Source organism: Pan paniscus, chromosome 5 (genome assembly GCF_029289425.2).
Source record: "Pan paniscus chromosome 5, NHGRI_mPanPan1-v2.0_pri, whole genome shotgun sequence".
Classification (NCBI taxonomy): Eukaryota; Metazoa; Chordata; class Mammalia; order Primates; family Hominidae; genus Pan; species Pan paniscus.
In genome coordinates this window covers 169462567-169587204 of record NC_073254.2, presented here as the reverse complement: position 1 = coordinate 169587204, position 124638 = coordinate 169462567, and the positions used below count along the sequence as shown (strand labels likewise).

At 44.2% G+C, this 124638-nt stretch overlaps 2 protein-coding genes, 1 non-coding gene and 1 pseudogene across 5 annotated transcripts; 3 read left to right on the top strand and 1 right to left on the bottom strand.

Moving 5' to 3' along the window:
• Positions 1-15058: 15058 nt before the first annotated feature.
• Positions 15059-64268, top strand: PPIL4 (peptidylprolyl isomerase like 4). Its single transcript, XM_003811521.4, has 13 exons — positions 15059-15755; positions 20106-20173; positions 20261-20325; positions 20624-20741; positions 26258-26400; positions 27222-27318; positions 28422-28538; positions 35312-35436; positions 36883-36949; positions 40931-41042; positions 44639-44735; positions 49691-49838; positions 56301-64268. Exons 1-13 carry the CDS (start codon positions 15686-15688, stop codon positions 56550-56552), a joined length of 1479 nt encoding a protein of 492 aa, XP_003811569.1. The 5' UTR covers positions 15059-15685; the 3' UTR covers positions 56553-64268.
• On the bottom strand, positions 45072-45133 carry LOC112440228 (U7 small nuclear RNA). The gene has a single exon (XR_003028404.1). It is a non-coding gene; the product is annotated as a U7 small nuclear RNA (small nuclear RNA).
• Positions 64269-69555: 5287 nt separating the features above from the next.
• LOC129398064 (thyroid transcription factor 1-associated protein 26-like) lies at positions 69556-73825 on the top strand (annotated as a pseudogene).
• A 2765-nt stretch (positions 73826-76590) lies between these two features.
• Positions 76591-112837, top strand: ZC3H12D (zinc finger CCCH-type containing 12D). 3 transcript variants are annotated; one of them, XM_057302609.2, is made up of 6 exons: positions 76591-77178; positions 87380-87754; positions 98506-98645; positions 105389-105623; positions 109569-109675; positions 110812-112837. In XM_057302609.2, the coding sequence occupies exons 2-6, from the start codon at positions 87450-87452 to the stop codon at positions 111606-111608; spliced, it is 1584 nt and encodes a 527-aa protein (XP_057158592.1). In that variant the 5' UTR covers positions 76591-77178; positions 87380-87449; the 3' UTR covers positions 111609-112837. The 3 variants fall into 3 exon arrangements, with proteins under 3 accessions (XP_057158592.1, XP_054970187.1, XP_063461593.1); XM_055114212.2 differs by having other exon boundaries at positions 76591-78940; XM_063605523.1 differs by lacking the exon at positions 76591-77178 and having other exon boundaries at positions 87619-87754; positions 105394-105623.
• The last annotated feature ends 11801 nt before the right edge of the window (positions 112838-124638 follow it).

The window sequence follows — 124638 nt, the reverse complement described above, 5'->3', positions numbered from 1 at the left end:
TTGAAAAATAGAACATCTGTAACAGACACTGCAAGAAGAGTTTGTTTAGAGATCATTTCATATGCAGTAAACCAGATAAGTAGGTTATATTTGTGGTAAGATGCCATTTTCATTTGTCTTATTTGACTTTTTTTTTTTTTTTTTCTGAGATGGAGTCTTGCTCTGTCACCCAGGCTGGAGTGCAGTGGCACGATCTCAGCACACTGCAACCTCCACCTCCCGGGTTCAAGCAATTCTTCTGCCTCAGCCTCCCGAGTAGCTGGGATTACAGGTGCCTGCCACCACACCTGGCTAATTTTTGTATTTTTAGTAGAGACGGGGTTTCACCATGTTGGCCAGGCTGGTCTTGAACTCCTGACCTCATGATCCACCTGCCTCAGCCTCCCAAAGTGCTGGGATTACAGGTGTGAGCCACCGTGCCCAGCCTTATTTGACTTTTTAAAACACCTTTAGAAATGAAAGAAGCCTCCACTTGGAAGCAGAAGCAGAGTGTAGGGTGTGTTTCCTCTGCCTTCAGTGGATTTCCCTCTTGGGAGTGGATTTTCTTCTTTTGAGTCAGGATTCACTTTATTTAATTCACTAGAATATAAAAGCCTCACTTTATCATTGTTTACCTCAGTTGGTGCTAAAATGACAGGCAACTTCATAGCCATATGTATTAACTGTATTTGCCTATTTTCTGTATTCTTGATGTTACGGCACCTGGGGCCTTGCTGGCCCCGGAGACACTGCCGCTCCGAGGGTTAGCTAATTCCTAGAAATCGCAAACTACTTCCCTGGGCACCTCTGGGAGTTTACATCTCATATACAACACAGCCAATCCAGAGCTCATGCCCTGGTGGGCACCTCTGGGAGTGCACCTCTCATATACAACCCAACCAATCTATTTGTGTTTTTATTTGTTTATGTTTGTACAGATTTATGGGGTATATGTGAAACTTTGTTATATGTATGTAGTGTATAGTGATCAATTCAGGGTATGTAGCGTATGTATCACCTGAGTATAGTACATTTTTGTTTGACTAACATCACCCAACTCTTCTATCAAACATTGAATTAATTTCTTGTAACTGTATGTTTATACCCTTTAACCCACTTGACTTCATCCTTCCCTTTCCCCCTCACTCACCTTACCCAGTTTTTGTCATCTACCTTTCCATTGTCTACCTCCATGTGGTCCAATTGTTTAGCTCCCACATGTAAATGAGAACATGCAATATTTTTTCTTTCTGTGCCTGGCATATTTTACTTAAGATAATGACCTCCAGTTCCATCCATGTTGCTATAAATGACATTATTTCATTCTTTTTAATAACCAAATAGTATTCAATTGTGTATATATATCTTTTTTTTATCTGTTCATCTGTTGATGGACACTGAGGTTGATCCTCTATATTTCTATTGTGAATAGTGGTGAAATAAACATGTGAGTGCAGGTATTCCTTTGATATATTGATTTCTTTTTCCTCAGGTAGATAGCCAGCAGTGGGATTGCTGGATTGAACGGTAATTCTATTTTAGTTTTTCGAGAAATATCCATACTGTTTTCCACAGTGGCTATACTAATTTACATTCTCCCAGTGTATAAAAGTTTTTCTCTCTGCATCATTGCCAACATCTGTTATTTTTTGTCTTTTTAATCATAGCCATTCCAAATGGTAAGATATCTCATTGTGGTTTTGCTTTGCATTTCTGTGACAGTTAGAGATGTTGAGCATTTTTTCATATATCTGTTGGACATTTGTATGTCTTTTTCTGAGAAATGTCTATTTATGTTCTTTGCCGACTTTAAAAAAAAATAAGGGACAGGGTCTTGCTATGTTGCCCAGGGTCTTGCTATGTTGCTATGTTGCCCAGACTAGTTTTGAACTCCTGGGCTCAAAGGATCCTCCCACCTCGGCCTCCCAAAGTGCTAGGATTAAAGGTGTGAGCCACCATGCCCAGCCGACTTTGGCCACTTTTTAAAGAGATTGTTGTTTTTTCCTGTTCAGTCACGTTCCTTATATATTCTGGATATTAGTGCCCTGTTGAATGAATAGTTTGCAAATGTTTTCTCCCATTCAACAGGTTGTCTCTTCATTCTGCTGATTCTTTTGCTATGTAGAAGCTTTTTAGTTTAATTAATTCCCATTTGTCTATTCCTGTTTTTGTTGTATGTGCTTTTGAGGTCTTAGTCATAAATTATTTGCCTAGGCCAATGTCCAGGAGAGGTTTCCCTAGGTTTTTGTCCAGTATTTTTGTAGTTTCAGATCTTATGTTTAATTTTTTAATCCAGCTTGACTTGATTTTTGTATATGGTGAGAGATAGGTGTCCAGTTTTATTCTTTTGCATGTGGCTATCCAATTTTCCCAGCACCATTGATTGAAGGAGATGTCCTTTTCCCAGTATAAACTCTTTTCAGCTTTGTCAAAGATCAGTTGGCTGTAAACATATGGCTTTGTTTCTGGGTTCTCTCTTCTGTTTCATTTGTCTGTGTGTCAATTTTTATACAAATACCATGCTGTTTTGGTTACTATATTGTTTTGGTAATATGTTTTGAAGTCAGGTAATATGATGCCTCCAGCTTTATTCTTCTTGCTCAGGATTACATTGGTTATTTGGGCTCTGTTTTGGTTGCATGTGAATTTTAGGATTGTTTTTAATAATTCTATAAAAAATGAATTGGTATTTTAATAGGGATTGCGTTGAATCTGTAGATTACTTTGGGCAATATGATCATTTTAATTATATTAATTTTTCCAGTTCATGAGCATGGGATATTTTCCATTCATTTGTGTCATCTTCGATTTCTTTAAACAGTGTTTTATAGTTTTCTTTGTAGTGATATTTCACCTCCCTGGTTAAATTTATTTCTAGGTATTTTTGGTTTTTTTATATTTATTGTACATGGAATTGCCTTCTTAATTTCTTTCTTGGCTATATCATTATTGGCATACAGGAACTACTGATTTGTGTGTTGATTTTGTAAACTGCAACTTTACTGAATTTATTTATTAAATCTAAGAGTTTTTTGGTGGAGTCTTTTAGGTTTCTCTACATATAAGATCATATCGTCAACAAAGAGAGGTAGTTTGACTTCTTCTTTTCCAATTTGAATGCCTTTTATTTCTTTCTCTTGTCTGATTCCTTTGGTATGACTTCTAGTACTATGTTGAATAGGAGTGGTAAGTGTGGGCATCCTTGTCTTGATCCACTTCTTAGAGGAAAGGCTTTCAACTTTTTTGAATTCAGTATAATGCTAGCTGTGGATTTGTTATATATGGCCTTTATTACTTTGAGGTATGTTCCTTCTATGCCTAGTTTGTTGAGAGTTTTTCTCAAGAATGGATGCTGAATTTTAATAAATGCTTTTTCTGCATCTATTGAGATGATCATATGGTTTTAGTCCTTCATTCTGTTGATGTGATGTATCACATTTATTGATTTGTGTATGTTGTACCATCTTTGCATCCCAGGTATAAATCACACTTGATCATGGTGTATTAGTTTTTGATATGCTGCTGATTTGATTTGCTAGTATTTTCTTCTATGGATTTTGCATCTATGTTCATCAGGGATATTGGCCTGTAGTTTCCTCTTTTCTTGTCCTTGTTTGGTTTTGATATGAAGGTGACACTGGCCTCATAAAATTAGTTAGGGAGGGCTGGGCATGGTGGCTCACGCCTGTAATCCCAGCACTTTGGGAGACTAAGGTGGGCGGATCACGAGGTCAAGAGTTCGAGTCCAGCCTGGCCAACATGGTGAAACCCCATCTCTACTAAAAATACAAAAATTAGCCGAGCATGGTGTTGCACACCTGTAGTCCCAGCTACTCGGGAGGCTGAGGCAGGAGAATTGCTTGAATCCGATATGTGGAGGTTGCAGTGAGCCGAGATCACGCCACAGCACTCCAGCCTGGGTGACAGACCAAGACTCTGTCTCAAAAAAAAAAAAAAAAAAAAAGAATTAGGGAGAATTCCCTCCTTTTCAATTTTTTTGGAATCATTTCAGGAGGATTGACATTAGTTCTACTTTGTACATTTGGGCAAATTTGGATGTGAATCCATCTGATCCTAGGCTTTATATTGTTGAGAGATTTTTTATTACTGATTCAATCTTATTACTCATTATTAGTCTGTTCAGGTTTTCTGTTTCTTTCTGATTCAGTCTTGGTAGATTGTATGTGTCCAAGAATTTATACATTTCCTCTAGGTTTTCCAGTTTGTCAGCATATAGTCATAAAAGTCTCTGATAATTTTTTTGTATTTCTGTGGCATCAATGGTAATATCTCCTTTCTCATCTTTGATTTTGTTTCTTTGAGTATTCTTTTCTTGGTTGGTCTAGATAACAGTTTATCAATTTTGTTTATTTTTTTGAAGAACCAACTTTTTGTTTCATTGGTCCTTTGTAATTTTTTAGTCTCAAATTGATTTAGTTCTGCTCTGATCTTTATTTTTTCTTCTCATAATTTGGGGGTGTGATTTGTTCTTGCTTTTCTAGTTCCTTTAAGTGCATTATTAGGTTGTTTATTTGAAATCATTCTACTTTTTTGTGTTTTTTATTGTCAATTACTTTAAAATTTTTTAAATTTTTAAATTTTAAATTTTAATAGTTTGTGGGGAACAAGTGGTATTTGGTTACATGGATAACTTCTTTAGTGGTGATTTCCGAACTTTTGCTACACCTATAATCTGAGCAGTGTACACTGTACCTAATTATAGTCTTTTATTCCTTACCCCCTTTCAACCTTCCCCCTGAGTCCCCAAAGTCCATTGGATCATTCTTATGCCTTTGCATCCTCATAGCATAGCTCCCACTTATAAGTGAGAACATACAATGTTTAGTTTTCCGTTCCTGAGTTACTTCACTTAGAATGATGGTCTGCAACTCCTTCCAGGTTGCTGCAAATGCTATTATTTTGTTTCTTTTTATGGCTGAGTAGTATTCCATGGTGTATATATATATACCACACTTTCTTTTCTTTCTTTCCCTTTTTTTTGAGTCGGAGTCTCTCTCTGTCACCCAGGCTGGAGTGCAGTGGCATGATCTTGGCTCACTGCAACCTCTGCCTCTCAGGTTCGAGCAATTCTCCTGCCTCAGCCTCCCAAGTAGCTGGGATTACAGGTGTGTGCCACCACGCCCAGCTAATTATTATTATTATTTTTTTTTTTTTTGAGGTGGAGTCTCACTCTGTCGCCCAGGCTGGAGTGCAGTGACGCGATCTCGGCTCACTGCAACCTCCACCTCCCGGGTTCACGCCATTCTCCTGCCTCAGCCTCCCGAGTAGCTGGGACTACAGGTGCCCACCACCACGCCTGGCTAATTTTTTGTATTTTCAGTAGAGACAGCGTTTCACCATGTTAGCCAGGATGGTCTCGATCTCCTGACCTCGTGATCCACCCGCCTTGGCCTCCCAAAGTGCTGGGATTACAAGCATGAGCCACCGCACCCAGCCTAATTTTTGTATTTTTAATAGAGATGCAGTTTTGCCATGTTGGTCAGGCTGGTCTCCAACTCCTGACCTCAGATGATCTGCCCGCCTCAGCCTCCCAAAGTGCTGGGATTACAGGCGTGAACCACTGCGCCCGGCCACTGCCACATTTTCTTTATCCACTCGTTGACTGATGGACATTTGGGCGGGTTCCATATTTTTACAATTGTGAATTGTGCTGCTACAAACATGTCTGTGCAAGTGTCTTTTTCATGTAATGACTTCTTTTTGTCTGAGTGGAAATCCAAAAGTGGGACTGCTGCATCAAAATGGTAGATCTACTTTTAGTTCTTTAAGGAATCTCCATAATGTTTTCCGTAGTGGTTGTGTGAGTTTACATTCCCACCAGTAGTGTAGATGTGTTCCCTTTGCACCATATCCATGCCAGTATCTATTTTTTTTTTAATTATGGCCATTCTTACAGGGGTAAAGTGGTATCGCATTGTGGTTTTGATTTGCATTTCCCTGATAATTAGTGATGTTGAGCATTTTTTCATGTTTGTTGACCATTCGTATATCTTCTTTTGAGAATTGTCTATTCATGTCCTTAGCCTAATTTTCGATGAGACTATTTTGTTTTCTTGCTGATTTGTTTGAGTTCCTTGCAGATTCTGGATATTAGTCCTTTGTTGGATGCACAGTTTGTGAAAATTTTTGTCCACTCTGTGGGTTGTCCGTTTACTCTGCTGATTATTTCTTTTGCTGTGCAGAAACTTTTTAGTTTAATTAAGTCCCATCTATTTATCTTTTTTGTTGTTGCATTTGCTTTTGGGTTCTTGATCATGAAGTCTTTGCCTAAGCCAATGTCTAGAAGAGTTTTTCCGATGTTATCTTTTAAAATTTTGATGGTTTCAGGTCTTAGATTGAAGTCTTTGATCCATCTTCAGTTGATTTTTAGATAAGGTAAGACATGAGGATTCAGTTTCACTCTTCTACATGTGGCTTGCCAATTATCCCAGCACTGTTTGTATGGTATTCTTTCCCCGCTTTATGTTTTTGTTTGCTTTGTTTAAGATCAGTTGGCTGTTAGCTTTATTTCTGGGTTCTCTATTCTGTTCCATTGATCTATTTGCCTATTTTTATACCAGTACCATGCTGTTTTGGTGACTACAGCCTTATAGTAGAGTTTGAAGTCAGGTAAAGAACAAAAAAGGCCGGGTACAGCCTCACACATGTGATCCCAGCACTTTGGAAGGCCGAGGCAGGCAGATCACCGTAGGTCGGGAGTTCAAGACCAGCCTGACTAACACGGAGAAACTGCATCTCTACTAAAAGTCCAAAAAATTAGTCAGGACTAGTGGCGCATGCCTATAATCTCAGCTACTCAGGAGGCTGAGGCAGAATTGCTTGAACCCAGGAGGCGGAGATTGCGGTGAGCCGAGATCGCGCCATTGCACTCCAGCCTTGGCAACAAGAGTAACTCCGTCTAAAAAAAAAAAAAAGAAAATGATTCTTTTTGCTTAGTCTTGCTTTGGCTATATGGGCTCTTTTTTGGTTCTATATAAATTTTAGGATTGTTTTTTCTAGTTCTGTGAAGACGATGATGGTATTTTGATGAGAATTGCATTGAATTTGTAGATTGCTTTTGGCAGTATAGTCATTTTCACAATACTGATTCTACCCATTCATGAGCATGGGATATGTTTCCATTTGTTTGTGTCATCTGTGATTTCTTTCAGCAGTGTTTAGTAGTTTTCCTTGTAGAGGTCTTTCACCTCCTTGGTTAGGTATATTCCTAAGTATTTTATTATTTTTTTGCAAGCTATTGTAGAAGTGATTGAATTCTTGGTTTGATTCTCAGCTTGATTGCTGTTGGTGTATAACAGTGTTACTGATTTGTGTACATTGATTTTGTATCCTGAGATTTTACTGAATTCGTGTATCAGATGTCGTAACTTTTTGGATGAGTCTTTAGGGTTTCTAGGTATACGATCACATCATCAGCAAACAGCAACAATTTGACTTCTTCCTTACCGATTTGGATTCCCTTTATTCCTCTGTCTGATTGCTCTGGCTAGGACTTCTAATACTATGTTGAATAGAAGTGGTGAAAGTGATCGTTCTTGTCTTATTCCAGTTCTTAGGGGGAATGCTTTAAACTTTTCCCTGTTCAGTATAATGTTGGCTATGTGTTTATCATAGATGGTTGGTTATTTTTGAGAGAGTTTATCATAGATTTGTTTTGTTTCGTTTCGTTTTGTTTTTTTGAGATGGAGTCTCACTCTGCTGCCCAGACTGGAGCACAGTGGCACGATGTGGGTTCACTGCAACCTCTGCCTCCTGGGTTCAAGCAATTCTCCTGCCTCAGCCTCCCAAGTAGCTGAGATTACAGGCATCTGCCACCACATCTGGCAAATTTTTGTATTTTTAGTAGAGTGGGGGACTTCAATACTCACCGAGGTTGAAGCAGCAGTGAGCCCTGATCATCCCACTGCACTCCAGCCTGAATAGGAGTGAGACCCTGTCTCAAAAACATTTTTTTCAAGAAAGAAAAAGAAAACTGAAACATTAGTTCAACCTAATTGCCTGATACTGTGTATATAACTCATATAATCTTTCCCTAGCAGAATCCTAAATTACAAGACTAGAGATAGTGTTAAAGAGTAGTGTTTGATAACATTCTGTGTATCCTTAAGAGAAATATTACAAATCCAAGGAAAAAAAGAGAGGGTTTGGAAAAATCAAGCAATTTTTTTTTTTTAAAGACAGAGTCTCACTCCATTACCCAGGCTAGAGTACAGTGGCATGATCTCAGCTCACTGCAACCTCCACCTCCCGGGTTCAAGCAATTCTTGTGCCTCAGCCTTCCAAGTAGCTGGAATTACAGGCATGCGCCACCATGCCCAGCTAATTTTTGTATTTTTAGTAGAAACGGGCTTCTACCATGTTGGCCAGGCTGGTCTCAAACTCCCGAGCTCAAGTAATCTGCCTGCCTTGGCCTCCCAAAGTGTTGGGATTACAGGCGTGAGCCACTAATCAATTAATTTTTAAAGAAGAATTTGGACTATTCAAAGAGAATTAGAAAGTGACATAATAAATATGAGAAATGATTTCACATCTGGAGTTATTCATTAATGACTATATACAGTATTGCCAGATTGTTTTGAAGAATCAGACTCTGGTATGGGCATTTTTTTTTTAATTTTTAATTTTTCAATCATTTTCCAACAGTGATAATTAAGGTATGGACATCTTTCTAGATAGAATACCTTCTTATTATTATTCAGTGTGTAATTTACACCATCTTTAAATTATGCTGTACTTAATTATATCCCTAAATATAAAATATTCTACCATCACAAGGAAAATACCATTTCATTATATAGTTTCTGCTTGTCATTATCTTATTGTCTCTAATGCTACAAATATTTAAATATGTTGAAGTGGTTTGTATAGTAGTTACATAGGTGAAAAGAAAGAGCTATATTATTTGCAATTCTACCAAATGTAAATAGTAAAGTAGATTAAGTCTGGAGGAAAGATTAGTACATTTTTGTTGCTTTCCAAACATTAACATCAAGGAGAGGGTTCAAGATGCCTGACTAGATGCAGCTAGTATGTACCTCCTCCATGGAGAGGGACAAATATAGCAACTAGATATTCACACTTCAAAGAGATTGTCTAAGAAAGAACACTGGGATTCAACAGAAAAGTGACAGGAAGCACTGAAAGCAGGGAAAGAGGCAGCTTGCTCAGCCAGGATTGGATGAGAAGTGGGAGAAGCTTCCCAATACAGGGAAAGGGTAAGAGAGAAACCCTTAGAGCTTCATATTTCTGTCATCGTCTTTTATAATGTAGCTGCAGAACCACTCAACCCATGCAGGCCTCAAGCCTAACAGGAAGGTGCTTAGAGATTGCACAGAGACACAGCTTCAAAGAGGGAACTCATACAAAGTCCCAGAGGCATCCAAGGCCAGAATAGCTTCAGCTTGGTGACATTTTCAGAGCCTAGCCTCTGGGGATTTGTATCTTGCCCGGGGGCCAGGCTGATGCTGACATTGCTGCCATTGGGCTGAGAAGTGAGAGGGGAGGCCAGACACTCCCATGCAACCCCAGGACAAATCTCACCACTGCAGCTGCAGGCTGCTGTGGGACCAAGGCCCGGGCAAACTGCACTGCCTACAGCTGCCTGCCTGCACTACTCCAGTTGAGATAGGTCTCACCTTCCCTGAGGGCAGGCCCACAGCACAGCTGCCACTGCCCACACCTGAGCATTCTTCCTGTGGCCTGTGGACCATTCTGCCTCTACCTATCACAAAAAGCACGTAAATGCACTACCACAGGGCCAGAGGACAAGTTGGCCAGCCTAGTACCATTCCTCCAGTACTCAAGCATGCTATCCAGGGACCTGAAAATCACCCATCCCAATCTATGACCATTGACACCTGAATGGCCACTCCTGCTGGGGTCTAAGGTTGGGCTGACCCATCCTGCTGATACTATCACAGCTGGCAGTGCTATCAGTGCAACTCAATCTGTCACAGCCCTCGCCAATACCAGCACAGACTGCTTGGGCCCCAGTGGGTTGCTCCACCACTGCTACTGCCATCAGTCACTTCCCAGCAGCTACCCAGGAGCCCAAAACCTACCCAAACACCTGGATTATCACTAGCACTACCAGCATTTGAGCAAGCCACCTGGAGGCCCAAGAATTTGACCCACTTAACACTGGTGCCAGTACAAACAGCTCTGGGGCTGGCCTTGCTAGAAACCTAGACATCCAAATACAAGAAGGTCAAAGAACACCCGGGAAATTCATCACAAAAAGATCACCACCTAGGCACATAGTCATTAGGTTATCTAAGGTCAAGAAGAAGGAAAGAATCTTAAGAGCTGTGAGGCAAAAGCATCAGGTAACCTATAAAGGAAAACCTATCAGATTAACAACAGTTTCTCAGCAGAGACCCTATAAGCTTGTCGGGATTGAGGTCTTATCTTTAGCCTCCTTAAACAAAACAATTATCAGCCAAGAATTTTGTATCCAGTGAAACTAAGCTTCACAAACAAAGATACAGTCTATTTCAGACAAACAAATGCTGAGAGAATTTGCCACTACCAAGCCAGCAGAAACTCTACAAGCTAGAAGGGACTGGTGGCTCTGCTGGTCCCAGAAGCCTCCAAACTAACCCTGGGGAATGATTTAACTGTTTACACCCCACATAATGTGGCAGGACTACTGTACTCTAGAGTAAGGCTTTGGCTAACAGAGAGCTGACTCCTTAAATATCAGGCCCTGCTGTTAGAGGGTTCCCACATCCAATTAAAGACTTGTTCTAACCTAAATCCAGCCACCTTCCTCCCTGAGGAAACTGGGGAACCTGAACATAACTGTGAACAAGTCATAGTACAAACCTATGCAGCCAGGGAGGAACTCAGGGAAACTCCCCTAGAGAATCCAGACTGGACCCTCTTCACAGATGGGAGCTCTTTATAGAACAAGGGATCCGCAAGGCAGGATGCACAGTAGTCATTGACTACTTGCTCCAAGGAAGGAGGCAGCCGTAATTCCCCTGGGAACACAACTCCATTGGCTTAAATATCAGGCCCTGTTGTTAGAGGGTTCCCACATCCAATTAAAGACTTGTTCTAGCCTCAATCTAGCCACTATTTGATTCTATTGAATTTGATTCTATTGAAAGTGTGTCTCTTCCTCCAGGCACAAGCGCTCAATTAGCTGAGCTAATAGCTCTTACAAGAGCAATTGAATTAAGCACAGGTAAGGTAGCTAATATTTACACTGACTCCAAGTATGCTTTCCTAGTTTTCCATGCTCATGCGACCATTTGGAAGGAAAGGCATTTTCTTTTCTTTTTTTTGAGACGGACTTTTGCTCTTGTTGCCCAGGCTGGAGTGCAATGGCATGATCTCAGCTCACTGCAACCTCTGCCTCCCAGGTTCAAGCGATTCTCCTGCTTCAGCCTCCCAAGTAGCTGGGATTACATGCACCTGCCATCATGCCCAGCTAATTTTTGTATTTTTAGTAGAGACGGAATTTCACCATGTTGGCCAGGCTGGTCTCGAACTCCTGATCTCGTGATCTGCCCGTCTCGGCCTCCCAAAGTGCTGGGATTATAGGCGTGAGCCACCATGCCCGGCCTGGAAAGGCGTTTTCTTACCACCAATGGATCCCCTATAAAATATCACCAGGAAATTAATACATTACTATCCTCAGTTTTCCTTTCATGAGAAATCACAGTAATGCATTGTAGGGGACATCAAAAGGGAACAGATGAGGTAGCTGAAGGAAACAGATTAGCTGATCAGGCAGCTAAGTCAGCGGCAAGAAAGCCTCAAGACATCAACACTTCAAACTCCTCTAGTGTGGGAAGGCTCCATCAGAGGAATTAAACCTCAGTACTCCCCTACAGAAGCAGAATGGGCCACTTCTTGAGGGTATACATTTCGGCCCTCAGGATGGTGACAGTCGGAGGATGGCAAGCTCCACTTGCCAGCCTCTAGCCAATGGAAAGTCCTTGAAGTCCTTCACCAAGCTTTTCACCTGGGAAAGGATAAGACATATCAATGTGCCCAGAGATTGTTTTCAGGAGATAACTTACTAAAAACAGTTAAGGAGATTGTTAATGCTTGTGAAGTCTGTCTTAAAACTAATCCTTAACAGGCGACTCCTTCCTCCTCAACCCCAAAGAATAGGAGGTTATCCAGGAGAAGACTGCCAAATAGACTTCACCCACATGCCAAAGACAAAGGGCATCCAATACCTGCTGGTATGGTCAGACACCTTCACTAACTGGGTAGAGGCATTCCCATGCCGTACAGAAAAAGCCTCTGAGGTAATAAAAGTGTTTGTTAGTTAATGAAATAACTCCCCGCTTTGGTCTACCTAGGTATCTTCAAAATGACAATGGACCCTCATTTAAGGCAGCTGTCACACAAGGGGGTCTCAAAAGCACTAGGCATAGAATACCATCTCCACTGTGCTTGAAGACCCCCATCCTCAGGAAAGGTAGAGAAAACTAATGATATGATCAAGAGACACATCAGAAAATTATCCCAAGAAACTCACCTTCCTTGGGTCACTCTTCTTCTTATGGCCTTACTACGAATAAAAAATACCCCTTCAAAACTTGGTCTTAGCCCTTTTGAGATGCTGTATGGATGACCTTTCTTTACCAATGATTTTCTATTATATCAAGAAACCTCTGAGCTAGTCAAGCAGGTAACTTCTCTGGCTCACTTGCAACAGGAATTAGCACAATTAGCAAAGCCCCAACCCCAGGAAATTGGACCACCTCTATTTAACCCAGGAGATTTGGTACTGGTGAAGGCTCTCCCTTCTCTCTCTTCCTAAGCCCAAGCTGGGAAGGGCCTTACACCATTCTTTCAACTCCCTCAGCAATAAAAGTTACAGGAATCAACTTTTGGATACATCACACTCGAGTCAAAGCCTGGAAAGCTGAGGGAGCAACCCCTGACAGCCCAGAGAAATGACCTGAATATCAATGCGAAGAAGTAGGAGACCATAAGCTGAAAATCACAAAAGATAAGTAACGGAGTAAGAACCACTCACCTTAGTCTCGCCTCTACCTCACCAAATACTTTTTGCCGTTTCTACCTCTCCTTTTAAGCCAAGTTATTACTATATACTATAGCACCCTCAGGGGGTAATATCGAACAGAATCTCAATTACTGTAGCATTTTGCTTAATTACTATCCTCACAGCAGGAATAACAGTTATTAACCAACAGTAAACATGAGTGTTTTACTATCACTAGGTCTGTTAGGATTTTTTATGGGACTTAGTAATACGTCACACCCTTTAGCTCCTACAATATCCGCCATGGCCCATTTATACAACAAGACTAATTGTTGGGTCTGTCCTAAATGGTTTGCTCAGTTCAACAGCACTGAGGAACCTTACAATGACCCAGAACTCACAGTCTTAGGATTCCCTTTGTTGGCTTTACTTTTAACCCTTAAACACATATCAGGCATAAATGGAACATGGTATGGGAGCACTTTCTTTTTTTTTTTTTTTTCCTCGAGACGGAGTCTTGCTCTGTCACCCAGTCTGGAGTGCAGTGGCGCAATCCCGGCTCACTGCAACCTCCACCTTCCGTGTTCAAGCAGTTCTCCTGCCTCAGCCTCCTGGGTAGCTGGGATTACAGGCATGCGCTACCACACCCAGCTAGTGGTTTTTTTTTTTGTATTTTTTATTAGAGACGGGGTTTCACCATGATGGGCCCGGCTGGTCTCAAATTCCTGACCTCAGGTGATCCGCCCACCTCGGCCTCCCAAAGTGCTGGGATTACAGGCATGAGCCACCACGCCCAGCCATGAATATTGTGGTGGCAGTCGCTGTGGCGGGCACCTGTAGCCCCAGCTACTGGGGAGGCTGAGGCAGGAGAATCGCTTGAACCCAGGAGGCGGAGGTTGTAGTGACCTGAAATCGCACCACTGCACTCAAGCCTGGGCAACAGATCGAGACTCCGTCTCAAAAAAAAAAAAAAAAAAAACCCCAAACCGAAAAACCATATTTATTCATTCAACAAACATTTATTTGCACATTGTGTACCAGGCTGTCATACGCATTAGGGATATAGCTTTAAACAAAACAGACAAGATGGAATATCCTGGAACACACATTCTAGTAACAATAAACAAACAAACAAATTCGTAAATAGCATGTTAGATTGTAAAATGTACTCTGGAGAAAAAGCTATATGGAGAAAAAGAAGTGTCTGTGGGGTTAATTTTAATTATGGCAGCCATGGAGGGCCTCACTGACAGGGTGACCGACGCCAAAGCGCCTGAAGGAGGTGAATGGGAGCCATACAAATAACTGGAGGAAGAGGTCCCTCAACCAAGGCAAGTGAAAAGGCCCTGGGGCAGGAGTATGTCAGCAGTGTTCAGGGAATAGCAAACTGTCTAGTGTGGCTTCAGAGGAATAAGAAGATGGCGTAGGATGGGGTAGGAGAGGATCTTGTAAACCATTATAAAAGCTTTGGCTTTTCCGCCGGGTGCGGTGGCTCAAGCCTGTAATCCCAGCACTTTGGGAGGCGGAGGCGGGCGGATCCACGAGGTCAGGAGGTCGAGACCATCCTGGCTAACACGGTGAAACCCCGTCTCTACTAAAAACACAAAAAATTAGCCGGGCGTGATGGCGGACACCTGTAGCCCCAGCAACTCGGGAGGCGGAGGCAGGAGAATGGCGTGAACCCGGGAGGCGGAGCTTGCAGTAAGCCGAGATCGCGCCACTGCACTCCAGACTGGGCGACAGAGCGAGACTCCGTCTCAAAAAAAAAAAAAAAAAAAAAAAAAAAAAAGCTTTGGCTTTTCGTCAGATGTGAAGTTATTGAAGATTATGTGTAAAATGTCATAAGAGAGAGTGACAGGCTTGCCCAGAAGAGTGTCTGGGGAATAAACTTGCATGGCAAAATGTTAGTTTTGGCCAGGCGCAGTGGCTCACGCCAGTAATCCCAGCACTTCGGGAGGCCAAGGCGGGAAGAGTTCGAACTCCTTGAGCTCAGGAGTTTGAGACCAGTCTGAGCAACATAGTGAGACCACCTCCCCCGACCGCCATCTCTACAAAAAATAAAAGAACAAAATTAGCCGGGCGTGGTGGCGCGCGCCTGTGGTCACTTGGGAGGCTGAGACAGGAAAATCGCTGGAGCCCGGGAGGTGGAGGTTGCAGTGAGCCGAGATCGCGCCACTGCACTCCAGCCTGGGCAACAGAGCGAGACCCTGTCTCAAAACAGAAAACAAAACAAAATGTTAGTTCTTAGAATCGGAAACCCCTAGTAGAGGCCCAAAGTTGTTTTGCGAAAAGGAGACTGACGAGGAAATCCGGAGGAGTCCGCCCAAATAGGTGGAGAGAAGATCCCGCCGCGGGCGCCCCCTGGTGGATAAAAGGGCCGCGCGGAGGGCCGTTCTGCTCTTGAGACGGACACAAACGGGGCACAAAACACTATACTGAGACCGTTCTGAGGGACAGGCTTCCACCAAAATCGCCAAGGGCGGACCAGGATTTTCAAAACGGCCGCGCCGGGGGCGGGACCAACCCGAACCCTAAATCAACTGGGCAGCCCGGCGCCCGCACGCCGACCGGAAGGAACTGCCGGGAACCGGGGGCGGCGCCGGCGAGATGACGCAAAAGGGGTCGCGCCGAGGGTGACGCGTGGCGTAGACGACGCCGACGGCCTGCGCCTGTCACCGCCCCCATCCCCGGGTTTGTAGCGGAGGAGGAGCGGGCGCCATGGCGGTTCTACTGGAGACCACTTTAGGCGACGTCGTCATCGACTTGTACACCGAGGAACGGCCGCGTGGTGAGGCTTGAGCCCCACTCACCTGTCGCCGGGGCCCCCGAGCTTGTCTCCCTACTTTCCCTTCTCTGCGCAGTCCAGGGCAGAGATTGGCTAGAGCTCGAGCTTCTGGGCTGCTGGTGCCCGCGACTGGGCTATTTTATTAACCGGCCTTGGCTAGAAAAGTTTTTGTGACGGGAATTCGTTTGAGCCTTGGCAGCCCTTCTCCCGTATTTTGTGTTGGCCAGTCCGGTGGAGGGTGCTTGCGGTCATTAATTGCCTTTGGGAGTGTGTGTGTGGGGCGTGTGTGTGTGTGATTCGAGCTGCACATACAATACCCATAGCTTTTGTGCCTTTATTGTGTTTACTCGTGAGAGGAACATAGGAACTATTGCTTGGTGTGTAATCGGTTAAATCTTGATGAAGGCAGTTAGGGTGTGCTTGGCGCAGGGAGTGTGGGCATACCGCTTAGGTGGAGGAGGAAGAGGTTGTCTGGAGTGTGGACTGAGCCTTCGAGGCACTGGGCTAAGTCCTGGGCTTGGCTTCTTGCCCCCGAGGGTCTGATTTTTCCATTGGGGGAAGTAGACACAGGAACCCATTTTAGTTTTCTATATGTTATGGTAGAAGAATGTGTAAGTTGCCATGGAAACCAGAGGAGGGCGGCTTCTTTGGTGGGGGGTGGGAAGAAGCAAAGCTAGCGAATACTATATAGAACACTTGAACTAGTTCTTTCAAAGATGAATGGGAATGAGGGTTTTCTTAGCTTGGACTTTCTTTGTTTGGAATTTTCTGGAAACGGCAAGTAGTTTGGTGTGGCTGGAAGGACTGGTGTGAGTCGTGGAATGGTAGACTCGAGTGTGGTCAGATACGCCTAGGTCAGTCGTGAATAGTCTTGTGTGCCCTACTGATGATCAGAGTCCTTGAAGACTTTAACAGCAGGATTGAGGCATGGCATACTTGTTTTGAGAAGATAATAGGCAACGGTGTGGAGAATGTATCAGAGTCAGGAAGAAACTGAGACCAGGAGAGATTAGTTACAAACAGGGTCCTACCCACATGGAATGCAGAGCCTATCAAAGAAGGTGAAATAAGTTGCAATATTGTACAATAACTACCTCCTGCCGTGCTCCGCTTTCCCTCGCACGCAGCTATTCCTCCCTCCTCTCCACCTGGCGAAAACACTACAAACTCTCCCGTACCATTGTTACCATTCTTTTGCTGTTTCTTCTAAACAATATTCTTCTCCACTATTGTCCTTCTGGCAAACTTACTACTTATTATCTAAATCTCAGATCAAGCATCATCTCTTCTTTGAAGCTCTCCTTCCTTTCTAAGCAGAGTTACCTGAGGTTTCCTCTGCTGTGTCTTAGGTCTTTTATAAACCACATGACACATTTTATTTTAACATTTACCTATTATCCTGGTGTTGTTTACAAGCGTGTCCTCGCTCAAGAATGTAAACTCCAATGAGAGCAGGAACTATACCATAATTATCATCTCTATATCCTGAGTACCAAGTACAATGTCTGCTACTTTTAGGGCACACACTAGAGGTTCATTATAATGACTAATGGATATAAATGTGTTGTATTAGTTAGGACCCTTTGTGCAAGTGATAGAAACCCAACTCAAACTGGCATAAACAAAATAATTGGTTGCCTCATGATACTGGGGTAAGCTTGGATCGAGTGGCTGGATCGAGTGTTTCAAAGAATATTATAGGGAATTTTGTTTTTTATCTCTTGATTTTGCTTTTCTTTGAGTTCCTTTGATGCTCTGCCCATGTAGAGTAGCACCTGGCAAAATAAATGGGCCTCTTTTCCCAGAGTTATGAGGAAATAAAGGGGTGTAGAGCTACCCACCCAATTAACAAGCAGTGGTTCTGCAAAGATAAGCCCATAACACCAAAACATAAGTCCACCCCCTGTACATATTTGTAAGCATATGACTGGAGATGTGCTTACATGTGTACCTGCTATATTTATACCCACTTATCAATCTATGATCAACATATCCAGACTTACCTACCTTCCATTCTTTCTTCCTTTTCTTTTTTAACTTTTTATTATAGAAAATTTAAAACACAGATGTAGAGAGAATCATGTAAATGAACTCTCATGTCCACATGACCAGCTTTGTTTAACAGCTGTGAACACATAGCCAATCTTGCTTCATTTATAATACCCCCACCTCCAGTGCATCTATTTAATCTGTAATTACTTCAGTATGTATTTCTAAAATATAACGTCTCTTTAAAAAAACAAGAAAAAATGGAACTATGAGCTTAAGTACCACATAAGTGACAGGTTAAAAAAAGAAAAAAAACTTGACAGGGAAAAGGGAAAAATACTAAAGAAAAGAGAAAAAGTTGTAAAAAAAGAATAAAAAAACAGAACCACAGATCTTAGCACACTTTGAAAAAACTAGCAATAATTTTTAGTATCATTTAAACTTTCTTATTATCTCATAAACTTCTAAAAAATATGGTGATTTAAATTAGGACCCAAAGTCCATATATTGGTTAAAATGTCTCATATATGTTTTAATCTATTGGTTCTCCCCCTTTTTTTCTTGAAAAAATTTTGAGAAACAACCTGGGTGCTTTGTCTTGTAGAATTTCTCTTGTTTTGGATTCGACTGATTATTTACTGGGTGCGTTAACATATTTTTGTGTCCCCTGTTTCCTATAAATTGTTCTTTAGCTTCAGAGCCTTGATTAGGTTCCAGTTTAATGTTTTTGGCAAGAATATTTCATATAAGATAGTGTGTACTTTCAGCTGCATCACATTCAGGAGGCACTTGATGTCTGGTTGGCTCTTTCTGTGATGTTAAAATTGGTCAGTGGGTTAAGCCCTTGTTGCGCTTATAAATTGTTCCCATCGGATTTTGATGAAAGACCTAAAGATTTTGGCAGCCATTGATGATCATTGCCTAAATTCATTATTTTTGTTTCTAGTAAAAGGACCACCCCTATCTGTTAAACATGAAGCCCAGAAATATATTCAAGAAAAACAACTGCAAGACTGATATTCAGCACTCTTCAACAGCTCAGCCCCATCTTATCTCTCCAGTCTTTTCATTGTCTATTACTGTGTAATACCAGACTGTTACAGAACTTTGGTGTTTTGGACCTCCCCTAAAACATTTAAATTTCCACTTCCAGGCCTTTTCATAGTCTTCCAGACCTAAAATGCTCACCCTTCACTCTCTGCTAGTCCAGTTCTTTTAATGCTTGCCTTAACCTTCCCTGAGGTTTTCTAATTTCCCTAGCCAGAAACAATCTTTTGAACTCTTGTGGAATTTTTAAAACTACTTTTTTTTACCATTTTAAATAAGTGGCACCCATGTTATTAATTAGATATGCCCAGTATGTAACTACTTGTGTTCAGATGTAAGGACCCTAATTTAATGTAAGCTTTTTGAGGGCAGGGATTGCCTCATATATCTTACTGTCTGTCTGGTTTCTAACTTAGTGCCTTAAGAGCTTGTTAATGTGTCTTTCCACGACTAGACTGTGAACTTTTTGGGAGCAGGGACCACAGTTTAATGGCATTTGTGATGGCAGTGTCAGGCATCTAGAAGGTACTCAGTAAATGTTTATTGGATAAGCAGATTAACTTGTATGAGAAAGGTTGTTCATAAGTGTATGGATTTTTATAAAGTGCTGTTTAACTATTATTTAAAAAATGACCCCGGGTGTTTGACTTTTTCCTAATTGATATAATCCGTATCCATTTTTATATATTCTGCTAGATCCTTTTCTACTACAATATGCTCTTTAAGTGTTCTTTTTTCTCGTAATAAAATCAATCCATCAGTAAATGATTGCTTATAAGTGTCAGTTTTCTGTATTAGCCCAGATGCCCCAAAACTCCTATTAAAGGAAAAAAAAAGGTAATTTAAAATGTTTTTTTCTAGACTTATTGCCCTTTTATTTTATTTTATTTTGAGATGGAGTCTCGCTCTATTGCCCAGACTGGAGTGCAGTGGTGCGATCTTGGTTCACTGCAACCTCCACCTCCTGGGTTCAAGTGATTCTCCTGCCTCAGCCTCCCTAGTAGCTGGGATTACAGGTGCCCGCCACCATGCCTGGCTAATTTTTTTGGTATTTTTGGTTGAGACAGGGTTTCACCATATTGGCCAGGCTGGTCTCAAACTCCTGACCTCAAGTGATCCACTCACCTCCGCCTCCCAAAGCGCTGCGATTACAGGTGTGAGCCAGCGCCCGGCCTATTGCCCTTTTTTATAGCTTTGGACATTTGACTTTTTTTTTCTTTTAATAGTAATTTAGAAATTACATTTTACTGTGGCTTTACTTATTTAAAAATGTGTTTGTGGATTACTGTGATAAATTTGGTATTTACTTTCTTTCAGCCTGCTTGAATTTCTTGAAACTGTGCAAAATAAAATATTACAATTATTGCCTTATTCACAATGTACAGGTGAGTTGGTAGATATTAGTCATTTCCTTTGTTATTGGAACTATCTAACAAACTCTGTGAATTAACAAAGAATCCTACATATTACAGAGGGATTTTATCATACAAACTGGCGATCCTACGGGGACTGGCCGTGGAGGAGAGTCTATCTTTGGGTAAGTTGTTTTATTTATTTATTTATTTATTTATTTTTAACCTCTGGAAGGGCAGAACAAAGTCTTTTATTCTTAAATGAGGAAAAATATAATTGCTCATGCTTCAATCTGCATTTTAAAATATGGTTTAAATTTAGATTTTTTTCCCCCAAGTTCCCTAAATATCTAGAAAAAAAAGTAATATTTTGAATTCTGTTGGCATTTCTGTAAAGAAATAATTGATAACCCTGTATGTTACTAGTACTTCTGTATTTCATTTTGAGAGTACTTACATTTATAACCTTATGTGTTTTTTCAGCCAACTGTATGGTGATCAAGCAAGCTTTTTTGAGGCAGAAAAAGTCCCAAGAATTAAGCACAAGAAGAAAGGCACAGTGTCCATGGTGAATAATGGCAGTGATCAACATGGATCTCAGGTTAGGAAATGAGTAAGAATATGAGATTTGCTTAGAAATGAAGGACTGGAAGGAGCCCACAGAGTTATTTTTTAAACTATCCAGTAAGGCTTAGAGGGTTTCAATCAGAAATATGTGTTAGGGGAAAAAATGCACTTTTTCTATATTAAAAAATATTATTTTCTTCTTTTAAATGTAAAGCATTCCCATTGTGAAGAATTGAGAAAATACAGAAAAGTACAAAGAAAAACATTACCTACAACTCCACCATCCGTGATTATCACTGTTCACATTTGTGGCTCATTTTTCAGTATTTCTTTTTATTTAATTAATTAATTTATTTTTATGAGATGTAGTCTCACTCTGTCTCCCAGACTGGAGTACGATGGCACAATCCTCGGCTCACTGCAACCTCTCCCTCCCGGGTTCAAGCAATTCTCCTGCCTCGGCCTTCCGAATAGCTGGGATTACATGCGCCTGCCACAACACCTGGCTAATTTTTATATTTTTAGTAGAGACGGGGTTTCACTATGTTGGCCACGATGGTCTCAATCACTTGACCTCATGATCCGCCTGCCTTGGCCTCCCAAAGTGCTGGGATTACAGGCGTGAGCCACCGTGCCTGGCCGTTTTTCAGTATTTTTTTTTTTTTGAGACGGAGTCTCGCTCTGTCGCCCAGGCTGGAGTGCAGTGGTGTGATCTCGGCTCACTGCAAGCTCCGCCTCCCGGGTTCACGCCATTCTCCTGCCTCAGCCTCCCGAGTAGCTGGGACTACAGGCGCCCGCTACCACGCCCGGCTAATTTTTTGTATTTTTAGTAGAGACGGGGTTTCACCGTGTTAGCCAGGATGGTCTCGATCTCCTGACCTCGTGATCCGCCCGCCTCGGCCTCCCAAAGTGCTGGGATTACAGGCGTGAGCCACCGCGCCCGGCCGTTTTTCAGTATTTCTTACTTTTTAAAAAACATTACGCAGAGTACCTTCTATTCATTGTCTTGTTTAATTCTCCCAATGACCCTGTTAATTCTCCCAATGACCTACTTGTTAGAGTAGGTACTTCTATTTTCTACTATATACACATGAAGTTGAGTCATGGCTTGTCTAAGTATTTTGTTTTATTTTATTTTATTTATTTAGAGACAGAGTCTTGCTCTGTCGGCCAGGCTGGAGTGCAGTGGTGTGATCTCGGCTCACTGCACCCTCCGCCTCTCAGGTTCAAGCGATTCTCCTGCCTCAGCCTCCCGAGTAGCGGGATTACAGATGCCCGCCACCACACCCGGCTACTTTCTGTATTTTTCGTAGAGACGGGGTTTTGCCATGTTGGCCAGGCTGGTCTCAAACTCTTGAACCCAGGTGATCCACCTGCCTTGGCCTCCCAAAGTGCTGGGATTACAGGTGTGAGCCACCGTGGCCGACCAAAAAATACTTTATTACTAAAAAGTGCTTCTGATCGTCTGAGCCTTCAGTAAATCATAATCTTTTTGCTGGTGAAGGGTCTTGCCTTGATGTTGATGGCCGTTGACTAATCAGGGTGGTGATTGCTGAAGGTTGGGGTGACTGGCAGCTTCTTAAAATAAGACAACTGACTGGCGCGGTAGCATACATCTGTAATCCCAGTACTTTGCGGGGGCAAGGCAGGCAGATCGGTTGAGCTCAGGATTTCGAGACCAGCCCAGGAAACATGGTGAAAACCCCATCTCCACACACAAAAAAAACAAAAATTAGCTGAGCATGGTGGTACAGGGCTGTAGTTCCTGCTTCTTGGGAAGCTGAGGTGGGAGGATCACTAGAGCCCAGGAGGTCAAGGGTGCAGTGAGCTGTGATTGTACCACTGCACTCCAGCTTGGGTGACAGACCTTGTCTTGCAAATAAATAAATAAATAAGACAACAGAAGTCTTCCATGTTGATGGACTCTTCCTTTCATGAAAGATTTCTGTGTATCATACGATGCTGTTGGATAGCATTTAGTACAATTCTTTTAAGATTGAAGTCAATCCTCTCAGACCCTGCTACTACTGTATCAGCCAAGTTTATGTACTATCCTAAATCTTTTGTTGTCATTTCAACAATTATCATAGCATCTTCACCAGCAGTAGATTCCATCTCAGTAAATCACTTGGCTGGGTGCAGTGGCTCATGCCTGTAGTCCCACCACTTTGGGAGGCTGAGGTGGGCGGATCATCTGAGGTCAGGAGTTTGTGACCAGCCTGACCAATATGGTGAAACCCCATCTCTACTAAAAATACAAAAATTAGCTCGGCGTGGTGGCAGGTGCCAGTAGTCCCAGCTACTTGGGAGGCTGAGACAGGAGAATTGCTTGAACCTGGGAGGTGGAGGTTGCAGTGAGCCGACATTGCACCACTGCACTCCAGCCTGGGCGATGCAGCAAGACTGTCTCAAACAAAAAAAAAAAAGGAAGAAAACCGCTTTGTTTGCTCGTCCTTAAGAAGGAGCTCCATATCTGGTCAGGTTTGATCATGAGATTGCAGCATTCAGTCCCATCTTCAGGCTCTACTTCTAATTCTCATTCTCTTGCAGTTTCCACCACATTTGCAGTTACTTCCTTCACTGAAGTCTTGAGCCACTCAAAGTCATCCATGAGGGTTGGAATCTGCTTCTTCCTAACTTCTGTTAATGTTGATATTTTGACCTCCTCCCACAAATCACGAATGTTCTTAATGACATCTAGAATGGTGAATCTTTTTCAGAAGGTTTTCAATGTACTTGCCCATATCCATCAGAGGAATCACCATCTATGGCAGCTATAGCCTCACAAAATGTTTTTTTTTTTTAATTTTTATTTTTAGAGATGGGGCCTCACTACATTGCTCAAGTGATCCTTCTACCTCAGCCTCCTGAGTAGCTGGGACTACAGGTGCATGCCACATGTCAGGCTGTATTTCTTAAATAGTAATACTTGAAAGTTGAAATTACTCTTCAATCCATGGCTGCAGAATGGCTGTTATGTTAGCAGGCATGAAAACAGTATTTTTTTTTTTTTTTTTTTGAGACAGATTCTCACTCTGTCACCCAGGTTGAGTACAGTGGTGCAGTCTCACCTCACTGCAACCTCTGCCTCCTGGGTTCAAACAGTTCTCTTGCCTCAGCCTTCTGAGTAGCTGGGATTACAGGCGTGCACCACTACGCCCGGCTGATTTTTTGTATTTATAGTAGAGATGGGGTTTCACCATGTTGACTGTGTTGGCCAGGCTGGTCTTGAACTGGCCTCAAGTGATCCACCTGCCTCAGCCTCCCAAAGTGCTGGGTTTACAGGTGTCAGTCACTGTGCACAACTGAAAACAATATTAATTTCCTTGTACATCATATCCATCAGAGCTCCTGGGTGACCTGGAGTATTGTCAATGAGCAGTAACATTTTAAAAGGATTTCTTATTAAAAGAGCAGTCATATTTAAAAGGATCTTTGTTCTGAGCAGCAGGTCTCAACAGTGATCTTAAAATATTTGATAAACCCTGCTGTAAACAGATGTGCTGTCTGTCATCCAAGCTTTGTTGTTCCATTTCTAGAGCACAGGCAGAATAGATTTAGCATCATTCTTTTTTTTTTTTTGAGATGGAGTCTTGCTCTGTCGCCCAGGCTGGAGTGCAGTGGCGCAATCTCGGCTCACTGCAAGCTCCACCTCCCAGATTCACGCCATTCTCCTGCCTCAGCCTCCCGAGTAGCTGGGACTACAGGCGCCTGCCACCACGCCCGGCTAATTTTTTGTATTTTTAGTAGAGACGGGGTTTCACCGTGTTAGCCAGGATGGTCTTGATCTCCTGACCTCGTGATCCACCCGCCTCGGCCTCCCAAAGTGCTGGGATTACAGGCGTGAGCCACTGCGCCCGGCCGATTTAGCATCATTCTTAACGGCCTTGGGATTTTTGGTATAGTCAGTGAGCATTGGTTTCAACTTAAAGTCACTAGCTGGATTAGCATGTAACAGAAGAGTCAGCTTGTCTTTGAAGCTTTGAAGCTAGGCATTGACTTTTCCTCTCTAGCTGTGAAAGTCCTAAGTGGCATCTTCCAATATAAGGCTGTTTCATCTTCATGGAAAATTTGTTATTTCATGAAGTCATCTTCATCAGTGATCTTAGCTAGATCTTCCAGATAACTTGATGCATGCTGCAGCTTCTTTTTTTTTTTTTTTTTTGAGACAGATTCTCACTCTGTTGCCCAGGCTGGAGTGCAGTGGCATGATCTCAGCTCACTGCAACCTTTGCCTCCTGGGTTCAAGCAATTCTCCTGCCTCAGCCTCCTGAGTAACTGGGATTACAGGCACACGCCACTATGCCTGGCTAACTTTTGTATTTTTAGTGGAGACAGGGTTTCACCATGTTGGTCAGGCTGGTCTTGAACTCCTGAGCTTGTGATCTCCTGCCTCGGCCTCCTAAAGTGCTGGGATTACATAGGCATGAGCCACTGCACCTGGCCACTTGCTGTAGCTTCTGTGTCAGCACTTGCTGCTTCACCTTGCACTTTTAAATTATGGAGACAGCGTCTTTCCTTAAATTTTTCTTTTCTTTTCTTTTTTTTTTGAGATGGAGTAATTCACTGCGCCTGGCCTCTTTCCTTAAACTTCATGAATTAACCTCTGCTAGCTTCAGACTTTCTTTTGCAGCTACCTTCCCTCTCTCAGCCTTTATAGAATTGAAGAAAGTTAGGGCTTGTTTGGAATTAGGCTTTGGCTTAAGGGATCGTTGTGGCTGGTTTGACCTATGTAGATTACTAAAACCTTCTTCATATCAGCAGTAAGCCTGTTTCATTTTATCATTCATGTGTTCACTGGAATAGCACTTCTAATTTTCTTTAAGAACTTTTCCTTTGCATTTACAACTCAGCTATTGTTTGGTACTAGAGGCCTAGCTTTCCGCTTATCTTGGCTTTCAACGTGCCTTTCTCACTATGCTTAATCATTTTTAGCTTTTGATTTAAAGTAAGAGATGTGCCATTCTTCCTTTTACTTGAACACTTAAGAGTCTCTTGTAGGGTTAATTGGCCTCATTTCAGTATTGTGTCTCGTGGAATAGGGAGCACTGAGAGGGAGAAAGATGCGAATGGCTGGTTGGTGGAGTAGTCAGAACACATACAACATATATGGATTAAGTTCACCATCATATATGGGCACAGTTTGTGGTGCCCCAAAACAATTGCGGTAGTAAGATCAAAGATTATAGATGGTAATAACAGATACAATAGTAATGAAAAAGTTTGAAATCTTGTGAGAATCACCAAAATGTGAGCCAGAAACATGAAGTGAGCATATGCTGTTGGGAAAATGGCACCAATAGACTTACTCAATACACGGTTGCCAGAAGTCCTTAATTGTAAAAAATGCAGTATCTGCAAAGTGCAATAAAATGAGGTATGCCAGTATAAGCTTTGTACTTTTTACTTAGTTTTGGTAACAAGTGTCTAAGAATTGGTGCAGTAAATGTGGACTCTTAACTTTCGTGTATTTTTTTGTCAGTCTATAACTGATTTCAGTTTGAGTTATGTATTATTTTTATGGTATTTATTATGTGTCCTTCTTTATAGTTTCTTATCACCACAGGAGAAAATCTAGATTATCTTGATGGTGTCCATACGGTGTTTGGTGAGGTGACAGAAGGCATGGACATAATTAAGAAAATTAATGAGACCTTTGTTGACAAGGACTTTGTACCATATCAGGATATCAGGTATGGTTACAATTTGCTATCTGAATGTACTAGAATGTTTTAATATTGAGATGTTTAACACGTAGTGGTATGGATAGGAACGGTATGCATAGGACTGGTTTCTGGATAATTCTAATCCCAAAAGGTGAATTAATATAAGACTGTAAGAATCTTTATAATAAAAAGGACTTTTTGTATTTTTATACTTGTACTAATTATTTATAATTATGTTTGGAGGAATTATTTATTTATTTATTTTTTGAGACGGAGTCTCATGCTGTCGCCCAGGCTGGAGTGCAGTGGCGCGATCTTGGCTCACTGCAAGCTCTGTCTCCCGGGTTCACATCATTCTCCTGCCTTAGCCTCCCAAGTAGCTAGGACTACAGGCGCCCGCCACCACACCTGGCTAATTTTTTGTATTTTTAGTAGAGACGGGGTTTCACCATGTTAGCCAGGATGGTCACGATCTCCTGACCTCATGATCCACCCACCTCAGCCTCCTGAAGTGTTGGGATTACAGGAATGAGCCACTGCGCCCAGCTGGAGGAATTGTTAATGCTTTAATTTAGTTTTTTAATTGAGAAGTAGGGCAAAAGTACTAAGATTTAGACAGTTATATTAGTTTACATCTTAAAGTAATGCAGGGTGATAAATATGGTATCACTCAATGCAAAACAGTAACAGTCATTGTGAAAGTATATCTAGGTTAGTAATATCCATATGCAATACAGGTTTTTTTTGGCCTTAGAGATAATCAAGTAATTTTTTGTAATCTATTAAAATAAAATAGGATTCTGAAATAACTTCAATGTATAACATTTGATTTGGATTTATTTTGTAAGGATAAATCATACAGTGATTTTAGATGATCCATTTGATGACCCTCCTGATTTATTAATCCCTGATCGATCACCAGAACCTACAAGGGAACAATTAGATGTAAGTAAAGCCCTCTTATGATTAAATGTACATTCATATTAATGATTTGTATGGATTTATCTTTTTCATCTATTAAAGTTAATTTTTTCCGAATTATTATCTTGCTTAATTATATTCAGCAAGTTTGGAGTTCTTTTTCTTTTCCACAGAGATACTCATTTTTCTAGCTGTCTTCTCATTTCTCTAATTTTCTTTCTTCAGTTTCTTTTCTACTGAGACAACCTCAGCTCTAGAAGCTTACATGAACACCTTGCGAAAGTGTTTTTCTTGTCATCAAATTAAACTGTTATCTTGTGAGGTAACTTTTCAACTGGGGACACTCTGGAGCCAGGCTAGAACCCAGAAATTTCTGTGAAACAGCGCAGACTGTTCCCCCACATATTTTAAGGTTTATGTGGCTTCCTGAAAGCTGAATTTGTCTTTATGGTTGGGATTGGTGCTTAATTGTCAGATCATTTCTCTTCATTCAGCAGTTAGAATTGGATAATAAATAGTGTCCATATAAATATTTATTTATTTTTTTGAGATGGAGTCTCACTTTGTTGCCTAGGCTGGAGTGTGTGGTGGGATCTCGGCTCATTGTGGCCTCTGCCTTCCTCATTCAAGCAATTCTCGTGCCTCAGCCTCTTGAGTTGCTGGGATTGTAGGCGCATGCCACCACGCCCAGCTAATTTTTGTATTTTTAGTAGAGACAGGGTTTCACTGTGTTGGCCAGGCTGGTCTCAAACTCCTGACCTCAAGTGATCCACCTGCGTGGTCTCCCAAAGTGCTGGGATTACAGGCATGAGCCACTATGCCTGGCCTATTTTGATTTTAACAGAAGCCCACTTTGGCTAATATTTTAGAATTAATATAAATCAATTCTTGGAGGTTTATAAGTTTGTCTCAGTTGCTGTCCAATTAATTATTAAAAATTTTTTTTTAGAGACAAGATCTCACTGTGTCACCCAGCTGGAGTGCAGTGGTGTGATTGTAGCTCACTGCAACCTTGATCAGTTACTGTTTTAGCATGTTTGATATAACTAAGAATAAAGTATGTCTTCTATGTTTCTCAGATTTTTTTATTCTTTAAATATATACATCAGTAACTTCTGTCTTAACAGAGTGGTCGAATAGGAGCAGATGAAGAAATTGATGATTTCAAAGGAAGATCAGCTGAGGAAGTAGAAGAAATAAAGGCAGAAAAAGAGGCTAAAACTCAGGCTATACTTTTGGAGATGGTAAGATAATTATCTTTGTTCAAATTGTTCTGTAATATATCTAATAATACTTATTGAGTGTTTATTTCTGGCTCTTCAGTAGTCTTAAAATGTTAAAAATTGAGTTATGATTTTTTTCTGATTTAAATTTGGTATGGCATAGTAATAAATTGGCTCTACTGTGAAAATAAATTTGACTCTACTGTCAATATAGTGCTAAGTGCCTTTTTAAACAGTGGGAAGTGGATCTCTAACTTATTAATTGAATTTCAGTTGTTTAATATTCATCTCATTCTTAAAGAGTGTTTAGCAGGCTGAATTTTATGTATATTAAAGAATAGTTCTTCATTGTACCACTCAAGTGTTAAGATTAAACAGAATCGTAGTTGTAGGGCAAAATAATGGGTAGAAACTGAGCACTCTAAAATATACTGCTTCTCTGTATTACTAACAACCTGAAGTCATTTGGGGAATAATAATTCAGTAGATGATTAATTGACCTACTTGGTATTATTTTCCATTTCTTATTTTTGTAGAATAGGCATACCTGTCATATCATAGATAATAAATATTGGAATGAATGGATAATAAAGTTACTATTTTATATAATAGAACTTTCAGATTTGTAGTCTGTTTTAAAGTTTATGTATTTATTATTTTATAGAGACAGGGTCTCACTCTGTTGTTCAGGCTGGAGTACAGTGGTGTATGATCATAGCTTGCTGCAGCTTCCAACTCCTCAGCTCAAGCAATGCCCTTGCCTCAGCCTCCTGAGTTGCTGAGACCACAGTCACACACCACAATGCCCTGCTAATTTTAAAATTTTTTTTGTAGAGACAGGATCTCCCTATTTTGGCCAGGCTTAAGTTTATATTACCATCAACTGTCTGAATGAACAAATAGTAAAGGCTGTATAGTTCAAGAAAGCTTTACTGAAATTAAAAAAATTAATTGAAAATACACATTTTAATGAGCACACTGTGTATCTCAGAGTATTGACTCTGAACACCCAACACCAAGACAAATTCTAAGAGAATTACTACACTTGAAAGATATGTTGAACAGTTGGGCAGAAAGAATAAGTTACTTATAAGGGAATGAATTTATGCCAGAAGAAAATAGATTAACATACTTTTTAAAACTTTTTGTTTTCAGATAATTTCAAATTTATGGGAAAAAGTACATAGAACTTCTATATACCTTTTACCCACATTCACCAATTTTTAACATTTTGCTACATCTGTTTTATGATTCTCTCTTTTTCTCTCTCTCTGATTATACAAGCACATAAACACACATTTTTTTTCTGGACTATTTGACAGTAAGTTGCCTGTTATTTCCCTTTACCTCTTAATCAGTGTGTATTTCCTAAGAGCAACAGTATTCAATGTGTATAACAATATGTACGTATTCACAGTGTAGTTATCAAAATCAGAAAATTTAGAAGTGACAGAAATTACAGTTTATAGGGCCGGGCACAGTGGCTCACGCCTGTAATCCCAGCACTTTGGGAGGCCGAGGCGGGTGGATCACGAGGTCAGGAGTTCGAGACCAGCCTGGCCAACATGGTGAAACTCCATCTCTACTAAAAATACAAAAATTAGCTGGGTATAGAGGCATGCGGCTGTAATCCTAGATACTCAGGAGGCTGAGGCAGGAGAATCGCTTGAACCCAGGAGGCGAAGGTTGCTGTGAGCCGAGATCGCGCCATTGCACTCCGGCCTGGGCAACAGGGCGAGACTCCGTCTCAAAAAAAAGAAAAAAGAAATTACAGTTTATATTCCAATTTTGCCAGTTGTTTTAATAATATCTTTTATAATTGTTTCCTCCTCCAGACTAGAATCCAGCTCGTGACTTATCATCTGTTGCATTTATTTTGTAGAATATTTTCCTTTTTTTTTTTTTTGAGACGGAGTTTCTGTTGCCCAGGTTGAAGTGCAATGGCATGATCTCGGCTCACTGCAACTTCCACCTCCCAGGTTCAAGCGATTCAGCTGCCTCAGCTTCCCAGATATCTGGGATTATAGGTGCCTGCCACCCACGCCTGGCTAATTTTTTTTTTTTTTTTTTTTGAGACAGAATCTCGCTCTGTTATCAGGCTGGAGTGCAATGGCACGATCTTGGCTCACTGCAACCTCTGCCTCCCGGGTTCAAGCGATTCTTCTGCCTCAGGCTCCCGAGTAGCTGGGATTACAGGCGCCTGCCACCACATCCAGCTAATTTTTTGTAATTTTAGTAGAGACAGGGTTTCACTGTGTTGCCCAGGCTGGTTTCGAACTCCTGAGCTCAGGCAATGCGCCTGCCTTGGCCTCCCAAAGTGCTGGGATTACAGGCATGAGCCACCACGCCCAGCCAACGCCCGGCTAATTTTTGTATTAGTAGTAGAGACAGAGTTTCACCATGCTGGCCAGACTGGTCTCCAACTCCCGACCTCGGGCGATCCTCCTGCCTTGGCCTCCCAAAGTGCTGGGATTACAGGCATGAGCCACCGTGCCCGGCCAATAGAATATTTTTCAATTTAGGTTTATCTACTCTTTCCTCATGATTAGATTCAGGTTATGCACCCACAGCCGAAATAGTACATGAATGATGTTGTGTCCTCAGAGGTCACATCTGGAGGTGTACGATATTCATTGGAAGATGAGTAATTTTGGTCACTTGGTCATGGTAGTCCACTGCCTGGTGTCTCCAATAGACAATCTGTGGCTAGACACTTGGAGATCTTTCAAATGTCTTGTTCCTTGTCAAATTTCCCCCATAAATTTCTCAGCCATTCATGATTCCTGACTGCACCAGTTTTGACTCTGCTAAGTGCAAAGTGGTAATTATGCAAAGTGGTAATTTCCCACCTCCACCACTTTTTCCACAATTACCAACCTGCATTCTACTGTAAGGAAGAGCCCTCCCTTCTTTTTTTTTTTTCGAGATGGAGTCTCGCTCTGTCACCCAGGCTGGAGAGCAATGGCGCAATCTTGGTTCACTGCAACCTCTGCCTCCCAGGTTTAAGCAATTCTCCTGCCTCAGCCTCCTGGGTAGCAGGGATTATAGGTGCCCGCCACCACGCCCAGCTAATTTTTGTATTTTTAGTAGAGACAGGGTTTCACCATGTTAGTCAGGCTTGTCTCAAACTCCTGACCTGGTGAACTGCCTGCCTCGGCCTCCCAAAGTGCTGGAATTACAGGTGTGAGCCACTGTGCCCGCCTGAGCCCTCCCTTCTTAACTGCTTATCTATCCGTTCATTATCAGTGTCTCATGGATTCTTTTTTTGGCTTTGTTTTTAATAGACAATTTGTAGAGCAATTTTAGAATTACAGAAAAACTGAACATAAAGTACAGAGAGTTTCTAAGTACTCCCTCCCTCTTTCCCCCAGTCTTGCATTATTGTGACACATTTGTTAACAATTGATGAGCCCATATTGATACATTATTAACTAAAATCCATGATTTACATTAGAATTCAAGCTTTGTGTTGTACATTCGGTGGAACTGACAAATGTACGATAGCATATATCTACCCTTACAGGATCATTCAAGGTAGTTTCACTGTCTAAAAAATCCCCTGGGCTCCACCTGTTCATCCCCACCCCCAACACCCACTTCTTGGCAACTACTGATGTTTTTACTGTCTATATAGTTTTGGCATTTTCAAAATGTCATATAGTTGGAATTATAGCGTATGTAGCCTTTTCAGACTATCTTATTTCACTTAGCAATATACATTTAAGGTTCCACTGTGCCTTTTTTCTTTCTTCCCTTTCTCCTTTCCCTTTTTCTTTTTCTTTCTTTTCTTTCCCTCCTTTTTTTTTTTTTTTTTGAGACGGAGTCTCGCTCTTGTCGTCAGGCTGGAGTGCAGTGGCATTATCTCGGCTCACTGCAACCTCTGCCTCCCAGGTACAAGAGATTCTCCTGCCTCAGCCTCCTGAGTAGCTGGGACTACAGGCAAGTGCCACCACGCCCGGCTAATTATTTTGTATTTTTAGTAGAGACGAGGTTTCACCGTGTTAGCCAGGATGGTCTTGATCTCTTGACCTCGTGATCTGCGCGCCTCAGCCTCCCAAAGTGCTGGGATTACAGCATGAGTCACCATGCCCGGCCCTTTTTAAAAATTTTTTTAATTTTTTTTTTATTTGAGACAGGTTCTCGCTCTGTTGCATGGACAGTGGCACAATAACGGCTCACTGCACCCCGACCTCCAGGGCTCAAGTAATCCTCCTACCTCAGCCTCACAAGTAGCTGGGACCACAGGCGTGTGCCACCATGCCCGGCTAATTTTATTTTTTGTAGAGACAGAGTCTCACTATGTTGCCCGGCCTGGGATTTCATTTCTTTTTTTTTTTTTTTTTGAGAGAAAGTCTCACTCTTTCACTCAGGCTGGAGTGCAGTGGTGCTGTCATAGCTCACTATAACCTTGAACTGAGGTTGAGCAGTCTTCCTGCCTCAGCCTCTTGAGTAGCTGGGACTATAGGCACACGCCACCACACCTTGGTAATTTTTAAATTTTTTTGTAGAGATGGAGTCTTACCCATGTTGCTCAGGCTGATCCCAAACTCCCAGGTTCAAGTGATCTTCCTGTCTTGGCCTCCCAAAGTGTTGGGATTACAGGCGTGAGCCACCATGCATGGCTGATAGCTCATTTCTTTTAATTGCTAAGTAATGTTTCATTGTATGGATGTATCACAGCTTGTATATTTTTTACCTGTTGAAAGATACCTTGGTTGCTTCCAAGTTTTGGCAGTTGTGATTAAAGCTGCTGTAAACATTTGCATGCAGATTTTTGTGTAGGCATAAAGTTTCTATGCATTTGGGTAAATACCTAGGAGTTCAGATGCTGGATTGAATGGTTTAGCTTTGTAAGAAACTGCCAAACTGTCTTCTAAAGTGGCTTTACATTTTACGTTCCTACCAGCAATGAATGAGGGTTTCTTTTGCCTCACATCCTTGCCAGCATTTGCTGATGGTATTTTTTGGATTTTAGTCACTCTAAAAGGTGATCCTGTGTCCTTTTGATTTTATTAACATATTCCATGTTCTGTTTTCTAAGAATATCTGTGTCTCTTACTTTATTGCATTTGTTTGTAATATAGTGATAATTCAGCTAGTGTTTTGTAAAATTAGTTTTGAACCTCATAGCTTTTATGAATGTTTTAAATTTCCTAATAGTATTTTAAAGTTAGCTTTGACCAAGTACTATAGCAAGTTCTTTTTTGACTCATTAACTTTTTTTCTCGTTTGTGCTTCCTTTCTGCCATTATAGGTGCTTTGGAGGATTTTTACTAATTTGCTGTACTCCTTCTGTGTTTTGACACTCTTTTTTCTTTTTTAGAGGCAGGGTCTTACTCTGTTTTCTAGGCTGGAGTGCAGTGGTGTGATCATAGCTCACTGCTGCCTCAAAAACTCTGGAACCCAAGCAGTCCATCCAACCTTCTGAATAGCTAGGACTACTCACACTGCCATGCCTGGCTAATTTTTAAATTTACTATAGAGACAAGGTCTTACTATGTTGCGTGGGCTGGTCTCAAACTCCTGGCTTCAAGAGATCCTCCTTCCTCAGCCTCCCAAAGTGTTGGGATTACAGGTGTGAGCTATCATGCCTGGCTGTGATACTTCTTATTGGACATAATGTTGTCTTTTGATAGACTTCAGAAACATTGAGGAGATCTTACTGGCTGTGTTGCTTCTTACTGTTTTTTATTTTCAAGATTTTGGGGGGAAGGGCGTGTTTATCCAAGAGGAGACACTTTACAGGTGATCTTATCAGAAATAATCTCTGAAAGAGTGTTTGAATGTATGTATAAAGGGATGTTGTTGCCCCATCTAAATGTGATAGAGTTGCATACATATATGGTAAAACTCTGATGATATGCAAGGAAATGACTAAAAAAGGAAAACCAAAAAGCAGGGTATTTGTTGTCTCTGATGAGGAGGCACAGGGAGAATGGGATAGGTGACATTTTAGTTCTTAAGCTAGATGGTAGCATCATAGTGGTTTTTATTTTTATGCTTTATGACTTACATGTACTTTACATAAATTCTTATCCTTTAAAAAATATATCAAATACTTGAAAAAAGATGAAGTAGGGGTAAAATTGGTCTTTGAAGCCAGATAAATGTAGGTTCAAATCCCAGCTCTGTTGTTTACCACTGTGTGGTCTTGGGCAAGTTACTTGTTTAACCTTTTAAATTTCACTTTACTTGTCTTTATTTTATTTGTTTATTTATGAGATGGAGTCTTGCTCTGTCGCCCAGGCTGGGGTGAAGTGGCGTAGCTCACTGCAACCTCCGCCTCCTGGGTTCAAGCGATTCTACTGCCTCAGTGTCCTGAGTAGTTAGGACTACAAGTGCACACCACCATGCCCGTTTAATTTTTGTATTTTTAGTAGAAATGGGGTTTCACCATGTTGGCCAGGCTGATCTTGAACTCCTGACCTCAAGTATCTGCCCCCCTTGGCCTCCCAAAGTGCTGGGATTACAGGCATGAGCTACCATGCTCAGCCGCTTTACTTGTCTTTAAAATGGAGATTGCAGGATTGTTTCAAGAATTAGCGTGATAGATCTGAAGCTCCAAGCACTGTTCACACAAAGTATGAGTTATTTAAATATTAGCTATTAACACTGTTAAGAATAGGAACAGTGTAGTTCAAGTTTTGAAATCTTATTTGGATTTCTTTTCCAGAGCCTGCAGTTTGTAATATAAATTTAGATGTTTTAAGGAAATCAGCATTGTGGGATTGGATAGGATTTAGAATGGAAACTAAATAGGAATTGATTTATGTTTTTGTTTGTTTGTAATTTAGGTGGGAGACCTACCTGATGCAGATATTAAACCTCCAGAAAATGTACTGTTTGTGTGTAAATTGAACCCAGTGACCACAGATGAGGATCTGGAAATAATATTCTCTAGATTTGGGCCAATAAGAAGGTAATCCTTAGAATTAGTGAAAGAGATATTTAGAAAAACTAGGTATCGGTAGTTTTCTAATGACATATTTTGATGATTCTGTGAATTCTAGGCGAATTTTGTACTGGTGAATTTTACAGGTGAGTCTTTGGACAGTAGGGAAGAAAAGTATATATGTGTGTGTATACATACATACATACGTGCACACACACACACAGATAAATAATTGAATCTCCTACTCTCAACACATTTTCACCCTAAAACAGGAAATGAATGGAACAATTTAAATCTAGTTCTGTAATACTCTCAACAGCCTTCTTTAATATTTAAAATATTTATCTCATTCAACTCCTGGAATTACCAGCAATTTATGTCAAAATTAATTTAAAACTAAATTTTCTAAAATTTTTCTTTTGGTTAGTTTTCCCTGCATTAATGAAAAAGTCTATGAAGCTAGTATTTCTGTGAGGAAGGGGACTATTTTGTAATTGATTAAAAAGTATTATATTTAGGGTTTCCTTTTGTTTCAGGGATTTTATTTTATTTTATTTATTTTTGTTTATTTATTTTTTTGACATGGAGTCTCGCTCTGTTGCCCAGGCTGGAGTGCAGTGATGTGATCTCGGCTCACTGCAACCTCTGCCTCCCGGGTTCAAGTGATTCTTCTGCCTCAGCCTCCTGAGTAGCTGGGACTACAGGCATGCGCCAACACGCCCAGCTAATTTTTGTATTTTTAGTAGAGACGGGGTTTCACCATATTGGCCAAGCTGGTCTTGAGCTCCTGACCTTGTGAGCCGTCCGTCTTGGCCTCCCAAAGGGCTGGGGTTATAGGTATGAGCCACTGCGCCCGGCTTTTAAAATGAGGTTTTTAAAATGAGGTTTTTAAAATGAGACTTATGACACTTGGGGCAAGGGACAAGCCAGGTGCTTTCAACTTCAGCTTATTGGCCTTTTCACTTGGTTATTATGGTATATTAGTTCTGTAATTAACATTGCGCTTACAGTGTTAAATTTGAGCTTGATTTATATTAAAATTCAAAAATTTCAAAGCTTGAACTTAAACATTTATATATGTATGAGTATGCATACATTATTCTACAGTAATGTTAGATATTCTATAATTCGACTATATTTGGACTAGAAAAGTGTTGTGATTTTAAAAGTCTTTAGCAGTAGTTTACTTTTGCCAAAGGAAAATTAAATATTTTTATTCTTACTTCAGTGCTTAAGGGAATTTAGGACTGTAGGCCTACATAAGGCACTTAGAGTAGAATTTAGATAATTTAGTTACTGCTCTGGTGAACTACTTTTAAAAAAGAATTGTTATTAAATGAATTTGGAAAAATAATCTATGAATTTAACTTTGCCTTGTAGTAACTGACTTATTTCTTCTTCAGTTTTGAAGAGTGAGAGTGAATGCTTTCTTCCTTTTTTTTTTTTAAGTCACTTTTAAATACTTTCTTTCAGTTGTGAAGTTATCCGAGACTGGAAGACAGGAGAGTCCCTCTGTTACGCTTTTATTGAATTTGAAAAGGTATGTCATAATACAGACATAAGTTTGGTATTTATTTGCTTTTATATGGTATTAAAATGTGAAAAATTATAGAACTTTTTCTAGTTTCTAGAATTGCCCTTTCTTTTGGCACTCCCCAAAATTAAGTTTATTGTATCTATATAGGGGATAAGTTCAACATCTGTTGATGTTAACATACGTACTTTTACTTTAGGTTCAGGTGCAATCTGCATGAAAGTATCTTTAGAACTTTTTTTTTTTTGAGACAGGGTCTCACTCTGTTGCCCAGGCTGGAGTGCAGTGGCGCAGTCTCGGCTCACTGCAGCCTCCGCCTCCTGGTTCAAGCGATTCTCTTGCCTCAGCCTCCCCAGTAGCTGGGATTACAGGGGCCCACCACCACGCCCTGCTAATTTTTTTGTATTTTTAGTAGAGACAGGGTTTCACCATATTGGCCAGGCTGGTCTTGAACTCCTGACCTCAAGCAATCCACCTGCCTCGGCCTCCCAAAGTGCTGGGATTATAGGCATAAGCCACAACACTCAGCCAATCTTAGAACTTTCTAAGTTCTAAGTAAAGCCCTTCAGAGACTCTTAATTTTTCCCTGTTACTTAAGTGGAGATAAAATTGAGTAATAGAAAGAGAACTGAACTGGGTGTTAAGATTTAGGTATTAATACATCTTTTGTTATTAGCCAGCTATTGTATGATACTTGGCAGTTTAGTTAACCGTTCTTTCTAGGTCTTACCTTCTTATAAATAAAACTTGGGTATTAGAATAGATGGCCCCTTCTAGAGCTGTAATAATGATAGCTTATGTTGCTTAAATATTTACTTTAAGCTAGGCATTATGTTACTTTTGCTGCATTTAATTCTCACAGTTCTGTAAGATAGGGACCATCCCCTTTTCCAAATAAGTTAACTGAGACACATAATGCTAATGTGACTTATTCAAAATCACACACCTAGTGAATGAATGTCATAGCTGGGATTTGAACTCAGATATGTCTGATTCTGTTCCCATTGAGTTTACACTATGCTATGGTATGCTCTTTTTTAATGCAACTTTGGACTCATATGTATCCAGTAGTAGCTCATTCTAAGTTCTAATTATTACAAAGCATTTATGGAATACCTTTTATGTTTTCAGACACAGCAATAAGGCCTAGGGATACAAGATGAATCATGGAGGGTTGAGGAAGATAGACCCGTAAAGTTATATGTAGGCACTGTGTCAGATGTACCAGAAATGATACTTACAAGGTACATTGGTGCCAGCAGAAAGACCTTTACCTTTGGTTTGCTGTGAAAACTTGTAGACCTGCACTAGCATTCTATCATTGACACTATAGAATCTATTATTTATTTTCTCACAAATAAAATTTCATTTGTAGCACATAGACTAATGACTGCCCATGTTTTGAGTTTTTTGCAGCTATGCCATTTTCTTTTTTTTTTTTTTTTCTTTTTATTTTTTTGAAACAGAGTTTTGCTTTGTCACCCAGGCTGGAGTGTAGTCGCATGATCTCAGCTCACTGCAACCTCCGCCTCCCAGTTTCAAGCGATTCTCATGCCTCAGCATCCCAAGTAGCTGGGATTACAGGTGCTTGCCACCACACCTGGCTCATTTTTGTATTTTTAGTAGATACAGGGTTTTATGATGTTGGCCAGGCTGGTCTTGAACTCTTGACCTTAAGTGATCCACCTGCCTTGGCCTCCCAAAGTGCTGGAATTATAGGCTTGAGCCACTGCACCTGCTGTTTTACTTTTTTATTGATCTCTAAGGATTCTTTATATTTTCTGGATGCAAGCTCTTTTTTGATTATGTGTGATACAGATATCTTCTCTGTGGATTTCCTTTTACTTTTTTTTTTGTTTTTTAAGGGACAGGATCACTCTGTGTTGCCCAGGCTGGACTTGAGCTCATGGGCTCAAGTGATTCTCCAATTTTAGCTCCTGCATAACTGGGACCACAGGCATGCCTTTTTCCTTTCTTAATGGTGTCTTTTTATAAACAAATTTCTAATTTTAATGGTTCAGGTTGTCAGTATTTTTCTTCCTTTTTAGTGGCCTATTTAAAAAATATTTTCCTACTTCAAAGACATGAGGATATTCTCCTGTATTATTTTTAGAAGCTTTGTTGTGAAATTGTTTCCCATTCAATTCTGTAATTTGCTTTTGGTGTATTGTATTACATTGTTTCGTTTTTCATACATTGGATTGCCACGTGACAGCACCATTTATTTAAAAGGTTGTCCTGGCCGGGCATGGTGGCTCACGCCTGTAATCCCGGCACTTTGAGAGGCCGAGGTGGGTGGATCACGAGGTCAAGAGATCGAGACCATCCTGGCCAACATGGTGAAACCCCGTCTCTAGTAAAAATACAAAAATTAGCTGGGCATGGTGGTGCGTGCCTGTAGTCCCAACTACTCGGGAGACTGAGGCAGGAGAATTGCTTGAACTCGGGAGGCAGAGGTTGCAGTGAGCCAGCATCGCACCACTGCACTCCAGCCTGGCGACAGAGCAAGACTCCGTCTCAAAAAAATAATACATAAATAAAAAGTTGTCCTTTTTCTCTGAGGTCTCTACTGATGAAAAAAATAATAAAAAAAGTTGTCCTGCCCCACAGCTCTGTAGTACCACTTTTATTATAAATCGGTATCCATATATGTATAGAGTCTGTTTCTAGACGCTGTACTGTTGCACTGATCTATTTGTCTATTCATATACCACTGTTACATTGTGTTAATCACTATAGGTTTATAAATGTCTTGATAACTGTGAGTCTTCCAACTTTGTTGTTTTTGAAGATTGTCATAGCTGTTTTTGACTTTTGAATATTTATTTTTGAATCAGTTTCTCAATTTTGAAGAGATTTATTAACTATTATTTAGGTGTAAGTAAATTGAGTATTTGCAAATACTATCCTCCTGAAAAAGTGATCTTCAGAGCTTTCTCTTTGGGGATATAGCATGGTGATAGAATTATACCTGCCTGAAAATAATCAGTCAGATTCATGAAACGTACACTGATTGCCTACGTTTTAGATACCATGCCATATGATGTTCTAAATGATGTAGTTACAAAGACGAATCAAGCTTTGTCTATATCTTCATGGATTTTATAATTCATTAAATTATTGACACATGTAATAAATATGATTATAACTATTTTATCTGCTTCTCTTTGGATTATGTCTAGTAAGAATAAGTTTCCAGGAATGTAAAAGAAAATTGGTCAGTACTGAGTTGAAATATGTCACTGTCAGTGTCAGTGTCAGAAACAGGGATTTAGAATTGTGAAGTTACTGACAGGAAGGATTCTTGTGTAGCACAGACCTTGGTATTACAGTCTCACAGTTCATTATCTAAAACCCTTGAGAATAACTAGGCTTCCTAATTCAGAATTTTTCAGAATTCAGAAAGGTAATACTGTATATATGCATACACACATACACATTACATCTGTGATTATGTAATACCTTTCTGGGTCAGCATTCCATAATCTGTCACAAAAGTATTTCTGCAGTGAAACAAATGAATATTCATACTAAGTGGATAAAAAAAGGTCATAACCTACCATTAGTTTTGGTGTTACTGCCAAATTAATTTTAACAACAAACTTATGAACACAACTTTCACTTTCCAGGATGTTTTTGAATTTTGAGTAAAAAGGATTGTGAACTTGTATAATACAGTCAGTAAGTGTATATTTATCTGTTCACTGCAGTTGGACTGTCTCTCTCAAATCCTGGCTCTGACCGTTGCCAACAACTTCTATACTTCTTTAAACTTCTGTTTTCTCATTAAGAAAATGGATAGTACCTCATGGGGTTGTTACCAGAGGTATTTGAGGTAATAGATACAAAGCATTTAACAGCATCAGGTGTGTAATAAGTATTCAAACATTAATTTTTGTAACAACAAACTTTTTGTATTTTCAGTATTCTAGCTACAGAAATCTTTTCCATAAAGATTTATGCTTGAGTTTTTATAATTATTATCAGGAAGAAGATTGTGAGAAAGCATTCTTCAAAATGGACAATGTGCTTATAGATGACAGAAGAATACATGTGGATTTTAGCCAGTCGGTTGCAAAGGTTAAATGGAAAGGAAAAGGTATGATGGTTTATCTTTTGTTTTTGTTCTGCTTTTTTTTTTTTTTGAGATGGAGTCTCGCTCTGTTGCGATCTTGGTTCCACTGCAACCTGTGTCTCCCAGGTTCAAGCCATTCTCATGCCTCAGCCTCCCAAGCAGCTGGGATTACAAGCATGTGCCACCATGCCCAGCTAATTTTTGTATTTTTAGTAGAGATGGGGTTTCACCACGTTGGCCAGGCTGGTCTCGAACTCCTGACCTCAGGTAATCCACCGCCTTGGCCTCTCAAAGTGCTGGGATTACAGGCGTGAGCCACTGCGCCCGGCCTTGTTTTTGTTCTGCTTTTCATGCTTGTATGAGCCTTTTATTGAGTGCTGTTAATTAGGAGAAATATTAATTGATGTAACTCCTGCCATTTGTAATTTTACAAACCTGCTATCTAGAATCTGAGGTAGAGAGTGTGTGTGTGTATGTGTGTGTGTGCACACACATGCATGTGTGCACCTGTGCGTGTATTTTAAACTGATGAAAAATTATATTTTCTATGTTTGACTATATTATAAATTACTAATAATTACCCACTGCAGACATGATATGTTTCCAAAGTAATTATTTTGACTTTATGGTGTTTTGAGTCTTTTAGGTGCACAACTTAAATTTTTTTTAAGTTTGTTTTAGTTGTCATATGATGCAAAATAGAAAAGGTCCGTGGAAAGGTAGATAAAAGTCTCATTCATTCCTGCTCCTCATCTATCTAATTTCTCTTCCAGGGTAACCATTATTACCTATTGGTACTAACTTTCCCCTACATTTTTTGAATACATATGTGCGTATATATATATGATTTTCTCCTTTTAAAAAGGAAAATGTAAAACAAAGGATGCAGGCTATACATACTGCTTTTGTACCTTGCATTTTTTAATTAACAGTGTATCTAAGAGATCAGTTCATATCAGTATATAAAATGAACCAGCCCTGTTAATGGGTTTTCTAAATTTTTACTCTTCCATGTCCATAGCAGTATGTTCCACCTTTGTACTTATTACATTTCCCACATACACATACATATATGTCAAATACATTGCTTGTAGCATGTCAGTCTTAAAAGTTGGGTCTCTCATATGTTGAAATAATACGAGTTTTTGGTTTTTGATGCAGTGTTTTTAACAGGTTTCACTTTGATAGTTACTCACATGTAATGCTAAATTTTACTGGGAATTTCAGGGTTACTTTCTTTTTCTATAACACTTATTTCCCATGCTTTTAATGAACTGTTTTTTTTTGTCTGTTTTTAGTAAGAAAGAAAAACACTATTTAGTTGTGAATTGCTGAATTGTTTGGTGGATTCTGTTACCTTATGGGAGTTCAGAGAAGGAAGAAATTATTAATGTGACTAAAGTAGGCAAGGAATGCTGAGTGGAAGCTGTGATCTCTGTGATAAAGGAGAGGGTGACTTGGATTGGAGTTCCATGTACTATTAGTTTCTCCTGTGAAACCTTACCTCCTCCTAGAACACATGGCTAGTTTTTGACAGTGCTGTTTGAGTGATTTGTGAAAACTAAATTGAAGTACTAAGATTTTTTTTCCACATATGAAAATTACAACTTTGTGAATGAAAGATTCCAGTAAGTATATTCAGAAGTGTTGGTGAGCTGCTGGCCTGACGCAGTGTAGTTCTGGCCAGTAGTAATGCCAGGTGGCTCTTATGTAGAGCTCTGCTTCCAAAGAGCTAGTTTAATTGTATCATTTGGGAAGTGTATGAAATAAATATTATAATTCCTCATTATAGATATGGAATTTGAGGCATAATCTTGAGATGTGATTTACCTAGAGTCACATACACAGATGATTTAGACAGACCCTAAATTTGGTTTGTTTTTTACCCTCTCAATCCTGTCTTCTTCTCAACCCATCCACCCATTGAATAAATAATACTACTTTCTTGTGACTTTTAAATAAATTTCTTCATGTTTTTTCCTAAGATAAAATGTCACATAGGAGGGAGAAGCTTTGGTTTTGTATATGCCATCATAAACATACAGTTTATTATTCTCAGTTAATTTTGAGATAATTATATATGTTATTGATTCACATTTATAAACTTAATGTGTATAATGTGCCATTCACAGCACTAAGAACTTTCCTTTATAGTCTGATGATTCCAGCAACTCTGTGAAATGTTGGTATTATTTTCAGTTTATAAATGAAGATAATGTAAATAAAGATAATGAATTGCAGAGAAGTGGTGTCTTACCCAGGACCTCCCACTACAGTCAAGAACCTCTTACATTAATCTGGTGCCCTTTCTGTTATACGGTAACTGCTTCATCCATAGTGAGACTTTTAATGGCAAGCAGATGGCAAATAATTTTTCAATGATAAATGATGGCTGTTTGTTACCATTACCAGTTATTTTAACTCTTGCAGTAGATTGTTTCACATTTATGGGAAACATTGCTGGCCACTTTTGTTTCTGGAGTCTCTGGAATTGCCAAATAGATTGATCTTGTCTTTTTTGCTTACCCTATGGGTCCCCCTTTAAAACCCTGACAATCAAGGTATACATAGGATTCTCAGTCAAAACCTCTGTTTGTACCTCCAGTTTGTTTTACTTCTACATTTAATCTAGGACCCTTCTGTAGGAAGCCTTTCTACAAACAGCATTTCCTAGTGGTGTGGTTGAGGGATAGGAAAGGCAAGGCAGTCAACAGGTCTGGGACATGGATGCGAATTGAATTCTCATCTGGTAGGAGACTTGAAAATTGAATTCTCATCTGATAGGAGACTAGACTTGAGAGTAGAGAGGCTGCATTGAATGCTCTTCCTTTCTAGCCCTACCAAGCTAGTTAGGATGTAGCAGTAGGTCCTATTTTCCTGAGGGGATTTTTGGCACTTGGGAGGAATGAAGTTGCCCCTAAGTTAGAATTTCAAAGTAGAGACAGTTTGTCTTTGGTGCTGTTACCCACCCTCTCCTCTCACAGCTGTTTGGTGATCTTCTGCACATCCTGCCCTCTTATATTTGCCTGATGCTCTGTTGCCATTTAGCAGAGTATCTCTTGTTAAATCTTTTTTTTTTGAAACGGAGTTTCGCACTGTCGCTCAGGCTGGAGTGCAGTGGCACGATCTCGGCTCACTGCAACCTCTGCCTCCCAGGTTCACGCGATCCTCCTGCCTCAGCCTCCCGAGTAGATGGGATTACAGGCACACACTATCTCGTTAGATCTTTAAAAGGTCTCTTAAAGTCTCACTTCTCTCAAACTTAGGTCTTTCAGATCTTAAACTCAGGTCCCAAATCCTCAGTTTTCCACTGGACTTAATGTTCTCATGGGCTCAATGGCTCTACTTGAACACGGCATTTGTGTGTAATTTATTTGAAAGTTTGATGTTGTAATATTCACATATATCGTTAGGTGGCAGCATGTGGCTACCTAGCAAAAATGGATGTCTGATTTCAAATTAGTAATGGAGATGGAATTACTATGATTCTTTTGTTCCCTTTTTCTGTCTCTCGATATATGCCATTTATAAAATAGCTCTTATGCTTTTTATAAAATAATTACTGTTCTTGGTTAGGTGGTTTTTTTACTAAGCTCTTTTTTTCTTTTCTTAATAAATAGGTGGGAAATACACCAAGAGTGATTTCAAGGAGTATGAAAAAGAACAGGATAAACCTCCTAATTTGGTTCTGAAAGATAAAGTAAAGCCCAAACAGGAGTATCCTTACCAAGAATCAGTTAGTTAATATGTATTGACCATCTGCTATGTGTAGAGTACTGTGTGATGTGTTATGAAAAGTCACAAAAGCTATAGAAGACAAAGTTCCTGAATCCAGATTGTTTGTGAGGAAGTAACTTAGTTTATCATTATCTCTTTTCAAGATCTTACATATACTTTGCTTTTTCACTATACTCTAGTGTATGGAGAAAGTTAAGGTTGAAAGAAATCTGTAGCCTAATTCTTTTATTAATACTTTCCTACTCTAGGTTAAGTACTTTCCTACTTATCATATTCTCAGAAGATCTTCAGGTAAGATTTGTATTTTCTTTTGGGGGGGGCTTTCCTGCAAAAACCGGAAAGCCTACTAGACAAATTCTAAAAGAGCTGTAACACTAGCTTTGTATTTTCTATATGTAATTGTAGTGTTTTCTATTCCTCATAATCTGAAATTTATTATTGCTAAGCTGATTCCTTTGCGCTACCTGCTGTTATGTTTAACTTCCTTACCTAGATAACAAAATCCTATTGTTCTCTGTTACAATGTTAGGTTACTTCTTTCGGTATAGTATATTGTAATTTCAAGAACAAATATTTATTGGGCTTCTACTGAGTGCAAGAGTTCACTTTTGTAGGATTAAAAAGAAATCCATTGACTTGACCATTTACTTCAGGTTCTTCCAAGTTTTAGGTTGAGACGTGTAAAAAGTAATGAAACATACTGTTTATATTATGACATTTAAATTGGTTCACTAATTTTTCCCATTATAAATATATCACTCTACACATTGCAAGAGTTATTTCTTTTGTGATTCTTTCTGGTAAATGGTGTCTTTGTTTCCTAGTTTCTATTGGTATTTCAGGGATTTTTTTTCTACATATGTAGACATTTCTTTTCCAAGTACTCATCAAGAAAGATGAATATCAGGTTGACCTGGTCTATATTCATGTTTTAAGATGTGTTGATTGTCTGCAATGTATAAAGCATTGTGAGGTGTTAGAACTGGATAAAGTCTGAAGAAAGCTGATAAAATCAGCATAAGGAGAGGCTTTCACATGCAGACAGACCAAGTAAGAAGCTGAGATTTGGTCAGAAAAGATCAACATTCAAGGGCATATGATTGAAAGCTCAAAATCATAAAAGTTATGAATGGAATACATTTGATATTTATTTACCAAATCTTTGAAATTAAATTTAGGCTTATTACTAATAACTATAGCTGGAAGAAGGGGAATTTTAAGTTTTCTTTAATTTTAATTAATTGAAACAACCACACATATACTTATATGGAATAGTGTAGCTTCTAGCCTTTTGAAGTTGATGCAAAAGAGAGAAATGCTGTTAGGGGATAGTCTGATGTGCAGATAAATTGTCTTAAGTCAGTTAAGAAGGCATGGTGGCATCTACTTTATGGGCCTTAAGAGAAAGAGAAATTAGTGAAAGTATAGATTATTAATAAGAAGAATCAAAAATAGAAGTAGGAGAAGGAAATAACTTGGCCCAACTAGACCTCAGGGAAGAAACTGGAGAAAAGATGGCAGTGAGCTCACAAATTTGTGTTTTATTCAAAGGGAGAGGGATTTGATGTCTTCTGAAAGTGTTGATTTTACTGATAAGTACAAGATAGTGGGTAAGTGAGGAAGCAGGAGATATAACAAGTGTCTTGAGGGTATGAAAAGTAATCAACAGATACTTAGTAAGCATCTGTCACATACTCAGTTTAGCAATGAAAGATATTCAGTTCCTGCCCACATAGATCTTACATTTTGCTGTTGGAGTGGGGAAAAAAAACCAGACATTAAATAATTACCATTCTAAATATGTCTAAATTATTGCAAATAAATATTGCAAAGAGATATGGGACTCATAATAGGGGGCGAGAGGTTAGAGAATACCCTCAACACTGAAAAAAGTGGCATTAAAGCTGTGACACTAATATGGGAGATAGGAGGGCTGAGGTGGAGTGCTGTCTTCTTTCGTATGATCCATCATTTAAGAAATAGGCTGGGTGCAGTGGCTCATGCCTGTAATCCCAGCAGTGTGGGAGGCCGAGGTGGGAGGATTGCTTGAGCCCAGAAGTTTGAGAGCAGCCAGGGCAATATAGCGAGACCCGGTCTCCATTTTTTTTTCTTAAAAAAAAAAAAAAAATGGCTGGGTGCAGTGGCTCATGCCTATAATCCCAGCACTCTGGGAGGCCGAGGCGGGCAGATCACCCGAGGTCGAGAGTTCAAGACCAGCCTGGCCAACATGCAGAAGCTCCGTCTCTACTAAAAATACAAAAAATTAGCCAGGCATGGTGGCGGATGCCTGTAATCCCAGCTACTCGGGAGGCTGAGGCAGGAGAATTGCTTGAACCCAGGAGGCAGAGGTTGTGGTGAGCCAAGATCGCGCCATTGTACTCCAGCCTGGGCAACAAGAGTGAAACTCCGTCTCAAAAAAAAAAATTAAAAAAAAATACAGTTTTTGTCTTAACCCAATACAGTCACAGTAAAAACATTCACACACACACACACACACACTTGAACCAAAAGATTAATAAAATAAAATTTTTTTAGGCATATACTGTATTTCTGTTTTTTTTTTTAAATGCTGTTGTGGCCCACTAAATAGATTTTATACCCCATTGATGGATTATAGTCATCAGTTTGAAAAACATTGCTCTGAGCCAGGCGCAGTGGCTCATGCCTGTAATCCCAGCACTTTGGGAGACTGAGGCAGGTGGATCATTTGAGGTCCGGAGTTTGAGACCAGCCTGGCCAACATGGCGAAACCCTATCTCGACTAAAAATACAAAAATTAGCTGGGTGTGGTGGTGTGCACTTGTAATCACAGCTACTTGGGAGGCTGAGGCAGGAGAATTGCTTGAACCCTGGATGGGGAGGTTGCAGGGAGCCAAGATCGGGCCACTGCACTCCAGCCTGGGCAACAGAGCAAGACTGAGTGCTCTGAAGAATTTGGACAGAGGGAGCAGCATGTGCAGAGCACACATTAGGATGAAATCATAGGTGGGAGCTATGGAATGTGTATCTGGAAAAGGCAAGATCCAGAAGATGCCCCGGAAACAGAGTAGCATAGTAAAAAGAGGGAAGTTGGAGATAATGGAGTCATAACCGAATGGTACGAGCTGACTAACCCTCTTTAGCCATCTCATGGGAAGCTAGGAGGAACAATGTCTTTCATTTGATCTTATGTAGAAGTGAGACATTCCTGCGGAAAGTGTTGAGTTGTGGCTTTGTGAAGCAGACACGAGCCTCTAGTCCTGAGGGAAGTGTGTCTGCGTTTACTGTGGTCCCACATGTAATTAGCATAGCTCTGCCTGTTGGGCTTCCTCATAACCTTTCTTTGGAAAACCACCATTCCAGCCCATGTCAGTCTTCCTCAAAATCCACCTTTGAGGTTGAGATTATTTTCAGCAGAAATCGTAACTCTTTGATATTTTCTCTTATTCTATTATAGTATATTTAAGAAAATACTTATCTCTGAATTAAAACATTAAAACATTTTTAACACATTTAGATGAAATTTAAAAAGATTCACTCATAGCTTCATCACCTAGACACATGATACTTTTTATTTCTCCTTGTTTCTTTCAAGCCTTTCTCTTATGTAAAGTTATAATCGTTGTATGGTATATGTTGTTTTTGCTTTAAGCTTTTTTCATGTTAATTTTCATAAACACCTTTCTAGGGTTTTTTCTGTAGCATTTATCATTGTTGATAACTTCGTTTATAATATTGTATCTTGTTGAATTACTGTAATGCATTTAAGTATGTCTTTATTACTAGATATTTTGTTGTTCCTACTTTGCTACTAAAAGTAATACTATTATGCATATTTTTATATATATATATATTTTTTTTTTTTTGAGACTGAGTCCCGCTCTGTCACCCAGGCTGGAGTGCAGTAGTGCAACCTCGGCTCACAAAAGTCTCTACCTCCTGGGTTCAAATGATTTTCCTGCCTCAGCCTCCCGAGTAGCTGGGGTTATAGGTTGCGCCACCATGCCCGGCTAATTTTTGTATTTTTAGTAGAGATGGGGTTTCACCATATTGGCCAGGCTGGTCTCGAACTCCTGGCCTCGAGTGAGTCGCCCGCCTTGGCTTCCCAAAGTGCTGGGATTACAGGTGTGAGCCACCACGCCTGGCTTTTATGTATATTTTTGTTCATTTAACTGTATTCATAAATTCTTATTAGAATTTAAACATGATGGGCAGGTGTGGTGGCTCACACCTGTAATCCCAGCACTTTGGGAGGCCGAGGCGGGTGGATCACGAGGTCAGGTGTTTGAGACCAGCCTGGCCAACATGGGGAAGCCCCGTTTCTACTAAAGACACAAAAAATTAGTCAGGCGTGGTGGCATGTGCCTGTAGTCCCAGCTACTCGGGAGGCTGAGGCAGGAGAATTGCTTGAACCTGAGAGGCGGAGGTTGCAGTGAGCTGAGATCGCGCCACTGCACTCCAGCTCGGGCAACAGGGCAAGACTCCGTCTCAAAAAAAATAATAAGAAGAAGAATTTAAACATGATAACTCGATATGCATTGCTGAATTTCCTCTTGTGGGATTGAACTAAAAGAAGAAACATACAAATGTACCTGTTATCTTATATAGCTTTTCTGGGCATTGGAATTTATAATAATTTTTTCTAGTTAAAGATGTCCCTCATTTTCTAAATTTAAATTTTTTAAATTATTGACAAATAAGTTTATTTTTTCCTCCTAATTTTTTCGCCTACTAGTCTTTATTTTAAGATTGTTTAGGATTAGGATTCTTTCCATTTCTCCTGACTATATAATGAAAGAAAATGTTAGTTTTGTTTTAGAAATGTACTATATTCTTTTGAGATGCTTTTTGCTTTAGTTACTTTTAGCCTTATGACCTCCTTTGTTTACCAGATCTTAAGTTTTGATGTCTTACCAGTATTATTTATCACATTTATCCTTAACTAACTACTGCAGTACAAAATACGATCTTATATTAGATGAGCAGGCCGAAGACTCAAAATCAAGTCACTCACACACAAGTAAAAAACACAAGAAGAAAACCCGTCACTGCTCTGAAGAGAAAGAAGATGAGGACTACATGCCAATCAAAAATACTAATCAGGTACCTCTAATGTCCAGACTTAGATGTGGTGGAGAAACAAATATTTTATCCCTCTGTAAATGATGTCTTATTGATATAATTTAGGAGGTAAGGGATAGTTCTAAGCAGAGATGGGTTTGTTCCTAAGAAGCAGAATGGTTGCACTGGGGTATTGGATTTTAATTTTCAAAAATATTTATCACAAATGATAAAAGATCATTTTTGACATAACTTAATGTATCAAATACTTCCACACTGTGAAGCAAGAGTGATTTCCGTACCTGTGGATACTCCTTTATTCCCATCAGAAACAAGTGTGGTTGTGCTGAAAAAGATTTTGTCATTTATCTGCTTAATTTATCACCAAGTGTTATGTATAGCACTTAAGGGCTCTTGAGATTTTACATCCTATAAAACATTTATATCCTGCCGTATTGTATATAAGAAAAACAGCACTGGTAATTAACTTTAGCATGCTAAAAGCTCTCCTGAACAGCACATTTAAAAAAAATAATAAAAATTCCCCAAAGAAAATTTATTGTGAAGAAAAGTGATTATTTCCAACCTGTGCTTTGGTTCTTAGTTAAATAAAAAACAATTTACAGGCTGGGTACGGTGGCTCACGCCTGTAATCCTAGCACTTTGGGAGGCCGAGGCAGGTAGATCACTTGAGCTTAAGAGTTGGAGACCAGCCTGGGCAACATGGTGAAACCCCCATCTCGACAAAAAATACACACACACACACACACACACACACACACACCTTGACAAAAAGTACACACACACACACACAATTGGCCAGGCGTGGTGGTGTGCACCTATGGTCTCAGCTACTTGGGAGCTTGGGAGGATCGCTTGAGCCCAGGAGGTAGAGGCTGCAGTGAGCCCAGATCATGCCACTGCCCTCCAGCCTGGACGACAGAGCCAGACCACGTCTCCAAAAAAAAATTTTTTTTTTTTTTTACATCAGAGCTCCTTGCTTTTGTTTTACCACATAGAAACATTTATGCTGGGCCCTGGTGGATGAGAAGGATTTCAGTGGGCTGAGGTGAGAAGGGAGGGAATTTAAGATGGTGAGAATGTTAACCAAAGATGCAGAAATAGAGAAATGTAGTATGATAGGCAGAGTCAAGGATTTGCTGTCAGGAGAGCTAGGTTTACATACTGCTGGCCATCAAAGTGACCTTGACAAGTTGTTTAACTTTCTGAGCCACAGTTTCATCCTCTGTGAAAAGTGAGAAATACTTCACAGGCATTTTGTTAAGATTCAGTGAAAAAAATGCGTGTGCAAACATTTTCTACACTGGTTATTGTTACTACTTTTTTTTTTTAACTGTTAAAGCAAATTACTAGTTTTAGAGTTACTTGGAATAGTTTCTCTCTGTGGTTATGACATTAACTAGATTCATATTTCAGTTAAAGTTTTTCTTTTCTTTCTTTTTTTTGAGACGGAGTTTTGCTCTTGTTGCCCAGGCTGGAGTGCAATGGTGCAATCTCGGCTCACTGCAACCTCCGCCTCCTGGGTTCAAGCAATTCTCCTGCCTCAGCCTCCCGAGTAGGTGGGATTACAGGCATCTGCCATCATGCCTGGCTGATTTTTGTATTTTTACTAGAGATGGAGTTTCACCAAGTTGGCCAGGCTGGTCTCGAACTCCTGACCTCGTGATCTGCCCGCCTCAGCCTCCCAAAGTGCTGGGATTATAGGCGTGAGCCACCGCGCCCGGCCCTGTTTCATTTTTATTTATTTATTTTTAATGTTTTAAGGGTTGCTTTAACAATTTTTTGTTTTGTAGTTTTAAAAACTGTTTCCAAAGTGAAATCTACAAAATGGTACATTTAGAGAACCTAGCTTCCATTCTTGTTCCCTCCCCTTTTCCTTCTTCCCTCTGTGGGTAACTATTTTATGTGTGTTATGGGTTATTGATTTAAAAAAATTTAGCAAGTAAATATTTGATATATGTAGTTAGCTCTTTGCTATAATCCAGCAGAGATAGAATTTCTTCTTTCTATAGCCCTTTAGCTGTTTAAAGATTGCCATCATTCATGCCTCATCCCGTTTTTAGGCCATACTTTTGTTGGTTCCTGCAAATATTTCTCACATGAATCAGTGGTGGTAATAAAAGTAGTAGTAGGCCAGGTGCAGTGGCTCATGCTTGTAATCCCAGCATGTTGGGAAGCTGAGGCAGGAGAATCGCTTGATCCCAGAGTTCAAGACCAGCCTGGGCAACATAGGAGGCCCTGTCTCTATAAAAATTTTAAATAAAAGAAAAAAGTAGTAGTAGTTAATATTTTTTGGTCCTTACAATGTAAGGTGGGTTCTTTTATCCCCCTTTCACACAACAAAGTGAGAACAAAAATTGTTACTTGCCCATAGTTTTACACAGCTAGTAAGTAGTGAAACCACAGTTTAGTTTCATAGTTGAAACTAACTACTCTTAACTTGAAACATACTCCTAACTACTTTTGCTCGTCTTCTTACCTGGGGTATATTCTCATCAGTTTTCTTTCCTAAACTCTAATGTGATTTTAATAAAATTTGTCCCATAGTATAATATTCCAATGTGATCTAATAGGAACACATCTCCTCCTTCTTAAATGTCTGTACTCTATTACTTTAGTCTGAGGTTGCATCAGTCTTCTTTACTGGTGGCTGTATCACATTCCTATGAATGTTTAGCATGTTTTCCACTAAAAACTCTGAATTCTTTCCCCCTCCATGTGCTGCTTTTAGCTCCAGCTTTTCATCCTGCACTCGTACATGGAACCGTCCATGAATTTAAGCCTGAGATAAATAAACATTGGTGTGTTTGAGATAATCAGAGGTCTAAAAAATTTCAGACTGGTTGTGTTTTTTTTGTGTGAGTCTTTCTGATTCTGCTGTTTGATTACTTGAAACCTTACAGTAGCAAATATCCTTCTCATTTTGCATTGAGTAAAAGCATCAAGATTTTGGGGGAATGCTATTAGTATTTTAAAAAAGATTTTAAGGCAATTTTAAGTTTAAATTTTAAGGCAATATTAACTATAAAATTATTAAATTCTGAATAATGATCTCCTAACTTCTCCCCTTAAAGTATATTAAATTTTAAAAAGTTTTGTACTTTGATTTAATGATATAGCTACATTAATTTTCTCTTCTTTCTAATAAAACTCAGCATCAGTATTTAAGATTTTAATGGCCCCCCGATTTTTTATTTTGTTTTTTATTTTTTAAAATTCATTAAAGAGAATTTTCAGTACTAGACAAATTTCAGCTATAGTTCATATTTTCCTGTTTGTCGGTGTTTTGCTTAGTGAGTCTAGTTTCCCAAGAGTATTTTAACTTATTTCTTCAAATTCTTTGTTTTTTATTGAGTAACTAGCCTTACTAATCAATTCGAAAACGTTTGTTTAATTTTCCACCTCATGTCTTAATTCCAGAGATGGTTTTTGTGTTGTTGAGGTTTGGGTTTTACTGGGGTTACAGGAAATGAGTATTCAGCTGGGGGTTGCCTTGCTGAGAAGTATTCATGCTGGTTGTCAGTTTTCCACTGGGGTTTTCATAGTGTTTGTATTGTTGACTGTACTTTTGCTGTCATTTTAGTGATTTAATGTTATCTTGGTGACTAAGATTTAACCAGATCTTTGATTTAGTCCCAGAGACCTGAGCAAGGATAGCTTTTAATTAGATTAGACTTTTTTTGATTGCTTATTTCAAGTCATTTGCTAGGTTAATTGCTTTAAATTGGCCATTTTGTGTTCTTCGTTTTTTCTTTTCTTTTTTTGCCACATGGTAGTTTAATCATCTTGTCTTATGTTTTAAATGTATAAATAATATAACTTTTAAAAATTCATACTGGAAAGGACCTAGAGCTTATCTAATTCATTTATCTCACTTTAGATATGAAGATACTGATCCCACAGGCCCTTAGGCCTTTATAGTGGGAGAGCTAGAATTTTAACATTTATTTGGTTCAGTCAGGTGTTGGATTTTTTCCCCATTATTCTGTACCACTCCCCCCTTTTTAATTTTGGATGTCAAGTTAAATTATCTCCAACCTGGGCAGATCTCTTGAGTCTCAGTTTCCCTATTTCTAGAATGAGGATATTGCACTCCTAAAGCTCTTAGCACTGTGTTAGCATGTACTTGGAGGATCTCCTCTTACATGGCTTCATTCAGCCACTTTAACTTTTCCCCTTCATACATACAGGGCTCATTTTTCCTTGCTTTTCAGTTTTCACTTACACTACTTTCATTAGCCTTCTTGCAGCCCATTCAGACCCAAGCTCACTTACCCTTTGAGGCTCATCTGAAATCCTAACTTCTCCATGAAACCTTCTCTAATTATTCTAACCTTAAGAGTACTTGTTCGACACATCTCCTAAATGTCAAAGACTATTTGAACCCAGATCTACCTGACTTCAAAGCTTGTGTAGCTTTGAAAACTACTCCCAAGTAGGAGTGATTTTAAAGTTTCAGTCCAATTCAAATATTCAGCTTCCTCAAATTTTTAAAAGAATGAAGTGCTACATAATCTTTTATCTCTTCTATTTTAAATACTCAAAGCACTTAAGTGCCCATTTGTATAATAACATACTGAGGATTTTATAAATTTATACATCAGCCAGCAGTCTTGGCATTTTAAAAGTTTGTCTCAACCAATACAGAAATAAGTACAAGATGTACAGATATAATAGTATATGAATATTTCTATTTTGTATATGTTATAGGAAGCACAAAAATTCTTTTATCTCAGAATGTCATATTTTACTAGAAAATTGATGGCAAAAGGCTAAACCAAAATGCCTACTCATTTTTTCTACCTCAGGGACTCTTATAATATGACAAGAACTATTGGGATTGTGTGGAAAATCACAAATCAGTTTATAATACTGTATTCCACACTGTGATTATTACTATAACAATCCTGTTACATCTGTTTTCACACACTGTCAAACTCAAGGTGTACAGTATCTAGACAGTATATGGAATAACTAATAATTTGCTTAAAACCCAGTCCTTAACCATGGGTATTCATCACTCTGAATTTTAAGCCTTGACATTTATGTGTGCTACAGTGGTATCTGGTGATAGAGTTGAGACCCTTGGGAGTTTAGTCCTTAGAATTTTCCTTTCCTTTGGGCAGTCTGAAGAAAGTTAAATTTTACAAAGTATCTCTTGAAAGAGCATTGGCTGTGGTCTAAGAGTAGAATTAAATGTAGCAATTTTATTATCTTTGGGGCAAAGGATTCTACCAGTGTTTAAAAACTCATTTTAAAGAAATACAGTAATTTTGACATAAGCCTAATCAGCTGAGTGAGGTGGCTCATGCCTGTAATCCCAGTACTTTGGGAGGCCGAGGTGGGAGGGGATCACTTGAACCCAGGAGTTTGAGACCACCCTGGGCAACATGGCGAAACCCCGTCTCTACAAAAAAATACAAAAATTAGCCAGGTGTGATGGCACATGCCTGTGGTCTCAGCTACTTGGGAGACTGAGGTGGGAAGGATCGGTTGAGCCTGGGAGGTTGAAGCTACAGTGAGCCATGATCGTGCCACTGCATTCCTGCCTGGGAGACAGCAAGACCTTGTCTCAAAAAAAATTCTCCTGTCTAGCTTCTGTGTTTCTAAACATGGAAGATGTACTTGAACATCTAGAGAGGAACTGTTATAAAATAAAACACTTTAAAAATTAATTGCTCAGACCCAAGTATACATTATCCATTTTCTTTTTTCGAGATGGAGTTTCGCTCTTGTTGCCCAGGCTGGAGTGCAGTGGGGCAATCTTGGCTCACCGCAACCTCTGCCTCCCAGGTTCAAGCAATTCTCCTGCCTCAGCCTCCCGAGTAGCTGGGATTACAGGCATGCGTCCCCACACCTGGCTAATTTTGTATTTTTAGTAGAGTTTCTCCATGTTGGTCAGGCTGGTCTTGAACTCCTGACCTCAGGTGATCCATCCACCTCAACCTCCCAAAGTGCTGGGATTACAGACGTGAGCCACCGCACCCAGCCTCCATTTTCTTATTTAAGACTTACTGACTTGTCTAAGATCTCTTCCTGCTAAGTTATTTCAATGATATCTTCTTATAGGATTCTTATGGGAATTTTAGTAGTTTCATTGCAGATCAATAATGGGACCACGTTTTGGGGGAGTGAAGGGTGGGGAGCTGGGAATAAGACTATACATAATCAGAATTTTTGATATTGCAGATTGCTCTAAAGACATGTTCTGATTTCAGTTGAGCTATTTCAGTTCCATATTTTTGAAGCTGATCCTTCGTTTCAGCCAAAATAGTAGATACAAATCAATGACGTTGTTAAACCTTTTTCTGAATTATTTTATTGCTTTGTAATTTACAAGATTCTTGACATTAGTGGTAGTGTTCACATTTAAGCTGTTATAACAGCCTTCTAATGGTAGACTTTTCTAAGTTTTATTAATTGAAAATGCCCACAAAATGATTATTTTACTGATTCACTTGTAACTCCCCCTTCCTTTGACAGGATATCTATAGAGAAATGGGGTTTGGTCACTATGAAGAAGAAGAAAGCTGTTGGGAGAAACAAAAGAGTGAAAAGAGAGACCGAACTCAGAACCGAAGTCGTAGCCGATCTCGAGAGAGGGATGGCCATTATAGTAATAGTCATAAATCAAAATACCAAACAGATCTTTATGAAAGAGAAAGGAGTAAAAAGAGAGACCGAAGCAGAAGTCCAAAGAAGTCCAAAGATAAAGAAAAATCTAAGTATAGATGAAAGATGAAGAGGCAGAATTGAGAGGCTAACATATTTACTCTTGTCTAACTTAAGAGTGCCAGGAAAGCAGATGCTTAGATTTTGTGTCAAAGCTTGTTATTTTTTTCATACTAGGATTATGGTCTTTAGATTAATACTGATTATATAGAGCACGGAAAGATAAAGAATTGAACATTTTCTTTGTATACTTTTTTACACTAATTTTATTGTTATACATAAATGGTAGTCTTCATTTTTGAAGTCTTACATTTTCACTCTTTTTTTAATGAAGTATTTCATACTACAAAAATACATAAACGTATATATAAAGGGATAATAGATGTGAATATCTGTGTACTCATCAGCCAGCTTAAGATACAGATGTTGTCGACATTTTAGAAATTCCCTAAGGCCCTCTCCCTCTCAAATAATTATTTGGAATTTTGTGTTTGTCATTTGCCTATTATAGTTTTACAACATACGTATGTATCTGTAAGTGAAATGTTAATTTTGTATGTTTCTGAATTTTATATAAATGGCAAAATGTTTACTTCTGTGACTTTCTTTCATTTTTATTGCTATATAGTATTATATAAATATACTACAACTTATTCATTCTTGATGGACATTTGAGTTTTGTTTATTTGTTTTTGCTGTTGAAACAATGCTGCTGTGAACATTGTATCTAGGAGTTATATTGCTTGATATATTGATAAAATAATGCCAAATTTGTGTTCTGAAGTGGCTGTACTAGTTTATACCTCTGTTGGCACTGTGAGTTACCTTTGTTTCATAGCATCTCCAACACTTAAGTTCAGACTTAAAAATTTGCCAACCTAGTGGATGTTAAGTGGTATCTACCTGTGATTTCCAGCAAGATTACTGTTATCTCTGTTCTTCCATGTGTAAGATGTCATTTTTTTTCCTGGCTGCTTTTAAGGTTTTCTATCACTGGTTGTAAGAAGTTTGATTATGATGTGCTTGCTGTAGTTTTTTTTTTACGTTTCTGCTGCTGCAGCTATTTTACCTGTGGGTTTATGGTTTTCATAGAATTTGGAAATTGGGGGGCATTTTTTCTTCTATTATGGTTTTCTCTCTGCTCCTCTCATGCTTCTCCTGGGGCTCTGATGGCTTGGATGTACGTTAGGCCCCTCAGAATTTTCTCCCAGTGTGCTGATTCTGTGCAGCTTTTTAAAAAGCCTTTTTCTCTCTGTGTTTCATGTTGGGTACTTTCCAGTGCTGTGTCCTCATTGTTTATTAATCTTTCTGTCTAAAGTATCTAATTTCCTTTTAATCGTATCCAGGTATTTTTCACCTCCGACATATTTTTAGTCTTTAGAATTTCTATCTGGGTCTTTATCTCCCATGTGCCTCCTTCACATGCTCATGCCTTCCTCTATTTTTTTTTTTTTTTAACATCTGGAGTGTATTGATAATAACTGTTTCAGTGTGCTTGCCCATTCTGTCATCTGCATCATTTCTAGTCTGTTTCTATTGATTGATTCCCACCCTACCCCAACCCCCACCCTGCCCATATTGGATTGTAACTTCCTTCATTACATGCCTGGTAATTTCTGTTTTTAATATTGGGTGCTGGAGTTCTTTTAAGTATCTTGAACTCTGTTTGGGGACATAAAGTTACTTGGAAACAATCCGATCATTTTATAGCTTGCTTTTAAGCTTAATAAGACAGGACTGGGACAGCCTTTAGTTTAGGGCTAATTTGACCCACTATGAAGGTAATACCGTTCTGAATAATCTTCCTGGTTACATGGTTTCTGCATTCTGTCTGTTGGGAACATGAAATATTCTGAGCCCTATTGAGCTCCCAGTTGTATCTCCTGTTTCTTACCTCACATGCATACACTGCTTGGCGTTTAGCTGAAGACTTAAGGGAAACCCAATATTCTGCCCTGCAAATCTTACCTTGGCTCCCCTAAATTCTCTACCCAGGGAGGTTCCCTTCCCTAGCCTTAGTGCCACAGCTTAGAAACCCCATGTAGAAGCTTGCACAATTATAGGGCTTTCTTTGTTTTCCATCTCTCAGGAGTCACTGTCCTGCACTGGCTTTTGTCTAACATCTGAAAAACTTCCTTGTATACATTTTATATAGGTTTTAGTTTAAGGTGGAGAAGGTAAATCGTGCCTCTGCTACTCCATTTTGACTAGAGTGGAAGTTAACTTTGTATTTCCTAAATGTTAATGAGGCTGAGCATCTTTTCCCATGTTTATTATTCATTCCTTATTGCTCTCTGAAAAGCTTGTTTCATGTCTTTTGCCCATTTATATAGTAGTAGATTGTTGTCTTTTTATACTTAATAGATTGTGGATACTAAGAATAAGTTAAGGAGTGCTGTCTCTCTCTCCTTCCCTCTGTCTGTTCTCTTGGAAGAAAAGAAAAACATTTAAATTAATCTGTTCCTTAAAAGCTGGATAGAGCTTGCCTATAAAATTGTCTGAACTTTGCATTTTTTTGTGAGAAAATTTCTTAACTATTGATTAGGTTTCAAAAATTATAGAATTATTAGCCTTTCTATTTCTTTAATGTTAGTCATTTTTATTACATTTTTCTGGGAATTTGTTTTCATTGAAGTTTTTATTTTTTGATAGCATTGCGCATAGTTTAGCTAGATTTTTCTATCCTGCTTTGTTGATGAATGTCCTTATGTTTTAGTGTGTCTCATAAACAGCATATAGCTAGATGATGATGATTATTATTACTATTTTGAGACGGAGTCTCACTCTGTCACCCAGGCTGGAGTGCAGTGGCGCAATCTCAGCTTACTGCAACCTCCACCTCCTGAGTTCAAGCGATTCTACTGCCTCAGCCTCCTGAGTAGCTGGGACTACAGGTGCTTGCCACCAGGCCCGGCTAATTTTTTTTTCTTTTTTTTAGTAACAGGGTTTTCACCATATTGGCCAGGCTGGTCTGGAACTCCTGACCTTCTGATCTGCCCACCTCAGCCTCCCAAAGTGCTGGGATTACAGGCATGAGCCACTGCACCTGGCCAATTATTTTTAAATCTAATCTGAACTTTAACTGGTTAGTTGAGTGCATTTTTATGTGTACTGATGTATTTGCATTTATTCCTTACCACCTTATTTTGTGCTTTTTATGTTTTTTTCTTCCACTCTTTTTTTTTTCTTTTGGAATCAAAAATGTTTTTTAATTCCACCCTCACCCCTCTGCCCCCTCTTCTTTGTTTTGGGGGAATTTCCTTGGAATATTACATCCGTACTTAAAAAGTATAATGTTATATCTTTATCTTCCTCTCTAATTGAGAGTCTTGGAACTCTCCAAGTCACCCCTCTTGCAACTTTCGTGTTAAAATCATTCAGTATTTTACTTATAGCTTGTGATTTTTCACCTTAAAATTAGACCTTGAGCTGGACTCAGTGGTGCACACCTGTAGTTCTGGCTCCTGAATGGCTGAGGCCGGAGGATCCCTTGAGGCCAGGAGTTAGAGGCTGCAGTGCACTGCGATTGTGCCTGTGACTAGCCTCTGTACTCCAGCCTGGGCAACATAGTGAGACACCATCTGTTAGAAAAAAAATTAGACCTTGTGATTATTACTGTTTTTGTACAGATAATTGTTGGTTTAGATTTACTTTATATGTTAGAAGTGTTTGTTTATTCATTATTCTCACATCTCAGACCTTTCACCTAGGATAATTTTCCTTTCTGAAGCACATCTTTTGATGTTCCTCTAGTGACATCTGTTGATGGCAAACTCTTAGTTTACATTTATCAAAAGTATTTTCAATTCATTCTATAAAGTTGATTTTGTATGTACATAATTCTAAGTTGAGGTGTGTCTTTTTTTCCCCCAGTACTTTGAAGAATTAGTCTACTATCTTTTTACTTTTGTTACTACTGAGGAGAAATCTTTTGTCATTCCAAATGTCATTCTTTTGGATATAATGTGACTTTTCTTTCTGATTGCTTTTTTGCTGTGGTTAAACTTTCAATTTTGAAATCAGTTGTAGATTGGCATGCAATCATAAGAAATAATACAGAGAGAACCTGTGTACCCTTTGCCTAGTTTCTTCCAGTGATACCATCTTGTAAGATTCTAGTATGGTATCACAACCAAGATGCTGACATGGACACAGTGGAGATACAGAAAATTTCCATCACTACAAGGACCCCTCTTGCTGTCCTTTTATAGCCACGTCTACTTCCCTGCCACTTCTGTTTTCTCCTTCACCTCTGTCAACCACTGATATGTTCTCCATTCCTATAATTATGTCATTTCAAGGATTTTATATAAGTGGAATTCTGTATTATGTAGCCTTTTGGGGAGCCACTCATAATCTGGAAATACATAATCCCAAATGCCATGATCATGAAGGTTGAAACCCTGATAATCATAATCCCAAATATGTAATTCTGGAAAGAATAATTTTAAAAACCTTTAAAAGATATTTATTTACATTTTGTTTGTTTGTTTGTTTTGAGATGGAGTCTTACTCTGTTGCCCAGGCTGTAGTGCAGTGGCACGGTCTCAGCTCACTGCAACATCTACCTCCCAGGTTCGAGTGATTCTCCTGCCTCAGCCTCCCAAGTAGCTGGGACTACAGGTGTGCGCCACCACGCCCGGCTAATTTTTGTATTTTTAGTAGAGATGGGGTTTCACCATGTTGGCCAGGCTGGTCTCAAACCCCTGACTTCAGGTTATTAACTTTTTTTTTTTTTTGAGATGGAGTCTTGCTCTGTCACCCAGGCTGGAGTGCAGTGGCACGATCTTGGCTCACTGCAAGCTCTGCCTCCCGGGTTCACGCCATTCTCCTGCCTCAGCCTCCCGAGTAGCTGGGACTACAGGCACCCGCCACCATGCCCAGCTAATTTTTTTTGTATTTTTAGTAGAGACGGGGTTTCACTGTGTTAGCCAGGATGGTCTCGATCTCCTGACCTCGTGATCTGCCTGCTTCAGCCTCCCAAAGTGCTGGGATTACAGGCATCAGCCACTGCACCTGGCTGATTATTCACATTTTTAAAAGAGGATTTGAGAAATACAAACACAGGCCACTTTACACAATAAAATAGGCAACAATAACATACGTATGTTTGCAAGCATAAGCAGTTCTCAGCTCTACTAATGACAGTCACATGGGTATGACAGTTATGAACAGATGAGTGGTATTTATAAAGAAATAGGTCAAAAAGGGAAATGTATCAATGCATAGCCCTGTGGTTGGTAATTGTGTATGCTCAGCTTTATAACTGCAGTCATTTGAAATACTTTAAGAACAACCAGTGTCTTCCACCGGCTTCACTCAGATGCTAATCTCTGGAAACACTTGCACAGACACACTCAAAACACTAATAAGTTTCTAGGTGTTCCTTAATCCAATCAACTTGACACCTAAAATTAAGTCCCAAAGAACACCTCTTATCAACTCAGCACCCATACATACCTCCTTAAACCGTACTTAATTTCCAAATAAAGACAATGAGAAAGTTGTAGTTCTACCTATCATGATGCCAGTATCCTCTGATTGTGATTTTTGGGATTTTAGACATTATGGATTTTAGATTAGGCATTTTGATCTTTTGGGATTTCACCATTCAGGATTAAGGTGTTCGAGATTGTGTCTTACAGGATTATAAACCAAACCCCTTTTTGGGATTGGGTTTGTTTCGCCCCAGTCAGCCTTATTCTTCAGAGATTCTTCCAGTTTGTTGCTGTATCAATAGTTCACTTTTATTTTATTTTGTTTTATTTATTTATTTGGGATGGAGTCTCGTTGCCCAGGCTGGAGTGCAGTGGCGCCATCTCAGCTCACTGCAACCTCTGCTTCCTGGGTTCAAGCAATTCTTCTGCCTCGGTCTCCCTAGTAGCTGGGATTACAGGCGCGCACCACTATGCCTGGCTAATTTTTGTATTTTTAGTAGAGACGGAGTTTCGCCATGTTGGCCAGGCTGGTCTCGAACTCCTGACCTCAGGTGATCCACCCGCCTCAGCCTCCCAAAGTGCTAGGATTACAGGTGTGAGCCACTGTACCTGGCCAATAGTTCACTTTTATTGTTGAGTAGTATTTCATGGTATGAATATACTGTAGTTTGTTTAACCATTCACCCATTGAAGGACATCTGGGTTGTTTAGAGTTTGGGACCATAATGAGTAAAGCTGCTGTTAGTTTCTTTGTGAACACAGTCTTCATTTCTTCTGGATAACTGCCCAGTAGTGCAGTTGTTAGGTCATACGATAATTGCATATTTAAAGAAACTGCTGAACTGTTTTCCAGGGTGAGTCAGACTGCTTTACATTCCCACCAAGAACATATGGGCGATCCACTTCATCCGCATTCTCAACAACATTTAGTTGTGTCTCTGTGTTTTATTTTAGGCATTCTGGTAGGTATATAGTGATAGATATATAACTTACTCTGGTTTTAATTTTTATTTCTTTAATTGGTAATGTTGTTGAGTATCTTTTCATGTACTCATTTTGCCATCTGCATATCCTGTTAGGTGAAATGTTACTTTATATCTAATTGGATTTTTAGGTTTCTTTTATTTTTGAGTTTTGAGAGTTCTTTATGTATTCTACATACTAGTTCTTTGTCAGATGTTGCTTGCAGCTGTTTCCTCCGAATATATAGCTTGTCTTTCTTTTTTTTTTTCTTTTTTAAGACAGTCTCGCTCTGTCACTCAGGCTGGAGTACAGTGGTGAGATCACAGTTCACTGCAGCCTCAACCTCCAGGGCTCCAGCAATCCTCCCACCTCAACCTCTTAGTAGCTGGGACTACAGGTGCCTGCCACCACAGCCAGCTAATTTTTTTTTTTTTTATTATTAGTGGAAACGAGGTCCCTATGTTGCCCAGGCTGGTCTCAAACTCCTGGTCTCAAGCAGTTCTCCCGCTTTGGCCTCCCAAAATGCTGGGATTACAGGTATGAGTCACCATGCCTAGCCTCCAATGTATGGCCTGTCTTTTAATAGAGTTTTGTAGAGTACAAGATTTTAATTTTTCTGCAGTTTATCAGTTTTTCCTTTTATGGATTGTGCTTTTGGTGTCAAAAGTAAGAACTCTGCCGAGCACTAGCTTCCGAAATTTTTCTCATACTTTTAATTTTTTTAAAAAAATTCTCTAGTTTTACATTTAAGTCTGTGATCCATTTTGAGATTTTTTTTTTTTTTTGACTTATGAACATCCACTTGTACTGGGACTATTTGTTGAAAAAGGTCTCTGGCTGCTTTTAAGGTTTACCTTTGTCTTCGGTATTCTAGAATATTCCACTATAATGTGTCTAGATAGGGATTTCCTTTATCTTTCTTGTTATATCCTGTGTCTGATGGCTTAATGTTTTTTATTATTCTGGAAATTTCTCTGCCATTTTTTCTTCAAATAGTCTCTCTCCACATTCTATCTATTATTTCCTTTTGTAATCTTAGTCAGTTTTATGTAAGGCTTTCTCCTCTTGTTCTTTGTATCTTAACTCATATTATCCAGATAGTTTATTCTGAATAATTGTTTTAGGTCTATATTCCAGGTCACCTACTCTTTTTCACATAAGCCCAGTCTCTTATTTAACCCATCCACTGAATTTTTAATTTCAGTAATTTTTTGTTTTTGGAGTTCTGTTTGATTCTTTCTTGAATTTGCCTGGTTATTTTTGATTTTCTGTTGTTCTTTGCTCATTTATTTCCACTCTGTTTTATTTACATAATTATATTGTTTCTGATAATTCCAGTATCTTAATTTCTTAAGAATTAAAAAAGTTTTCCTGCTGACCCTTGTGCGTACTGGCTTATTTCCTTGTGTGTTTCAGATTTTTTTCCCCTTAAATTGGGAGGACATACTTTGGGACTCCCAAGGTATCTAAAATGAAGATGCTTTTCTCCAGAGAGGATGCATATTTACCTTTCAGACTCCAGGTGATGCAGTCACTTGGGGCCACTTTCATTTGTGGCTTGGAATTTCCATGTGCAAGCATAATGTATTTTTGAACCCTAGACCTTGATGAAAGTTGACAAAATATCAGGGAAAACATATCTAGCATTAAGATCTCCCATCTATACCCCCATCATTGCAGAACTGGGTAAAACGCAGGTGTTGTTTTTTTTGTTTTTTGTTTTTTTGAGATGGAGTCTTGCTCTGTCACCCAGGCTGGAGTGCAGTGGTGCGATCTCAGCTCATTGCAACCTCCGCCTCCACCTCCTGGGTTCAAGCGATTCTCCTGCCTCAGCCTCCTGAGTAGCTGGGACTACAGGTGCCTGCCACCACGCCTGGCTAATTTTTGTATTTTTAGTAGAGACGGGGTTTCACCATATTGGCCAGGCTGGTCTCGAACTCCTGACCTTGTGATCCGCCCGCCTCGGCCTCCCAAAGTGCTGGAATTACAGCCGTGAGCCACCGTGCCCAGCCTTAGTGGTTTTTTTCCTAGCCCAGTCTTTCTCTGACGAACTTGTTTTAGGTGAGCTCTTCTATTATAGTCTCCTGGCTTCATGTGAAGATCTTAGGCTCAGCTTCCCAGTTCTCTTTTAGGTCCAAAGCCTTGTCTTTATAAATATCCCTCATCACTGTGACCTGAAGTCCTTAGTCCCCAGCTGTGCAGGCAGGGGCATCCTGGCTAGTGGCCTGTTTACCATTTTGTTAATATATTTGTGAGTCATGAGGAATTTCCCTGTCTTGCAGTCTCATCAGTGCACGTAAAAGTATGATTGCTGGCTGAGTGCGGTGGCTCACGCCTGTAATCCCAGCACTTTGGGAGGCCGAGATGGGCGGGTCACCTGAGATCAGGAGTTCAAGACCAGTCTGGCCAATATGGTGAAACCCTGTCTCTACTAAAAATACAAAAAATTAGCTGGGCGTGGTGGTGCATGCCTGCAATCCCAGCTACTCGGGACGCTGAGGCAGAAGAATTCCTTGAACCCGGGAGGCGGAGGTTGCAGTGAGCTGAGATCACACCATTGCACTTCAGCCTGGGCAACAAGAGTGAAACGCCATCTCTAAATAAATAAATAAAGTACAATTGCTGTAATTTATCCAGCAATGTGGATGTTGTATGGAGGAGGTGGGAGGGGGCGGTTACAATTCAGAATATCTAGTTCACCATACAGCTAAGAGCAGTTGTCTCCCTGCTATTGTACATAATTCTTAGCCATGAATAGAAAACATTTTAAATACATAAGAAACTATCACTCTGAATATAGAAAAATACATACTGTTCATACAGAAGATTCTAAAATGTAGTCTGAAAGAATGAATGCGCAAGGGAGAAATGTTGGTTGCAGGTGATGGAGCAGTGAGAGGAAATAACCTCCTCACACCCGAAGCTTGATTCAGTAGATCCAGTGGGAAAAACCAAAGTAGTAAAAATGTTTGAACCTATCATTGCAAGGCAAAACTCTCCTTAATTGCAAATGCTGCAATTAAGAGGTATGAGAAACTGGTTTTAACAAAGATGTGTGTACAGAAACGTAGTGTTCATCACGTATCCTTGATTAGATACAGCGCAGTCTTGGCTTCATGATACTACTACTAATCTACGGTAAAGTGGCCATGTTTCCTATTTCTTCTCTTTTGCTTCTCTAGGTTTTAGGTGAACTCTTAAAACCAGTCTCCATTTATATATTCTACTGGCTTTTGCTAACCTGTCCCCGCAACCCCTCCCCCGGAAAAAAGATTGAGTGAGCTGTTGGTAGTCAGATATTTTTTAAGTTAAAAAGCTGTTTGGGGCTGGGTGTGGTGGCTCACCTGTGATCCCAGCACTTTGGGAGGCTGAGGCAGGCGGATCACCTGAGGTCAGGAATTCGAAACCAACCTGGCCAACATGGTGAACCCCTGTCCCTACTAAAAACACAAAAATTAGCTGGGTGTGGTGGCAGGTGCCTGTAATCCCAGCTACTCAGGTGACTGAGGCAGGAGAATCGCTTGAACCTGGGAGGCGGAGGTTGCAGTGAGCCGAGATCGTGCCATTGCACTCCAGCCTGGGTGACGAGTGGAACTGCATCTCAAAAACAAAAAACTAAACAAAACAAAACAAAACACCAAAACTATTTGGAGCCTAACATTTCTCAGTTATTATAACTTCACTGTAAGGTTTCAGCTTAATCTTTCTTACCAGTTGAATTTTCAAAGATTTTGATCAGAACTATTAAAGGCTAAATAAAAGAAACTTTAAATACACTCAGCAATCATACTTTTACAAGTGTCTTTTAATAAATTAGTTGCTTTTTAGTTACTGAAAAACATATTTCATCTTGGTTTTCCACTCATCATAAAAACATTTAATCTTAAGTTTGACATTTCTTACCCCATCTAGACTGAGTCACAAAGAATGCATAATAGCTAGTAAAATCGAAATCACAGGAACCTTACCTTTCAGTGGCTGTTGCTATGAAACCATGTTTTGATGGGAAATTTGAGAGAACCCTGGGCTTCCTGTTATTAAATGACAGATTGTGGAGATCCCCTTGATTTTTGAAACTCTTTTTTTTTTTTTTTTCAAGACGGAGTCTTGCTCTTGTCACCCAGGCTGGAGTGCAATGGTATGATCTTGGCTTACCACAACCTCCGCCTCCCAGGTTCAAGTGATTCTCCTGCCTCAGCCTCCCAAGTAGCTTGGATTACAGGCACCTGCCATCATGCCCTGCTAATTTTTGTTATTTTTAGTAGAGACGGGGTTTTACCATGTTAGCCAGGCTGGTCTTGAACACCTGACCTCAAGTGATCTAAGAGCCTCAGCCTCCCAAAGTGCTGGGATTATAGGCATGAGCCACCACACCCAGCCCAGAACTCTTTTTAAAGCAAGTCATTTTAATTACTCTTCTGCTAATGGGAAAATCTATATTCTTACCTTATTTTACCCACACTCGACTACTAGTTAGGCTTAATTTTGCTAGGGGCACTGTCAAGAGTTAACAATTTTATGTTTTCGCCTCCTCTGCTATTCTTTGTTCATTGAATGGGCAGATGAGCAGGGTTTTTGAGTGATGTTTTTATGGGCAATTAAAAAGTTGTATTGGCTGGGCACGGTGGCTCATGCTTGTAATCTCAGCACTCTGGGAGGCTGAGGCACTGATACACCTCAAGTGGATCACTTGAGGTCAGAGGTTTGAGATGAGCCTGGCCAACATGGTAAAACCCTGTCTCTACTACAAAAATTAGCCAGGTGTGGTGGTGCACACCTGCAATCCCAGCTGTTTGGGAGGCTGAGGCAGGAGAATCACTTGAACCCAGGAGGCGGAGGCTGCAGCGAGCTGAGATCACGTCATTGCACTCCAGCCTGGGCAACAGAGCGAGACTCAGTCTCAAAAAAAAAAAAGTTGTATTGCTGTTATTTACTTAAATGAGTAGAGTACTAGGAAGCTGGACACACATAAAGGTTGCAAATACAGTATCATTCTAGCAAGAGAGTTTGTGTAGAAAGAGAAGTTAGGTAATGCTTCTTTGTTGCTATGAATCTACAACAAGACCAGTGACCTCTGGCTCCTGAAAAAGAGAAAAGTTTTGTTTGCTTGGTTTGGCGGAGAGAGCTGGGGAAACCTGAGTCAGGAACAAAGGCATATGAAGGTGGTAACAAGCCAGGTGCAGAGGGAGAGCAGGGCGGTGTCTGACTACTGCCGAGGCTGGGAAGGCAATGAGTGTCAGGAGGGAAGAGGAAATTGGGAAAGGGAGAGTCCCAAATGCAAAACTGAGAAGCTTGGATTTGCTTCGCCAGGCCCCAGAAAATAAGGAAGAAAGTGGCACTGGGATAGCTGAGAAAAGTTACTCTGGGCGTTGTATGTAGGACCTTTACCATGGGTTGGCACCACAGTCCTCACATGGCATTGAACACGATTTCATTCAATATCGATTCCACACATCACCCCAAATGCAGACGTACATCAAGCAGGCTTCCCAGAAGAGATGATGCAGACGCTGAGGCCTTTGATATCTCTTCTGCATTTGATATCCAAGTTGGTGCAGTGCTAGAACGTAGAACAGGCGCAACGACAACAACGTTAAAGTCATACAGTCTTTGTTACATAATCACTCATTTGTCATCACAGAAATAATACCAGTATCTTCAGCATGACCAGGGATGGATGTGGTTTTAGTAAACCTGATAGGGTGTAAGCAGGATCAGAATGGAGCCCACATGGTCGACCGTGGCCTGTGCTGCGTTCATGGGATGTGTAGCTGAGGGCTGACCTGGAAGCATCTTGGGCACAGGCTCTTTGTTGGATTCATGGCACAGGAGAGAGTGCCTCACATAGAGCAAGAAAGTAGCCTCGAAAGCACTGCAATCTCAGCAGGTGGCAGTGCACACTTTTAACTTCATGATAAGTGATGTTTCATTGTTGTATTGGTCATTTTCTGCTACTCACTTTCTAAGAACGCACAAAAAACACACACTCATGGTCTTTTCCCCTGGCATATGTTTACAGGAAATAACACAACAGGCATGACCATGATACATGCTTAATTTTTAGGTCTGTCCTAGATGTCCCTCTCACTGCACAACCCCAGCACGGGCAGGCACAGGCAACACTGCATCACATGCAGACAGCTGCCCCATGGCCTGCCAACCCATCCTCCAGGCTCAAGGCTTCACTCCATAGCTCTTTCACGGTCTTCTCATTAGACAGCGAGAATGTGCTTAGCTGTGAGTAAATGGTTATCACAACTAAGAGCTCTGAGGGAAAGTGTTTGTGGGCTTGAAGGGTGTATTAGTTTCCTAGGACCGTCACAACAAACTACCATAAGCAGGGTGACTTAAAACAAGGTTGGACATCGTGGCTCACACCTATAATCCCAGCACTTTGGGAGACCAAGGTGGGAGGATTGCTTGAGGCCAGGCCTTCGAGACCAGCCTGAGTAACATAAGAAAACCCCATGTCGGCCGGGCGCGGTGGCTCACGCTTGTAATCCCAGCACTTTGGGAGGCCGAGGCGGGCTGATCACGAGGTCAGGAGATCGAGACCATCCTGGCTAACACAGTGAAACCCCGCCTCTACTAAAAATATAAAAACTTGGCCGGGCGTGGTAGCGGGCGCCTGTAGTCCCAGCTACTCGGGAGGCTGAGGCAGGAGAATGGCGTGAACCCTGGGGGGCGGAGCTTGCAGTAAGCCGAGATCACGCCACTGCACTCCAGCCTGGGCGACAGCGAGACTCCGTCTCAAAAAAAAAAAAAAAAGAAAGAAAAGAAAACCCCATGTCGATGACGCAGTTAGTTGGCTGCAATGGTGCCGGTGAGGCGGGCGGCGAAGTGGCGGCCTGGTGGTTTTGAGGTGCGTGGTGAAGGGGTTTCCACGTTCGGGTACAGGAATAAGAATGTGAAACAGAAGACATGGCGGCTTAACCACCCGCAAGCCTTCGTGGGGAGCGTTCGCAAGGGACAAGGCTTTGCTTTTCGAAGAAAACTGAGAATACAGCAAAGTTAAAAGAAATTGCTACGGAAGGAAAAGAAGGCCCAAACGTCACTGGAATCTCAATTCACAGATCGATACCCAGATAATCTGAAACATCTCTATTTTCAGATAGAGGAAAGACTTAGGAAGCAACCAAAAAAAGTTGACCATCCTTTGTCAGAACAAGTTCACCAGCCTTTGCTTGAAGAACAGTGTAGCATTGACCAGGCTTTATTTGAAGATCAGTGTAGCTTTGACCAGCCTCAGCCAGAAGAACAATGTAGTAAAACAGTAAACTCCTTTACAATTCCAAAGAAAAATAAAATGAAAACATCAAATCAAAAAGCACAAGAAGAATATGAACAGGTACAAGCTAAACGTGCTGCTAAGAAACAAGAATTCGAGAGGAGAAAACAGGAGAGAGAAGCCCAAAGGCACTACAAAAAGAAGAAAATGGAAGTGTTTAAAATATTGAAGCAAGAGACTAAAAAGGGCCAACCAAACTTGAATGTACAAATAGAGTACCTTCTTCAAAAAATACAAGAAAAAAGTTAAACATTTTGTTCCTACAGGTTAAAATACCTGCTGCCTATTAGGTTCTTCTGTGACAAGTGCCTTCCAGCAGTGAACTAAATTTATTAACATAAACTGAATTGCTAAACTATGCTAAATATAAGATGTTCACATATTTTCATTATGGTAAAAAATTTTCTAAATATGTTCTACATATGTTTCTTATTTATTTGCCTCTGAAGGAAGGTTGGCCTGAAGAACTGAAAGAACCTCCTGTGTGCAAGACAGGCCCAAGCATGTAATACTTTTGTACCATATGAGATTTATATGAAATAAAATTTTTTAAAAATAGAAAAAAAAGAAGACTCCATGTCTACAAAAATTAAGAAATTAGCCAGGTGTGGTGGTGCATGCGTGTAGTCCTAGCTACTCAGGAGGCTGAGGCAGGAGGATTGCTTGAGCTCAGGAGTTTGAGGTTACAGTGAGCTGATTGTGCCACTGTACTTCAGCCTGGGTGGCAGAATGAGATTCTGTTTCAAACAAAACAAAACAAAATCTGTTATCTCACAGTTCTGCAGGCTGGAAGTCTGAATCAAGCTGTCATCAGAGCCATGCTCGCTCTGAAGCCTGTAGGGAAGAATCCTTCCTTGCCTCTTCCTAGCTTCTCATGGCATTCGCTGGCTTATAGCTGCATCATCCTCATCTCTGCCTCTGTCTTCACATTGCCTTCTTCCCTGCGTCTCCTCTGTGTCTCTCTCTCCAAATTTCTCAGTCCTTTCTTTTAAAAAGACACCCTGCCTGGGCACAGTGGCTCATGCCTGTAATCCCAGCACTTTGGGAGGCCGAGGCAGGTGGATCACCTGAGGTCAGGAGATCGAGACCAGCCTGGCCAACGTGTAGAAACCCCATCTCTACTAAAAATACAAAAAATTAGCTGGGCTTGGTGGCAGGTGCCTGTAATCCCAGCTACTCGGGAGGCTGAGGCAGGAGAATCACTTGAACCCGGGAGGCGGAGGTTGCAGTGAGCCAAGATCGCGCCGTCACATTCCAGCCTGGGGGAAAAGAGCAAGACTTCGTCTTAAAAAAAAAAAAAAAAAGACACCCATCATTGGTTCATTGGATTTAGGGCTCACTCTCATCCAGTATGAACACTTCTTAACTTAGTTGTATCTGCAAAGACTCTATTTCCGAATAAAGTCACATTCACAGATATTGGAGGTTAGGACTTGAACGTATCTTTTTGGGGGCACGATTTAACCCACTATAGGGTGTAAGGTGTTTGCAGAGCTCAAGAAAAGCTACCCAGCACTTTGGCTAGAGGTTAGCAAAGATGTTGAACAGATACTGAGCTGAGCCTTAGAGGCCACATTTCTAAACATAGAATGTTGCAGGCATTCAAATGTGACCACTTACAATCCCACATCATTAGCCCAGGAGTAGGTGCTTCATTTTAACATGCGATCGTCACTCATTCTTTGCCTTCAACCCAAGGTTCCTCTACCTGTTTCCCATAGTGCTCATGTCTTTTCATTCAGTCTCTCTTCCTAGCAATGGGTAGCGTGTTAGTACAGGCCATCTCATAGTTCCCTGGGGGCTTTTTGTAAGAGAACTATAGCTTCCAGAAAAATGGGTCTCTATACACCAGGCACTCTTCTAAGTACTTTATAGACACTAATTCCTGTAATTCTCACAGTATCCTTATGAGGTAGATAAGATTATTTATTCCCATTTTACATATTAGGAAACTGAAGTACAGAGGTTAGATAATTTGCTCAAAGTTACACAGTTAATAAGTAGCAGAGCACTCTGGCTTCAAGTTCATGACACCAAACTGCCTGCCATTATAAGCTTAGATTCTTTCCCTACCAAGATATGCAAGAAAAGAAAAAAGAAACAATAAAAAAGAGCTTAGATTATTTCTCATACCATTTATCAAAATAAATTCCAGGTCATGATTAAAGACCTGAATGTAAAAAATAAAACTTGGGGTGGGCATTATGGCTCATGCCTGTAATCCCAGCACCTTGGGAGGCCGAGGCAGGGGGATCACTTGAGCCCAGGAGTTTGAGAACAGCCTGGGCAAGACGATGGTTCTGCAAAAATTTAAAACATTAGCTGGGTGTGGTGGTGCGCCCTTGTAGTCCCAGCTACTTGGCTGGGAGGACGGCTTGAGCCCAGGAGTTCAAGGCTGCAGTGAGCTATGATTATCCCCGTACACTCCAGCCTGAGCAACAAAGACCCTATCTCAAGACAAACAAACAAAATAAATATATAAACATTAATACAAATAAAAAGAAAAAAAGTCTACAGAATAGGAAAATGGGCAGTGGAAGAGTGAAAAATGAAAACTGCAGTGCCAAGAAACATATAAAAAGATCCTTAAGTTCACTAGTAACCAAGGAAATGAGAGTTAAAATAACCATGATATACCATTTCTCACACATCAGATTAGCAGAAAGCACTGAGATTGTCTCAATCTCAGATGTTGGCAGGATATGGAGAAATGGGGACCCCTCCCATGCTGCTGGTGAACGAGTCATTGGAGAGCAGCTGAGCAGTTTCTAGTGGGGCCCAACCCATGCGTGTCCATGTCACCACTGCAAATAGCTATATATACTCTCTTTTAGCTCACTGGAAAAACAGGTTACACAACCAATGATATTCATGGTGTTCACTGATGTTGTAGACAGAAGGGGCAGGCAAGCCAGGGGGTCCCCACCTGGACCCATGGATGGGCTTCCAGTCTCCAGGACAAATGTTATCTCTCTGGGCATCTGTGTCTTCCTCTGTGGTGACGGTCCGTACCCACACGTCTGCCATCCACTGTCTCAGCATCTCTGGACTGCTTCCTGAAAGCACAGACCTCAGTCTCACCACAAGGGCCAGAATGGGCAGAAATAGCTTTGGGGCAGATCCAATGCCAATTTTAAACAGGGCAGAAGGAGAAAGTGTGTGAGGCTCACTGCCCTACTCTCTTCTCAGTGCTCTAATAGTGTCCAGAGATGTGTGGACATTGGCCCCACTGACACAGCAAGAGGAAAGCCATGGCCTTCTCTCTCTTTTCTTTTTTTTTGAGATGGAGTCTCGCTCTGTTGCCCAGGCTGGAGTGCAGTGGCACAATCTTGGCTCACTACAACCTCTGCCTCTCGGGTTCAAGTGATTCTCCTGCCTCAGCCTCCTGAGTAGCTGGGACTAACAGGCACACACCACCATGCCTGGTTAATTGTTGTATTTTTAGTAGAGACGGGGTTTCACTATGTTGGTCAGGCTGGTCTTGAACTCCTGACCTCGTGATCCACCTGTCTTAGCCTTCCAAAGTGCTGGGATTACAGGCGTGAGCCACCGCACCCAGCCGCCATCGCCTTCTCTTACATCTCTCACATCTCTCAGAGGCAGAGCCTAGTTTTGGGTCAGTGATGCTGTAGCTAAACTTGTTGTAACCCCTGGAAGGCCTTACTTTTTGCTCAAGTGTGCAATAAATAGCCTCAACAACGATTTCATTCTTCCAGCTTGTCAGAGTCATGGCAGCAAAATCATTTTAGCTGTGGAGGATTCAAGATGAGGTTTCTCTAAATCAGATACTGTAAGAAGACTGTAGCGTGGCTCTTTTCTTAAATCAAATAACCATTTTTCTGGCCTAAATAATGTCTCCAAAATTTAAGGCAGAATTTTGGGGGCCTCCACCAAATGCTTGCTTGTCTGTGTTGAGCCGATTCCGGAATCTCTTTTGAGAAGCAGTTGATGCTGCCCACTGTGGCCCCTATCCTGTGCGGGCATGCTGCTCACCTGGGGCTGAGTACACATCGGGATTCCTAAACTTCATTGCCCAGGCTCATCTTTTCTTACATGCACAGCCAGGTCGCACTTGGCAATATCCTCAGAGAGTTTCTTCTTTGATTGGTTGCTATCTTATACCTGCAAAAAATGTGGCTCAGTCATCTAGTGTTTGAAAGAGATCATCCAAGGAAGCCATTGCACTATGTGTCTCTGAGTTCTGTTGCTTTATTTGGTTAGATGATTAGAGAAGAAGGCTCTTGGACAGCGGTAGCTCATTTCCCCATAGAAACACCTTCCCTTGAGTTGAGGTATGATGTCATACTCTCAGCTTTTACTGGGGCGTGTGGTGAAGAATGGGCATTTGAAGACCAACATGGCATCTTCTACAGGACTTGAGCTGAAGATATTGACGATTTCTTACTCAATGTAAGGATTTAGATCTCTCCTAATTTTTTTTTTTAGATGGATTTTTGCTGTTGTTGCCCAGGCTGGAGTGCAACGGTTAGATCTTGGCTCACTGCAACTGCCACCTCCCGGGTTCAAATGATTCTCTTGCCTCAGCCTCCCAAGTAGCTAGGATTACAGGCACCCACCACCATGCCTGGCTAATTTTTGTATTTTTAGTACAGATGGGGTTTCTCCATGTTGACCATGTTGGCTAGGCTGGTCTCGAACTCCTGACCTCAGGTGATTCGCCTGCTTTGGCCTCTCAAAGTGCTGGGGTTACAGACGTGAGCCACCGCACCTGGCCAATCTCTCCTAAAATTTAACATCAGGAATGTATTTATTTCTCTTGGAAACTCTGCATCTTTTTTTATGGTTTTGGGAGCTTGGAGGCAATGTGTGTTTGTGTAAAGCACGTTTTTGACCCTGATGGCCCTGGGCTTCCATCTTCACTCAACCACTTAATGAGTGAACGTGGGCAGGTTGGCTGCCCTTTCTCAACCCCAATAACCTCATCTGGAAATGGGAATAATTATTCCAATGCCATCGAGCTTTTGTGGGGATTAGGGCACTTTGATGTAAACTACCATATGTATCATTGGTGCTAAACAAATAGGAGTTGTTGGCTGGGTGCAGTGGCTCACGCCTGTAATCCCAGCACTTTGGGAAGCCGAGGTGGGCAGATCACGAGGTCAGGAGCTCGAGACCAGCCTGGCCAACATGTTCAAACCCCATCTCTACTAAAAATACAAAAATTAGTCGTGTGTGGTGGTGCGCACCTGTAATCTGAGACAAGAGAATCGCTTGAACCCAGGAGGCGGAGGTTGCAGTGAGCTGAGATCACACCACTGCACTCCAGCCTGGGCGACAGAACGAGACTCCATCTCAAACAAACAACAACAGCAAAAGAAAAAAATGGGAGCTGTTACTTGAAAATCCATTGTACCAGAAAATTTCAAAGCTAGAATTAGTGTTCTCATGCAGTGACTACTCTAATCTAGCTTTCTAGTATGATATTCTTTTTTTCTTGTAAGGATTTCTGATTGAACTTTCAAAAAAATTTATTTATTTGTTTTTGAGACAGGATCTCACTCTGTCACCCAGGCTAGAGTGCAATCACAGCTCACTGCAGCCTCAACCTCCCAGGCTCAAGCAATCCACCTCAGCCTCCAGAGTGGCTGGGACCACAGGTATGTGCCACTATGCCTGGCTAATTTTTATATTTTTGTAGAGCTGGGATTTGGCCATGTTGCCCAGGCTAGTCTTGAACTCCTGGGCTCAAGCAATCCTCTCGCCTTGGCCTCCCAGAGTGCTGGGATTACAGGCGTGAGACACTGCACCTGGCCTAATTTTTTATTTTAATTATTCCATTCTCTGTGTTTTAATCATCTACACTGCTTCACATTTTCTTTGGGAGACAGGTGGTGAATAAATAAAAAGAGCTACACATTCCAGTTACCTTGTGCCATTCTTACCTCCCTAGCACCAACACCTGGGTTCTAAACCCACCTTGGCCAACTGGTTGACTGTGTGTCCTTGAGCAAGTTGCTGCCTGAGACAGGGAGGTTTGTTGGGAGGTGGGCTACTGTGTGGGTTGATTGTGTTCTTTCCTCTTCTTCTGACCCCTGATGGGCATCACCAAATTTAGGAAATAATTTCAGAGTTTTGGGTCTGTTGCCTGTACCTGGTGAGGCTGGAGACCAGGCAGTCTGCAGAATGCTGTGGTCAGGTGGGTTCAGACTTCCCCTGCCACAGTGGGAGAGAAGCCACCACCCATGCCACGCAGGGCGGCAGTAGGGAGCCGCAGGGCCATGTTATCTCTGACACAGGCTAGTGCCTTGGTCCCTAGTCAGAAGGACTTCGTGACTCGTTTGGAATTCCCCTTCGTGAAGGCAGGGACAGAGTCCTCCCTGTGCCATGTCCCCATATGCACCCATATCTCCGTAGCCATCTCTGCTCTGTCTCTTGCCCTGACACTCTTCCTCCTGCAAGCTATGTTTGTGTCCAGCTGTGAGTACCGACTTTCCCCAGGAGCAGCTAGAATCTGATCATCTTCTCAGCTGGAGGCAGGAGAACTTCTGTTCCAAGTTCCCACTTGGAACAGGGGTTCTCCCCCTTGGACTCTGAATGCTGTTCTCCTCATGGAGCCTCTCCTGGCTTTGCTGTGCAGCCAATCCCAGCCGTCCTCACGGAGACTTGCTGCCCTCACGGAGGGTTTGTTTTGCATGTGGTTGCTGAACTTTGATTCGGTGACTCATGCTGAGGTGCAAACTTTAAGTCCCCCCCGCCCCTTTAATTGCTTTCTTCCTTTCCTTTTTTTTTTTCTTAAAAAAAAAAAACCAAAAAAACCCGAAGCATAACTACTTTTGCAGCTGAACGTGACTGTGGCGTGCAGGAAGTGGAGCATTGGCATGAAGCGGCTCCTAGTGACTGCTTGGCGCACGCCAGCTGCCCTCCTCTGACTCCAGTGGCACCTGGGGGCCTGGCCTCACTGACGGGAGAACATTGGCGTGAAGGCTCCTGGCGACTGGGCCAGCATTCATTGTGAAGACCGGAGGGACACACCCTGCTGGTGAGTGCATGTCCCCTGGCTGTCAGTCAGTGTGGCCAACACCACGCAGACTTGAGTCCAGGGGTGGAGGAGAGAGACTGGAACCCCGGGGCAGAGGCAGGAGGAGGGCTGTTAGAGAGCAGTCCTTGGGGGCGTGTGACCCTGAACAATCTGATTTCTCACACTCTAAATTATTTTAAGTGCTAAATAAAAAAAATAAGATAACCCTCTTTAATTTCATTTGGGTGAAATCCTTGCTCATTTTAGCAAAATTGTGCTTAATTTCCAGATGACATTTTTTGGGGAAAGATTAACCAGAGGGAGCTCTTCAGTTTCAGTAAAACCTCCTGCTGTGGCCTTTGAAGATATTTACGTATTAGGAAATCAGAAAGAGTAGAACTCCCAGGCACATTTGAGCCCTGTCACCATGCTCATGAGAGCATCTTCTAGACTAGTTATCATCTGTGGGAAGCCTAGTTTCCAGGCTGAATGCAGTCAGGAACTTTTGGTAGCATCTCTTATAGAGGATGCCTCTGTGGGCTTCACAAAGGCTAATGAGGAAACTGAACTAAATCTTAATCTGACTGCAGTGAAGACAAATTCCCTGCAGCCATAAGAAACCTCAGCTATGGCCCCCAAGATTATGAGCTTTTCTCTAAGGCCAGGCAATGCCAATCGTGGGGTGCCCATCCCTGACTCGTGAACAGGCTGGGGTGTGGACTACAGTAGAGTTGCTCTGGGATGTGGATCGGGGCTTAAATGCTTGTGTGTCGCCTTAGAGAAACCGTCACAATGCAGAAGAGCAGGGGACAAGTTTGAGAAAGCAAAAGGCCAGGCCGGCACACTTATGTTCACAGCAACATCGTTCACAGAGGCCCAGAGGCAGAGGCAACCCAAGTGTCCACTGAAGGGTGAATAGATAAACATGATGTGGTGTATACATACAAAGGAATGTTATTTAGCCTTGAAAACGAGAGAAATTGGTTGGGAGTGGTGGCTCACACCTGTAATCCCAGCACTTTGTGGGGCCAGGGAGGGAGGATCCCTTGAGGCCAGGAGTTTGAGACCAGCCTGGGCAACTTAGTGAGAACCCCATCTCTACAAAAAATAAAAAAAACCCTGCCAGCCATGGGAGCGTGTGCCTGTAGTTCCAGCTGCTCAGGAGGCTGAGGTACGAGGATTGCTTGAGCCCGGGAGTTTGTATTGAAGATATAATGCTGGGCAAAATAAGCCGGTGACAAAAGGACAAATACTGTACAGTTCCACTCCTAAGAGCTGCCTAGAATCATCATATTTATTGAGACAGAACGTACAATGATGGGTGCCAGGGACTGGGGAAATGGGAAGTTATATTTAATGAGCTGAGAGTTTCAGTTTTGCAGGCTGAAAAGAGATCTGGAGCTGGATGGTGGTGATGGTTGCACAGCAGTCTGAATGTGCTCCATGCTACTGACCTGTACCCTTAAGATAGTTACAGTGGTACATTTTATGTTACATATAATTTACCACAATTTAAAGAAAATTTAAAAAATTTACAAATTCCCTTAAAAAAAAAATAAAGGCCAGGCAAGAAACACTAGTCCCATGAACTACCGTCTTTGCCTCTCTGTGACTTCCTCAAAATCTAACTGACAGCTCCACTGAGGGCCTCTAGCTCTGAGCTGAACCAGAAACTTTCTGTTTGGCCTCTGTGGAAAAGCTCAGGACAAGACAACTTTCTCCTCACCATGGTGGCTGAGTTCTGGAGGCTGTAATTTCGTGGATTTCTGTGGAGCTGGCAGAGGTGACCCGGGAACAGACTTGGGGGGCAGGGGCGAGGTGTTGAGTGTGCTGGTCTTGGGGCTGGGCTGGCTGTGGTCTGCTCCATGGCACCTCATGGTGGCTGCTGGCCTTTGGGTGGTACCTGAGCAGCCCTGGGCAGTGCCTTCTGGCCAACCACCTTTGGGAGTCTGGTCTCCCTTATTTACAGTAGGGGCCTGGGTATGTCACCAAAGCCGCTCTTTGCCTCAGTTTCCTCCCCTGCACTGGGAGTAATGAGGTGGCTCCCAGGACACTGAGGTTCCCACAGATGTGATAATATACAAGGAAGCACCCGTGGGAGCTGCCACGTCTCCCCCTACTCCTTCTCTCCTCTTTGTTTCTCTTTTCCTCAGGGCCCTTCTAGTCAGAGGCTGCAAACTAGAACCCGGGACCCCTCCCCTGGATTGGCTGATTCTAGAATGGACAGATCTGATCTGTTCCAGCCGTGGGGCCCCCTCCCTTCCTCCCTGCTCTTCCAGGCCGCCCCGAACCCACCCCCAGCGGCCCGCTCTGACAACAGGAAGCTGCTCCTGTGACCTCCCAGGGCCTTGCCGGGCCACTTGGAGGATTTTCTAAGTGTTGTCGCTAATCATCTAGACAGAGTGTGACTTCCAGTCAGGACGGAGGAAGGAAACCGAAATGAAGTCGTTCAGATTTTCAGGTCTTCAAAATAGGAAGGAGGAAACGAGACGCGGCTGGCAGAGCTGCAGCTCAGAGACCATCACGTCCCGGGGGAAGGCTGCGGCTCCAGGGCCGAGTGGGCTCCTAAGAGCAGCACCCCACTCCTGTCCCCGCTTCTTCCGTATTTAGAAGTTTTAAAAAGGAACCAAGTTGATTTTAAAGTCTCAAGGGAGAAAAAGCCTCTGAAGTACACGCATTCTTTCAGTTTAGTGTGAAAACAGCTCTCCTGGCCACATTTGCCCCTTTCAGTCTCCTCAGAAAACGGGCTGTGGGCTGTGCCCCGAGGGCCCCTAGGGGAGCTGCCCCCTACTTCGGCCCTGGGCGGCTGTCCCTGCGCCCCTCCAGGCGAAAGCCCCCAGTGTTTTCATTTTGGAAATGCTCATGTTTCTGTCACATGGAGCGCAAGTTACAAAAGAAACTTGGACTTTCCTCAGAGCCGTTTCTTGGTGACCGAAGAGAAGTCACCTGACCCAGCTAACAAGATGCTGCCTGTGTCCTGAACACATCTCAAAACGACAAATCATTTTTGTCACTGCCGATCATCTCTGCCATTTTACTAGCCATGCAGCCTTTACTTTCCGAGCCTCAGTTTCCTCACCCGTGGGAAGGGAACACTTGTATCTACCCCATCTTCCCACCAGGGGTAACGGGAAGGCCTTGGATACAAAGGCTGAGCCATGGCTGGGAGCATGGCTCACGTCTGTAATCCCAGCACTTTGGGAGGCTGAGGCGGGCAGATCATTTGAGGTCAGGAGTTCGAGACCAGTTTGACCTACCCAGTGAAACCCCGTCTCTACTAAAATACAAAAATTAGTTGGGCGTGGTAGCATGTGCCTGTAGTCCCAGCTACTCAGGAGGCTGAGGCAGGAGAATCGGTCGATAATCAGGAGGTGGAGGTTGCAGTGAGCCGAGGTTGCACCATTTCACTCTAGCCTGGGCGACAGAGCAAGACTCTGTCTCTAAAAAAAAAAAAAAAAAAAAAAAATGCTGAGCCACAGGAAAGTGAACTTTTCTGTTCCTGTCTCCTGTTCCTTTCTTCTGGTCCTTTCTCTCTCTTGGTTATCACCCTCTTTTCTTTCTCCCACATCTCCTCCCTCTTCCTTTCTTTCTTTTTCTTCCAAATTAAAACAAATGTCACAGTGCCTGCGTGCGGAGGGATGGAGGTGGCTGGGGCTGTCGGGGTGGGAAGGCTTCTGAGGGGTGTGGCAGTGGGGTTTGCCTGTGAGGCAGATGTTCTGGGTGAGCGAAGAGCCTGACTGGAAGCCTTTTGGGCTCAGTGAGAGGCTGGCCTGTCAGGCTGGGTGAGTGTCCTCTTCCTTTATGGAGTCTGGGCTGCAGGTGGACCTCAGCTGAGGGGACAACCGTCCTGAGAGAGAAGGACTGGTCACCAGTCAGAGAGGAGGTGAGGCTGGGCTGGAGGCAGGTGGCCAAGAGCCTGGAGGGTGTGTTGGGCCCGACTGTGATGATGGCGTGGAGTGTGACACGGCCCTTCTTCGCACTTGGAAGAGCCAGTCTCCTTTCACTGTGCAGTTCAGTTCTCTTCAACAGTTCCTTGGCCTTCCCTGCCCCTCAAAGGAAGATAAGACCTTCTCACCTGTTTTTTTTTTTTTTTTTTTTGAGACAGAGTTTCGCTCTTGTTGCTCAGGCTGGAGTGCAATGGCGCGATCTTGGCTCACCGCAACCTCCGCCTCCTGGTTTCAAGTGATTCTCCTGCCTCAGTCTCCTGAGTAGCTGGGATTAAAGGCATGCACCACCACGCCCGGCTAATTCTGTGTTTTTAGTAGAGACGGGGTTTCTCCACGTTGGTCAGGCTGGTCTGCCTGGGCTTCCCAAAGTGCTGGGATTACAGGCATAAGCCACTGCGCCCAGTCAGTTCTGGTATCTATTGTTCTCTTCTTTGTGTCCACATGTACTCCGTGTTTCACTCCCACTTATAAGTGAGAACATGTGCTATTTGGTTTTCTGTTTCTGCATTAATTCACTTAGGATAATGGCCTCCAGCTCCATCTGCTGCAAAGGATATGATTTTGTTTTTTATGTCTGCATAGTATTCTGTGATGTATATGTACCATATTTGAAAACACATTTTTCTAATTGAAAGTACGTGCTTATCTTCGTGGTTTACAGCTCATTGTTAATGTTTTTTGTCTATTTTCTTGAATTGATTGTGAATCAGTTGACATTGGATTGTCTTATTTTGTTTTCATAGAGCTGGGATGCAGCACAGTGCTGGTGTTGAGTCAGTGAGCGGCAAATGTTTATTACACAAGGGAGTGAATGAGCTAGGGTGGTGGTGGTGTGAGTGTGAAGGGGAGGGTGGTTATGGAAAATGTCCGGGAAGTAGAATTATTGGCCAATGGGTTGTAGAGGTAAGGAAAAGAGAGGAGTGAAAGGGGACTTCGAGATTTCTTCTTTGGGCCTCTGGGGGATGCCATTCAATAAGATTGGGGGCCCAAGGAAAAAGATATTTGAGGAGGGAAGATAACTTTAGCTTTGGACATTTAGTTTTAAAAATCTATTAGGGCATGGTGGCATACACCTGTGGTCCTGGCTACTTAGTAGGCTAAGGTGGGAGGATCACTTGAGCCCAGGAGTTCAAGTCCAGCTTGGGCAACATAGTGAGATCCTGTTTCTAAAAATTAAAAAAACAAATCCATTAAACTCCTCAGATATACTAGGCATCATCTGGTGCTGGTGATTCTGAGGCAATAGGTCAGGATACCTGAGTAATTCAGTGTCTTGAGAAACAGAAGAATGATAATTCATTGTGTTATAAGACAGGTGTGAGCAAAGTGCTGTGGTAGATGAGATGGCCAAGCTGCTCATTCTGTCTGTAGGCTCAGGGATGACTGCTCTGAATAACATCTGAGCTGAATCTTGATGTCTTCCAAGACAAAAAGAGACTTCCAAGTAGAGAGGAAAACATATGCAGAAACACAGTGCTGAGAACATTCTGTTTTTTTGTTTGTTTTTTAAATTTAGTTTTATTTTTTAAGAGATAGGCTCTTGCTCTGTCACCCAGGCTTGGGTCAGTGGCGTGATCACAGCTCACTGCAGCCTCAACCTCCTGGGGTCAAGTAATCCTCTTGTCTCAGCCTCTTGAGTGGCTGGGATTTCAGGCACACGCCACCATGCCCAGATAATTTTTAACATTTTTTGTAGAGATGGGATCTCACTATATTGTCCAGGCTATTCTTGAACTCCTGGGCTCAGGCAATCTTCCCACCTCAGCTTCCCAAAGTGCTGGGATTACAGGCACAAGCCACTGTGCTTGGTGTGAGAACATTCTGGAATGCCTAGGGAGCAGGGAAACATTCAGCATGGCTCTAGAGAAGGGGTCAGGTGGGCCAGGGGCAGGCAGTGAGGTGGTCAGTGTCAGGGCTGCTTTGTGACAACCTCGGCAGCCTGTCTAGGAATTTGGTGTATTTCTTGTAGCCAATGAGGAGATTTCGAAGCAGGTGGCGAACATGATCCGACTTGTTTTAGAAATACAATGTTGGCTACAAGCCAGATGGAGGCTGTTACAGTCATCAGGTATGGGGTGAAGATGGCAGGACTGAGGGGTGGGTGGGGCAGAGGACAGTAGGAGATAGATGTGAGAGGGCCAGATTAAGGGAGTAAAGACACTGGATGTTCTGTACTGGGGCCCTGGGAGAAGGAGGGCGTATCTATAGGTCACCTACATGGTGTCAGCTATGTGGAAATACCTGTTGGAACAGCTCTAGATTTAAGAATTAACTTTTTAGTTTCAGAGCCCCTTTATACTCTTAAAAATTATTAAGGTTCTTAAAGAGGCTTTGTTTATGTGGATTCTATCTATCGCTGGATATGTACTTTATTAGAAATGAAAACTAAGAACTTAAAAAATTCATTTATTTCTACATAATAATAAACCAATTATATGGACATAAATGACATATCTTCATGAAAAATAACTTTATTTTCCAAAACAAAAAAAAAATTAGTAAGAAGCCTGGCACTAATTAACATTTCTGCAAATCTCTGTAACGTCTGGGTTAACAGAAGACAGCTGGATTCTCATACCTGCTTCTGCATTCAAGCTGTTGTGATATCACACAACATGTAGACTCTAGAATATTCTGTCGTACACTCAGGAGAGGATAAGAGTAAAGTACAGAAATTACATCTTAGCATTATTATAAAAATAGTTTTTTTTTTTTTGAGATGGAGTCTTGCTCTGTTGCCCAGGCTGGAGTGCAGTGGCATGATCTCAGCTTACCACAACCTCTCCCTCCTGGGTTCAAGCGATTCTCCTGCCTCAGCCTCCTGAGTAGCTGAGACTACAGGTGCACCCCACCATGCCCAGCTAATTTTCATATTTTTAGTAGAGAGGGGGTTTCTCTATATTGGCCAGGCTGGTCTCAAACTCCTGACCTCGTGATCCGCCCGCCTCAGCCTCCCAAAGTGCTGTGATTACAGGCATGAGCCCCATGCCCGGCCTAAAAATAGTTTTTACCTTGAAGATGCCCTGAAAAAATCTTGGAGTCCCCCAGGCTTCCCTAGACCACACCTTGGGAACCACTGAAGTAGTCACTTAGCACATGTCTGTTGTGTGACTGCATTCTGAGTTCCCATAGCACTTAAGTAGCAAGCACAGTGTTTATCTCACAGACTTATAACGGTGCCTGGTGCTCAGTGGGAGGTGTGAGCAAGACATGCAGCTGTGGGGCCCATCAGAATATAGGTGCTGATGGAGGGTGTGGGTGGCACCCCAACACTGAAGGAGAGGGGAAAGAGCTGGACCAATTGAGGAGAAGAATCAGGCCAAGTTATACAGCCTAAGGGAACAGATAGTTTCAAGAAAGGGCAGTCCACAATTTTTTAATTTAAAATAACAAGTCAAGGAGTGGTTCCCAGTTTCAAAAGCGGCAGAGAGGTGGCATAAGGCAAGGACTGTGAAAGTGTTGTTGGATTTGGCAGTTAGAAGGGGCTGGTGCCCCTGGGGTCAGTTTCATTGTTTCACGTGGTGCCTGCCATCAGTGGGCTGAGGTGGAGTGGGAGGTGAGCAGGTGGACGCCGTGGCAGAGGCCTCTCTGTCCAGGGGGCTGGCTGTGAAATGCCCTTCACCTGCCAGACCCTGCCATTGTTAGACCTGCTCTGGCTCCTGAACTCCTGGGACAGGCCTGCAGAGAATGCCAGGCCAAAGTGGGAACCTGGCTGAGAGATGTGATTGACACAATGAAGTCAAATAGGAGAAGAGGGACTGAAGGTCAAGAGCCTGTGATACTGAGATGAGGATGAGGGAGAAAGGTGGATGTGCCGGAATGTTCACTGAGCCTGATTTGTAACAGCGAAAAATGGAAAACAAACTTTCATCCTATGACATATGGTTAAACACTGAAGAACATATTCACTCATTCATTCATTCATTCATTCATTCACCAATCAACACATGTACGTTGAGATTCAGCTGTGTGAGTCACTGTCCTAAGTGCTGGGGATACAGTGAGCAGTAGAACAGGTAAACTAGCATGGAAAGATTTCCAAACTGCATTTTTATTCTATTCTATTCTATTCTATTTTTTTAGACAAGGTCTTGCTCTGTCATCTGGACTGAAGTGCAGTGGTATGATCTCGGCTCACTGCAGCCTCAAACTCCTGGGCTCAAGGGATTTTCCCGTCTCAGCCTCCTAAGTAGCTGGGACTACAGGCCAACGCCACCATGCCCCGCTAATTTTTGTATTTTTTGTAGAGTCAGGGTTTTGCCATGTTGCTGTGGTTGGTCTCAAATTCCTAGGCTAAAGCGATCCGCCTGCCTCGGCCCCCCAGGGTATTGGGATTACAGACATGAGCCACCACGCCCAGCCAAAAATGCATTTTTTTTTTTGAGAGATGGAGTCTCACTCTGTTGCCCAGGCTGGAGTGCAGTAGCACGATCTTGGCTCACTGCAGCCTCTGCCTCCCAGGTTCCAGCGATTCTCCTGCCTCAGCCTCCCAAGTAGCTGAGATTACAGGTGCATGCTACATGCCTGGCTAATTTTTGTATTTTTAGTAGAGACAGGGTTTCACCATGTTGGCCAGGCCGGTCTCGAATTCCTGACCTTGTGATCCACCCACCTCGGCCTCCCAAAGTGCTGGAATTATGGGCATGAGCCACTGCGCCCAGCCCCCAAAATGCATTTTTAATAAGAAAAGCAAGTTGCTGAGCAATAAGTATAATATGACACCATTTGTGTAAAACTAAACCAGAAAAACTCTAAAACAATATTTGTGTTTATCTATTAGACATGCAAGTAAATGTACAGAGAAAGCACTAGAGAGGTGCAGAAAAACAGTAGGGGAAGCAAGTGGGTTTGGGGTGTGCAGGAGAAACATCATGTCTTTTCATTCTTTATGCTTCTACGTTGCTTGGAGTTTTCGCTTGCAATAAATATGTTTTCATGATTATTTCTGTATTTAAAAAAAATTTTTTTTTTGAAATATATCGGTCTTTGTGGGTAGAAAAGAGAGAGGGACCCAGGCTGTCTAGAGTGTTCCTGTTGGTTTCATCATCTTCCTTTAGAAACCATCTATCAGGACGCAGCCCCCTTCCCAGGCCACCCCCCAACCCCCGGTGTAGGTTAGGCTGTAATGCCTGGCTGGGATGGATGAAATTTGGGGCAGGCCTCCTTTTTTTTTGAGACGGAGTTTCACTCTTGTTGCCCAGGCTGGAGTGCAATGGCGCAATGTTGGCTCACCACAACCTCCGCTTCCCAGGTTCAAGAGATTCTCCTGCCTCAGCCTCCAAAGTAGCTGGGATTACAGGCGTGCACCACCATGCCTGGCTAATTTTTGTATTTTTAGTAGAGACAGGGTTTCACCATGTTGGCCAGGCTGGTCTCTATCTCCTGACCTCTTGATCTGCCCGCCTCAGCCTCCCAGAGTGCTGGGATTACAGGCGTGAGCCACCATGCCCGGCTGGGGCAGGCCCTTCTATTGCAGAGGTTCAGTGTGGTCTGAGTTAATCATTAGGGAAAGCTGTGCAGGGCAGCAAGCAGAATTTGGGTGGGAGCACTGCCTTTCGGGGAGTAGAATTCGCCCGGGGGCATTTGGCCCTGGGTAAGCCAGGGGCCTGTGTTATTCTGCTTGAAACCTGTGTTTGGCCTGTCCCGAGAGCTGGGTGCCCCAGAGCAAAGCACCACAGACTGGGGCGTTAAGGGAAATTCATCGTCTCACAGTTCTGGAGGCTGGAAGTTCAAGGTCAAGGTGCCTGCAGGGTTGCTTTCTCCCTTCTCCCTGAGTCTTCACATGGTGGTCCCTCTGTGTGTTATGTGTTCAAATTTCCTCTTCTTATAAGGACACCAGTCATATTGGATTAGCGACCTCCTTTTAGAGGTCATAGCTCTAAATATAGTCACACTCTGAGGTACTGGGGTGAGGAATTTACCATGGGAATTTGGGAGGTCACTATTCAGCCCCCACAGAGTCTGAGAAACAAGAAACCTGTGTTTGGCCTGTCCCGAGTGCTAGGTGCACGCTCAGCCCCTGCAGCCCTGGTGTGCGGTCGGGTGTGTGCCCTGCTGGGCAGTGTGGGGTGAAGGCCTCAGTGAGCTCACTGTGAAAGCAGCGTGATTGCTTCTGCAGCTCCGCAGCCACATTGAGCAACTGAAAGTCCCCAGTGGGACTGGGCTCCACCTGACTTCCTGACAGCTAGGCCGGGAGGGAGCCAGCGCAGGCACACCTTGCCCTTGCCCCAGTCTGCCCAGGAAACACCTGATGGATGCGTTTTTTTTCTCTTTAGCTCATGCCTGCAGGGCTCTGAGAGGAGGAAGCCTGGGGCAGGACCTGCGCCAGTGGCTGCTGGGCACAGCATGGAGCACCCCAGCAAGATGGAATTCTTCCAGAAGCTGGGCTACGACCGGGAGGATGTGCTCCGGGTGCTGGGCAAGCTGGGCGAGGGCGCCCTGGTCAACGACGTGCTGCAGGAGCTTATCCGCACGGGCAGCCGCCCGGGGGCCCTGGAGCACCCGGCTGCACCCAGGCTAGTGCCTCGGGGCTCCTGTGGGGTCCCGGACTCTGCCCAGCGTGGCCCGGGGACAGCCCTGGAAGAGGACTTCGGAACCCTGGCCAGTTCTCTGCGACCCATAGTGATTGATGGCAGCAACGTGGCGATGAGGTAGCTTCCCTTCATCCTGTAGCTGGGGCTGGGGAGGCCCCTGTTTGCAGGAGCCCTGAGAACTGTCCCTCTTCCTTGTGGTTTGGTCCAAAGAGCTTTGGGGCCAGCAGATCAGGCTTTGAATCCCTGTACCATCTCTTAGTAGCTGTGTGGCATTAAGCAAGTCACTTAACCCCTCTGAGCCTCATTTTCCCCATCTGTACGGTTGGGATAAAATCTCCGTAGAGGGTTTTTTGTGCACAAAATGCCTAGGATAGTGCCTGACACAGAGTAAGTGTTCAACAAGTGTAGCTGTTATTATCATAACCCAGAAGAAGAGCCTTCTTTTGGGGAAGGTGTGGTAATGAGGGAGGTGCCCTGGGTCAAGTGTTGGCAGATGTGGCTTCTTGTTGGGAGTCTGTCCCTAACCGGCTGTGAGACTCTGGAAAAGCTGCAGGACTCATTTCCTCTTCTGTGAAAGAGGCCCACAAATATCTCTTCTACTCTCTCAAGGTTATGAGCATCAGAGGGGAAGGTGTGCTTTGAAGTGCGCTGGAAGCCCTCTGCTGGGGTTGCTGGGGAGGCGGTGTTGCGGCTCCCTTAAGTTTGAGAGATTTGTCTGTGGCCCCCTGAGCTGCAGATGTGGCTGTGTGAACATTTGTGTATTGGCATCTTTGTGGGTTTTGGGAATGCCAGCCTCATGCCCGAGTTGTTATCTGCCTGTCTTGGCTAAGCTCCCCTGTGACGGAATCTCTGCAGCCTCCCCCAACACCCTGCTGGGCGAAGTGGGGCGTTGCCCAAACAAGTGGATTATTCTACCACTTGGCTTTGTTACAACCGTGCAAAGGGCAGAGCCATAGGAAACGGTTCACTCCCAGCTGTAAATATATGTGCTTCCCTTTTCAAAAGCTGAGTTACTCCCACCATAGGTGGGAATCCAGAAAAGCAATTCTCCGCGGCACCAAATGTGTCAACAGAGCCTCTGAGAGTTTCCCCTGGGGATTTGGGCTCACTTTGGATTTGGTGTTGCAGGACCGAGGTTTGCAATGGTTCAGCCCAGATGGTCCAGCCTCAGGGGCTGTCCCTGCACTTTTTGCGGTGTGTACTGAGAGTTTTTTTTTTTTTTTTCACTTTTAACCAGCTAAGTCTCCCTGGCATTGATGCCATCAGCAGGTGATGGAGCCCTCTCTTTCTCCTGGGACTTAGGGGCTGGCCCATGGGGTCTCTGTCACATTGTCACCCATGTCATGTATAGGCACCAGATAGGTAAACCTATGAAATTCTGCTCAATTTAAGATCTCTGGGAAACTAAAAGGATTTTTAAGAATCCAGTAGGTTCTGAGGGTCCTAGAAAGACTAGAAGGGGTTGTGAGAGGGGCCTGACCTCTATATGATCTGAGCAAGGAACCTCTTTCCCTGGGCTTCCATAGAAGGAAGGCTTTGAATGCTTAAATCAAAGACCTTCCCAGTCCTAAGGTTGTATGAGTTCTGTGATTCCAAATCAAAACAGCAGAGTGGCTGTAGGGTAAAAAGACTATTTCAGGGGCAACAAGAAACGTGCTCTTGTTTCTAAACAAGCGTGTTTTAGAAATTGTTATAATAGGATAGTGGTGGAGGGTTTTGTTTTTATGGGAGTCTCTGTTGCTGCTTGGAGTCAAACTTAAGCCACATCCTCTGTTTGCACATGACCATAATGTGTCGTGGGTACATCCATTGATCCCCCACCTCTGCCCCCCACCTCTCACGATTGCAATCAGATTAATTTTCTCATGTTCAATCTGTGCGGGTTATACATCGAAACCCTTACTCAGACTCACTACGAAGAATGTGTCAGAGCATAAATGTTCTCACACACTGGCTACCTCCAAAACACCTGAGTTAACCAGAACACATGTACCTATGCTCTGTGTGTGTCATATATGGACACACACACAATGTGTCTACACACACACACATCCCCTCCCTCTGCCCTGGATCCCAGTAGTTAGGGAAAAGAGACAAATAGCACAACCGCCACCTGATCACAGGACTTAATTTGTTCCTTTTAAAGGCAAGCTCTGGGGAGAGTGGAGTGTGAGGTTCCACCCCATCCTCTGCCTCTTCTGCAGTGACATCTGTTGTGTCCCCCAATGGGACTTTTAACAGGACTCATGTCCCTCTGGGTCTGCCATATCCTTAGTTGTGAAAGGTTCAAGTGGGTGCTGACCCTTTACAGGCAATGGGTGATTGAAACCCAACGTGGTGTCTCATTGTTATCTGTTGACCTCAAAATTCAATTAACCTCAGAAACATGGTTTCTGAAAATTCCCTTTCATTGAGGTTTTGTAGTATTGCAGACATTGCCATTTTCTGTTTTTGAAGGCAGTACTGCTTCATGCACTGTCTGGCCTTGCGGTGGTGGGGAGGGGCTTAAAGACCGAGTGGGACACCTGTTCTTTCCACCTTGAGTGGATGAGAAGTGTGGCTCCTGTTGGCAGGAATGTTCTTCAGTGTGCCTGTTCCTGGCTGTGGCTCTGTCCCCTGGAAGTGTCCTTCTGGAAGTTCTAGAGAAGAGTCTTTTTTATTTTTTCCAGCTTCTAGAGACTGTGTTCCTCAGCTCATGGCCCCTTCTATCTTCAAAGCCAGCAATGGCCTGAAATGATATACACAATGTGGCATGTCTGTGTACATATATGTGTTTCTCTGGGGGAAAGAGTCATAGCTTTCAATAGACACTTAAAGGGTCTGTCATCCCCAAAAATATGATAACCCACTGACATAGAATGAGACATTACAGATAATTCTATGCTTTGTGGCCAGGGATTTATTTTTCCTCTGCCTTTCAGGAGGCACTAGGCCATGTGTCCCCTGTTAGCACAGAGAATGTAAGAGTGGGCCATCAGTTCTTGTTCTGACCCTCTCAGTTACACAGGAAAGGACTTGACAGGCTTGACTATGGTCAACACTGGCTTGAATCAGACCCTGACCCCCACCTGTGCTTCCTAGCCATGACACAATAGGTAGAAGTTTCCGTGGGCTTCTTTCCCCAGTGCTTTAGAATGTTTAGCCCAATGCCATTGGTCGTGCTTGGCTGAACCCAGAAGGCCTGGCTGCTGCTCTCTGGAGGTTGACAGAGTGGGCCACTGGCCCAGTGCTTTTTACAGAAATGGGCTCTCCTAAGCAGGACTACTGGCATCATTCCTCATTTTGTAAGAGGTGGGTCAACGTAATGAGAACTCCAAGTGATGATGTGGGGAGAGTGGAAGATGGGGACCTGGTAAACAGACCTGTGGCTGCCCCCAGTTTTGCTGGACCTCTTGCTGTACCCCATAAAGGAAACCAGGGAAGTCAGAAGTACAGGACCGCTAGGCCAGGGCTGCCCAACACAACTCCCCGCAGTGAGGGCAAGGCCCGCCCCTGCCCTGTCCCCACAGAGCCACTTGCCACGTGTGGCGTTCGAGCACTTGAAATGTGGCCAGTGCAACCAAGGAACTGGCTTCTACATTTTATTTTTTCAATTAATTTTAACTTAAATGTGAATAGCCAGGTGTGGCAAGTGGCTGTAGATTGGACTGTACAGCTGTCCCTTTTCAGCCATCCAGCTGTGTGACCTTAGGTAGGTCACCTGGCTTGAGCCCTATTTACACAATTAGGACGTTGGACTAAACCTTAAAAGGCCTTTTCATCTCTAACGGGTGAGGATTCAAGGTGGTTATTTTACATATGCTTGAAATAAATATATACATTTTATTTTTATTTTTATTTTTCTTCAGACGGAGTCTTGCTCTTTTGCCAGGCTAGAGTGCAGTGGTCCAATCTCGGCTCTCTGCAACCTCCACTTCCCGGGTTCAGTTGATTCTCCTGCCTCAGTCTCCTGAGTAGCTGGGATTACGGGTGCCTGCCACTACACCTGGCTAATTTTTGTAGTTTTTTGTTTGTTTGTTTTGAGACAGTCTCACTGTGTTGCCCAGGCTGGAGTGAAGTGGTGAGATCTTGGCTCGCTGCAACCTCTACCTCCTGGGTTCAAGCAATTCTCCTGACTCAGCCTCCCGAGTAGCTGGGACTACAGGTGTGTGCCAATATGCCTGGCTAATTTTTTGTATTTTTAGTAGACACTGGGTTTCACCATGTTGGCCAGGCTGGTCTTGAACTCCTGACCTCAAGTGATCCACCCACTTCAGCCTCCAAAGTGCTGGGATTATAGGTGTGAGCCACCGCGCCTGGTCAATACATTTTTCTCGTAAAGGAATTTCTCTTCTTTAGAGGTTCAGAGAGAGTAAGTAACTTGCCTGAGGTCACAGAGCAAGAAGAGCCAGCTCTGGATTCAGTGCTCTCTCCAATGCTCCGTGTTCCCCCCAGACATTACCATTCCTTCTGCTCTCCCCCTGGCCTAAGAAAGGACCACAGGGTAGGAGACCCTGACCCAGAGGCGGGCTCTGGCTGCAGTTGACAAGCCCTGGACTTGTCAGCTGCAGGCAGGTGTGAGGCCCCACTCCCTTCACAGGGACCCTCTGCAGGGCTGGTGCCCAGGATGCCCTCAGGGTGCCACATGTACCTCAAATAGTAGCTCTCATGGACTAGCAGCCCAAAGACTGATTTCTCAGTGCAGTCTCCATACCTTAAAGGTAGGGCTGTGTGTGTGTTTCCGTGAGAAAGAGAGGGACATCAGCTCGGGTCATTCAGCTGAATACCTGAGTCCATAGATACCTGGCTTTAAGAATAATGTCCAGCAACTTTTTAAAAAGAAGGCAGCTTTCATTGAAAGCGTGTTCAAAATGGCATCATGGTGTGTGGGAAGAGCATGAATTCTCACGAGCCAACAGTTGCAGCATTTTCTTTTTTTTTTGAGACGGAGTCTCGCTCTGTCGCCCAGGCTGGAGTGCAGTGGCGCCATCTCGGCTCACTGCAAGCTCCGCCTCCCGGGTTCACGCCATTCTCCTGCCTCAGCCTCCCAAGTAGCTGGGACTACAGGTGCCCGCCACCATGTCCAGCTAATTTTTTTGTACTTTTAATACAGACGGGGTTTCACCGTGTTAGCCAGGATGGTCTCGATCTCCTGACCTAGTGATCCACCCGCCTCGGCCTCCCAAAGTGCTGGGATTACAGGCTTGAGCCATCGCGCCCGGCTGAGTTGCAGCATTTTCTTGCCTAGGGCGGGCAGACTCACAAGTGCCCAGCCTGTTTTACATTCTGTAGGCAAATCTAGAAAAGGCGGGATTCGAAGTACAATCTTGGGGGGAAAGCACCTGATAATTTCACATCCTCTTACTGCCCCAGAGTAGGGTTTCATGTAAATGTGTCCTCATTTTGGAGTGCACAGGGCTTTTTGCTTTGGCTGTTGTTTACATTTTTACACTCTCAGGACACTCTGCAGGCTCTGGTTTGTGCTGGAGTAAGGGATCTCCAAGGAAGAGAGAGATCAGGCTTGAAATCATACCTCTCAGTTTTCATCATGCCCCTCTCAGTGGGTTCCCAGCAGGCAAGAAAGAGAATGGTGGGGGTTTATGACCGGGCTGGGGGTCAGACCTGCTTCTGAGACCCTGACTCTGTTCTGTCTGACGTTAGCCTTGGGCTCCTGCATGTCTGCACCCATTTATTGTAAGGTGAAAGCTCCCAGATCAGCCCCTGCTCACGGTCTCTTTCCCCTGCCTTGAGCTGGGGAGAGATCTCCTGGTGAGAAGGGTCAGAGTGTTTGCAATTGAACCCCCAGTAAGAAACAGAGTGGCAAGAGCAGCTTCCCTTCACATCTCAGACCCCTGAGGAATCATTGCTCCTCTCTTTCCTCCTGCCCATAGCCACAACCTTCCTCCATATGTGACTGCTTTGGGAGCCCCTAGCCTCTGCAGGAACTACTTGGCAATAGTCAAAGATGCAGTGGTGTACAATTGGATTGTCTAGTTACTGAAACTGGCTGGCACTCTGATTGCAGCTACCCCAGGCACAGTTGTCAGGCAGGCAAAATTTGCCTTGGGTGCCAACCCACTTCCTCTTTGTACCTTTGGTTATTCAAAACTCCCATCTCTGGTGGGGTCCAGTGGCTTATGCCTGTAATCCTAGCACTTTGGGAGGCCAAGGCAGGCGAATCACCTGAGGTCAGGAGTTTGAGACCAGCCTGACCAACGTGGAGAAACCCCGTCTCTACTAAAAATACAAAATTAGCTGGGTGTGGTGGTGCATGCCTGTAATCCCAGCTACTCGGGAGGCTGAGGCAGGAGAATCGCTTGAACCTGGGAGGTGGAGGTTGTGGTGAGCTGAGATTGCGCCATTGCACTCCAGTCTGGGCAACAAGAACAAAACTCCATCTCAAAAACAAACAAAAAACAAAAACAAAACTCCCAGCTCCTGTCTCCTTTTCCCAGGGCCTGGCTCTCGGCTTGTTGCCTGATGAGCTGGTTCACAGTGTTGGTTAATAAGGGCATGAGGTGCCTTTTCTAAGCATGAGCATTTAAACTGTGGGTTACTATTCCTCCAAAAGAACTGCCATCTGGATCCTGAGGTATAGATGGAGTTGGGGGGAATCAGTGGTCTTTGGGAGACTAGGGAGGAAGAGTTTTGCAGCCTAAGGGGTCAGGCTTTGAGGGCTGCCCCTAGATCAGAGAGATGGACACATTGTTTTGCTTCAGTTTCTTCAAGGGTAAAATGGGGACAAGGTCACTTCCTCAAGGGCTTCTTGTAATGATTAAATGAGGCAAAACGTGCAAAGTGCCCTGGCAGATAGAACCCTCTACAGATCTTAAAAATGAGCTCCAAGGCCAGGCGCAGTGGCTTATGCCTGTAATCTCAGCACTTTGGGAGGCCAACATGGGAGGATCACCTGGGGCCAGGAGTTCAAGACCGGCCTGGGCAACATAGCCAGACCTCATCTCTACAACAAATTTTTAAAATTAGCCAGGTGTGGCAGTGCATACCTGTAGTCCCAGCGACTTGGGAGGCTGAGGTGGGAGGACTGCTTGAGCCTGAGAGGTTGAGGCTACTGTGAGCCATGATTGTACCATTGCACTCCAGCCTGGGTAACAGAATGAGACTCCATTTCTTAAATAAAAAAAAAAGAGCTCCAAGAAGCAGGGGTGATGTCTTTTCTTAGCATGCAGTGCAGAGCCTTGTAGTAGATATTTAGGAATTGCACTGAGTCTGTGAAGGAACGTGCAGATGAGTGGATGCCTTTGGTGTGTGCATTCCTGTCTGTGTGCTGGGGAGTGGGCTCCCAGGGCGACTGAGAGCTCTGCCAGGGTCCAGGTTCCCTTCCTGTCTCTCACCACTGAACACTGCCTCCTACACCCACCAAAGGTGTCAGAGATGGCTTGTGAATGGTTAAATGCAAATATGGAAGGAGACCCTGAAAAAAGAGCAGCAATTAAGAAACAGCTTTTTTATTTTATTTTATTTTATTTTATTTTTGAGATGGAGTCTTGCTCTGTCACCCAAGCTAGAATGCAGTGGCTTGATCTCGGCTCACTGAAACTTCTCCCTCCCGGGTTCAAGCGATTTTCCTGCCTCAGCCTCCTGAGTAACTGGGATTACAGGCATGCGCCACCACGCCTGGCTGATTTTTGTATTTTTAGTAAAGACGGGGTTTCACCATGTTGGTTAGGCTGGTCTCGAACTCCTGACCTCGTGATCCGCCCGCCTCGGCCTCCCAAAGTGCCGGGATTACAGGCGTGAGCCACAGCACCCAGCCAAGAAACAAATTTTAAAATAATTGTGGTGGTGCTATTTTCCCTTGAGAATTAACTGAGGGTGGACTTGACTACATTGAAGAGATGCATGTGTCTCGGGGGTGACGTGAGGGAGGGTGTCATCAATTGTTCACTTTACTGCTTCAGGGACACAGAAAACGGACCTCATTTTCTATGACAGGCACGATATCTTCCCCTCTTTTTTAGGTAGGGGAGGGTACATCTTAACGTTTGCCAGTGTACATCAGGTGGGGCCTCCGTTTCTTCTGTCTCCTGGGCGACTCAGGCTCTGTGGTTCCTCTCCGCCCCCTCCCATCTCGGATGGCCTCTGGGGCCTTTGAGACCTGATACTGGCTGGAAAAGGGGTCTGGGGCCCTCACTGGGTTCTGTTGCACAGTGGCTGGGCTGGCCTGGCCTCTAAACGGGAAACATGGAAGTGGCCTTCTGGGAGCCATGCTGGCTTAAAATGCTCTCTGCTCACTGGTGCCAGCTTGTCCATCCCCAGACAGTCCACCAGGCCTGGGGTCACGCGAGGGATGGGGTGTGGCTTCAGACTCACTTCTCCAAGTCATGTTCCTCCAAGGCAGCCTTGCAGAAACCTGGTTTCTCTGAGGGGCTTGCAGCCTGCCCAGTCTGTGCTGAAAAACAAAGGTTCAGCCTCTTGTTCACACAGTCTTGATGTTTCTCCATCTCCCCCTCCCCTATGGTTGGGCTGGGTGGAGCTGGAATGAGGGGGCGGGGTGAGGACCTCCTCCTCCTTCCATCTTCCCTCTTTTTCAGCTTCTGCTGGGCTGGAAAGGACCAGCGATCTGCTTCCTCTTCCCCCCCCCTTTTTTTTTTTGAGATGGCGTCTCGCTCTGTCACCCAGGCTGGAGTGCAGTGGCGCGATCTCAGCTCACTGCGACCTCCGCCTCCCAGGTTCAAGCGATTCTCCTGCCTCAGCCTCCCGAGTAGCTGGAACTACATGTGCATGCCATCACACCTAGCTACATTTTTTGTATTTTTAGTAGAGACAGGATTTCACCGTGTTAGCCAGGATGCTGTCGATCTCCTGACCTCGTGATCCTTTCTCCTTGGCCTCCGAAAGTGCTGGGATTACAGGTGTGAGCCACCACACCCAGCCTTCCTCTTCCTTTTGACCACAGATATCCCCGTTGATATTTTCTCCTCACTGTACAAGCCTCAGAGTTCAGCCTCAGTAGCGAAAGGGATATTTATCTTCTTCATTTTTTTTTTTTTTTTTGAGACAGAGTCTCACACTGTCACCCAGGCTGGAGTGCAGTGGCTTGATCTCAGCTCACTGCAACCTCTGCCTCCCAGGCTCACGCGATTCTCCAGCCTCAGCCTCTCCAGTAGCTGGGATTACAGGCACGTGCCACCACACCCAGCTAATTTTTGTATTTTTAGTAAAGATGCGGTTTCACCATGTTGGTCAGGCTGGCCTTGAACTCCTGACCTCAGGTGATCCGCCCACCTCAGCCTCCCAAAGTGCTGGGATTACAGGCATGCGCCACCACGCCTGGCTAATTTTTGTATTTTTAGTAGAGACAGGGTTTCACCATGTTGGCCAGGATGGTCTTGATCTCCTGACCTCATGATCCACCCACCTCGGCCTCACAAAGTGCTGGGATTACAGGCGTGAGCCACCGCGCCCGGCCTCAGATTGAGCTTTTTGAATCATCACAACGCATCACATCATCTACTTCCAATCTTGAAATCTTTCCATGGCTTTTTAATTCCTCTTAGGGGGAAGAAAGGAATCTTCCATAATGTCTGCAAGGCCCTGCCTGATCTCATACCACTCTCTCCTTATTGCCTCCATTGAAGTCTTCTATGGAATTTGAAGGGCATTGCCCTCCTTGCTTGGACTTGGGAAACCCAATAACACATTTACAACCATCTCTCAGGGTGAGAGTGATTCTGTAGATGGCTACTCCTATCTGTCTTACGTTGATCATTCTTAGCTTCAGTTAAAGAGAGGGTCTTGTCTGTTAGTCCTCAGAATGTATTCTTGGAGCCATATTAGTCAGGATTCTCTGAAGGGAAGAACTAATAGGCTACATGTATATATGAAGGGGAGTTTATTAAGGAGTATTGACTCACACGATCACAAGGTGAAGTCCCATAATAGGCCATCTGCAAACTGAGGAGCAAGGAAGCCAGTCCAAGGCCCAAAACCTCAAAAATAGGGAAGCCAACAGTGCAGCCTTCAGTCTGTGGCCAAAGGCCCAAGAGCCCCCGGCAAACCCCTGGTGTAAGTCCAACAGTCCAAAAGCTGAAGAACTTGGAGTCTGATGTTCAAGAGCAGGAAGCATCCAGCACGGGCGAAAAACGAAGGCCAGAAGACTCAGCAAGTCCGCTCATTCTACTTTCTTCTGCCTGTTTTGTTCTAGCCATGCTGGCAGTTGATTAGATGGTGCCCACCCAGATTGAGGGAGGGTTGGCCTCTCCCCGTCCACTGACTCAAATATTAATCTCTTTTGGCAACACCCTCACAGACACACCCAGGAACAATACTTTGCATTCTTCAATCCAATCAAGTTGACACTTGATATTAGCTGTAACAGAGCCCAAGACCCTCTACATACCTATCACAAGCTATGTGGTTCTTGTTAATGGTTATTATTTGTGAATGAAAGAATGAACTATCTTTAAAGTGTAGATTTTCTTGTGTGTGTGTATGGTTTTTTTTTTTGTTGTTTTTTTTTTTTGTTGAGACAGAGTCTCCCTCTGTTGCCCAGGCTGGAGTGCAGTGGTGGGATTGCAGCTCACTGAATCCTCCATCTTTCGGGTTCAAGTGATTTTCCTGCCCCAGCCTCCAGAGTAGCTGGGATTGCAGGTGTGCACCACTACACCTGGGTAATTTTTGTATTTTTCGTAGAGATGGGGTTTCACCATGTTGGCCAGGCTGATCTCAAACTCCTGACCTCAAGTGATCTGCCCACCTCGGCCTCCCAAAATGTTGGGATTACAGGCGTGAGCCACCACTCCTGGCCTAAAATGTAGATTTTCCTGGTTCCCTCTTGATTATGAGACTGTGATCCAGGATATTCACAGGGAAATCACTCTTAGGAACACTTGCTGTGTCTCTATGATTTCTTTGTTTTCCCATTGTAGCCATGGAAATAAAGAAACCTTCTCTTGCCGGGGAATCAAGCTGGCTGTTGACTGGTTCAGGGACAGAGGACACACCTACATCAAAGTTTTTGTTCCATCCTGGAGGAAGGACCCACCAAGAGCTGACACCCCTATCAGAGGTATGCTGGAGCAGATGTATGCTCAAGAGGTACTAGACACGTTTCCTTGGTGCACTTCTAACATCGATAGTCAAATATCTACTTAGTTGTTTTTTGTTTTTTTAGGGTTTTCCATAGTCTATTTATTTAAAAAAAAATTTTTTTTTTTTTATTGATCATTCTTGGGTGTTTCTCACAGAGGGGGATTTGGCAGGGTCATAGGACAATAGTGGAGGGAAGGTCAACAGATAAACAAGTGAACAAAGGTCTCTGGTTTTCCTAGGCAGAGGACCCTGCGGCCTTCCGCAGTGTTTGTGTCCCTGGGTACTTGAGATTAGGGAGTGGTGATGACTCTTAATGAGCATGCTGCCTTCAAGCATCTGTTTAACAAAGCACATCTTGCACTGCCCTTAATCCATTTAACCCTGAGTGGACACAGCACATGTTTCAGAGAGCACAGGGTTGCGGGGTAAGGTCACAGATCAACAGGATCCCAAGGCAGAAGAATTTTTCTTAGTACAGAACAAAATGAAAAGTCTCCCATGTCTACTTCTTTCCACACAGACACGGCAACCATCCGATTTCTCAATCTTTTCCCCACCTTTCCCCGCTTTCTATTCCACAAAACCACCATTGTCATCATGGCCCGTTCTCAATGAGCTGTTGGGCACACCTCCCAGACCGGGTGGTGGCCGGGCAGAGGGGCTCCTCACTTCCCAGTAGGGGCGGCCGGGCAGAGGCGCCCCTCACCTCCTGGACGAGGCGGCTGGCCGGGCCGGGGGCTGACCCCCCGACCTCCCTCCCGGACGGGGCGGCTGGCCGGGCAGAGAGGCTCCTCACTTCCCAGTAGGGGCGGCCGGGCAGAGGCACCCCTCACCTCCCGGACGGGGCGGCTGGCCGGGCGGGGGGCTGACCCCCCACCTCCCTCCCGGACGGGGCGGCTGGCCGGGCGGGGGGCTGACCCCCCCACCTCCCTCCTGGACGGGGCGGCTGGCCGGGCAGAGGGGCTCCTCACTTCCCAGTAGGGGCGGCTGGGCAGAGGCGCCCCTCACCTCCCGGACGGGGCGGCTGGCCGGGCAGGGGGCTGACCCCCCACCTCCCTCCCGGACGGGGTGGGTGCCGGGCAGAGACGCTCCTCACTTCCCAGACGGAGTGGCTGCCGGGCGGAGGGTCTCCTCCCTTCTCAGATGGGGCGGCCGGGCAGAGACGCTCCTCACCTCCCAGACGGGGTCGCGGCCGGGCAGAGGCGCTCCTCACATCCCAGACGGGGTGGCGGGGCAAAGGCGCTCCCCACATCTCAGACGATGGGCGGCCGGGCAGAGACGCTCCTCACTTCCTAGATGGGATGGCGGCCGGGCAGAGACGCTCCTCACTTTCCAGACTGGGCAGCCAGGCAGAGGGGCTCCTCACATCCCAGACGATGGGCGGCCAGGCAGAGACGCTCCTCACTTCCTAGATGGGGTGGCGGCCGGGCAGAGGCTGCACTCTGGGCACTGTGGGAGGCCAAGGCAGGCGGCTGGGAGGTGAAGGTTGTAGCGAGCTGAGATCACACCACTCCACTCCAGCCTGGGCACCACTGAGCACTGAGTGAACCAGACACCATCTGCAATCCCGGCACCTCCGGAGGCTGAGGCTGGCGGATCACTCGCGGTTAGGAGCTGGAGACCAGTCCGGCCAACACAGCGAAACCCGGTCTCCACCAAAAAAATACGAAAACCAGTCAGGCGTGGCGGCGCGCACCTGCAATCGCAGGCACTCGGCAGGCTGAGGCAGGAGAATCAGGCAGGGAGGTTGCAGTGAGCCGAGATGGCAGCAGTACAGTCCAGCTTCAGCTCCGCATCAGAGGGAGACCGTGGAAAGAGAGGGAGACTGTGGGGAGAGGGAGACCGTGGGGAGAGGGAGAGGGAGAGGGAGTTGTTTGTTTAATGATATTTGTCTTCCTCACTGTGCTATAAGCTCCATGAAGGCACTGATTATGACTGTTCAATGCCATAGCCCTAGCACCTAGCACCTAGTGTAACACCTGGTATTCAACAAGTAGTTCAAAATTAGGCGTTCAATAAGCAGTTGTTGAGTAGATGAATGAACAAACTACTCTTTTGGTGTGTTAAGTTATCAAAATAATTGTGCCTGACAACTTTTAACACCCGAAGAGACACTGGATCTGTATTCCACTTCTAATAGTTTATAGGATTTGAAAGAGACATTTATTTGGTCAGGTAATACTTATTTACCAATAACTTCATCTAATCTCTTTATTTAAAAAGAAGAAGAAAACTGAGACCCAGGGAATTCTTCTTCTTTTTTTTTTTTTTTTTTTTTGAGACCAAATCTTGCTCTGTCGCCAAGCTGGAGTGCAGTGGCATGATCTCGGCTCACTGCAACCTCCTCCTCCCAGGTTCAAGTGATTCTCCTGCCTCAGCCTCCCAAGTAGCTGGGATTACATGCATGTGCCACCACACCCAACTAATTTTTATATTTTTAGTAGAGATGGAGTTTCACCATGTTGGCCAGGATGGTCTCAATCTCTTGACTTCATGATCCGCCCACCTCGAACTCCCAAAGTGCTGGGATTAGAGGCGAGAGCCACCTCACCCAGCCTCTTCATTTTTAATTCTTCAATCAGCTAGGAATATTTTAACTTACAAATATTAGAATACTGCAGTTTTATTATTTATTTATTTAGTTTTGAGGTGGAGTCTCACTATGGCTCATTGCAGACTTGCTCTCCCCTGGCTCAGGAGATCCTCCTACCTTAGCTTCTTCAGTAGCTGGGACTATAGGTGCACATCACCACACCCAGCTAGTTTCTTTCTTTCTTTTTTTTGACATGGAGTTTCACTCTTGTTGCCCAGGCCATAGTACAACGGCACAATCTCGGCTCACTGCAACCTCTGCCTCTCAGGTTCAAGCGATTCTCCTGCTTTAGCCTCCTGAGTAGCTGGGACTACAGGCGCGTGCCACCACGCCCAGCTAATTTTTGTATTTTTATTAGAGATGGGGTTTCATCATGTTGGCTGGTCTTGAACTCCTGACCTCAGGTGATCCACCCACCTCTGCCTCCCAAAGTGCTGGGATTACATGTGTGAGCCACCGCACCCTGCCCTAGCTAGTTTTTGTTTTTTGTAGAGATGGGGTTTCACCATGTTGCTCAGGCTGGTCTTTAACTTCTGGACGCAAGCCATCCCTCTGCCTCGGCCTCCCAAAGTGCTAGGATTACTGGCATGAGCCACCAGGCACAGTCAGAACACTGTGGTTTAAACAAACAGGGTCTTGTTTGTTGTTTGGCTTCTTATACAGGTTGAGTATCCCTTATCTGAAATACTTGGGAGCAGAAGTGTTTTGAATTTCTGAATATTTTCATTATGCTTACTGGCTGAGCATTCCTAATCCAAAAATCCCAAATCTGAAATGCTCCAATGAGTATTTGCTTTGAACATCATGTTGGTCGGATTTTTGGATTAGGGATGCTCACCTGTGAGAAGAGAGCAGCTGCAAAGCTCTTTATTAATATGATCAAGTGTTATGTGCTGTACATAATTGTACGTGCTAGACTTTTACACAACTGGCAGCACAGAAGAGTGTTTCCACCAGCATCACCTCAGGCACGTGAGTCACATGTCACACTACAAGGTCAGGATGGCTATGATGATAGGAATTTTTCAACTCTGTTATAGTCTTATGGGACCACTGTCACACACGTGGTCTGAATCATTGTTATGCAGCGCATGACTGTGTATCTGCGCAGTTGCCATGGGTTTTCTCTCCTAGTATGAAAACTTCTCCCTGAATGGCAGTGTGGACCATTTGTGTTGACTGGCAGTTTTCACTTTAGTATACCTGGCATGGAGCAGGCAGGCAGCCTGGCGCCTCTGCCTACCACTTATTCCAATGGCAGAATGATGATGGTTTTATTCTAGGAGATCAACAGCCACAATGGGAGGCTTCTTCCTTCCTAGTTGTAGCTTCACTTTCTTTATAGGGATAGGGATGGGAAATGAGTGGAGGTCCATGCTTCTGGGAGCAGCTGCCAGGGAGTAGCTCAGCTCACCTGTTAGTTAGTCATCCCGATTTTGCCCGACTTCCACTCCATCTCCACCACCAGGAGTGCTCCAAGACTGCAGGGCAATGGCTCCCACCTCCACTCCAGCCTTCTGTGCATATTCTGGGCTGTGGTTCCCCTCCATGCTGCACAATCAATACAATCCTCTCTGCTTTCTGTCTTCCCAAAGTATGTCAAAATCCTGGGTTTGCTGCTGTCCCCAAACCTACTTTTAACATGATTATAGATCTCCCCCCACCTTTCATTACATTGGAACTATGAGAAGAAGGGAATATAAATACTTGTGTTCAGTTCCCTGTCGTGAACTGGTTGTCCTGAATTATTCTTTATGGTCTGAATGTGAAGAATGGTGAATTTCAACAGTAGTGTAATACTTAAATATAATGTGCGAAAAGTAGAGAAATTACTTTGGGATAGGGAAGGAATTTTTAAATAAGCCACAACAAGTGCAAATGTATGAAGAAAAATGAATACATTTGACTATACTAAAATAAAAGCTCTTATTCATTAACAGATACCACAAAAACAAAAAAGTGGAAAGACAAGCCTCAAACTGGGGTGAGGGTGTGGGGGCGGGTTACACATCACACATTACTGATGAAGGATTACTGCCTAGATCTTGAGAGAACTTCTCCAAATCAATGAGACAAAGACAATGAATCAACAGAAAGATGGGCTAAAGCATGAATAAGCTGTTTACAGAAAAGAAAACATATATGGCCATATAAACATACAAACATATGAAAAGATGCTCAATCTCATTAGCAACCAGAGAAATGCAAAATAAAACCACAATAGGAGGCCATTTTGTGCCCACCAGATTGGCAAACATCCAAAAGCCTGAAAATGCCAAGTATTGGCAAGGTTGTCTTATGTGCTGTGTTGGGTATGTAACTTGGCATCACCACTCTGGAAAACAATTTGGCATTACCTTGTAAAGTGCCTTCCATACAGCTCAGCCATATTCACTCTTGGAAATATACCCTGAAGAGGCCCTTGCCTGTTCTGTGCCAGGGACTTAGATGCAGGACTAACAGTGATGAACATATGGCACAACCAAACCTCACAAACACAATGATGAACGAAAAAGATAAGCTGCTTAAGTATATGTATAGTATGATTCCATTTGTGTCAAGTCTGATGTGTAACCACACTGAAAATGATCCTCAGTGGGGCATGGTGACTCACACCTGTAATCCCAGCACTTTGGGAGGTTGAGGTGGGTGGATGCTTGAGTCTAGAAGTTTGAGACCAGCTTGGGCAACATGGCGAATTCCCATCTTTACAAAAAATAAAAAAATTAGCTGAGCGTGGTGGTGTATGCCTGTAGTCCTAGCTGCATGGAAGGCTGAGGTAAGAGGATCACCTGAGCCTGGAGGGTAGAAGCAGCAGTGAGCCATGATTGTGCTACTGCACTCCAGCCTGGGTGACACAGTGAGATCTTGTCTCAAAAAAAAAAAAAAAAAAAAAAAAAAGAAACGAAAAAAAAAAAAAGAAAAAGAAAGAAAATGATTCTCATAATCTGCATTTAAAAAAATAAAAGCAAGGAAATTATAAACATGGAGTTCTAAAACTAGGGTTGTCCTAAGGGCTTAAGGGGAATGGAGAGGATCGCAGACTGAGGGGGCAGAGGGGACTTCCAAACATGAGCCACCTCCTATTTCTCAAAGGAGGTGCTAGATATGTGGCATCTTTATTTTTGTTCTTTGTACCATAGCTGCATTATGCACCTTTTAAAAATCAGCCAACAGTGTCATATGGGAAAGGACTTAAACTTGAGGGACCTGAGTAATTATTATGTGTCAAACGGATTTTTTTTTTTCCTGCATGTCTCCAAAGGCAAAATTCAGATCAAACAGCTGACCCTCCTGGGATGCAGATTTTAGCCTCTGATAAGAAAGGCCTTGTAATGTTTGTACCATCTGGTACATGTTTACCTCTTGACTAGTTTTTGCAAGAACTCGCACTCACTTGAGCTCAGTCCACTCACAGACACTCTGAGACAGGAAGAGGAGGCGTTGCTATCTTCATTTTATAAATATAAAACTGGATGGACATTCAACTGGGGTGAAGTACCCAGGAACTGGAGCCCAGCCCAGACTCCAGGCTGGATTCCTAGTCCTGGATGCTTTCTATGATGTTCTTGAGTCCCTGTATCTGTCAGTGATGGGGTGCTCCATCCCAAAGGTGTCCCAGGCAGGTTCCTGGATGGTGGGAGAAGATGGGCCTCTGGCTCCCAGCTAGGGGCCCATGCAGGGCTTTCCAGGTGAATGCCAGGCTCCCCGCCATGCTGAAGGCATCATCAAGGTCCGGGTTAATACAGGAATGTCTTTCTCCAGGAGGCCCTTGTGCCTGCTGCGGTAGGGGCATTGTGGCATGGAACCCTCAAAAGGACAAGGGCTGTGGCTGAACCCTTCCTTCTGAAGTGACTCTCCTTTGTAGAGTATCGCTTTCTGGACTCCTGTCATGATGTGGGCAGGACGGAAGCCACGCGCCTGCCCGCTTGACCTGGGGCTTCAGGCAAATTCAGTGAAATTGAGTGAAAGGAGCGAACGCTATGGCAGCAAAAACTGGTGTTTTTTCCCTGCTCCCCTCAAAACCTCATCTGACCGGCCCGGGAAGCGGGTGGCCTCGCGTTGGGGGTGGTTCTCAGGGGCGGTGCCCTTGGGCCCTCACCCGCGTCTCCGTCGCCCGCCCTCAGAGCAGCACGTGCTGGCGGAGCTGGAGCGGCAGGCGGTGCTGGTGTACACGCCGTCCCGCAAGGTGCACGGCAAGCGCCTGGTCTGCTACGACGACCGCTACATCGTGAAGGTGGCCTACGAGCAGGACGGCGTCATCGTCTCCAACGACAACTACCGGGACCTGCAGAGCGAGAACCCCGAGTGGAAGTGGTTCATCGAGCAGAGGCTGCTCATGTTCTCCTTCGTCAACGACCGGTAGGTCCGGCTGGGGTCCTGACACCCTGGGGGGTGGCGGGGCGGGGGTCCGGGGTCGAGGCAGTGGCCACGCCTGCTACCAGGTGGAGGAGCTTGGGGTCACCCGGTCACCCAGCCCCTCAGACAGAGCTCCCCCAGGTCCGCATTCTCGGCGGGCACGTCCCCAATAGGTGGGCTGCTTTGCTCTGACCTTGCTGTTCCCAGGGCCACATCTGACACACCACAGAGAAGCCCAAGAGGTGGGCCAAGCATGCAAGCATGCGTTTAGGGCACCACTAACTTAAAAAAACAGAATTGCATACTTCAGAATATTGAAACAGTCATCATGGAAAAGATCTGTACTTTGTTGTATTGCTTTTCACTTATTTCAGGTTTTTGTCTTATTTTATTTTATTTTATTTTTTGAGATGGAGTCTTGCTCTGTCACCCAGGCTGGAGTGCAGTGGCTCAATCTTGGCTCACTGCAAACTCTGCCTCCCGGGTTCAAGCGATTCTCCTGCCTCAGCCTCCCGAGTAGCTGGGATTATAGGCACGCACCACCATGCCTGGCTAATTTTTTTTATTTTTAGTAGAGATGGAGTTTCACCATGTTAGCCAGATGGTCTCGATCTCCTGACCTTGTGATCTGTCCACCTCGGCTTCCCAAAGTGCTGGGATTACAGGCGTGAGCCACCGTGCCTGGCTGTCTTTTTTTTTTTTTTTTTTTTAATCAAAATTTTGAATTACATATGGGAGTGGGCAACAGATTTTTTTTTTCTTAGACAGGGTCTTGCTCTATTGCCCAGGTTGGAGTGCAGTGGCATGATCACAGCTCACTGCAGCCTTGAACACCTGGGCTCAAGCGATCCTCCTGCCTCAGCCTCCCAAAGTGTTGAGATTTTAGGTGTGAGCCACTGAGCCCAGCCCAGAATCTTTTCTTTTGGGCTGTAAATATCTCCCCCTGCCTGGCCCTGACTCTGGGTTGAAATGTTCAAGAGAACCTGGCTGGTTCATGTAGCCCTGAAATAGGCCTCTTGGGTCAGTTCATCCCAGACCAACCGGCTATGGCTGGGGGCAGAGAGGGACACCAGGGCCACAGGCACAAACCGCTCAGCTAATGGTGAGGGCAGACACTGGCAAGGTGGATGAGGGTCTGGAGACCAGAGCAGTGTGTGACAGAGCACAGCCAGCTGGGCTGTTGCTGTCATTTCCATTTCTGTTCCAGGCAGTGTTAGCTTGGCCCTCATTCTGGGCTCTCTGACTGACTTTTTGGAACGTGGTTTTAGACAAACTCCTCAGCTCTGTGAGGGCCGGGACTGTATCTGTCTTACGTGCGGTGTCTCCAGCATGCCTGGCCCACAGGGGTGCAGTAAGTAGTTGTAAAGGAATGACCGAGTGAATGGCTGTGGCTGGGGAAGGGTCGATGGGGAAAGAGGTCTGGGCTTAGGCTGCTTGCACACGGCTGAGCAGCTGCTGACTCCGGACCCAGGGACACAGTGTGGTGTTTGAGAAAGGGCTGGGGCTTTGGAGAGGGCAGGTGAGGTTTCCATCTGAGGCCCTGCCACTTACTGGCTGGGAGTCAAGGGGGAACCACTCAACCTCTCTGAGCTGAATGTTCTTCACCTTGAAAAGGGATTAATAATGTCACCTCTGAGATCATTGTGAGGACTAGAGAGAATTGTGCCCCAGAAGTGGTAGCAGCTATTCCCAGGACATGGTGCAGCAGGGGGTACTGTGGTCCCCAAGGCCAACTGCCCCTGCAGCCGTGGAGGTGGAGGGCCAGAGGCATGGCAGCAGCACCCTGCAGGAGCCCCCATTGTCATTTCCAGCTACAAAAGGCCAGCGGCTCTCACTGTCCATCTGTAGCCTGGAGGAATCTGGCTAGTCTGGTAACTATGGGCTCCAGAAATCCTCACTGAGCTCTCAGGGACATGGCCATCTCTGGCCTGATGACAGCCTGGGGCGGGAGCCAAGTCCTTTTGACGCACTGGCCTCTGTTAAGGGCCTGCCAGGAGGCAGGGCCTGCCGCCCGCTTGTGAGCGAGGGAGCCTGCCCTGGTGCCCCGGGCACGTCCACAGGGCCCTCTTGGCACAGCTCCTGCTCCTGAGAGAGCAGGAGAGGAAGTCTTTGGGAACTTTTAATAACCACAGTGGGCGGTTCCCCAGATTCTTGGTCAAGGCCCAATTCTGACAAGCTGGCTGTGCAGCTGGGAGCTGAGCTTTGGAGGCCACACAGGGCCGGGGATCACCCAGCTCTCTGCAGAGTGGGACTTCAGCATGACTCTGGACTCTTAGGGGGACAGCAACCCATAAAACATCTTCTCCTTGATTTAGAATCCCAACCTTTCTACGGAACCTTTGTATGACCTGGAAGTGGCCTTGGGAACAAAAGTATTTATGTAAAAAGTGGACCTCACTCAGCGAGGGGCGTTTTCCTTCTGAGGAATTGGGTTTTCCCTGTTGAACTCTGAGCATGCATTCCCTTCCTCATTAGGGCTCCATGCCAGGGAGGAGAGAAGGGCAGATCAGGGGCAGGGCAGCCATGGAAACTGAGACCAGACCCTGTGCCCCCCGGGTGCGCAGAGCAGGAGGTTAAGTCTGCGAGGTGGCTGTATGTGCAGGCAGCACCTGGGATCCACTTCCTCACTGATTCAAACTCCCTGTTCCTGTTGAATCTCTTCACCTGGAGGTTCACAGCCCAGAGCTGTGTTTGGCACGGGGTGAAACACAGGAGAAATGGGACCGAAGCCTCAAGGAGCTCATACAACTCTGAAACCTTCTGGAACTGTTTTTTGTTTGTTTGTTTGTTTGTTTATTTAGAGATGATAGAGTCTAGCTCTGTTGCCCAGGCTGGACTCCTGGGCTCCAGGAATCCTCCTTCCTCAGCTTTTCTAGTAGCTGGAACTACAGGGGTATGACACCACTCCTGGCTTTTCTGGAGCTGTTAACCTCATAGAGGTTTCTAACCTTTTGTTGAGGACAGTGGGAAGCCAGAGGAGCCCTTAGAGCAATTATACTTTCATTTTCCTGGATAAAAATCACCTGGGAAGTTCTTTTTTTTTGGAGAAGGAGTCTCACTCTGTCATCCAGGCTGGAGTGCAGTAGCATGATCTCGGCTCACTGCAACCTTCGCCTCCCGGGTTCAAGCAATTCTCCTGCCTCAGCCTCCCCAGTAGCTGGGACTACAGGTGCCCGCCACCATGCCTAGCTAATTTTTGTGTATTTTTTAGTAGAGATGAGGTTTCACCGTGTTGCCCAGGCTGGTTGTGAACTCCTGAGCTTAGGCAATCTGCCCACTTCAATCTCCCAGTTGTGCAGATTCCTGAACAACTTCAGATTCTGATGAAGCAGGTCTTGCGTGAAGCTCAGAGGCTGTAATTTTTTTTTTTTTTTTAAAGCCAGGATCTCACTCTGTTACCGGGGCTGGAGTGCAGTGGCACAATCACGACTCACTGCAGCCTCCATCTCCCAAGCTCAGCCATCCTCCTATCTCAGCCTCCCGAGTAGCTGGGACTAAAGGCATTCACCACCACATCTGGCTAATTTTCTTTTTTTTTTTTTGCTTTCTGTAGCGACAAGGTTTCACTATGTTGCCCAGGCTGGTCTTGAACTCCTGAGCTCAAGGGATCTTTCTGCCTCAGCTTCCCAAAGTGTTGGGATTACCCATGTGAACCACTGCACTCAGATGACTGCATTTTTAAGTTGCTAGGTGATTCTGACACTGCTGGCTTGAACCACAGCAGGAGAAACACCCAAAGAGGGCCAGAGCTGTGCTGTGTGCTCTGCATGGGGTTCAGTGTGAAGGGAAGGTTTTGCTTTAAGATGCTGTGACATCCCGCTGGGTGATGGTGGGCCCGGGGCCGAATGCTTCCTGGTGCTCTTGGGGAACTTGGGCCTGCTCCCTTTGTACAGGTGCTGGTGGCAAATCCCAGGTGGTCTTGCAGTTGCCCCTGTGCTTATTTTCCAGGTTCATGCCTCCTGATGACCCCCTGGGCCGCCATGGACCCTCCCTGAGCAACTTCCTGAGCAGGAAGCCGAAGCCCCCAGAACCATCCTGGCAGCATTGTCCCTATGGTGGGTAGGGCCCAGTGCTTCGCAGGCCCTGTTCAGGGCCTTGTGTGGGGGCAGTACAGGAGCACAGTCAAAAAGCACTGGCCTGGTGCTCAGCGGCCTGGGCTCTTGCCCAAATTCTGCCCTCCAGCTGTGCTACCTGGAGAGTTAACTTTCCTGACAGGGTTATTGTAGAACTGACATCCTGGCTGGTGATTTCATGGGAGCCAGGGTCCCATGCCAGGGTCGGATGCAGGGGTCATGCACACAGCAAAGCTGTGTCTGAGAAGCCGGGAGCCTGGACACAAACCCAGCTGCGGGTCTCAGTCCCTTCACCTGGCCCCTGGCAGCTTCTGTCCTCACCCTACCCTGCTCTCCACCCCTCCACCCTATGGACTTTGGTCACTGCTATCCATGAAGAGTTAAGAATTTTATCCCAGCACCCTGGCGGATGCCAGCCTTCTAGCCAGCTCTTTCACTGACTTGCTTCGCCAAGTTATTTGATGTTTCCAAGTTCAGTAAAGACTTGGGTGACAGTCAATCATTTCTTGTTAGAATTAGGTGACCATACATATATTCAGGCTGACTCCTCCTTCCCCCTTTCACTCTAAGAAGCCTTGGGTTTGGATGGTAACACTTGACCATTTGTTCACGACTCTGTTAGAACAGCGTGCAGGGTGAGGGCAAGCGTTAGCACAGCGAACACGGAGAACGGTGGGAACTGAGGCGGCACTGCAGGCGCAGTCCTATGCCCCGAGCACCCACTCCCTACCGCCCGCTCCCTAAGCCTGGCTCTATCCACAGGGTCCCTGGGGAATTGGAGGCTGAAAGTCTTTGAATCCAGAGATTTGGTCTTAGTCTCTGGTCAAAGGGACCTGGGAACGACACTCCTCTGCATACCCTGGGATGAGTGTGCTCAGCGCCCCCTCACCCAGGCCGCCCGCGCCTCCCGGGCATTTCTCCCCACCTCGGCCCCGCGCCCAGACCTTGAGGCGTTTCCAGGGCGCTGAGTCTGAGGAGTCCGCGGCGGCCTGGGGGCCTGCTTGGAGGAATCTCCACGGAGAGGCCGCGGGCCGGCACTCCCCGGATGCACCAGGAACCACCGCCCCTCCGCGCCCCCGGGCCTCACGCCGCGCCCTCTCTGCCCCCGCCCCTTTCAGGCAAGAAATGCACCTACGGCATCAAGTGCAAGTTCTACCACCCGGAGAGGCCGCACCACGCGCAACTGGCGGTGGCCGACGAGCTCCGCGCCAAGACAGGGGCCCGGCCTGGCTCGGGCGCCGAGGAGCAGCGGCCACCGAGAGCCCCGGGCGGCTCCGCAGGAGCCCGGGCGGCCCCCCGGGAACCATTTGCGCACAGCCTCCCGCCGGCGCGGGGGTCCCCGGACCTGGCCGCCCTGCGAGGGAGCTTCTCTCGGCTGGCCTTCAGCGACGACCTGGGGCCCCTGGGGCCGCCTCTCCCGGGCCCCGCCTGCAGCCTCACGCCCCGACTGGGCGGGCCAGACTGGGTGTCCGCGGGCGGCCGGGTGCCAGGCCCGCTCAGCCTCCCTAGCCCGGAGAGCCAGTTCTCCCCGGGCGACCTCCCGCCTCCGCCCGGCCTGCAGCTCCAGCCGCGGGGCGAACACCGCCCTAGGGACCTGCACGGCGACTTGCTTTCCCCGCGAAGGCCACCCGACGACCCGTGGGCCCGTCCACCCCGCTCCGACCGCTTCCCTGGGCGCTCCGTCTGGGCGGAGCCGGCCTGGGGCGACGGCGCCACTGGGGGACTTTCAGTGTACGCGGCCGAGGACGACGAGGGGAACGCGCGCGCCCGGGCTCGCATCGCGCTCTACAGCGTCTTCCCGCGTGACCAGGTGGACCGCGTGATGGCCGCGTTCCCGGAGCTCTCAGACCTCGCCAGGCTCATCCTCCTGGTACAGAGATCCCAGAGCGCGGGGGCGCCCCTGGGCAAGCCCTAAGGGACCAACACGCACTTGCAGGGAATGGCCCAGCCTCGCCCTGCGTCTTGGACGGGTAGACCTGTGGTTGCCAGCCTGGACCTGAGTGGGCCCATCATGGCGCCCCCTTTTCTTTAAAGATGGTCAGGGAAGCCTGCTTCCTCCTCCTGAGCGGGGTTGTGGGGGCCTGGTGGCACTTGGTGATCCTCACTGAGGCCGGGGCCTGCTGCGGGGAGGTCCACCCACTTCCGTGGAGGGAATGATTTTCCATGTGCACGGAGACTGCAGGTCCAAGCTGCAGTAGAATCCACAAGTGGGTCACAAAATCAATTTAGTGGGTCACCACCACAAACACAGTGGACTGGGACAGGTCAAAGCGCACCCTGTGCAATCAGGCTGAGTCTGAACTCTTGTTACCTATCCTGTGTCCCTACCCCCTTGGCAGCCATGTAACTAACCTCAATGTGGGTCGTAGTCAGAAGTTTAAAAAAGACTGTGAATGGTCTTGAATTTCATTGCTTCAGGTAATGTTTGAAATATGTAGTCAGGTGGCCAGGGGAGGTCTGCTATCTGGAAGTTTTCATGTTAGCTATTGCTAACCCCACCCGCAAGGGGAGCCCAGCCTCCAGGTGTGGGCTCTCCTGTGCTCTGAATTGTGTGGCTGTCCTATGCTGGGGACAAGTGGCAGGAGCGCTTTGTCCCAGGGCCGCCTTCTGGGGCCTTCACACACATACCCCCAACACACACACACACATACACACACACACACACACACACACACACACACACACACACACGCAGTCTCTCATACATGTACATACACACACCACACAGACACATACTGTTTGGCTAAGGGTTAATTATCTCCAATATTCTTTTAGCCATCCATCATGGCAGTTTCCAGAATAGGCTTTCTACTGTACCAGCTGAGCTGCCTTCTTTTACTTCTTTTTCTTCTTTTTTTAAACAGACAGAGTCTCGGCCCGGCACGGTGGCTTATGCCTGTAATCCCAGCACTTTGGGAGGCTGAGGCAGGCAGATCACTTGAGGTCAGGAGTTCGAGACCAGCCTGGCCAACATGGTGAAACCCTGTCTCTACTAAAAATACAAAAATTTAGCCAGGCATGGTGGCACACACCTGTAGTCCCAGCTACTCAGGAGGCTGAGGCAGGAGAATCGCTTGAACCTGGGAGGCGGAGGTTGCAGTGAGTTGAGATCATGCCACTGCACTCCAGCCTGGGCAGCAGAGCGAGACTCCGTCTTAAAAAAAAAAAAAAGACAGAGTCTCACTCTGTCACTCTGTCTGGAGTATAGTAGTGTGACCATAGCTCACTACAGCCTCAAACTCCTGGATTCAAGTGATCCCCCTGCCTCAGCCTCCTGAATAACTGGGACTGTAAACATGACAGCCGCACTTCACAGTTAAACTGGGGCTGGGTGAGTCAGGACTTTTGCTCTCAAATCTACAGGTGGGTTAGGAGAAAACTAACATGAGCTCAGTCAGAGTTTATTGCCACCTTCCTGGTGCCGTTTCTTCCAGCCAGCTACTGCTCTGGGTTTGAGGAGAAAGGGCCTACTCATTTGCAATGGCTAAGAAGTGAGATGGTCCTGCCAGAGTGCCGACCCCCGAATCCTCAGGGGGCCCTGGCCTCTCCTGGCAGCATCCACACATTCTGGTTACCATGCCAGCCCTCCAGACTATGGCTCATTTGTTCACTCGAGGGCTTGGTAGCTTGGCAGTTTGGGGAAAGTGGGAGGCACTTCCCAGGGGAAGACCAGAGAAGACCAGCCCCCAGCCCCACAAACTTCCTGCAGCCTGCTGGTGCAGAGGGAACTCTTGCCAGTTTACTACCAGATTTCATGAGATGTTGGCAGGCCTGGGGGGCACCTCAGGGAGAGTGCGTTCCCAGCCCTTTCATTCATGGTAAATGACACCCCTGGGGCATACAGTGATGTTAGGTTTTTCTCTGAAACTTCTTTGATCTTTTAAAACCAGATTCTTAGCATGGATTGAGCCAGATCTGTTCCTTACCCCCTTTTTCCAAAGAGGACGGTGCACCCACAATTTTACCATAACATATTGGGATCTCAGGCCTGAAGATGACCCATTCTTTGTAAATAAGTTGGATTTTCCTCATGATATGTGTGGGTTTTTTTGGTGGGGGGGGGAGGGGGCAGGGTTCCGCTCTGTCATCTGTCACCCAGGCTGGAGTGCAGTAGTGCAAACAGGGCTCACTGCAGCTTTGACTTCCCAGGCTCAAGCAATCCTTGTGCCTCAGCCTCCTGAGTAGCTGGGACTACAGTTGCGCCACCACGTCCAGCTAATTTTTTCTATTTTTTGTAAAGACCCAAAGCGTTGGGATTACAGGCATGAGCCACCTCAACGGGCCTTTATTTTTTTTTATTTTAATTTTTATTATTATTATTTTTGAAACGGAGTCTCGCTCTGTCACCCAGGCTGGAGTGCAGTGGCGCAATCTTGGCTCGCTACATGCTCCGCCGCCTCCCAGGTTCACGCCATTCTCCTGCCTCAGCCTCCCAAGTAGCTGGGACTACAGGCGCCTGCCACCACGTCCGGCTAACTCTTTGTGTTTTTAGTAGAGACGGGGTTTCACCGTGTTAGCCAGGATGGTCTCGATCTCCTGACCTTGTGATCCGCCCGCCTCAGCCTCCCAAAGTGCTGGGATTATAGGCGTGAGCCACCGCGCCCGGCCCCGGGCCTTTATTTTTATTTTTAACCTTTTGACAAGACACGCTTTCTATTAGAGCTGCTTTTTGTCTCCCTGGTTCGATTTCCTGATGTAGAATCATTGTGTTGCTGATTTTTCAGTTGAAAATGTTTAAACTGCTTCCTTTGAGAACAAGTTTGAGTTTTAGTAAGCTGTAAAGCTATTTTATTTGATTCACTGTGAATAAGATGTACAAAAAAAAAAGTGAAAACACAGCACATTTCAAGTGTAATCCCCTTTGGATTTTTTCCAAAGTCTTAGTATATGTCTTTGTGACAGAAAAACATAGATGGGACAGGTAAATGAAATGTTCCTAGTTGCATAGCTGTTAACCATGCTTCAAAAATAAATCATTTTTTTTTTTTACCACACCTGGATTCTTTATTGTCAAATTGTCTATTAGTTTTTCCTACTGGCTTTCCCCCAGATTGGTCTGTTCTGTTAAAAATTGTGGGTTTAGACTGGGCACGATGGCTCATGTCTGTAATCCCAGCACTTTGGCGGGCTTCATGAGTTCAGGAGTTCGAGACCAGCCTGGTCAACCTGGTGAGACCCTGTCTCTACTAAAAATACAAAAATTAGCTGGGTGTGGTGGGGCACGCCTGTAATCCCAGTTGCTCGGGAGGCTGAGGCAGGAGAATCACCTTGAACCCGGGAGGCAGAGGTTGTAGTGAGCTGAGATTGTGCCACTGCGCTCTGCACTCCAGCCTGAGCGACAGAGTGAGACTCTGTCTCAAAAAACAAAAAAAAGTAGGTGTGAAGAAGACTGAGGTTGTGGCCAGTCTCAGCAGCCGCAGTTCCATGTTGTTCCACCTGGGGGGATGTGAGGGGCTCAAATCCACCTTTTCCAGGAGAAGCAGTGAGGCCATGGCAAGGACCTCCCTTTGCTGGATGTGCAGCAGGCAGTTCCCAAGGACACAGGCTGCTTGCCCATTTCCTAGACTTCTAAAATCCTCATTATAGAACTATGAAGCCATCTCATAGAAGCCGCTCTTCTTGTTCAAACCTGCAGCAGAGCTCTCCTCGACTGATCAAACCAGAGGCTGTTGCCATCTTGGGTTTGCCCTGAGGCAGCCTTCCCAGAGGCCTCTGGAAGGGGGTTTGGGGCAGAACTGTAGAATGTCAGGGGTTGAGGAGTAGAAGCAAGACAAGCCACTCTAATTGGCATTCTTCCAAATAAAATGGATCCAGCTTTGGTTTGACATTGAGCTCAGCTGAGGAGCCATGCCGCAGCTGCGGCTGGCATGGACACAGCTCAGATGAGGCCACAGAGGCTGTGGGCTTCCGGGGAAAAAGTCCATCTATGGGGTGGGGTGGGGAGAATACCGTAGAAGTCAGGGATGGGGGGAGGGAGGCATTAAGGTAAAGAAGATACAAGCTAGGAGTGATCGGGAGAGGGGTTCTGGGAACTGGAGCAATTCCTTGGAATCACAGATCCCACCAGGAGGGATTGCACAGAGCCGGGACCAGCGGCATAATCTGTGGGACTCTATGCAAAATCAAACTGCAAGGTTCCCTGTTCAAAATGTGTAACAATTTCAAGATGTCGGCAGAGCATGAAACCAAACACGGGTTCCTTGGAAGCGTAGGGCCCTGTGCGATGGCACAGGTCACATGCCCAGGAATCTAGCCCCCCATGGAGTTACCCAAAACACAAGCAAGAGAACATTCTCAGTGCCGAGAGTATGTTCAGAACAAAACATTGACTGAAAGAAGTCAGAGGCCAAGATGCATGTGCTTCATAGCTAGAAAAGGCCATGGCATCGGAGCAGGTGCTGGTCCCCCAGCCTCTACCCGAGGGTTTGCTCGCTGCAGCCACCTGAGGACTAAGTGGGGCTCCCTTGGCTTTCCCTGGAAGGGGCTAAAGGGGAGAAGTCAAGGGGCTTGGGCAAATCGCACTCTGGATTGTCCACTTCCAAATGAGTGAGAGATGTCAGTCTGGGTAGCTCTAGAATTATACCTGTTTGTATTAGCCAAAGTTCTTGGCTACAAGTATGATTCACAAAACCAAATAGCAGGAGGCCGGGGGTAGAAGGCAGCTGCTGAGTTGACTGGAATTAGGGCCTCAAAACCGTGTCAGGACTCTCGTCTGTTTCCTTCTGCACCTGTTTCCTTCTGTTTATTCTCTCCTTCCAAGGTTTTTCCTGCACAATGAGAGCCATTCTCGTGGCCGGCTTAAGCACGCGTCTTTCCAACTAAAGGACTCAAGGAGACAGCCTCAGAAAGATCCTGGGGAAGGATTCTGATTGGCCTGGCTTGGGTCACGTGCCCACCCCTGGACCAATCACTGTGGGATAAGGAAGTACTACAGTTGGTCCAGCCTGGATCTCAGGCCCACCTCTGGCTTGTCACCTCATAGCTGAACCCACATGGTTGGTGGTGGCTGGGGAGAGGGAGATGAGCAGTGCCCTCAAAGAAGGGGGGACACTGTTTAAGCAGACAACACATATGCCCACAGCAATGTGCAAACCTGGGCACTGCACCAAGGCTCGGGATGGCCCTGCCCTCCTCCACCCTCTACCCTGGTCCTATTTGAGAAAGCGGCGGCTGTGTTAGGAAAACGCTTGTGTCTGCCCATCCATAGACAACACGGTCTCCTGTGGGAGGAAGGTGGAAGGGCCGCTGCCACAGAGCCAGAGGTATCATCAGGTTAATCTCGCCAATGCTGGGACTGTGGCCAGAGGAGCCCTGCTGTGGCACACCACCAAAAACCCCTGTCGGGGAGGAAGAGGCTCTGCAGAGTCAGAAGGTGACCTTGTTCCTTTGACTCACTTCTGAACAGATGCCCTCTAAGCTCAAGAAGCTCCTGGAATCACAGCAGCTCAGCCTAGCAGCTGGTGGCTGGGGTGAAAATGGGGGCTGGGGCCTGACCCAGCTGGGTAATTAATTTGTCCTGAGTTCCTGGGGACAGCTCTCTGTCCTCATGGAGGGATGACACACCTATCCCAATGCCCAGAAACAGGAAAGGTGCTGGGTAAATAAACAGAAAGGCAAATAGGCCCAGCGCTCAGAAGCCAGCTGAACACTGTGCTTATTAACTGGCTGGCTGACATGGACTGACTGACAGTGATGGGCTGGCTGGCTGACATTGATTCATTGACACTGTCTGACTGACCAACTGACAGTGACTGGCTGACTGACACTGATTGACAGACTGACAATGACAGACTAATGGATGAACACTGATTGACCAACTAGCTGACAGACACAATGATTGGCCAACTCACATTGGCTGACGGACACTGGCTGACTGAAACACTGGGTGGCTGACACTGGCTGACACTGGCTGACACACTGGCTGACTGACACTGCCTGACTGACACTGGCTGAGACTGGCTGACTGACACACTGGCTGACACATGGGCTGGCTGACACTGGCTGGCTGACACACTGGCTGACATTGGCTGACAGTGGCTGACACACTGGCTGACTGACACTGGGTGACTGACACTGGCTGACACTGGCTGACACATTGGCTAACACTGGCTGACACTGGCTGACTGACACGCTGGCTGACTAAAACACTGGCTGACACTGGCTGACACTGGCTGGCTGACACACTGGCTGACACTGGCTGACTGACACACTGGCTGACTAAAACACTGGCTGACACTGGCTGACACTGGCTGGCTGACACACTGGCTGACACTGGCTGACACTGGCTGACTGACACACTGGCTGACATTGGCTGACAGTGGCTGACACACTGGCTGACTGACACTGGGTGACTGACACTGGCTGACACACTGGCTAACACTGGCTGACACTGGCTGACTGACACACTGGCTGACTAACACTGGCTGAGTGGCACTAGCTGATGAGGCTGAAGTGTGGCCAGGACCTGTGGCTGGCTGTTGAGAGTGATTACTCAAATAGAATTAGCAAATCACAATGGTTTTGACTTTATCTGCAGTCAGTCTTACTCCTGAATATAACATATAACATATGTGTGATGACGCCAAGCCAGATTAAGGCTCCAAAGTTAGGTTCACAGAGGGCATTCCTGAATGAGGCAGTTACAGAAACATTTCCCCCAGAAAGAAGCCTGGGAAGCACAGGAAGGGGTAGAGGTTCCTCCCCTGACAGGGGTGATTTCCCTGTCTGGCTCCTTGCTGTCTCTCGGAGGCTGTCTCCAGCTCTCAGTTCTTCAGAGCTCCAACTTCACAGCAATCACCCCCCTGCAGTCCTCTGGGCTCTGTGTTTTGCTCCATCACGACCCCTTTCCTCTCCCACTCTTCTCCATCTGTTACCTCCATGCCCCTCAAATCTCCCCATCCTTCAGAGCCCTCCCCTTGAACCTTCCTCCAGGGCGTCTGCCCAGGCCATTCCAGTGCCAGGAGCCCTCGTTATTCTCAGATTGCTTCAAAGCTGTCCTTTCAGGGCAGAACTGGTCCACTCTGCTCCGCGGCACCCTGGCAACAGTTTTGCTTTGAACGGTTACTTGTTGTGCATTATTGAACTCTTCCCTTACATGTAGGCTGGACTTCCCCAGCTGGGCCACACACACTTGGAGGGTTGGGATTCTGTCTCAACCTTGTTCCTGCATCAGCCCTGAGGCCAGTCAGTCAGGACAAGCTCAGAAACAATGCAGGGCTGAATCCCGGTGGGTAAGCCATTGAGTCGGTTATTGGTTTGTGATGGATGCCCATTGTAGGTTGGCTGGGGCTTACATGCAGAGACCTGGGTGGAAGCAGTTTCTGTCTCCAGCCTCACAGTGAGTTACCTCCAGGAAAGAGAATGTTCAGAAATGTGCACTGGACCTTGAAGCTTCTGCCCAGATATCATTGCTGCTTCCGGTTCATTGGCCCAAACAAGTCACATGGCAACACCTAGGGACAAGAAAGCATGATCCCACTGTCTGCACATGGTCGACGTATTTGGAGAATAGCACTCATGACAATTTGCGTGTGGAGGCCTAGAGAGAAATACTTGCTGATTGAAAATCCTGAAGGAAAGAATGAGTTAAATGAAGCATGGTACATCCACTTAATGGAATACCATAGGGCATTAAAATGATACTGCAGAAGGATGCTCATGAGCTAGAAAGTGTTGAGCATGTATAGTGAAGCAAAGAAGCAGGTTATAAAAAAGAGTGTCCCGGCCGGGCACAGTGGCTCATGCCTGTAATCCCAGCACTTTGGGAGGCTGAAGTGGGCAGATCATCTGAGGTTGGGAGTTTGAGACCAGCCTGACCAACATGGAGAAACCCTGTCTCTACTAAAAATACAAACATTAGCTGGTGTGGTGGCTCATGCCTGTAATCCCAGCTACTCAGAAGACTGAGGCAGGAGAATCGCTTGAACCTGGGAGGCAGAGTTTGCAGTGAGCCGAGATCGTGCCACTGCACTCCAGCCTGGGCAACAAGAGGGAAACTCCATTTCAAAAAGAAAAGAGAAGAAAAGAAAAGAATGTGCTATATAGTCTTTTTTTTATTAAAAATGCTTATTATAGGAAAATACCCAGGGAATTCACTAAACGATCATCAGAATATATCTCGATAGTGGGATTATGGTTACAGGTGATCCTCTCCCCATTTTGGTTTCTATTTTTCTAAATCTCTGTATTTAATAACTTTGGGTAACATGAAAAAAAATTTTGCCAAACAATGCTGTATTTAAAAGTATAACATACACATTCATTATTCAGAAAATTCAGTCATCTTTATAAAAAATTATTGTACAGAATGTAGCCATCGTAAAATTCAGGGATCTTGCAGTGACATCTGATAATACCAATGTGGGTCCCTTCAGGCCGTTTTCCACACATACATGCATGTGTGCATTTTTCATGGAAAGAAAATCCTCGTGGGCCAGGTCCCTGGCTAGCCCCGGGGCTGTCAGAACTGAACCCATGTGCATAGTCCAGGTGAGCAGCTCACCTGGATGCGCTGCTAGAAAATCCTGTGCGGGCCCTGGCTCCTGGGCCGGGGAGTGAAGGATCTTGGGAGGCTCCTCTGGGAAGCTGCCCACCTGCAGGCTGCAGTGGCTGTTGGGGGAAGACCTGTCAGTCTGCAGCACCCAAGGCCACGAACACTGTCCTGGGTCTGGCATTAGGGACTGTGCTCTCGCCAGTGCAAGGAGGCAGCCCTCAGTGTGGGTGCTTAGCTCTGGGGGGCCTCATGGTCTGGTCTCTTGGGAGAGAAGGAGGAAGATTTTCCTGTTCTCTGTTTGAGCTCTTTGAGTTGATTCAGCTCCAGGGAATTTTTTGGCCCAGTCGTCTTCAAAATAGCTCTTCATGATCTGTTTGTGGCAAAGGCAGTAGATTTATGGCGTTGCTGACCTTTGATTTGTTGTCAAAGCTCTGCCTGGGGTCGTGGGGAGGTTTTCCTTTGCTTATTTACCCAGAGTGATTTAGGAACCTCAGTGGCAAGAGGTTTCCCATTTCTTCCACTGTAAGACCTGACCGCATGGCCCCTGCCATCAGGGTTCATACCCTGGGAGAGGCTCAGCCTCATACTTCATACAGAATGGCAGCTATCCTTTGGACGCCCTGGGCCGTGTCATTCATATTCCTTGGCCCACAATCCTTGTTGAGAATCCCCCGAGAGAGTCCCCAGAGCTGCGTGTCTCACTCTGCCCTGCCACCCGCTGCCTGGCCTCTTCCCACCTCCTTTTGGGCTCCTGGCTCTTCACAGCTGAGGGGCTGAGGAAGAGCGGATGAATTATTATTATTAATTCTGATGAGTCAGCCTCCTTCCAGAGTGTGTGAGTGCAGCTGGGGCCTGCAGCACCCGTGGGCAGCTGGGCTGGTGTGCAAGGAAGGAGGGCTCGTGGGGCAGGTTAGCGACCCTGAGCAATCCTGGGCCTTGTTCTTTGGGCCTGTAGGTGAGGGCTGTGTACTTTTGTGTGTGGCTTTGTCTGTTCACGGCGGGATAGAGTCTGGAGGAAGCTCAGAGGTCCTGAGTGGACGCCTGTCCCGGAGGCTGAGTCACTTGCTGAAGGCACAGGGGGAGCTCGTGGCCCTGGGGCCTTTCTGTCAGTTTAGGGATTTCTGCAAAAATATCCTGGTTCATTCATTCATTTATCCAGCACGATATGTGAGGCCCCTGCTATGTGCCCTCTGTTCTAGGACCTGGGGAAAATCCTGCTGTCACAGAGCTCACCTTCTGGTTCAAAACAAAGCTCGGGTTCATTGTGCACATTCCTTCTACCCTGTTTCTGAATCACCCCGGGATGCTCACGACAGCCTTTGGGATGTGCGCCATTAATTCCATCTCATAGAAGAGAAAACTGAGGTGCTGGAAGCAACTTGCCAAAGGTCGGTTTTGTATTATCTTTATGGTTACTTAGGCTAAAAAGAATTCGGTGTAAAGAGTAGTATGAATGCATTTATAAGTAACTCTAGGGGCTGGGTGTGGTGGCTCACGTCGGTAATCTCAACACTTTGGGAGGTAGAGGCGGACAGATCACCTGAGGTCAGGAGTTCGAGACCAGCCTGACCAACATGGAGAAACCCTGTCTCTACTAAAAATGCAAAATTAGCTGGGTGTGGTGGCACATGCCTGTAATCCCAGCTACTCGGGAGGCTGAGGCAGGAGAATCTCTTGAATCTGGGAGGCGGAGGTTGCAGTGAGCCAAGATTGTGCCGTTGCACTCCAGCCTGGGCAACAGGAGCAAAACTCCGTCTCAAAAAAAAAAAAAATCTCTAATCTGCATGAAAGATTGGTTGGTTAGCATTTGAAGGCCCCTAATAGGGGTTTCTCTCTCCAGAGGAGGGACCTTAGGAGCCTAATAATTGTTACAGAAATAGATGCTAGAATCTTGTTAATGAGCAGAAACGACATGAGAAATAATTTTTCATTGTTGAAAAGGGGGATGTTCAAAATATGTGCTTAGTTGGCGCAGGCCTCAGACCCACACACAAACCTGTGAAGGTCTGCCAGTAGTGCTTTGGTCTCTTTCTTTTGCTGGCAGAATGAACTGAGGCTGGGCTAGATGGGGGAAAAGCAAGGGGTTGGTGGACCGGGATTCCAGGCTGCTTTTCAGCTTCTGAGCTGCCTCTTCCCACTGACCTCAGCAAAACAAGATATAATTAACCCCAAATCCCACCCCCACCCAGCTTGAATCAGGAAGAGACAGAAATCTTGAACAGACCAGTAAAAAGCAGTGACATGGAATGAGTAATAAAAAATCTCCCAACATTAAAAAGCCCAGGACCCAGTGGAATCACAGCCGAATCCTACTAGACATTCCAAGAAGAATTGCTACCAATCCTACAGAAACAATTCCAAAAGATCAAGGAGGAAACCCTCCCTAACTCATTCTATGAAGCCAATATCACCCTGATAACAAAGCCAGGAAAGAACATAACAAACAAACAAACAAAACTACAGACACTATCTTTGATGAACACAGATACAAGAATCCTCAACAAAGTTCTAGAAAAGTGAATCCAACAGCACATCAAAAAGATAATTTACCATGATCAAGTGGGTTCCATCCCAGGGCCCTGGGATAGTTCAACATATGCAAGTCAATAAGTGTGATTCACCACATAAACAGAATGAAAAACAAAACCATATGATTATCTCAATAGATGCAAAAAAAGTATTCCATAAAATTCAGCATCACTTTATGATAAAAAACCCTCAAGAAACTGGGCACAGAAGGAACATAGCTCAAAATAATAAATGCCACATACAACAAACCCATAGCCAACATCATTCTGAATGGGGAAAAGTTGAAAACATTCCCCCAAAGAACTGGAACAAGACCTGGATGCCCACTTTCACTACTTCTATTCAACACAGTACTGAAAGCCCTAGCCAGAGAAATCTGGCAAGAGAAAGAAATAAAGGGCATCCCGATTGTAAAAGAGGAAGTTAAACTATCTCTGTTTGCCATGATATGACCTTATACCTAGAAAACCCCAAAGACTCATCCAAAAGACACCTAGATTTGATAAACGAATTCAGTAGAGTCTCAGGTTATAAAATCAATGCGCACAAATGAGTGGCACTGCTATACACCAGCAATGACCAAGTTGAGAGTCAAATCAAGAACTCCACTCATTTTATAATAGCTACCAAAAAGGCCGGGCACGGTGGCTCATGCTTGTAATCCCAGCACTTTGGGAGGCCAAGGCAGGCAGATCACTTGAGGTCAGGAGTTCGAGACCAGCATGACCAACATGGAGAAACCACATCTCTACTAAAAATACAAAATTAGCTGGGCATGGTGGCACATACCTGTAATCCCAGCTACTGCAGAGGCTGAGGCAGGAGAATCCCTTGAACCAGGGAGGCAGAGGTTGCAGTGAGCCAAGGTCGTGCCATTGCACTCCAGCCTGGGGCAACAAGAGCAAAACTATGTCTCAAAAAAACAAAAACAAAAACAAAAATGAAAACAAAAACAAAAACAAAACAAAACAAAACCTAGGAATATACTTAACCAACGAGATGAAAGGTCTTTACAAAGAGACCTATGAAAGAAAGTAGATGAAAGAAATCATAGATGACATAACCAAATGGAAAAACATCCCATGCTCATGGGTTAGAAGAATCAATATTGTGAAAATGATCATACTACCCAAAGCAATCTCTAGATTCAGTGCAATTCCTATCAAAATACCAAGGTCATTTTCCACAGAATTAGTAAAGCCCTCAACCTAAAATTCACACGGAACCAAAAAGAGCCCATATAGCCAAAGCAATCCTAAGCAAAAAGAACAAATCTGGAACAAAAGAGCAATCCTAAGCAAAAAGAACAAATCACTACCCGAGTTCAAATTATATATTACAAGACTATAGTTGCTAAAACAGCATGGTACTGATACAGAAATAGACACATAGACCAATGCAACAGAATAGAGAACCCAGAAATAAAGCCAAATACTTACATCCAACTAATCTTCAAAAAGCACACAAAAACACATGCTGGGGAAAGGATATTCTATTCAATAAATGCTGCTGGGAAAATTGGATTGCTACCTTTAGAAGAATGAAACTGGATCCCCATCTCTCACTGTATACAGAAATCAACTCAAGATAGATAAAATACTTAAATCTAAGACCTGCAACCATAAAAATTCTAGAAGAAAACCTAGGAAAAACTCTTCTGGACAGGCCTAGGCAAAGAATTTATGACTAAGACCCCAAAAGCAAATGCAGCAACAACAACAACAAAAATAAATGGGACCTAATTAAACTAAAAAGCTGCAAAACAAAAGAAATTATCAACAGAGTAAACAGATAACCTACAGAATGGGAAAAAATATTTGCAAACTATGCCTCTGATAAAGCACTAATATCCAGAATCTACAAGGAACTAAAATAAATCAGCAAGAAAACAACCCAAATAATCACATTACAAAAGTAGGCAAAT

Bases quoted from the DNA above. Each gene is read 5' to 3' on its own strand.
- PPIL4 (XM_003811521.4), top strand. From the start codon at position 15,686: ATGGCGGTTCTACTGGAGACCACTTTAGGCGACGTCGTCATCGACTTG. The intron at 15,756-20,105 runs GTGAGGCTTGAG...ACTTTCTTTCAG, and splicing joins CACCGAGGAACGGCCGCGTG to CCTGCTTGAATTTCTTGAAA. The intron at 49,839-56,300 runs GTACCTCTAATG...TTCCTTTGACAG, and splicing joins CAATCAAAAATACTAATCAG to GATATCTATAGAGAAATGGG.
- ZC3H12D (XM_057302609.2), top strand. From the start codon at position 87,450: ATGGAGCACCCCAGCAAGATGGAATTCTTCCAGAAGCTGGGCTACGAC. The intron at 87,755-98,505 runs GTAGCTTCCCTT...TTCCCATTGTAG, and splicing joins GGCAGCAACGTGGCGATGAG to CCATGGAAATAAAGAAACCT. The intron at 105,624-109,568 runs GTAGGTCCGGCT...CTTATTTTCCAG, and splicing joins TTCTCCTTCGTCAACGACCG to GTTCATGCCTCCTGATGACC.